Source organism: Hibiscus syriacus, unplaced genomic scaffold (assembly GCF_006381635.1).
Source record: "Hibiscus syriacus cultivar Baekdansim isolate YM2019G1 unplaced genomic scaffold, ASM638163v2 tig00110483_pilon, whole genome shotgun sequence".
In the NCBI taxonomy this organism is placed as follows: domain Eukaryota; kingdom Viridiplantae; phylum Streptophyta; class Magnoliopsida; order Malvales; family Malvaceae; genus Hibiscus; species Hibiscus syriacus.
This window is the reverse complement of record NW_024062759.1, coordinates 636,664-761,825: the sequence shown is the minus strand read 5'-3', so window position 1 is coordinate 761,825 and position 125,162 is coordinate 636,664. Positions and strand designations below refer to the sequence as shown.

General features: G+C 33.7%; 5 protein-coding genes and 2 pseudogenes across 6 annotated transcripts; 1 reads left to right on the top strand and 6 right to left on the bottom strand.

The window, feature by feature from the left end:
• Positions 1–46,100: 46,100 nt before the first annotated feature.
• On the bottom strand, positions 46,101–49,621 carry LOC120129070 (annotated as a pseudogene).
• A 2,011-nt stretch (positions 49,622–51,632) lies between these two features.
• Positions 51,633–67,080, bottom strand: LOC120129223 (annotated as a pseudogene).
• Positions 67,081–67,604: 524 nt separating this feature from the next.
• Positions 67,605–71,757, top strand: LOC120129112 (50S ribosomal protein L13, chloroplastic-like). The gene is made up of 4 exons (XM_039146704.1): positions 67,605–67,972; positions 69,893–70,078; positions 70,640–70,810; positions 71,418–71,757. The coding sequence occupies exons 1-4, from the start codon at positions 67,697–67,699 to the stop codon at positions 71,532–71,534; spliced, it is 750 nt and encodes a 249-aa protein (XP_039002635.1). The 5' UTR covers positions 67,605–67,696; the 3' UTR covers positions 71,535–71,757.
• An 8-nt stretch (positions 71,758–71,765) lies between these two features.
• On the bottom strand, positions 71,766–74,114 carry LOC120129111 (protein trichome birefringence-like 41). The gene is made up of 5 exons (XM_039146703.1): positions 73,771–74,114; positions 72,800–72,971; positions 72,443–72,618; positions 72,217–72,375; positions 71,766–72,137 (listed from the first exon to the last, which is right to left on the bottom strand). The coding sequence occupies exons 1-5, from the start codon at positions 74,019–74,021 to the stop codon at positions 71,843–71,845; spliced, it is 1,053 nt and encodes a 350-aa protein (XP_039002634.1). The 5' UTR covers positions 74,022–74,114; the 3' UTR covers positions 71,766–71,842.
• Positions 74,115–78,329: 4,215 nt separating this feature from the next.
• Positions 78,330–80,131, bottom strand: LOC120129222 (heterogeneous nuclear ribonucleoprotein 1-like). The gene is made up of 6 exons (XM_039146790.1): positions 80,010–80,131; positions 79,477–79,517; positions 79,196–79,359; positions 78,974–79,073; positions 78,679–78,848; positions 78,330–78,398 (listed from the first exon to the last, which is right to left on the bottom strand). Exons 1-6 carry the CDS (start codon positions 80,129–80,131, stop codon positions 78,330–78,332), a joined length of 666 nt encoding a protein of 221 aa, XP_039002721.1.
• A 16,377-nt stretch (positions 80,132–96,508) lies between these two features.
• LOC120129101 (protein GRAVITROPIC IN THE LIGHT 1-like) lies at positions 96,509–101,515 on the bottom strand. Of its 2 annotated transcripts, none has more exons than XM_039146698.1 (2): positions 101,462–101,515; positions 96,509–98,171 (listed from the first exon to the last, which is right to left on the bottom strand). In XM_039146698.1, the coding sequence occupies exon 2, from the start codon at positions 98,169–98,171 to the stop codon at positions 96,792–96,794; it is 1,380 nt and encodes a 459-aa protein (XP_039002629.1). In that variant the 5' UTR covers positions 101,462–101,515; the 3' UTR covers positions 96,509–96,791. The 2 variants fall into 2 exon arrangements, with proteins under 2 accessions (XP_039002629.1, XP_039002628.1); XM_039146697.1 differs by lacking the exon at positions 101,462–101,515 and adding an exon at positions 101,249–101,293.
• A 9,256-nt stretch (positions 101,516–110,771) lies between these two features.
• Positions 110,772–112,440, bottom strand: LOC120129141. The gene is made up of 2 exons (XM_039146726.1): positions 111,872–112,440; positions 110,772–111,696 (listed from the first exon to the last, which is right to left on the bottom strand). The coding sequence occupies exons 1-2, from the start codon at positions 112,189–112,191 to the stop codon at positions 110,829–110,831; spliced, it is 1,188 nt and encodes a 395-aa protein (XP_039002657.1). The 5' UTR covers positions 112,192–112,440; the 3' UTR covers positions 110,772–110,828.
• Between the last annotated feature and the right edge of the window lie 12,722 nt (positions 112,441–125,162).

The window sequence follows — 125,162 nt, the reverse complement described above, 5'->3', positions numbered from 1 at the left end:
CGTCGTCTAGGCAGTGGTGGCCGCCTCTACCACCGCCCTCGTTGTTTTACGCTCCTCTACGACTGCTTCTCTCAAGATCTTCAAAGCCCAACATAGTTTTTTGTTCTTTGAACAAGGGATTGGTCGGCTTTGCCCTGGTGTTTTTGGGGATTAGGGTTCGTTGGCTTTCATCACCTATTTTATCACTCGACTGTTTGGGTCTCTCTTCTAGCTTGGTGAGATCGATTATTTCTCTACCTTCTGTGTTTTTATTCATGGTTCTAAGTGATTGCTGGCTCGTGCTTGAGCTTTGGTTTTCTTACGAACTAGTTTCAAAGTCTTGAGTTGTTGCCTGGGTTTCTAGTTAGCTTTTGGAGTCTGATTGAGATTGTTAATTCTAAATTCAAGTTGTTTGTACAAAATCCTTAATGAACTAGTCTATTGCTCATTTGTGAAATACAGTATGTGGAAAGTGTTGCTGGTCTTTCGTCGGAATATGTTCTTTGTTTGTGGATATGCTATCAAACTCTTTTCATTGGTAAGGTTTAGGACAGATAGTGGGTGGCTTTGGCGAGGCTCTGAGTGTGTAATTTTCATAGAAGAAGTGTCGAGTAGGCTCTAGGTTTGGTTCTGTTAATGACGTTGGTTCTGAAAGTAATGTGCTTAAGGTTTAGCGTCTCCAGAATTGTTTGAGTTTGGTGCGTGTCTGTCAGAGGTTGTGGAGGTTTATGTTTTTGGTCTTGAGGTTTTGTCGGGGTTTCAAGAGGAGCTGGAGTAGTTTTATATATAGTATTTTAGTGTAAGGATTTTAGTAGGTTGTTATTGTTAATCTGATTTGTTGTGGCTCAAGTTTTTTTGGTTGACAAGCTATTTTCTGGTGGATTACTTCCGTTCACCGTTTACTGTTTAGTGGGTGCAGTTGTATAGTAACATGTGCGTAGGTGGGTGGTGTTGTTCTTGTGCTTAGGTGATATGCCGTTTCGATTGTATGTTGTTATTGCAGCTGTCTTGTGTTTGCTTTTGCTAGTTTTATGTTCCTTGGTGTTGCTTTTTGATATTGTCCTCTGTCCACTGCTGGGTTTGTGTAATGCTTAGTGTGTTCATTGATGGCATCTGGCCGGTGGTGGAGCGACGAATATAATAGTAGTCGGTGATAAGTTGTTCCCTAGGTTGAAGGAGGGTTTTGCTGCAGATATTGGATTCGAGGTAAACTTTATTGAAGATAGATTCAATGAAACACTATTACAGAAAAGTGAAGTTAGTGCCATGAAAAGCTGGAATCCGCATGCAATATTTGTTGTAGAAATGGGGTGGCTGTCGGTAATAGTTTATTCGAAGTGCCCATAGTGTCGTATGATGAGTCGTCTATTGTTGTGGGAATGAGCGGCGTTTGATGTTAGTGGATATTCTTGTCGATAAATACATCTTTCCTCAAGAAGATTCAGTTTCTGAAAGTTCTGTTCTCGATGGGAAACAATTTTCTTCTATGCCAGTCGAGTTGGGCTAGCTAGTAAGCCTTGAGAAGCTTTTGTTCCCTGGATGTTTGTTGCTATCATGGTTTGAGATTCTTGGCAATTTCTGTAATTTGGGTATTGTTTCCTTTGTAAGTTTAGCAAGGAATGTCCATGTCTTCATGTTTGCTTTCGTTCTGGATCAGGTTGCTGTTGCTGTCTCGTTTTTATTGCTATGTTTCATTTCATTGGTTTTATTGTATATGGTTGGTTCCAGTTTTAGGCTTCTCTTCATTTCGTCGGTTTGTCTGTGTTGGTTTCATTTTATATTGGAGTGGGGATTGTGGTAGGGCGGGGGTATGGTTTGAATGTTGTTTAAGTTTTATGTGTATTAGTTCCTTACCACCTTAAGGTATACTCTTTTTCCTCTATTTAGGGTTAGGGTTTTTTTAATGAGGTTATTGAGGTGGTGTACTTTGTTTATCATTAATACAAAATACCCTATTTCAAAAAAAAATTTAATCCACTTCACATGTAATTTCTGGTTAATTTCATTCTTTTATGATCCTCTCATAGAAAAGTAAGCTTTTTCTTCTGCCACTTAAAACATCCGTCTAAAATGCAGAACCATTTGGTTGTAGCAGGTTCAGAACATCATCCACTCGAATCTTCCTCGTCGGATTTAGTTCTCATACTTCTGTAAACAACCTATAGTTTAGTGACCTAATTTAAAAAATTCATAATTTGGTTTTGAAAATAAAACCAATTTATAGTTTAGTGACTATACAAGTAGTTTACCTTAACAATAATAATACATTGTTTTTTGTCAACTGCATAAGACAAGCTGGTAGCTAATCCGAGGCAGCTTCCTCAACCTGATCCCATCACTAAAAAAAACTTAATATCAAAGTAATCATTTTTTTTCCTTTTCTAGTTCATCCGTAAGCATATCCAGATCCCAATCAAAACTCGACGATTTTACTCAAACAACACTATAACAACGAAATATTACCTGTCAGACACTCTTTCTGACAAAGCGCATATTATGAGGTGCGTCTTCGCAGGGTTTTGTCCGAGCTGGCACCACAGTGGAAAAGCACGGATCATGAAGCAAGCCTTCGTGGGGTTCTGTCTGAGCTGACACCACATAGCAAAGGCGAGGATCATGAAGTGTATTTCAACTATTGTTTTTGTAGATATAAGACTCTCAATCTTTCAAACTCTCAAAATGAGGTTTATTTCAACAATTGTTTAATATGAATGAGAAATTTGGGAAGATGAAACCGATATTGTCTTTGCATCAAATCATTCAGTTAGAATATCCTTCAAGAGAAACATCACTCTTGGGGAACTTATCACCAAGATTTCAATGAAGGTTCATGTTGGAATTACTAGAAAACTGTCCTCACTTCAGTACATATTTCCAAATACATTATTTTCGTTAACTTATACAGCGTTGAACTCTCCAACGATGACGATGGTGCTATGATGATTGATGCTCAGAATCAAAATTCAAATGTTGAAACACAAATGTATGCCACATTTGTTGAAGTGTCTACGATTCGTGGTATGTCATTATGCTCCTACTATGGGTTGACTCAACAAACAGATCAAGTTGACAACCCAACTCAAATAATGTGTAATGATTTTAACTTGTTAATGGGAAATCCACATCCTAGTATCATCCCATCAAGTTCAATGGGGAGACATTCATCAGCAACTTGTTACTGGTGAGCCATAAATATATATATTCAACATAAATACAGTATTCCATAAATTCGGTATCACAAAGGAACCCTCATCTCTACAAAAAGAACCTCTTCGTGAGCCAGGTGCAGATGGTGATGATACTGGACTATTCGTTGAGCCAGAATCACTGCATTTCAACATAGACTCTGTTGATGATGATGTAGATGATGTTCCCAAAAATACAATACACACTGAACCTCCAGCACACATGTATGAACCTGACTATGGTGGATATCAATATAGACACATGACAACTAACTTGACTAAGGCTATCAATTCAACCTAAAAGGGGTGCGACACCATTTACCAGTAACAACTTTGGTTAAAGCGGTTTATTTTCGTTTAGGAGTTCTTTTTGCAAAGCTCGGGGGACAAGCTCTAACTTGGATGCAAAACGACCATACTTATCACCTAAGATTAGTTGGAGATCTAAAAAAAGAATTGTTGCATCAAATGTAATGTATGTAACAAGCTTTTCTCGAACACATAAATTATTTTGTGTCACAGAAATGTCACGATCACTTCAAGAGATTGAAGCTAACTTGTTCAGAGTTAATCTACAAGACAAGTGATGTGACTGTGAGTTTTTTCAAGCACTGAAGTATCCATGCTTCCATGTCATAGCAACTTGCTCTTATACATGTCAAGACTATAATCGTTTTGTGATTCCTGTATACCGACTTTCAGAAGTATTTAAGCTATATGAATTTGAGTTCCCCCCAAAGGTAATGAGAAAAACCCATATGACGTTCAGAATTGGCTTCCAATTATACCAGATCCGTCTTTATTAAGGGAGACAGGTCGTCCAAAGTCCACTTGAATTCATTGTGATATGAATACTCGAGAGACGTCCAAAGAAAACAAAAGATGCGGGCATTGTAGAAACCTAAACCATAATAGGAAAAAATGTTTCATCTCTTTTATCATCACGTAATCGTTGATGTTGTGACAATGTAATTGTTGTTTATGAAACCTCAGTTTGTGTTATTTCATTTTCGTTTACTTTTAATTAATGTGCTACTCAAGTGATGAGCTACTTAAGTAGAAATTACATAAAAACATTACAAACTAAATAATAAAAATAAATAGAAACATTTAATACAAACGTTACAATTCAAACAATTAATTAATAAAAACATTAAGAAACAAAATAAATAAAATGTTCATAATTAAATAATAAAAACATTAAGAAACAAAATAAATAAAAAGCCTATAATTAAATAAAAACATTAAGAAACAAATAAATAAAAAAGCAATAGTTAAATAAAAACATTAAGAAACAAAATAAAAAAAGTTCATAATTAAATAAAAACATTAAGAAACAAAATAAATAAAAACAAGTCTATCGATGTTTGCGTCTTGAATGTGTTTCACAAGGTGATGATTGTCTATTTCGATGAGGATTTCTTCGTATAAATTGCTCTTTCTCCTCTCTCTAATCATCATCATCAGTAGCAACATCAACTACATTTTGTTGATGAAGAACGGATGACGATGTAACTCCTCCATGAATAAAATTAAAAAACATAAATTAAACCCCAACCAGATCACAACTCGTACATCTCGAATTTATCTTTGATTGCTCCAAATTTAAATTAATTTTTTTGAACAAAATTAAACACTTATAAAAAATTTAATAATTATAATGTAATTTTTAAAAATTGATAACCAAAAGGAAAATATCTTAGAAATTCAATGAAGTGGACTACTTTACGCTTTATTTTTATTTGTTATCTTCATTAAGTTCGGTTGTTGTCGTTTTTAGTAATAAGTCAACTTTACTGCTGTAACTTTTTAATATTCTCCTTTCAATCTACTATTTTTGGTAATACCAATGTTTTTAAAATCGGATTGAACCTTAAATCGGTAAAAGTACTGGTTCACTAGTTCAACCTTAGTTAAATCACGATTGAACCGGTTTATATAAAATAATATATATTTTTAAAATTTTACATAATATTCAAAGCAATATTAATATATATATATATAACACTCTTTTTAAGTTCACAATATTAAAAGGTATAAAAATATCACAAGTCATAACATATATAAGTTAAATATCATAATATCAAGTGAAACAAAATGATTCAAATCAAATATAACATAATATTTAATGTCATTACCTAATGAAATTCATCAAAAACTAAATAAAAAAGTACATAATTAATACAAGTATCAATCATCATAATATTCATTGAAATTGATTCCCTCAAATTCCAAAATTTTAAGAAAAACTTCTTCATTAGTTGAACTACCATCGCCATCACTACTTTGAACTTGAAACTCCATAACATCACTTTGAACTTGAAAGTCCACAACATCAAGATCTTCATCACCTACCAATATAATAAATAAATACAAAATTAAATTTAAATTCTTAAACAATACTTAACAATTAAAAGTAAAAGTGTAAAACATATTAAATATTAAATATAATTATATAACTAAAATAAACTAGCAATGATTAACCTTCATTGTTTTTTTATAATAAATTTATAACTAAAATAAATTTTGGACTGAAAAAAATTATAACAAACGAAGTCGTTTGATTTAATTCTTTTATAAAAAAACCAGAACCACTGATTCACACCGATTTTGTCGGTTCACAACAGGTTCTACTGGTTTCTTTAGCGGTTTATTGCAAAACTAGTTTTGGAGGCTGATTGGATTGGACAGACAATCGATTCCCGGTTCAACCGGTCGAACTGACCGGATTCAACCGATCCGGTCTGGTTTTGATAACATTGGGTAATACTGTTTTAACGATTATTTTAGATAACAGATCGGATCGAGCTTGAATTGAAGACGAACAATAAGCTTCAGTTCCCTTCAACATTCTTCCTTACTGTTTGCACTCCTGAAACTGCAGATTTCAGCTTGTAAATTAACACAGGAAGCTCAGAAAATGGTTGGGTTAGGATCCATTTCGACACCAATGTGCATCACTTCACCGTTACCTTGTAAACCCAGAAGCAATTTCCCAGGAAAACTCTCAAACCCACTTCTTGCAATTCACAATTTTCATTCTTTGTTTCTGTCATCTCATTTCTCCCCTCAGAAGAACAAAGTAGTTGAAACCCATTTCACTTTGAAAGCTTCTGCTTCAGGTAATTTCTCAAAATCCGTTTTCTACCCCCCTCCGTTAATTACAGCCTCATGTTGATAATTGGTGTCTACTTCATCATTTCTATATTGCCACATGCATGTTGGATAATTGCTGCCACGTTTTAAACTTCAACAATTTCCAATAATTGAAAATCAAGTTTGATTTTTAACAAAATGAAAATATTAAGAGTGCAATGTGATATTAGCAAAAATGAAACTGTATAACCAGTCTAAGCACAACAAAAGCCTTAGCAGCTGAGATAAAAATGCGACATGTTTTTCTAAATATCAATACGTAGAATTAAACAAAAGTTAGCCTAATGGACAAAACAAATTGAAATCCAAATAGCCACGCCAACCAGATAAGGGGCAGAGCTTCAATTGGACAATAACAGGCAGACCAAAGAAAAAAGGACTGTTAAATTAATTTTAGAACACATAAGGAACCTTACTAAATCTAAACACTTCAATCGGACACACTCAAAAGCCTTCAAAAAGATATAATTTTAGAACACAGTGAACATCGAGCCACAATTTTCTTAATTTTATAACCGAAAACACCTCCGTTTAGTTAATTGAATCAAAACAAATCAATAGGTTTGTTGTATTTCCGAATATTGTAGATTAAAAATAATCTCAATTATTGTTTTATTCCGTCTATGAATCCATCTCTAACTCTAACTCTAAAATTGCGAATAATGTCAACATGGGCACATGGCAGCGAAATATACTTGCAGTTTTGACATTAAAAATCTATTGGGTTCGATTTATTCTGCTGGCCGGTCTGGTCCGTTCCAATCCAATTTGGAAGAAGCCGATTAGATGCCACAAGAGGCATGCTACAGGCGTTGATGTCATGACAAGATGGATCTTCATAGGTACCTTAGGACACTCAAAAGAGGCGGTGATTCGGGTTCTTTCATCAACATTAAATTGTCTCAATGCAAAAAAGTATTTTTTTATGCACTTCTATACCCTGCGAGTCATGAACAAGTTAACTCTTCTCAGAACATTGCGTGTAAGATTCATCTACTATACCATAGAAGTATAAGTCCAAATATGCATATTATAGAATCGAGTGATGCCAGAAAATTTCTAGTTTTCTTTTGTATGAAGAAAAAAGAAAAGAAAACAATGAATTCATTTGGTTTTACCCTCACTTCTAAATTCAGTAAAATTTCTGCAGGTTTTTAGTTTTGTTTATGTATTAAGGTATTAAATTTCAATATAAGATTCAGTTGTATATACTAATATGAAGTTAAGTAATCATGAAAAATGGTTACTTCTTTATTGAACTATGACAATTTTCTGAATAAATTGAACGACTCTGGTCAACTGATACAATCAGTACACCTGCAAAATCAATTATGAAGTTGTCAATCATCGTCTTTATAATGATTATGAATTCATTAAAAACACCAAATACCTCAAACATGTACATCAGATATTTAAATCATATTAATTATGCATGATATTTGTCACACTGATTTTGCATGATATTTACTCATGATGGTTTTGCATGTACGACTCAATTACTCTCTATATATACCCTCAACACGATATACAACTCACACCATTTAACAATATTCTTCTAATTAATCAAAAACTATTTAAAGTTAATTATTATGGCATACAACACGAATGAGAGCAGTTCAAGGAAGGATTATGATGGCCTTTGTCACATTTGTGGGAATAAGCTTCGCAATTCGAAGTGCTTGCGTAATCACTTGAAGAAACACGAGAAAGAAATGTCACTAAAATTCTAATGTAGCCTTTGTGATCGTCGTTTCCCAACAAAAGAAGAAAGGGATGAGCTTCGTAATAAGGGTCACTAATTAAGATGTTTCACCTAGTTATGTGCTCTTTTCCTCTATATAAGTTTAGAGAGGTTTTCAACGAATGACATACTTATTAGGTTTAAGTATTATTAATAAACTACTTTGCTGAGAAAAAAATTAAAATGGTGATTGCTGTTTTTGTTATCTTCTTCTTTAGATTCATATGAGTGTTGTTGGGTTCTATTTTATAGGTCATATTGTTGTTTTTATGTCCTCAATCAATGAAATGTGTTTGTTTGAAATGTTTTCTCGGTTTGTTTTCCACTAAGTATAAGTTTTCATGTTTGATGAAATTAGTTGTCATCTTTGTACCAAGTCTAAAACTTAACGTTTTCTTCAATAGAAAAAATGAAAATCAAACGGAAAATGAGACAGGAATTCCCAACATTTGACATTAGATCGAAGTACAAAGAAACCGAGCTCATAGACACTATTAAGAACCGTTAAAAGTGGAATGGATATTACTAAATGTGAGAAAGGGAAGGAAAGAATAGCTTGAAACAATGCAAGGGAGATGTCGAAGATAGGGATGTTACGGTGTCTAAATCGTATGCATGAATATAATTCAATGAGTTTGCGTAGTTTATATTTTAACACTTTTACAGTTTTACTCCACGGGATTTCCTTAAGCCTAACCCTATTGGGCTAAAAAATTAAAAGCGAGTAAAATCTGACTCGATTAAAAAAATTAAATTTTTTCATTTGGTTCAACTTTAAAAATTTTACTAGACTTGAATCGATTCTTAATTTCTTCAACATGAATCGATTTGGGAAAAAATTCAAGTAAAATTTGAGTTATAAAATAGGACTTGAATAACTTGAATTTTTTTAGTAATTAGCTGTTGATTTTCAAATTCGGGTTGATCCCCTCAACTCCGCATGATATATACATATCACATAAGAAATGAATATGAAGAAATATATTTATATATAGTATATGCTTATAGAAATCAGTTTAAATTAGAATCAATTACTATCGTAACATTATAAATATCTATAATTAAATTTAAACAGAAACTAGAATACTCGGCTCGATTAAAATTTCATAAACTCGAAATCTTGTAACTTGACTCGACCAATCAAATACTCACCCTTATTTTTAACAACTTCCTGCTAATGTTTGGCCTGATATGCTGGGAATCTACTAATAATTCAACCTAGTTATTTTCTTTACTTCTCAAGCTTTACTTGCTTGTCGTTTCTCTTTCATTCAAGTCGGTGTTCTGTTTACTGTGCCCTCCTGGTTCTCTGTCTGATTAGGTCCCTTTGCTCTTGAAAAATGAAATGAACAACAAAGTGGGACAACCAGTCTCTTGAAACTCAGTTGACACTGCAAGGTATTTTGTAACATCCCAAATATAGAGCTAGTGGCTAAAATGCAAATTTTGAAAACTTTTTGCTCAATTTCAAAATAAGTTAAAAATTCAGGGATTTAATTAGAAATTATGTGAGTATGATTTATTAGTAAAGATGAAAAAAAAGAATGGTAAAATGGTCATTTGGCAAGAAAGATTTTTATCTTTCATTTGTGGGCTATAAAACACGTAGGGATTAGGAGGAAAAAGGAAAAGAAAAGTATGGAGAATGGATGGAGCTCGCTTCTTCTTCCAGTGTCACCATGAATAAGGTAAGTTGGTCTTAAGTTAAGATTTCCTTTCATTTTTAAGTTGGTTTTGATTCTAGAGATGATAGAAAAGCTTAATGGAGGCTTTAGATTACTTAAAACTTATAGAAGGATAAGTTATATAAGATTGAATATAAATAGTTTCTAAGTGAATTGTTGAAAATGAGGTAGTTAATGGATTTTGAAGTCATATTTGGCTTGTCAAAGGTATAATCAAGAAGTTTGAAGTGATAGAAATAAATTTGGAACATGTTGATTTATTAGATTGATTATTGAATTCAAGTATGTATGTGGGATATTGGATATTAGGATGAGTTAAAGTGATCTAAGTTGATTAGAATAAGTGTAGTTAAGCTTAAAGGACTTAAAGGAGGTTCTAGTATAATATATAAGTAAGTTTAGGTTAATTTTCGAGCTAAAAAGATGAATTCTAGGCATGGGGTATCGGTATTGTTCATCCAGTACCGATACTTCCAATAGAAAAGGGTCAAAAATTTGAGTTAGGTATCGATACCATATGAATAAGTATCGATACCATAAGGCAGAAATTTATAAATTTTTCATGGATACCATAAGATCAGTATCAGTACCAGTTTTGAAATAAGGATTTCGAATGCAAAATGGGTATCGATACCCATGCTTGGTATCAATACTACAACTAGGGAAGTATCGATACCCTACAGGGTGTACTGATACTACTCCAAGTAGAAAAGGGAATTAAGCCTTTTTTTTGGTTTAAGAATTAAGGATCTAATTATAATAATTGAAATGCTCATATGTATATTATATGTATGATTGTGTAGATATCGATCGAGAGCAAAGTCCGGACAAGTCATCAAGTATTAGTTATGGAGAAAAAGATAAGAGATCGGTATTGACTAGTGAGACCAGCTGAGTGCATATTAGATAATATATAATGTTTAATGGAAATAAGACTTGCTACAAGTCTATTTCCTATAGTAGAATGCATGAATTCATTAATATGAGCATATGTTTGACATGATAAATATGTGTTATTGGTTAATTGCATATGTTATATGATATACGTGAGTACATGTTAGTGTAATTATGAATGAGAGTATATGATATATGTGATGACATAATGTTGAAAACATTTTGATGTTTCGATATAAAAAATTAAGTTAAATGAATTTTAAGATTTTACAAATGATTTTCTAAAAGTATATTCGATTTAATTAATCGAATATCAAATTATTACTCCAAGTATTTTAAGATCAATTTCAAACCTTACTAAATGTGTAAAATTGTTTTTTATACTTAATATATTTTTGAAACAATTTTCACAAAGTATTTTGAACCAAAATCAAGCCTAAAATCAATTTTTCAGAGTGATGCACCGATGCACCAATTCATGCATCGATGCACCATGAATTAAATTGAAAATCGAATGCATTTCATGCATTGATGCACATACCATGCACTGATGCACCGAGGATGTTATGAAAACATCGAATGCATTTGATGCATCGATGCACCAGTCATGCATCGATGTACTATGGCTATTTTGAAACATCGAATGCACTTGATGCATCGATGCACTCTTTGTGCACCGATGCACTAAGGGTACAACGGTCAAAATATTTGAATTTTACACTGATGCACCGATGCACCATGGGTATGCATCGATGCACTGACGCTCCCAACTGCTTTAATTAATTATTTTCACACTTAAACAACTCTATTGACTCTACTAATCATCCCCAACGTTCAGAAGTTATTCAAGGTGTATTTAAACAAGCATAGAAGCCATTGATCAATAACAAGAAACATCAAACAACTAGAATCAAGAGAGAATCAAAGAGAAAACATCAAACCTCAAGTTTGAGCATTTCAAGCCTATTTTTCATTCAATATTCATTTTGCTTTCAAGAACACTTATTGTGCTCAATTGTATTTATTCTTGAGTGTTCTTCCTTTGTTCTAGAATTGTGCAAACATGTTTGCCTTGTGAGGTTTTTCTTGTGAGTTTGCAAATTTGTAATCTTCTCTTTGAGAAAAGAGTGTTCTCAAGAATTGAGGTATATTTTTTAGGGAGTTGTAAGGTTATCTCTTTGGCCTCAAAAGAAAGAACAAATTAGTGAATTTGTTGGAAAATCCTTAGTGTGGATAACTAAGGTAGTGGACGTAGACTTTGGTTGATAAAGTCGAACCACTCTAAATCGTTGTGCAATTACTTTCAATTTTCTGCAAAAACTTCCACAAAATTTTAATTGCCAATTCACTCCCCTCTTGGTCAATTCCATCAATTGATTAACTCAACAATTGGCATCAGAGCCTAACTCATTTAAAGGTTTAATCACCTCTTGAGTCAATTCGGGAAGAGTTACATCGATAATCAAAGTCATCAATGGCCTCTACTTCAAACTTCGACTCAGGTCTCGATTCGATGCCCGTCAACAAGCCTCCTTTCTTCAATGGGGCTAACTATGCCTATTGGAAAAATAGAATGATGTACTTCATTCAAGCAAGTGACATGGGAGCATGGAATGTCGTAGAAGAAGGTTACTTCAAGCCTCTCACTCATCCAAGATTATAGAGTGAATGAGAGACAAAAATGTTCTAGCTCAACTCCAAAGCCATCCATATTATATTTTGTGCTCTTGGACCAGATGAATACGGAAGAGTTTCATCTTGTACAACCACCAAAGAAATATGGGACAAACTTCAAGTAACTCATGATGGTACCGATGAGGTAAAGAAATCTAAAATTAGTATTCTAACGCATAACTATGAAAATTTCATGATGAAACCAAATGAAGATATCAAAGCTATGACGGATAGATTCTCAACGATTGTCAATGGTCTCAAATTATATGGAGAGATCATTTCAAATGAAAAGATTGTGAGGAAGTTAGTTTACTCCCTTCCAAAATCATGGCAATCAAAGAAGACGACAATCATCGAGTCTAAGGATCTAACGTCCTTAACTCTTGAAGAGCTAATCGGTTCACTCCTCACTCATGAAATGATGATTGAAGATGAGGTGGACCTCGATAAGATTGAAGAGACACCAAAGGAGAATGAGAAGAAGAAAAACATTGGAGTTGCACTCAAATCCACAAAAGATGGGAGTGATTCGGATGAAGATGACGATGACGAGGATATGGAATTGTTTGCCAAATGGTTTAGAAAAATGATGAGACCTTACCGAGGAAGAAAATTCAAACGAAATGAAGGCCTCAAAAATGAACCAAAAGAGAAGGACCCAATCATTTGCTATGAATGCAAAAAGCGGGGGCATGTCAAATATGATTTCCCACAATTAAAGAGAAATCAAAAATTAAACACAAGGCCCATGTGGCTACTTGGAGCGATGAAGAAGGTGCCGATGAAGAGGAACAAGAAGTAGTAAACTTGTGCTTGATGGCATTCGGGGAAGATTCTAAGGAAAATGAGCATTTTTACAAGGCAGGGGAAACAAATCCAAATTCATGGTACCTTGATAGATGGATGCTCAATACATATGACCGGAGACAAAAGCCGGTTCATTGAGCTTAACGCCAAAAATGGAGGAGAAGTGACTTTTGGTGATGATTCAAAAGGTCACATTGAAGGTATTGGTACTATTGTAATACATCTTCCATACAAATTAAGAATGTTTTATATGTGAATGGATTAAAGCATAATCTATTGAGTATTAGTCAATTTTGTGATAAGAGATTCAATGTCATGTTTGATATTAATGGTTGTAAAGTCATTGACATTGCATCTAATCGGATTATGCTTGTTGGTCATAGAATAGGAAACATATACATGGTTCATTTAGATTCTATTGATATGACTAATTTGTGCCTAGTTGCTAAGGATGAACATGATAGTTGGTTATGGCATAGGAGACTAGGACATGCTAGTATGAGTGTTTTGCAACGGCTAATTCAAGGTGATTTAGTTCGAGGGTTGCCTAAGCTTAAATTTGATAATGATAAAATCTGTGATGCTTGTGCTAAAGGAAAACAAAAGCGAGTTTCTTTTAAATCCATTAATGACGTATCAACTAGTAGAGTATTACAATTGGTCCATATAGATCTTTTTGGGCCAACTAGGACTACTAGTTTGGGTGGAAAACAATATGCATTTGTCTTGGTAGATGACTATTCTAGATATACTTGGGTTCTATTTTTAAGCACTAAAGATGAAGCATTAGAACATTTCATCACATTTTCAAAAATAATCCAAAATGAAAAAGGTTACTCTATAACTAGTGTTAGGAGTGATCATGGCACTGAATTTGAAAATCTTGGATTTATTGAGTTTTGTAATTCTAATGGTATTAGCCATAATTTTTCAGCACCTAGAACCCCTCAACAAAATGGAGTTGTTGAGAGGAAAAATCGAACTTTAGAAGAAATGGCTAAAACCATGCTTTGTGAAAATAATTTGCCAAAATATTTTTGGGCGGAAGCCAAAAATACCTCTTGCTATGTTGTAAATCGAGTAATAATTAGGCCAATTTTAAAGAAAACTCCATATGAAATTTTTAAAAATAAAAAGCCTAACATTAGCTATTTTCATCCTTTTGGATGTAAATGTTTTGTTTTAAACAACGGTAAAGAAAACCTTGGCAAATTTGATGCTAAAAGTGATGAAGGAATTTTTCTAGGTTATTCCTTAAATTCTAAAGCTTATCGAGTATTTAATAAAAGAACTTTAGTTGTAGAAGAGTCTATACATGTTGTTTTCGATGATAATCCCCTTCCAAGAAAGGATTCTTGTGTGAATGATGATGTAGGTATTATAAATACAAATGAAGTTAGACATAATGTTGAAGAACCATCATCAAAGGAAGAAACAAAAGATGAGGTAACTCATGATCCTCTTGAGAATCCAACCATTGAAGAAAGGGAAGTATCTTATCCAAGAGAGTACAACTATGTCAAGGATGATGAGATTATAGGTGATCCATCCAAAGGGGTAACAACTCGATCTTCTCTTAGAAATATTTGTAATTATGTTGCATTTATTTCATGCATAGAGCCTAAGAATATTAAATAAGTATTAAAAGATGAACATTGGATTATGGCTATGCAAGAAGAATTAAATCAATTTGAGAGAAGTAAAGTATGAACATTAGTTGAAAGGCCTAGTAATAAATCTACTGTAGGTACTAGATGGGTATTTAGGAATAAGCTTGATGAGAGTGGTAATATAGTGAGAAACAAGGCTAGACTTGTTGCTCAAGGGTATACTCAAGAAGAGGACATAGACTATGATGAAACATACGCTCCCGTAGCTAGGATGGAAGCAATTAGAATGTTATTAGTATTTGCATGTTTTCATGAATTTAAATTATATCAAATGGATGTTAAAAGTGCATTTTTAAATGGATTTATAAAATAAGAAGTGTATGTGGAACAACCTCCAGGTTTTGAAGATTCAAAATTTCCAGATCATGTTCTTAAATTGACAATGCGCTTTATGGTTTAAAACAAGCTCCTAGAGCTTGGTATGAAAGATTGTCAAACTTTTTAATTGAAAAAGGTTTTTCAAAAGGGAAGGTTGACACTAAATTGTTTTTAAAGCATAAAGGTAAAGATTTATTAGTAGTTCAAATTTATGTTGATGATATAATATTTGGTTCTACTAATGATGTTCTTTGCCAAGAATTTTCTAAGCTAATGCAAAGTGAATTCGAAATGAGCATGATGGGGGAGCTCTCATTTTTCTTGGGACTCCAAATCAAGCAAGGAAAAGATGGCATCTTCATCAATCAAGCTAAGTATGTCAAAGATATGCTCAAGAAGTTTGGACTGGAAAATGGGAAACCTCATGACACTCCAATGAGCTCTTCTACAAAGCTTGACTTGGATGAAGGAGGTAAATGTGTGGATGTTAAATTATATAGGTCAATGATTGGTTCTTTGCTCTATCTAACTGCAAGTAGACCAGACATTATGTTTAGTGTTTGCTTATGTGCTAGATTTCAATCATGTCCTAAGGAATCACATTTACTAGCTGTTAAGAGAATCTTTAGATACCTTAAGGACACTCCTAGTTTAGGACTTTGGTATCCTAGAGACTCTAGCTTTAGCTTGCATGCTTTTTCTGATGCAGATTATGGAGGATGCAAATTAGATAGGAAAATCACCTCCAGTACTTGCCAACTCCTTGGAAATATGTTGATTTCTTGGTTTTCAAAGAAACAAAATTGTGTTGCATTATCTACCACTGAAGCGGAATACATTTTAGCCGGTAGTTGTTGTGCACAAGTTTTATGGATGAAATAATAACTTTTTGATTATGGAATTGAAGTAGGTACTAATCCTATCAAGTGTTGCAATATTAGTGCTATTTGTCTCACTAAAAATCCCATCCAACACTCTAGAACTAAGCACATTGAAATAAGACATCACTTCATTAGAGACCATGTCACTAAGGAGGATGTAGTTCTAGAATTTGTTGATACTTTGCACCAATTAGCGGATATCTTTACAAAACCTTTAGACAAAGAAATATTTTGGACACTTAGGAAAGAATTAGGTTTGACCAACCTATCTTCACTTAGTGTTTAAAATAATTTTAGCACTTTTAAGACTAAATGAAAATGCTTAGAATAATAATTTTTGATTGCATTCATTGCTATTAGTTAGGGGGAGTTTATGATTCTTAATGAAAATTAACTTTATGTTCAAATATAGTTTAAAGATTAATTTGATTGTTTGAACATGATTAATTTTCAATATATGAGTTGCCAATACCACTAGAGCTAATTAATTTAGCATTTTGAGTTTTTAAACCAGATTTTTGGATATTTTTGTTCTTCATGCACCGATGCACTTAACAATGCATCGATGCATCCCTTTGAATATGCATCGATTCATCATGTTGATGAACCGATGCACGCTTTGAATGTGCATCGATGCACGGGGTCATGCATCGATGCATCAGTTGGGTTTTGGGTTAAAATGCCTCATTTTCTTCATTTTCTCAAAACCTAAAATCTATTATCTCCAAGCCGTTCGTCCCTCTCACTCTAAAATCTACATTCTTGCTCAAAATCAATGTTTTTTCTTCGAAATCTTCAAACTTTTCAACTTGCAAACATGCTTCAATCATTAAATCATGCAAAACAACTCCTCATCCCTCTCAATCCGAATTTTCAAGGTATATTTTCTAAAAACCTCTATTTTACAAATTTTTGATTTTAGAACTAGTTTTAATTAGTTCTAGAATGTACATTATATTGGGCATTGATTGATTCAATTTCATCAAAAATAAACAACTTTTCAAGATTCTTCTTTGAATTTCGAAATTTTAAAAAAAATCATGACTTCGAAAATTAGTAATATTTCTGACTTAATTGTTTTGTTTTCATGAAACTATATTATGATTATCAAATATTATTTTTAAATAGTTTTCAAAACATGCCCATTAGGATATGGTTTAGAGAACCTTGAATTATTGAGGACTCATTTGAGTTTTGGGATTGATTGTGCATACATGTGTTTCAAATTGCAAGTGATATTCCTTATTCCGATTTCCTTTAATCATGTCTAATCCTAAACACCCTAGAACTTCGTCTTGTCGTTCTCGTTCAAACCAACCTCCTAATCTCGTTCAAACCAACCTCCTAATCTCGTTCCTCCTCCACCTTCATCTTTATTAGGATCTTGTTTTAGCATGCCTGAGCGTCGTAGAGATGAATTGTACTCTAGGTACAGAAATTCTTTCCAAACTTATAGAATTCGCGAAGAGCTTATTCCTTCGCTTCAAACCATGGTTGACATTGACTTCGAATACCTTCCGACTCTTAAAGCTTGGAAGTTTGATAAGTTATTTCAGCTTAAACCTATCGTCTATCAACAATTGGTTCGCATTTTCTATTCTAATGCGGTGTGTATTCAAAATGAAACTCAATGTGGAACTATAGCTATTAGATCCTATCTTTTAGGCCAATATATTAATATTGACCCCGAGACTATAGCTTTCCGATTTAGGTTAGATGATAGTGGTGTATATAATGAGAATGAAAATGTGGAATATCCCTATGTTCCAAACTCCAGTGTTAGTACTCTACGATCCCATCATGATCGTTTTCTCCATTTGATGGTCTTCTAGTGGTTTAGACCATCCGGAGGTAGGTACTCCACACTTCGTGCTAGGGATTTATGGTGGATGTATTTTATTAAAAATAAAATCAAAATAAATCTACCCCACATTATATTTAGTCAACTAGTGGACATCGTAAACATTGTTCCTTCAAAACATGTTGAAACATTGAGTTATGGATGTCTTCTTAATAATCTCTTTATCAAACTTGGTCTAGAAATCTCTCTCGACAATCCTATCCCACTCCAAAATCAAATCAATCTCACATCCTTGAAGAAAGCGGATTGGAAACAAGACGAGGTAACCGGTCAATGGGTTTTTAGACCTGGAAAACAAGAGCTAGTTCATCACGAACTGCTCCTAGCTCCTCTCGTGCTCCTCCTCCTCCGGCTCCGGCTGATGACGATGATCCTAAATTTCAACAACTTATGCAAGACATCGATGATCACGTACCTGATGACGAGCCTGCACCGAAACCAGCTCCACAAGAAGATCAAATGCCTCCATATTTTCGTTCATTTTTGGAGACATTTGATTTACGGTATGCGTCCATGGATTCGCGCTTCACATTCAATGAGTCCCAGCTCTCTACCTTGTGAGCTCGACAACAAGATATGAATGATCGTTTGGATGCACTCTCGCTTGAGATGAGAACTCTTTACCCTCCTCCTCCTCCCGATCCTTCAATGGATGAATAAACTTATCTTGCTTTGATTGTTTTTGGGTTGAACTTGAATTTAAATTATTAAAACATTTTGGATTGTCTTTCTTTGATTGTTGGATGACTGTTTGATGGATATTTGAAATTTTATTTCATATATATTTTGGTTTGTTGCAATATATTCATCATTTACTTTTTAGTTGAAATATGACCAATTTACCATTTCACATTTTATTATGAATATTGATTATGAAACTAATGGCCAATCTCTCTTTTGATTGTGATCTTAGCAGCTTAAGATATATATATATATATATATATATATATATATATATATATATATTTAATCAATTGGCTATGTTTTTCAAAACCTTGTTTAAATCGATTTTAAGTCTTTTTGATTTAACAAAAAGGGAGAGAAGTGTTAAGTGTTAAAAGTTTTAAAGGGGAGAAGTGTTATAGTAAGGGGAGTAATTTGGAGTAATTTTCAAAATTGATTTCAAAACTTATTTTCAAAGAAAATCTTAAAATTACTCAAGAGTTTTGTTATATCAAAAAGGGGGAGATTGTTGAAAACATTTTGATGTTTCGATATAACAAATTAAGTTAAATGAATTTTAAGATTTTACAAATTATTTTCTAAAAGTATATTCGATTTAATTACTCGAATATCAAATTATTAATCCAAGTCTTTTAAGATCATTTTCAAACCTTACTAAATGTGTAAAATTGTGTTTTATACTTAATATATTTTTGAAACAATTTTCACAAAGTATTTTGAACCAAAATCAAGTCTAAAATCAATTTTTCAGAGTGATGCACTGATGCACCAATTCATGCATCGATGCACCATGAATTAAATTGAACATCGAATGCATTTCATGCATTGATGCACATACCATGCACCGATGCACCGAGGATGTTATGAAAACATCGAATGCATTTGATGCATCGATGCACCAGTCATGCATCGATGCACTCTGGCTATTTTGAAACATCGAATGCACTTGATGCATCGATGCACTCTTAGTGCACCGATGCACTAAGGGTCCAACGGTCAAAATATTTGAATTTTACACTGATGCACCGATGCACCATGGGTATGCATCGATGCACTGACGCTCTCAACTGCTTTATTAATTGTTTTCACACTTAAACTGCTCTATTAACTCCACTAATCATTCCCAACATTCAGAAGTGATTCAAGGTGTATTTAAACAAGCTTAGAAGCCATTGATCAATAACAAGAAACATCAAGCAACTAGAATCAAGAGAGAACCAAAGAGAAAGCATCAAACCTCAAGTTTGAGCATTTCAAGCTTATTTTTCATTCAATATTCATTTTTCTTTCAAGAACACTTTTTGTGCTCAATTGTATTTATTCTTGAGTGTTCTTCCTTTGTTCTAGAATTGTGCAAACATATTTTCCTTGTGAGGTTTTTATTGTGAGTTTGCAAATTTGTAATCTTCTCTTTGAGAAAAGAGTGATCTCAAGAATTGAGGTATATTCTTGAGGGAGTTGTAAGGTTATCTCTTTGGCCTCAAAAGAAAGAACAAATTAGTGAATTTGTTGGAAAATCCTTAGTGTGGATAGCTAAGGTAGTGGACGTAGACTTTGGTTGATAAAGTCGAACCACTCTAAATCGTTGTGTAATTACTTTCAATTTTCTGCAAAAGCTTCCACAAAATTTTAATTGCCAATTCAGCCCCCTCTTGGCCGATTACGTCAATCGATTAACTCAACACATAATAATCTATTATAAGATATATGATATGAACATAAGAGATCATATGCACATGAGATATGTGATTATGAATGAAATGATATGAGCTACATGAAAGTAAGTAATGTGCTTACATGATCACAAGATATGAGACATGACATAAGATATATGAGAGAAAGTATATGTGATAAACTATGTGATATGTGAAAGTGAACCATAGGTGTCAAAATGAATTCCTTATTCTCAATTGATAAATGAAGAAAATGCGTAGTAAAGAGAAGTAAGGGTCAATTCCACAGGGTCTTGGAAAATTATAAATTTCTATTCTATTCCACATGGTCACTAATTAAGATGTTTCACCTAGTTATGTGCTCTTTTCCTCTATATAGGTTTAGAGAGGTTTTTAACGAATGACATACTTATTAGGTTTAAGTATTATTAATAAACTACTCTGCTGAGAAAAAAAATTAAAATGGTGTTTGTTGTTTTTGTTATCTTCTTATGTAGATTCATAGGAGTGTTGTTGGGTTCTATTTTATAGGTGGTCATATTGTTGTTTTTATGTCCTCAATCAATGAAATGTGTTTGTTTGAAATGTTTTCTCAGTTTGTTTTCCGCTAAGTATAAATTTTCATGTTTGATGAAATTAGTTGTCATCTTTGTACCATTTCAAAAACATAACGTTTTCTTCAATAGAAAAAATGAAAATCAAACGGAAAATGCAACATGAATTCCCAACATTTGACATTAGATCGAAGTACAAAGAAACCGAGCTCATAGACACTATTAAGAACCGTTAAAAGTGGAATGGATATTACTAAATGTGAGAAAGAGAAGGAAAGAATAGCTTGAAACAATGCAAGGGAGATGTCGAAGAAATGGATGTTACGGTGTCTAAATCGTATGCATGAATATAATTCAATGAGTTTGCGTAGTTTATGTTTGAACTCTTTTACAGTTTTACTCCACGGAATTTCCTTAAGCCTAACCCTATTGGGCTAAAAAATTAAAGGCTAGTAAAATATGACTTGATTAAAAAATTAAAATTTTTGATTCGATTCAACTTAAAAAAGTTTACTAGACTTGACTCGATTCTTAATTTCTTAAACATGAATCGATTTGGAAAAAATTCAAATAAAATTTGAGTTATAAAATAGGACTTGAATAACTTGAATTGTTTTTATTAATTAGCCGATTGCTTTTCAAATTCGGGTTGAGCCCCTCAACTCTGCATGATATATACATATCACATAAGAAAAGAATATGAAGAAATATATTTATATATAGTACTATATGGTTATAGAAATTAGTTTAAATTAGAATTAATTAATACCGTAACATTATAAATATCTATAATTAAATTTAAACATAAATGAAAATAACTCGACTCTATTAAAATTTCATAAACTCGAAATCTTGTAACTTGACTCGACTGATCAAATACTCACCCCTATTTTCAACAACTTTTTTTTTGCTCAACAAAAACCAGAAACTTTATTACTCTTAGAGATAATATTCACATCCCCAATTAGGAGCCTCATTAAAAAAACCCCATACCTAAGTGGGGGAAAAAAGTACTCCATAGTTAGGGACTAATACAACCAACCTACAGAAACACAAACAAGCAAGAAGCTAAATTGACAACACTTCCCACATATTCTACCAACAAAACTCTGCATAGGAACACCCTGACTATCCCAGTCGTAACTAGCCATATTGTAAAACTACATCACCTGCTATACATTCAAGCGCAACAAGACCAGACCACAAACTTACATTGTAATTCAACCTACTATCTTACCAAAATGCTTTAAACATAACATCTCTTCTTGAACCAATTTTGGCAAGGTGATTGACCATGTTGTTGCTTAATCTTGACGTGAACTCAAAGCTAACACCCCTTATCTTCAACACCATCCATTCAATTTCTTCAAAAGTTGCTCCCCACCTCCAAGGTCAACTGGAATAAGATTTTATCCAGTTTAGAACTACTGAATAATCATATTCTATGATCAACTTCACCTCCCTCAACCACTTAGAATCGCAAAATAATTCTAAGGCAAATTTAATTGCTACCAATTCTGCAAAATCAGCATTAACCTCAGAAACAGGCCCGAAAAACATTGCCACCACGTGCCCCTCAGAATTTCTTAACACTCCACCACAACCCACTACCTCTTTTGTAACAGACCCATCCACATTAAACTTCATTTTCCCCAATCCCATAGGCTGCCAAATTATCTTCTGCCTATTATGTTCTTCGTAAGTTTCAGCACTAGACCCAAACTCACCAACCAACATTTCTCATCAAGATCATTAAACTCATTGAGTGTCTTACACCAAACCAAAGCTCACATTTTAACTATACAGATGATGTCTTTAAGTTTTGCACTTTTCTTCCTGAAAACAAATTCGTTTCTGACCAGCCAAAGACTCCACAACTCTTCCGTAAAGCTAACAGACCGTGCTAATATTCTTGCATCAGACCATAGAATCTGGAACCAAAATTCAAACATCTCATCTATAGTTAATGCATTACATCCTCTAGTTTGCCACCACCTACAAAAAGAATTCCAGAAATACGCCATATATATGCAAGAAACAAACAAGTGATTTGAATATTCTTCTGCAATACCACACCATGGATATAAACATTGATTCTCGGCTAGCGAAATACATATGCTTTTAAGGAACGCTTTTGATGACACTCTATTCTGTTTTAGCAACCATAGAAAGCATTTCACCTTCGAGTGAACCTTGAGACTCTAGATTTTATCAAATTTGGCATGGTTGGCTTCTACGATGTTATCATTACTAAGCAGTAATTCTGTCAATTTTTTAACTGAGAACTTCTCATCCTTCTCATGAGTCTAAATAATACGATTAGCCACACTCGGTTTAATTTTAGCTAAGTCTACTTCTCCTTTAATTTCGTTGATATGCTTCTTTCCCTATCCAATAGCTGTCTGTCGAATAGAATTGATGTATCTAGCCACTCCCCTTCCCTTAGAACCTCAAAAATTATCCAAAATTTTCTTGACACTAGCCTATATATTCGAGGGAACCTGTTCATCAATGATTTCTCACCCAACCACACGTCCTCCCAGAACCACACTATTTTCCCGTCTCCCACTTGCCACCTAAAGGAATCAACACTCATCCATTTTGATATTTCTTCACTCTTTAGATTGTTTATGACCCCCTCCATGTAATGGAAGAATCCTTGATTTTATCTTTGCTCACCATCCAAGGCAGCCTATCCGAACCATAATTAAAACTTATAACTAATCTCCACAAAGCATCTCTTTCATTTACAAACCTCCACCCCCATTTTGCTAATATGGCCTTGTTTTTTGCCCTGAGATCAATTATTCATGCCCCTCCTTTCTTTTTCGGTTTACACATCCTTCCCTAGTTTACTCTTGACATCTTCATGTTCGATCCATATGAGCCCCAAAGAAAACCTCTTCTAATTTTATCTATCTTCAATAATACTGCTTTTGGGACAGGAAATAGCGATATATAATACAGTGGCAGCATAGATAAAACATAATTAACTAGTACTACTCTCCCAACAAAGGATAGAAATCTGCCTTTCCAACTTGACAACTTTGTTATGCATTTATCAATTACTGGATCCCACACTGAAACTCTTCTCAGATCAACTCCTAAAGGAATGCCCAAATATTTAAATGGTAACTTACTCGTCGTACATCCACACACTACTACTAATTGACGAACTAAATCTTCCTCAATCCCCACCCCTACAAGATATGACTTTCTAAAATTTATTGTTAGTCATGAACCTAACCTAAAATATCTTAAGATTCTCCTGCTAATGTTTGAACTGATATGCTGGGAATCTACTAATAATTCAACCTAATTATTTTTCACCATCATTTCTCATATTTGAGGCAACAATTTTGAATTTGTATACAGAAATCAATATGACTCATTCAAGCAAGGTACAACATCTTCAACACTAGCTATTTTCTTTACTTCTCAAGCTTTACTTACCTGTCGTTTCTCTTTCATTCAAGTCGGTGTTCTGTTTGCTGGGCCCTCCTGGTTCTTTGTCTTATTAGGTCCCTTTGCTCTTGAAAAATGAAATGAATAACAAAGTGGGATAATCAGTCTCTTGAAACTCAGTTGACATTGCAGGGTGTTTTGTAACATCCCAAATACAGAGCTAGCGACTAAAATGTAATTTTGAAAACTTTATGCTTAATTTCAAAATAAGTTAAAAAAATCAGGGATTTAATTGAAAATTATGTGAGTATGATTTATTAGTAAAGATGGAAAGAAATAAGGGTAAAATGGTCATTTGGCAAAAAAGATTTTTATCTTTCATTTGTGGGCTATAAAACACGTGGGGATTAGGAGGAAAAAGGAAAAGAAAAGTCTAGAGAATGGGTGGAGCTCTCTTCTTCTTCCCGTGTTACCATGAATAAGGTAAGTTGGTCTCAAGTTAAGATTTCTTTTCATTTTTAAGTTGTTTTTGATTCTAGAGATGATAGAAAAGCTTAATGGAGGCTTTAGACTACTTAAAACTTAAAGAAGGATAAGTTATAGAAGATTGAATATAAAGAGTTTTTATGTGAATTGTTGAAAAAGAGGTAGTTAATGGATTTAGAAGTCATATTTGACTTGTCAAATGTATAATCAAGAAGTATGAAGTGATAGAAATGAATTTGAAACATGATGATTTATTAGCTTGATTATTGAATTCAAGTATGTATGTGGGATATTGATGTTAGGATGAGTTAAAGTGATCTAATTTGATTAGAATAAGTGTAGTTAAGCTTAAAGGACTTAAAAGAGGTTCTAGTATAAGATATAAGTTAGTTTAGGGTAATTTTCGAGCTAAAAAGATGAATTCTGGGCATGGGGTATCGGTACTATTCATCCAGTACCGATACTTCCAATAGAAAAGGGTAAAAAAATTTAGCGAGGTATCGATACCATAAGAATGAGTATCGATACCATAAGGCAGAAATTTATAAATTGTTCATGGGGTATCGATACCTAGGAGGGTAGTATCGATACCAAGGGTACTGATACCATAAGATCAGTATCGGTATCAGTTTTGAAATAAGGATTTCGAATGCAAAATGGGTATCGATACCCAGCTTGGTATCGATACCACAGCTAGGGAAGTATCGATACCCTATAGGGGGTACCGATACTACTCCAAGTAGAAAAGGGAATTAAGCTTTTCTTTTGGTTTAAGAATTAAGGATCGAATTATAATAATAGGAATGTTGATATGTATATTATATGTATGATTGTGTAGATATCGATCGAGAGCAAAGTCTGGACAAGTCATCAAGTATTAGTTATCGAGAAAAAGATAAGAGATCGGTATTAACTAGTGAGGCCAAGTGGGTGCATATTAGATAATATATGATGTTTAATGGAAATAAGACTTGCTACAAGTCTATTTCCTATAGTAGAATGCATGAATTCATTAATATGAGCATATACTCGACATGATATATATTTGTTATTGGTTTATTGCGTATGTTATATGATATACGTGAGTACATGTTAGTGTAATTATGGATGAGTGTAGATGATATATGTGATGACATAATAATCTATTATAAGATATATGGTATGAACATAAGAGATCATATGAACATGAGATATATGATTATGAATGAAATGATATGAGCTAAATAAAAATAAGAATTATGCTTACATGATCACAAGATACGAGACATCACATAAGATATATGAGAGAAAGTATATGTGATAAACTATGTGATATGTGAAAGTGAACCATAAATGTCAAAATAAATTCCCTCTTCTCAATTGATAACTAAAGAAAATGCGTAGTAAAGAGAAGTAAGGGTTGATTCCACAGGGACTTGGAAAATTATAAATTTATGTTTGATTTGTTTAAGCCAGGCGTGAAAGTAGTAACGGGTTGGTTTGGTAAAAAGTGATTAAGTAATAAAGAGTTTAAATAAAAGGTAATTAAAGTAAAAAAATTAAGAAAATAAAGATTGTAAATTGATATGGTAAAAATAGCCTCAAGTTTCACCTTGACTCAATTTCCTTTAGATCATCAAATTAGATTTTCCCTTCGGGATTCACGTCGGTTACTTTGTCTACAAGGGTTATCCCTGTGACTCTATTTTGTATACCGAATACCCAAGGCAATCTTTGATTTTGGGTTCTGAAATTAATCTAATCAACATCAATTGTCATAGATCAATTACTGTTTAAGTTCATGGCGACTGACTCAGATTGTTGCTTCTATAACCGTCAATTCCGATCTCAATTCCTTCTTGGCGAAGCTATATCGCAAAGTGTGTTCCCAGGAAGACGAATGTGCTTTTTATAAGTCGAATCTTCCTACCACACATTTAATCACAACAACAATCTAGACCAAAGTTTATCTTTGATTTTGAAAACTGTTTTGATTTTGAAATAAATAGGCGCAGAGATTAAGAGGGATATTTCGAAGATATTAAGGGCCTGTTTTAATTCTCCCGTTGGAATTGAGTCATCGCTTCAGCTCTCGGCTTATGAAAAATTTAGCTAAGCATGACAAAAGTCATACTTAGCATATTTAAAAACAAAACTTGAAAATAAATGAAAAATGAAAAACTTAAGAAGTAAAATAAAAGAGAAAGCTTTAATAAAACTAGAAAGAATAAGAGAATTGTAATCTGAGATGTGAATTTAGGCTTACCCCAAGAGGGTATTTATAGCCTCTCATAGCCTAAGGATAAACAAAGAAATTAAAATGAAATAATCCTAAAGATAATTGTTTTTTTTCTAAATTCAAACTTTAAACAAGTCTCATAATGCAACTCTGCTATTTCATCTTCCAGAAGGCGCGCTGAGGAGATCTTCTAGAAACTGCAGCTGATTGGACCTTCTACAAACTACCACGTCAGACCGCGTCGTGCCCAGAGTTATGGCCATGTCTCCAGCCGTGACCAAATAATAAAAAAATGAAGAATACGCTCGTTTTACCACTAGTTTTGGAAATTAAGGACCTGTATGAAAATAAGCATAACACAACCAAATCAGCAACAATAAATCCACAAGATTGAAGAAATAACGAGAAAATATTAACTATTCTGAACACCCATCAAATTCCCCCTCACTTAGCTCATTTTTGTCCTCAAGTATGATATAATCAAATTTGTCAAAAATTCCATTTACCATTCTTTGTCAAGTTTCACATTCAAGGAAGCAAGGTGAAGACCACAAGAATTATTTAAGTCAAGACATCAATCAATTGAATATCACCAATTGGAACAAGTTAAATGCAATTGTAACATCCATTCCTTCATTAATATCAATGCTCATAACTCAACACCTTACGGGGATTCACTCAAATCACTCAATGTGTTTTGGGTACATAAACTACTAATGAGAACACGATGCATAAATCAAAGGGTCTTTTATTGGTTGTAACGGAGCTTAGGTAAAGGTGGGGAAAAGGCTAAACATATGGCTAAAACTTCAAGGCAATGAACTAACAAATAACAAGTTCAACTCCATCAAAACATTAAGCACAACAAGATAAAAAGACAAACTATCAAACAATAAATTTCTTTTTGAAATGCATTTGACTTTTTTTCTTTTTCATATTTTTGTTGTTTTGTTTTCCATTTTGTTTCATGTCTTTTTTCTCTCTTTTTTCGAACAACATCTTTTTTCTTTTCTTTTCGAACTACTATTTTTTCCTATGAAGCATGCATCGACTAAACTATTCACTTGCCCTGAAAAGAGAAGAAAAGAGGGATAAAATAAGAAGGCTCGTGTTTATAAAAGTGGTGAAAACAAAGAAATGGGAATAGACTCAAAAGTGGTTAACTAGGGGAAAATGAATAGGTAGGCAATTTAGTGAGAAAAACAGAATGGTTAATCCTAAAGTGCCCAAATCATTTTTAAGCACCATGTTCATGTGTAATCTCGATAGTTTAAAATGCATGTTCTAGAATATTAATGTAAAATTCGACACACTCAATCCAACAAAATGAGAGCAAAATGATATGCTAGTAAAGGCTCAAATCTCACCAAATTGTTTTCATACATTGAGCTAAGCACATTTCAACCAACAAAATCATGGAATATCACGAAAATACCAAATTGGTCACAATTCATGCTATCCACTATCAAGAACATCCTAACCTAAACAATCATGTGTTCCCAAATAAGCATAGTATTCCACAAATATTCAACAAGACAAATAAATTCAACGAAACATCCATAAATCCAACCAATACATACTAGCATCAAAACATAAAATATAAGCAAAGGAAAATTCAACCTACACTCTACTCCCCCTTACTTAAAGCATTTTACCTTAAAACATAAAATTAAAGTGCAAGAGAAGAAATATAGTACTCCCCGTATTTAATGTCGGCCACGACCACGGCCATAGTGGGAGGCGATGGGACGGAGATAGGAAAGAATCTCAATAATTTTTGTCTCAATGAGGTGGTTGTGGACTTCATCCATTTGAGAATGCATATCCAAGCAAGGTGATGCAGGTGATGGTTGTGGCGCATTACGGTGAACAAAAACTTACTCGTGGTGAGGAGTGAGGACACCCGGTGAAACGAAATATGGTGCACTCGGGGTTCTAGTAAGTAGGTACATCGAATCGAAGCATCGATCTTCCAAAGCATCTGTAGAAAAAGCATAAGTAAACCTTGTAACATCGAAATTAGTAATGTGAGAGGCTAAATGAGTAATTTAAGAGACAAGGATAAGTGGGCGATTGGATCGAATAACGATCTCAAAAGCCCGAGCAAACCAAAATCCCAAGTTCACCCGCTAGCCGGCTGACATGCACTATAAAAAGAAAAGTTCAACTCGACTCAAGGAGGAAGACGAGTCATTCCGGTCGGAATAATTGTAGGCGAGGAAACGATGTATGTAGCGCAAGATCATGTCGTGGATAAAATGAGCTCGAGTCGAGCGAGCGTTAAACGTTTGGCTAACCAAGCCGGTAAGTGTCTCATAGGCCATATCGACATCGAAGTCCTGAAGAATCTCAAGTAAAGTAGTCAAATACGTATGATTCGTGACATCCGTCATGAACCCCATAGCAAGATTAAACTCTAAAATAGACATTGAAAAATAATTTCTGCATAGTCGGAATGTAACGACATCGGGAAAATTAACATTAAGAAGATGATTCGGTGAAAAATTAAAAGTGGCGTAAAATTCAAAAACAAGTTCATAAAACGTGCCACAATTAATCATCAGATATAAAGTCCAACAAATGGTAGCAAAATACGTATGGATGGACTCACGTGAATACAATATTTCTAAAGTTCGAGTCAGAATATATTTACTTACATGGAAAGGATGATGTCTTACCGACTCAAAACGTACCAATTCGTCGTAAGAAAATTACAAGTACCCGTACAAAGTTTCTTCGGTAGGAACAGAGTACGACCGACCCCTTCAGTTGCGCTCGAGATTTTCATGGGCAGGCGGTGAACTGTCAGGAGCAGGGGCATCACCCGGGCTAGAGGAACGGGTCGACAAAGCATGTCGCCCGGATTACAGCCGAGAGCTCGACGTCGCAGGAGAGGGATCTGGGGGTAGAAAGCCAACATTAAAGTCCTCTGTAAAACCATAAATCGGATGGTACATTATCAAAGGTTGAACCGAAATAGGATTAGAGTTTACCACTGGAGCACCGTTCGATACTGCTGAATGCATTGAATATGACAGGAAGTCCATCGGTTACGAATGAGACGATGACATTACTACTTTCGACATTGAGTGGAACGATGGAGATTGGGAGCGCGGTGATGATGGACGGCAAGAGGTGCTCGGCACGGGGCGTAACGAGGCGGTCGGCGCAAAAGCCGAATGGTACAGTGATGTTGAAGCTTGGCCAAGGTTTCACGTTGGGCGAACTGGAGGTGGTGGCGAAACAGAGTCAGAATCACTGGGTAACTCAACAAACACCGACGCATTGGAGAGGCGACGTCTTCCAAGAACGATAGGTAGAGGAGTGTTGGCATTGTCCGGTTGGTTTCTCGTGTGCACCATCTTGGAGTATAGAGGAACAGATGGTGTGAAAACAAGTTAGTAAGAGTGAAGTAGGACGACGACAGTGAGGAGATGAAGAAACAACGAAAGCGTATTGTTGGGGAGAGACAATCAGTTTGGAGAAGATGAAATGAGTTAGGTAATTTTATTTTCTGCCGTGAGGGGTGTTAGAGTTGGAGGCAAATTTGGTTTTTGTTTTTTATTAGTATAAAAGGTAGTTTAAAATTAAAAGGTGATAGAGATAGGGATGGTGGGGTCCATGGTCAAAGGGAAAGGAAAGAGAAGAGAGGATTGGGGAGTGGCCAGTCTCCTCTTGGGGTATGGTAACGTGCGCCATTTAATGAAACGGTGCGCACGAGCTAGGGTAATTTTTTTCACTGTTTTGCGTGACTGTACACTACTCTATAGGTTCCGAAATTGGCACTGTTCGAATGAGAATTTCACAAATCTTCGTCGTTTAAGTTTGAAAAACATTCGGTTCCTATAAAAGAATAATAAAAATTAAATGAAACATGCTTAATCAAAATAAAAATGAAAATGAAAATGTAACAAAATTAAAAACAATGAGTTGCCTCCCATGAAGCACTTTTGTTTGACGTCGTTAGCTCGACGACCTGGTTCAGACTACAGGATCTATGAGAAATACTTCATCCATTTTATACGCTTTTTCCAACTAAGAATTCTCTTATGAGAAATTCTATGATTGTATAATTCTTTTATTTTCTCCTTGTAGAATTTGGCATTCTCATAGGTTATTATTTAGATCTTTTTTATCTTTGAAAGCTTATCTGAAATAACCAGTGGAGTAGCATTTTCTCCTAAAAAAGCAATTTTTAAGTTTTTCGGCATTTGTTTCAGTTCTATCTCAGGTGCCTGTAAAACAGAAGGGAGTCCTTTAGACTTAGAAAGAATCAATCATAAATCAGAAAGAAGAGAAAATAAATTTTCCAACTCCCTGATTTCCTCATTCTGGTCTTCTAACTCTCTCTTTTTCTAGGTGTTTCATTACCTTATACACATCAAATTTAATGACCTCTCTATCAAACTCCATAGTTAAAGTCTCACTTCTTACGTCAATCTTTGTGTGCGCAGTACTCTACTAGCATATTTTCTAAGAGTCCTTCCGGGTAAATGACAGATTTATCGGCAAGCTAAATTGATATTTTTGTATCCTTTAAGGGATCATTAGTAATCATATTTTAAACAGAGAACATTAATTGAGGCGCCAAGATCACACATGGCTCGCTTTATCCCAACTTTACCAATTTTACAAGGTATTGCGAACATACCTTGGTCTTTCAGTTTTGGCGATAACTTTCGTTGGAAGACATCTGAGACATATTCTCCTAGATTTACCTTCTCATTCCCGATAAGTTTTCTCTTTGTTGTACAAAGGTCCTTAAAAAATCGAGCATATCTTGGAACCTTTCGGATAACCACAAGAAGAGGTATATTGATTTCCACCTTCCGAAATACGTCTAGTATTTCCTTTTCCTCAGTTTGTTTATCTCTTTTTACTAACCTCGATGGAAAATGTGGTGACATGTCATAGGGAGATGGTGTTGGATCCATTTGTAGTTCGTCACTTTTCTTCTGGGATCCTGAATCAACAGTCTTCTTCCCTTTTTGAATTGCGTCATCCTTTGGGACAGGTGGCGCCACTACTGTACCACTCAGAAGAGTGATGGCGCTGACAATCTCCCTTGGGTTTACCTCGGTTTGAGATGGAAGTTTACCTTGTGATTCCAAGTGTCCTACGGTTTGAGCCAGTTGGCTTATCTGCTTGTCAATCTCTTGGAAGTGGGATTCAGTACGAATCTGGAACTTTTCCTGGGAAAGTGCTAATCTTTCAACAATTGACTCTAACGATGTCTTCTGTGGCTGTTGTGGCGGTAGAGGTGGCCTTGGTTGATAAGCTTGATTTGGAATTGAGTTTTGGGCATAACTGAAATTTGGATGATCTCTCCACCCTGGGTTATAAGTATTGTTGTAGGGATTATAAGTCCTCTGGGGAGGTCCCGGAAAGTTCCTGACTGCATTGACTTGATCCGCTATGTCATCTTGGATCAGTGGACAATTGTCTGTTTGATGATCAAGTAATGCACATATTTCACATAATCTATTTGGTCTTGTCTTTCTTGCAACAAGAGAGTTGACTACTTCAGTTAATTTATCTATCTTATTTTCTAAAGAAGATGAACTTATCTCATGAAGAAGAGGTTCATTAGTTGGGTGGAACTGTTGGGAATTTGTGGCCATTGTGGAAATTAATTCCCTAGCCTCAGTAGGAGTCTTGTTCACCAAAGCTCCTCCACTGGCAGCATCGATCATCTTCATTTCCAGGGGAGTTAATCCTTCATAAAAGTATTGAAAGAGTGTTTGTTTAGTTAACCAATGTTGTGGGCAACTAGAACATAACTTTTTAAACCTCTCCCAATAGTCATAGAGTGACTCTCCATCAAGCTATTTGATTCCAAGTATTCTCTTTCGTAGTTCACTGACTTTCGCCACAGGGAAAAACCTATCAAGAAAAAGACGAGTCATTTGAGCCTATGATGTAATAGAATTTGGAACCTTATATACTTGCAGTTTTGACAATAAAAATCTATTGGGCTCGATTTATTCTGCTGGCTGGTCCAGTCCGGTCCGTTCCAATTTGGAAGAAGCCGATCAGATGCCACAAGAGGCATGTTACAAGCGTTGATGTCATGACAAGATGGATCTTCATAGGTACCTTAGGACACTCAAGGAGGTGGTGATTCGGGTTCTTTCATCAACATTAAATTGTCTCAATGCAAAAAAGTATTTTTTATGCACTTCTATACCCTGCGAGTCATGAACAAGTTAACTCTTCTCAGAACATTGCGTGTAAGATTCATCTACTATACCATAGAAGTATAAGTCCAAATATGCATATTATGGAATCGAGTGATGCCAGAAAATTTCTAAATTTCATTTGTATCAAGAAAAAAGAAAAGAAAACCATGAATTCATTTGGTTTTACCCTTACTTCTAAATTCAGTAAAATTTCTGCAGGTTTTTAGTTTTGTTTATGAATTAAGGTATTCAATTTCAATATAAAATTCAGGTGTATATGCTAATATGAAGTTAAGTAATCATGAAAAATGGTTACTTCTTTATTGAACTATGACAATTTTCTGAATGAATTGAACGACTCTGGTCAACTAATACAATCAGTACACCTGCAAAATCAATTATGAAGTTGTCAATCATCGTCTTTATAATGAATATGATTTCAGTGAAAACACCAAATACCTCAAAAATGATAAGAACCAGGGCCCAACTAGATGACTGACACTTATCAAGAAAATGTACATCAGATATTTAAATCATATTAATTATGCATGATATTTACTCATGATGGTTTTGCATGTACGACTCAATTACTTTCTATATATACCCTCAACACCATATACAACTCACACCATTTAACAATATTCTTCTAATTAATCAAAAACTATTTAAAGTTAATTGTGATGGCATCCAACTCAAATTAGAGCAGTTCAAGAAAGGATTATGATGGCCTTTGTCACATTTGTGGGAATAAGCCTCGCAATTTGAAGTTCTTGCGTAATCACTTGAAGAAACAAAAGAAGAAAGGGATGAGCATCGTAATAAGGGTCACTAATTAAGATGTTTCACCTAGTTATGTGCTCTTTTCCTCTATATAGGTTTAGAGAGGTTTTTAACGAATGTCATACTTATTAGGTTTAAGTATTATTAATAAACTACTTTGCTGAGAAAAAAATAATTAAAATGGTGATTTCTGTTTTTGTTATCTTCTTCTTTAGATTCATATGAGTGTTGTTGGGTTCTATTTTATAGGTCATATTGTTGTTTTTATGTCCTTAATCAATGAAATGTGTTTGTTTGAAATGTTTTCTCGGTTTGTTTTCCACTAACTATAAGTTTTCATGTTTGATGAAATTAGTTGTCATCTTTGTACCAAGTCTAAAACTTAACGTTTTCTTCAATAGAAAAAATGAAAATCAAACGGAAAATGAGACAGGAATTCCCAACATTTGACATTAGATCGAAGTACAAAGAAACCGAGCTCATAGACACTATTAAGAACCGTTAAAAGTGGAATGGATATTACTAAATGTGAGAAAGAGAAGGAAAGAATAGCTTGAAACACTGCAAGGGAGATATCGAAGATATGGATGTTACGGTGTCTAAATCGTATGCATGAATATAATTCAATGTGTTTGCGTAGTTTATATTTGAACTCTTTTACAGTTTTACTCCACGGAATTTCCTTAAGCCTAACCCTATTGGGCTAAAAAATTAAAGGATAGTAAAATCTGACTCAATTAAAAAAATTAAATTTTTTTATTCGATTCAACTTAAAAAAGTTTACTAGACTTGACTCGATTCTTAATTTCTTAAACATGAATCGATTTGGAAAAAAAAATCAAATAAAATTTGAGTTATAAAATAGGACTTGAATAACTTGAATTTTTTTAGTAATTAGCGGATTGATTTTCAAATTCGGGTTGAGCCCCTCAACTCTGCATGATATATACATATCACATAAGAAAAGAATATGAAGAAATATATTTATATATAGTATATGCTTATAGAAATCAGTTTAAATTAGAATCAATTACTATCGTAACATTATAAATATCTATAATTAAATTTAAACAGAAACGGGAATAACTCGACTCTATTAAAATATAATAAACTCGAAATCTTGTAACTTGACTCAACTGATCAAATACTCACCCCTATTTTCAACAACTTCCTGCTAATGTTTGACCTGATATGCTGGGAATCTACTAATAATTCATCCTAGTTCTTTTTCACCATCATTTCTCATATTTGAGGCAACAATTTTGAATTTGTATATAGAAATCAATAAGACGCATTCAAGCAAGGAACAACATCTTCAACACTAGCTATTTTCTTTACTTCTCAAGCTTTACTTACCTATCGTTTCTCTTTCATTCAAGTCGGTGTTCTGTTTGCTGGGCCCTCCTGGTTCTCTGTCTGATTAGGTCCCTTTGCTCTTGAAAAATGAAATGAACAACAAAGTGGGATAATCAGTCTCTTGAAACTCAGTTGACATTGCAGGGTATTTGCTCAATTACTAACTACTTATCCACTACAAAGGATATGATCAAGTAATGCATGGCAGGGTATTTGCTCAGTTATTGAAGTGCTAAGTTGGTTGAGAGGTCCAACATGCAGATATATAGATGTGTCGTGCTTTACACCTAGGGAAACTTGTTTATCTTAATTTGGGGGTTTAATTTATTGTCTTTCGATATTAAAGAAATTGGAGATGATGAAACTTCAAAATCAGACCAGGCCGTACAAAAGCCTTAGCAGCAGAGTTGCAGCCAGGCTAAAAATGGAACATGTTTTTCTAAATATCAATAAAAATAAATGGAAATAAGTACAATTAAACGAAACTTAGCCTAGTGGACAAAACAAATTGAAACCCAAAGAGATATGCCGACCAGACAAGGGACAGAGCTTCAATCGGACGATAACAGAGCAGACCAAGGAAATAAGGCGCCAAGATAAAAACAATAACTCAATTAAAGACTACTGAATGCATTTTGGAGATGATAAATCAAGCGGATTCTTTGCAACATAAACGGAGTCAAGAAGTTTGAGTCTCAAAAATACCTCTTCACAGCTTTCCCAAGGAAGCCAACTATTGCAAACATTTTCTTCCAACTGACCTTTATGGTTCAAGCGATCCGTTTACAAACATTGTGATCAAATCAGTAACAGCAATCACCAGAGAAGCATCAAACACGCCAAAGACATAAAAATCAAAATTAAAAGGTAAATATGCATAACAACCGTAGAGCAATGTAACGAAACTACTACATTTGTTTTTAAAAGAAAAATCTCTCTTTAAAAGACCCTTCATAACCGAATGCAAATCAAAGTTTGCAGCCGGATATTGGACAATAGAAATATATTGTTTAAAGAATCTACACTCTCCATCATAAACTTCAATTCATTTGGATGAAGTCTTTCCTCGTAATCCTTATTTATCCTGAACTTAGAATTTCTTTGGCCCAATTACAACTTCATTGTATTAGAGTATCGCCCAAAGCACAGTTGTCTGACATGTTCTATTCCAATCCAACTCTTAGGCCTAGTACAATAAAAAAAACCTACAAGTCCCTTCCTAGTTGAATTTAGATTCATTCCATAAAATAAAAATTTAAAATCTCTGCCTTATAAATACCCCCGTACCTGAGTGTGTGATGCAAACATATGTTTTCGTCACTATACTCTTCTATCAGTTTAACATTAGCTTCTCGGTATGGTTTCTGATTTTTTCTATAAAGGAGATTTTGAAGCAGATTGGGAACATCTTCCTCAGTTATGCCTTCTTATGATTCTTGTGAAAATAGACCTACCGATCAGTCAAGTTCGATTTGGGGCCGTTAGTAAGCATTTGCATTCTATATTCCATTCTTCTCTCTACCATAGAAGGCGTTCATATAGAAATCTCGTTCAAATGCTTTTGATTCAGTCTAAAATGAGCATCACAAAAGGGAAATTATGCAGTCTACAAGTCAAATCAAAAGTCTTCAAAATAGAACTACCAAAGTTTTACATTTGGAGATATTGCGGGTCTTGTTATGGTTGGTTAGCCGCACTGGACAAGAAATGGATTATAACTATTTAAAACAGTTTTCAAAATCAAAGATGGATTTTGGTCAAGATGTTGCGATTAAATGTGTGGGAGAAGGATCGGCTTATTGAAAGCACATTCGACTTCCTGAGAACACACTTGGCGAGATTGCCTTGCATAGAGGGAATCGAGATCGGAATTAGTAGTTATTGAAACAACAATTTGAGTCGGTCTTCACGAACTTAAATTGTTATTGATCTATGACAATTGATGTCGATCATATCAATTTTTGAAGGCCAATATTAAATTTTTTTTAACAAAGGCCAATATTAAAAAAAATTTAACAAAGGCGTAAGAACGCGTATATATATTTGACATGTTTGTTTTGCATGGTGTTTGACATGCATGGTTATAGCCCTTGTTCACTTTATAATGGTTTAATTTGAAATATGGTCTGCGAGCCGTGCCTTTCTATATGTATTTCTCTTCTCATCTTACTCCCTCGTATGTAAAACGAGTTTCTTTTAAAATTGTAAACCTATGAAGATTTACAAGAAGAAAAAGAATGGCGAGAACATGCCTAGAGAGCAGTCTTAGGCTTTAGGGTTCTTGGTTCTCCCATTAGCTTGGGATAGGCCACCTTAGTCATTATTTTGGGCTATAACCATTGCATCTTATTTATTGCTATATTTGTTATGTATGCAATGCATCAAATGATAAAATAAGAATAAATATTGATGAGATCAATAAGGGCCTAATATTAAAATGAACAATGATGAGATAATTACGAAAATCCCTCTTTATAATCTATGTTAACTTAACCATCCAATATTTACTCTCGTTAAGGCTTTGATCGATATTGTGTGGGCTTTGCCAAAGCATTGACACATAAATCTATCTTGGTTAAATGCGAAGAATAAGCAAGTGATATTCATCGGCTGAAATATTGGTAATAACTTAGCTAGGTTATTCTAATAGGATTAGAAACCTAGAGGTTAAATATTTGGATAAGTCATGAGATAACTTGAATAAAAGTTGTTCACCAAAATGAGGAGTTACATGAGATGTAACTAATCAAGTGTTACTTACCTAAATAATCACTATCTTAAAAGAAAAGCCAAAGCTGATTTAGGAAATTGATGTATTATGGATCCTCACCTACTAGAAAATATTTTGTTGAATTTTTCCGAAATTAAAACAAAGAGGGTTTTTAATTTTGAATAAAATAGTGGGAGTAATTTGTAAATAAAGTCCTATTTATAAATTTTAATTCGGTAAATTTACTTACTTTAATATTTCCATTGTTGTAGATTTAATGGCAAACAACACTTTATCACTGCGATCACTCCTTGAGAAGGATAAACTTAATGGCATAAACTTCCGTGACTGGTTTCGTAATTTGAGAATTGTTCTCAAACAGAAAAGGAATGAATATGTCATTAAGGAACATATTCCTGATGAACCGGCAACTAATGCTTTAAAAGCTGACAAAGACAAATTCAAGAAACATATGGATGATATGTTAGATGTTGGATGTCTAATGCTTGCCACCATGACTCCTGAGCATCAAAAGCAACATGAAAACATGGTTGCATATGAGATGATTCAAAATCTCAAAGAAATATATGAAGGGCAAGCACGTCAAGAGAGATATGAGACCTCTAAAGCTCTATTTCAATGCAAAATTGCAGAGGGAACTCCTGTAGGAGCTCATGTCATCAAGATGATGGGCTACATCCAAATGTTGGAAAAGATGGGATTTCCTCTCAAAGATGAATTGGCTATTGATGTTATCCTGCAATCGTTTCCAAATAGCTTTAGTCAATTTGTCCTTAATTTCAACATGAATGAAATTAACAAGACTTTGCCACAGTTACTTGGCATGTTACGAACTGCTGAAAGTAACATGAAAAAGGTTGGACCTAAGCCTATTCTGATGGTCCACAAGGAAAAAGGAAAGGGAAAGAAAAAGGTAGTGGCAAAGTCTAAGGGAAATGGCAAGATCAAACCAAAAGGGAAAAATGAATTGAAACCCAAAGGGGGAGTTAGCAAAGAAGGAAAATGTTTCTATTGCGATAAGACCGGACACTGGAAGAGAAACTACACTGTTTACCTTGAAGAGGTCAAGAATGCAAAAGCAAACGAAACGTTTGTTTCAAGTATTTATGTTATTGATGTTAATTTGTCAACATCTACTTCTTGGGTATTATATATCAGTTGTGGTTCTCATATTTGTATTTCTATACAGGGATTGTAAAAGAGAAGGAATTTGGCTAAAGGAGACGTGGACCTACGAGTGGGAAATGGAGCAAGAGTTGATGCATTAGCTATAGGGACATATGTTTTATCTTTGCCTAGTGGACTTGATTTAAATTTAGAGGATTGTTATTATGTGCCTAGTTTGACTAAGAACATTATTTCTATTTCTTGTTTGGACAAGATTGGTTTTGAGATTATTATTAAAAATAATTGTTGTTCTTTTTATCTCGATAGTGTTTTTTATGGTTCGACATAATTTGTTAATGGTCTCTATAATTTGGATAAAGAAAACACCATTTATAACATAAATACTAAGAGATCAAAAACAAATGACTCAAATCAAACTTATCTTTGGCATTGTCGTTTAGGTCATATAAGTGAGAAACGCATATCAAAACTCCATAAAGATGGATTCTTATATTCATTTGTTTTCGAACAATATGATGTATGTGAATCTTGCTTGTTGGGAAAAAAGACTAAAGCTCCTTTTAATAGTAAAGGTGAGCGAGCAAGTGATTTATTGGGGTTAATACATAGTGATGTATGTGGACCAATGAATACACAAGCCAGAGGTGGATTCCATTACTTCATTACTTTTACCGATGACTTCACTCGGTATGGGTATATTTATCTTTTGCGCCATAAATCTGAAGCCCTTGAAAAGTTTAAGGAATTTAAAAATGAAGTACAAAATCAACTAGGCAAGAGTATTAAGGCACTTTGATCAGGTCGAGGTGGAGAATACTTAAGCATAGAGTTTGATGAACTCCTAAAAGAATATGGGATTGTCTCACAGCTTATACACCTGGTACACCATAGTGGAATGGAGTTTCTGAAAGAATGAATCGAACACTGTTAGACATGGTTCGATCGATGATGAGTCATAGTGATCTTTCAACTTCTTTTTGGGGACATGCACTTGAAACAGTCGCTTTTACACTAAATCATGTTCCATCTAAATCGGTTCAAAAGACACCATATGAGATATGGACTGGGAAACGTCCTAGTATGTCTTTTATGAAGATTTGGGGTTGTAAAGCTTATGTAAAACATCAGATATCTATAAAGCTCGAACTTAAATCTCATAAGTGTATATTTGTTGGATATCCTAAAGAAACTAAGAGATACTATTTTTTCAACCCTAACGAGAACAAAGTGTTTGTTGCTCGAACAAGAGTTTTTCTCGAAAGAGAATTTCTCTCAAATAAAGGGAAGGGTATAAATATTGAACTTGGAGAAGTTCAAGGGCAACAGATAAATGAGCCTAAAGTTGAGCATGTTTCACAAGTTGTTGAGGAGCATTCAACATATTTAGAAACACAATCACTGCGTAGATCCACAAGAGAACATCGTGCACCTGAGAGATTTGGATTTCTCGTTACGATACATGGAGATGTTCTTCTTATGGATCAAAATGAGCCCAGGACTTATCAAGAGGCGGTGTCTAGCCCAGACTTTGAGAAATGGCTTGAAGCCATGAGATCTGAAATAGATTCCATGTCAGTAAACAAAGTATGGACTTTGGTTGAACCACCTGAAGGGGTCAAACCTATAGGGTGTAAATGGGTTTTCAAGAAGAAAACTGACATAGATGGTAATGTACAAACATACAAGGGGTGATTAGTCGTTAAAGGTTTTCGACAAGTTCATGGTGTAGACTATGACGAAACATTCTCCCTTGTAGCTATGTTTAAGTTCATCCAGATCCTGCTCGCAATAGATGCATTCCATGATTATGAAATTTGGAAAATTGACGTCAAAATCGCCTTCCTTAATGGAAAACTTGAAGAGGATGTGTATATGACACAACCAGAAGGTTTTGTCTTTCCAGGAAATACTGGAAAGGTTTGTAAGCTACAGAGGTCTATTTATGGACTAAAGCAAGCTTCTCGAAGATAGAATCTTCGTTTCAATGATGCAATCAAAGGTTTTGGTTTTATCAGAAATGAAGATGAGCCTTGTGTTTATAAGAAGGCTAGTGGGAGCATTGTTTCTTTCCTAATCTTGTATGTAGACAACATAGTCATCATAGGTAATTATATACCTACTTTACAGTCTGTTAAGACTTGGTTAAGTAGTTGTTTTTCTATGAAAGATTTGGGTGAGGAAGCGTATATCTTAGGAGTTAAGATCTATAAAGATAGATCAAGACGAATTCTAGGTCTAAGTCAAAGTACATATATAGACAAAGTGCTGAAAAGGTTCATTATGGAAGAATCCAAGAAAGGATTTTTGCCTATAAGACATGGCATTTCTCTTTCGAATGAAATGTGTCCTTCAACTCCACAAGAAAGAGAACGGATGAATAAGATTCCATATACTTCGGCTACTGGTTCTATCATGTATGCCATGATATGTAATCGACCAGATGTATCGTATGCTTTAAGCATGACGAGTCGGTATCAAGCGAACCCTGGTGAAAATCATTGGGTTGCGGTTAAAAATATCCTTAAGTACTTAAGAAGAACCAAGGATAAATTTCTTGTCTATGGAGGGGAGAAAGAGCTTTGTATAAAAGGTTATACTGATGCTAGCTTCCAAACTGACAAGGATGACTCACGATCGCAATCGGGTTTTATGTTTTGTCTTAAGATGTGAGCTGGAAAAGTTCAAAGCAAGACACAGTAGCTGATTTTACAACAGAGGCTGAATACATTGCAGCCAGTGAAGTAACAAAAGAGGTTGTTTGGATCAAAAAGTTTATAATGGACCAGATCTCATCAACGATCCAAACATAAAACCCAGATCTTCGCTGTGACAATAATGGAGCCATTGCATAAGCAAAGGAACCCAGATCTCATCAACGATCCAAACTTATTCTTAGGCGCTTTCATCTCATTCGAGAAATCATTGATCGAGGAGATGTGGAAATATGTAGAGTACACACGGATGAAAACATTGTTGATCCCTTGATGAAGCCTCTTACACAGCAGAGGCATGATCATCACACCGAGTCACTCAGTGTTAGATATGTGAGTGATTGGTCTTAGTGCTAGTGGGAGATTATTAGAGTATGCCCAAAGACCAATCATATGATGATTGTAATAATACTTTTATTTGCTGATTTTATTGAATAAAGGCATTGCCGTTATTATTTTCAGTTATATATATGTGTTTAACATAAATTGGAAGATAATAAAGTCCATATAATGACATAATTTTTATTATTAAAAGATCCCTAGTCAAGTATTATTATGGGCATGGACAATAATAATACGCTTAAGACTAACATGTTATTGATTGATGACAACGAGTTGTCATTGACATAGAGATGTTAGAATTGATACATGATTATATTGTTAGAGAACAATGTATTGGATTGACCCACCATGAGCATATGTCTTGGATTATTATGTGACAATCATAACATTGCTCATGGTGATGACTATATGTATGATCCTCAGACTTGAGATCAATATTATCCCAACATATATTGTTCTATGTTTTGATGCAGCTAAACAAGCTCCGTAACTGGTTGTTTTATAAAGACTGTTATTGAATATATTTCAATATATGTAGTGGTGTGTATGATTAAGATAGGATTTGTCCTTCCTACATAATAGGAAATATATCATAGGCCACTTGATTGAGTAAGACTAGAAACACATGGCCATGCTCGAATAAGTTGATATGAGATATAATAAACTATTTTTTTAATTAAAGTCTACTCTAGATATCAAGAAACAATAGATGAGCTATACAAGTGTGACTATTCCAAGACTTGTGCCTATTCTAGATATAAAGGACATAAGGATGTAATACATCAAAGAGTTAATCACCAAGATGATATGTCAAATCATATTTTCTTGTAACTTAGGTGACAATGATATATTGCTAGATGTCACTCATTGAATGAAATATTAGAATTGTTCTAATAATTACTACTAACGTTACAAGAACCTACAGGGTCACACCCTATGATTGAAACGAGCAAAGATGTACAATTTGTTGTACGATACTAAGTATATCTAGAGTTAATTAAGTATAAGTTTTAATAATCCCGAATATTTAATTTGAATTAATTAAATATAGATTTAATTAATTTGAAATAATAAAATCCCTAATATGATTACGGTAACTTGGATATAAAAGGATTATTAAATTCCAATTAATTAAATATAGATTTAATTAATTTGAAATAATAAAAACCCTAATATGATTAGGGTAACTTGGCTATAAAAGGGTGTGTTAGGTCTAGCAGCCGTTTTAGAGAACATGCACAAAACCTTCATCCATTTTCTCTCAAAACAGTTTTGGGGGAAAACAAAAATTGCTCTCAATCGGGTGAACTGAGTAGAGGCCGAGACGTGATTTCTTGGAGGCTTACGATTCAAACTGATATACACCACCAGTATATTGTCCTTGCTATTTTTCAAGGAACCCGCGGTAAGTATTTTCATCTCTTCTTCCCAATTTCAGTTTTTCGTTCTTGGATCGCTGGTGAGATCGTCGAGTTTTGTTTTCGCTACGTCATGGGGTGCACCGACGGTCCCAATAGTTTATTGCCTCCTGGTATGTTAATGGCTCACCGTCTTCTGTTAAAAGGTAGTATACAATATTTCCTTCTATAACATAATCTGAGTGCCAATTGGGACGTCTTCTCACACGGTCTTATTAACGAGTTGTTGGAGCTTCAGAACTCTTTGGTTCTTGTTCATCATGTGTTGGTTCTGCTTCAGAAGAATCTCCTTGTTTAACCTTATTTTCCACATGTATCTGTGTAGTCTCTGACTTTTCAACGCTATCATCTTCTTCTTTTCTTTGTAGTTTATCTTCTACAAAGATAGCATCCCTGCTAATGATCACTTTGCGGGTAGTGGGATCCCACAAGCGATACCCCTTTACACCATCAACATACACCAAGAATTTGTATTTCCTGGATTTTGGATCCAACTTTGAAATTTCTTGGGAGTTGTACATCACGTCACAATACTTCCAAATACATGAAGGTTTGAATACTCAACTGGTTTACCAGTCCACATCTCCATTGGTGTTTTCAGCTCTATTGCAGTTGATGGAGCTTGATTCACCAAATAGCATGCGGTATTGGCTGCTTCTTCCCAAAATGATTTTTCTAGGCCTGCAGCCCTCAACATTGCTCTTGTTCTTTCTAACAATGTTTTGTTCATCCGCTCTGCCACTACATTTTGTTGAGGAGTGTTCACCACTGTAAACTGTCTTTTGATGCCTTCTTTCCTGCAAAAGTCATCAAATTCTTCACTTGTGTATTCTCTTTCATTATCTGTTCAGAAACACTTGATCTTATTTCCACAATCAAGTTCCACCCACGCTTTGAAGTTTTTTAAAGTTGAAAACACATCTGACTTCTTCTTAATAGGGTACACTCAACATGTCCTGGAGTAGTCATCAATAAATGAGACAAAGTATTTTTCTCCACCTATGGATGTAACTGGAGCTTGCCACATGTCAGAATGAACCAATTCTAGAACACTTTTGCCTCTAGAATTTGATGTGTTGAATTTCAACCGGTGCTGATTACTTATTATACAATGCTCACAGAAAGTAAGTGATACACTTGCTCTAAAACTAATATTTTTATGAATTAAGATGATGAGCGGCAGAAAAAAAAGCCTTGCAAAGAAAATGTAAACCCAAATCGATGTTGCAAACAACAATAAGGAAGAGATTGATAAATGATATGAGTGTCATATGGTGTTGGGGGGTATATATAGTGAGGGACTTCAATTCCTCTCCAAAATAATGAAGGGATTGAGTTAGTATTTTTTTTAAAAAACGGAGAGGTTTAATGGATGGTTTGTCGTGTAGCATGCCTGCATGGCTCTCCACGTGAGGTTCTTGCTACCGTGAGTGTCGAGACGGTATTGGTTGAAAAGTCAAACATGCATTTGGCAGCCAGGCGACTAATTTGGCAGCAAATGGGGCGATTGTTTTTTTTGGGTCAAAATTAGGCAGTAGTTTTTGATGACTTTTGGCATGGAAAAATTGTAAAATTAGTCCTTGAACTTTAGGTATTTATATATTTAGTCATTAAACTTCAAATATAAATACTCTAACTCATTTAGCTTCAAAATTATCCAAAATCATTCTAGCTTTCTCCCAATACTAGAGAATTAAGAGAATTTTCTTGAAAGTTGTTTTCTCCTTTTTATTAAGAGAGAATTGTCATTGTTTTCTCATTGTTAAATCGAGAGAAGTAATTCTTATTTTTTCATAGTGAAATTCTTCTACATTTGCCTGTGGTTTTTACCCTATATTATTTAGGGGTTTCACACGTAAAATTTGTATCTTCTTTATCTTTATTTTTATTTTATCAAATTATCAGTTGCGATTTTGCTCTATCCGATAGTCGTATTCCACAACAATTGGTATCAAAGCCAAATTAGAGTGTGTAATATCTACTTATTGTCTTTGTGGTTGCCACCAAAAGGTCTATCCTCCAACATAAGAAAGTAAGAATGTATTACCCATTCTTTGAAGGTTCTAGAGAACTATTCACGATAATAAAATAGTAGGAGCTATCCATATAGAAGTTATGACAATGAAATTTAATATTGAAAAGTTCAATGAGAGAAATTTCTCATTGTGAAAATTGAAGATGAAAGACATCCTGAGGAAAGACGGTTGAGGTTTGGTTGAGAAACAGTTGGATTTGTTATACCTTTTGGCTCTCCGGTCTCTAAAAGTCAACTCATGTATAAATAGGCTGGATTGCACAATCTTCGTCGCTGATTATCACATACAGCAACTCTTCAAAATTCATTATGTAGCTGAAAATGCTTCAAGAAGAAACTATGATGCCTACTGTCACATTACTTTCCCAGTTTAGAAGCCATGCTCAGAAGAAGAACGAGAGAGTCGCCACTAAGGTTCAAATGTGTCGACCTCATTTCGTTTCTCATATTACAGATTAAAATTCTATCATTGAAGCTGAGATAACATAGAAATATAACCAGGTTTATTGTAATAGAGCATCGTCACTATCAACGAAATATACTTACAGCTTTGACATTAAAAATTTGTAGTGTTTTTATTATAGCTTGCTTGACAGTTTATTCTGCTGGCTGGTCCAGTCCAAGTAGGAGGAAGCCGATCAGATGCTACAGGAGGCATGCTACAGACATTGATGTGAATCGGATATAAGCGGTATTTGATATCCAAGTCATTGAAAATCTTGACCATCTCTTCCACCAACAGAGCCCTTCTTACAAACCTCTCTCCCCTGTCTTGATGATTCATTCTATGTGTGAGCCATATTGCTATCCTTACTCTGTTCAACTCTTCAAGTTCCCTGAATACAATCATGGGATCCGGGTACCAATGCTCACTCTTGTGCTCAATGTAACTGCAGTATGAAACGATCGATTCAATCAGACTTGGTCAGTGTAATATGCGATTTCACTAATACATTTCATTGCTGATGCAGGCAAGCATTCCAAGATATACACAACCACATCATCTATAAATTGACAACAAAAATTCCTTTAAATGAAAGCAAGCAGGGAAAAACAACTGTATCTTTCTAGACTTACCTCAATATCCTCTTCTTCATTAGACCAATCTTTTCTGCAGGAGTTTTCACATGGATGCAGAACTCAACCGCATCACCCATATCGGGACTACGATAGTAGTTATGGATGGCCTTAGTAGCCAGGACAATGTTTGGGATTATGATCTTCAGATTGTCATATCTTAGGAAAACGGTAGTCAAGATGTTCATTTCCTCCACTATCATCTGAAATTCATTGAATATGACATTTTTAGACATCGAGAATTTAAAAGAACGATTTTGTAAACAGGATCTATATTATCTTATAGATAAAAAATTAAAAGAAAAGTCATATGCTTTATAAGTACCTGAATACCATCAATTTCACACCTGTCACCCACATCGAATGGGTGGATAACGAATAAGAATATAATAGCTTCAAACACAGTCTTGCAGGTGTTCCCAAATATGAATGCAACTAGCAGAAGTTGAGAGGTAATAAAAACAAGAACTTTGCCGGAGGCGATTTCAAGTATGAGAAGCCATATAACGGCTATGATGATGCCAACCAAAACGTTCACCATCCGATGAAGCCTGTTCACAGCTGTTTTGGTATCATTCAATGTCAAGGCAAGTGCCCGTCGTTCTCTAAAAGCACCGACCTAAGATATTGATGTACAGCACGTTATAGCAAGCCTTAAACTAGTACATGAAATTTCCACTTTACTGATAAAGTCAGAAAGTAATTAAAAGGGAAATGCTTTTAAGATATAAGGTTTTCTTTTCTTTGAACTTTATATGCAACCATAATCTTACATTTGATTAGATGTACAGAGTGCAATCAACTTCAATAAGGTTTGTGGACAGAATGAGACATTTCACAAGTTGTTTAAAATATAAGATATAGATAATGCAGTGAATGGATCGAATTCATGAAAGATAAATCATACTGCAATGCATGGTTTGCCAATTCATACCACCCAATTCTTGAGGACCTTCTTGCTAATTCTCTGGCTTTCAGATGCTCCTTCAAAGAGACTCATAGTCTTCAAAGCCTCGTCTTCTGGGAGAAATTGTTCAATGTCCTCCAAGAAGATGAATCTGAGAATAATTATATCATAGAGATACGAGTGCAACAAAAATGGTGCAATTGTAACAAAGCTTCAAAACAGAATCAATCAACCAGTTATAATAAAGAAAAATTGCATAACAAAAGGAGCGATGGACATACTTGGATCCCGGCTTAGCAACATTCTGGAAGATTTTCCTTGCTGCAACTTTTGCCTCATATTCACTTCTAATCTGTGTTGCAGACTCATATTCTTGAGCCGAACCTTGTATCTTCTCATCTAAAGTGGAAAGTGCTCCATGCCGGATAATATTCATCAACCTTTTCATATTCCAAGCAGAGACATTCTTAGGATTCAATTTGTGCAATTGAGAAATATTTAACCCCTTATCATCCTTTTCTCCCTTGTCAGCAGAAAGCACACCCGAAATCATATGGCTTTTTCCTCGAGAACTTTTCTGTAACAGTCCACTCCCTATCGGCCTCGCATAATGAGGTGACGAAAGGGTTGATGTCTCGAGGCCAGGAGGAATTGTAGCACCAGCGTTCTGTAGGTTGGCGACTTCATTTTTTATTCTCTCTTCCTCCTCCTCGGCCTTTCGAACCTCGACCAATGGTGGACCAGAAAGAGTCTCGATCAGGTATTGATTGAACAACAAATCCTGGATTCTATCGAAATAAGTACTCACGTGGAAAGAAGATGCCAATACCTTCACCAGAAGGGTCTTCACTAGCCACAACATCACGCCAACCACAAGGCAAATCATAATTTTAGTCACAAACCTAAGAACTTCACTCTTAGTCTCCCTTTGAACCTTCTTATCGAACAAGTAGTGCCAAGTGGTCAAAACCAGACCCAGCCACAAACAATTCTGAACGGCTTTCCTCACTCCATAGACAAAATACAATACCCTTTTCCTCAAAAGAAAATTCCTCTCTATAAAAAACACAATTATCCTTATAATCCACCCTGAAACCAGTCTACCACATATTAAAACCAATACCAAAACTTCCCATTTCCACAACATGAGATCGCACAAACGTTTCTTTCTTAAATAAGGAATTGCAAGACTACAAACTAAAGCAGCAATTATCAAAATCAAACTTAGCCATTCAAGCAATATCAAAACACTTAGCTTGTCTGTCTTATACTCATCAGGAAAATCCTCTTCAAGCAATGGATCGTCATCTTCTTCCTCGGATCGCATTACCTGTCCAGAGTTCCCCGTTCTGGTTTTTGCCGACTTCGGCGTCCCCCTTTCCGATGTGGGAGGGTCCAACAACCTTGATTTTGTCTTGGTTGCTAGCAAACTTGACTTCCTTTGAACAGAAGAATTTGAACTGCACTTTACAACCCCATCCCTGTCCTTAGAGTTCCTACCCTATTCTTTCCCTTTATTTTGTCTTCTTCTTAAAGGGTTGTTTTCGAAGGACACTCTATGGTGAAGAGCAGCTGCTGAAGGTGAAGGTGTTTCGGTAAACGTAGGCAGTGAAATGCCGTCACAAGAATGCTCTTGTTGAAGTTCATCCATTTCCAAATCCATGTCCAATGAAACCTCTCCATGGCGCTCAGCTTTTTGTTTATGCAAAAACTGGCCGATCAGCTTCGACGGTGGATCTTCCATGGCGGTTTGTTTGTTGTGCATGAATTCGAACTCTTCACTTTCCTTATTACCAGCACCCCCTGTACTACTGCCAGTACCATTCAAGTTGGCATTCTCTTTCTTCTCATTTATGTTGATTTTCTCACTGTATTTCCAAAAATCATAGTTCGATTCACCCCAAAACTTGCCCCCACAACTGACGGTTTCTCCGGCCGCAGCAGTAGAAAGATTACCGTCGTTGCTTTTATCATCAATCTTCAAGATGAATTCTTTCCTGTCAGCCGTATCAACGGCCATGATTTAGCTAACTTTTGAACCACTATGCCCAAACGTAGAGTCGTGCAATGTGAACCGAAAAAAAGGACTAGGAGGACTTGAATGATGAAAGTTGAGCAAAAAAGATGCAAACTTCTTCCTTGGGGTGGTGGAAAGTTAGTAACGCGGTGTTTGGATCCTAAGAAAGTGCGAGAAAAACAGTTTATTTACTGTGGAAACGAGGATGTGAAAGGGTGGCAGAGATTGGAATTTTTTTAAAGCTTTGAACAAGGTGAGACACAGACTAAAAAGGAAATAGAATTCTTGAAAGAGAGAGAACATACCAGAACCAAGTGGCACAGCCAAAGGGTTCGATTGCATGTATGCAGGGTTTAAGGTTTAAAATTTTCAATGAATTTACCCCTTTAATTTTCTTCGATAATTACTTTCTATTCCTTCTTCTGTTTTTTTTTTCAATTCAATATATTCAGTCAGTCCTGAAATTGTATTTTTATATTGATATTTAAATTAATTTTTATCAAATTAAATATTTAAATTGTATGTTATATAAGTAAAAATTTAAAATACATTAAGAAATCTTCATAATTAAAATAAATTTTATTCTTTCGGAGATTTTAAGTTGGATTAATTGCATATTGCAGGATATAACCAAAAAAAAATCTGAATAGATAATGTAAAAAAAATTATAGATTTTATTGTTGATAATAATTTAAGAATATGATTAGACAAAAAAATAATTTAAGTTTTTAAGAAATGATTTTAGTGATAAAAAGAAGTATTATTATTTTTAAATGATATATGTTTGAATAGTTTTATTTGTAGGTGTGTATGAATTTATTCATATTTAAAATTTAACATATATATTAGCTATTAATCCTATCAAAATATTTAAAAAAAATAACAGTTTAATGCTTATATTGAATTTAAAATTATAATTAATTTTTAGTTCAATAATAAAATCTATATTATCTAGTGCATTAAAATATAATTTGATGATTGGTTATTAAATAGATTTTTTTAAGAAAAATCTATCTAAATTCTAAGAAAGATATTGTTCGAAGACTTGATTGTTGAACTAAGGCATGCTTCTCTAAGAAAATCAGTTCAATGAGTTGTACAAATGAGAGTCTAAAGCACCAGAAAAACCTAAAGCACATATCTACATCAAATCATGAATTCTACACTTGTTTTGTTTTATTCTTTTAACTAATATTCTATCCTCTATTAAACAGTTTACATATTTTTTAATGATGAATTGATGGAATCAACAGCATAAAGAATCATATCAGGTTAGAAAAATAACAATGATAATATCGCGTTGCCTTTGATATTTAAATCATGAGTTCCAGACAGAGGAACCAACAAGCTTCATCTGTCTTCGTTTTACTTGAGGAAAGAAAAGTTTAGAGGCAGTATCTGAAATACTTGTTTCGTATTACATGGTATGCTTTTGCTTGCCAATTTTGGTGCTACCCAAAGTACTATATTGCGTCCACAACGCAACGTCCGTATCATAACGTTTTTTAAGGTTATTGCGATACAATATCGGCGCAACGCGATAAGGGAATAGCATCACGATTGTTGCGGTCAAAAACCGTTACGTAACACCGATACACGCTATAAATTACGTCGCAACGTCGCAACAAACTTTAAATTATCTGAAACATAAAATTATATAGATGAATTGTTTTAATTTAATTCTTAAAACTGGATTATAAATATATATCATTGATAATATCGTAATAGTTATATTTAAAATTAGTTACTTAAATTTTATGTTTGTAGTTATGTATTTTTCTTTATTTCTAAGTTATGTAAAATGAACATTTTTATGTTAAATTATAAAAAATTTGATATGATTTTAGTGATATTTTTTATATGTTATTCATTAATATTATAATTGTTATTACTCGTTACTTATATGGTTTAATTTTGTTTTTTAATAAATTTTTATCTATAAAATTAAATTTTTATTTTCAAAAATAAAATATTAAAAGAATATATTAATATTAGTATATTAAAAGATAACTATAAAATGTATAAATATAATATTTTAGACATATTGTGATTTTTAAAGAAAAGATCGCGCCTACGACAGTCACAACACGTTAACATGCGCAACATCCATAACCACGACATCGCAACCGCATCCGCATCCACAACCGTAATTTGATACTATGGTGCTACCAGGACCCTTCTTAGCTTCCTTGAGAATGAGCTCCAACAGCTTTTCATAGCAGAAATCGCCGACTCGAGCTTATCAATGGCTCGACTCCGGTCCTTTTTCGGCCACCCTCAGCACATCTTCTAACTCCAGACTGTCCTTCAATGGCCTGCTCAGCTCCACCCTGTTTATTCCTTCTCCGAAATTGTCAACTTTTTTACCTACTTTCAAGCCTTGCCCCGTAAGATTTGCTACCACCATTTCACTAATGCTCCCTATATGGCTTCCAAGTCCCATAATGGCCTCACCTGTGTCGATTTCCGATATATAAACCATTCTGTCTTCCGATGCCGATACCAGATTATCGGTCGCAATCACTAAAGATACAATCCCGCTCTCATGTTTTTGTGCCCATCTGGTGCACTCGTGCTCTTGATTCACATGAATTTTGCTTCCAACATTTATTAATCCCTTGTAGATGAATTCATCAGAGCCTGCAAAAAAGAATTCTGCCCTCATTTGATCCAATGCTATCCCCATAACTGGACAAGGGAATGCCACTGTTCTCAGCTTTGTTCCATCCAACAATCCCCAGAATTTAACAGTGCAATACAAGGAGCATGATATTATGGTAGTAGAGTTGCACTGTGACACACTAGAGTCTATTGCCGTGAGAGAGCCATCATGCGCAACAAATCTCTGCAACATCAATCCGGTAGAGCTAGTGTCAAGCGATTCCTCGACGATTTGAAAGATGAGAACGTAAGAAACGGTACCATCATCGCCGGAGATCAAGAGTGAGGCATCTTCACTTAGTTTGAGGCAAGAAACAGGCTTGTTATGTGCAGAGTATGATGTGAGTATACCCCTGAAGGAACGGAAATAGCATAAACACGACCCGAAAGTCCACCGGCAAACAAATACAAGCCATCGGGGGTGGCTGACAAGACCGCAACGGGTTCGGGAACAAGGAGATTATGCAAAGCGGATGAAGACCACCAGTTGTACAGATGAATAGAGACTGAAGCAGTGTCGGGGGAAATATGAGAAGCGGCAATGAATGAGTTGCCGACGAGGGCAAGGCACGGCGAGGCGATCTGCTGCCGGAGGAGTGACGGAGAGAGACACCGGAGACGGCGTCGAAGGCGGTAATGGGACCATCAGGGGAGCTAGTGAGGACAATAGGATGCAAAGAAGATATGACATGTTTACTAGAAATCTGGGATGGTGGGCGTTGAAAACAAGGTGGTTTTAAACTATCAAATTGGATGCTTAAGCAATTGTGTATAGGGTGAGATATGCAAAACTGACTGAAATCGACTCGAGTCAAAATTATTTTTAACTTGCACTGTAGTGATTTGAAATCGACTTGAATCGGAACTGGTGTTGACTTGAACTCGATTTGGACCTGGAAATTGTGAATCCGAATCCGACCTGAGAACGACCTGAACCCGAATTGAACCGAAAATATGATACTCGAACCCGAACTGCATCCGACTGATATGAACTCGAACCCGAGATTGACCTGGTAAATAACTGGTATTACCCGACCTGTTTTCAACTTGACATGTTTTTAACCTGACCTGTTTTTAACATGATCTGTAAATGATCCGACTTGTTAATGACTTGATCTGATATTTATCTTACTTATATATTACCATGGACGAAATTATAAGATTTTAATAAAATTATGAGTTTTTTAGTTTATGATGTAATTAAAAAATTAATATGTTACTTTTTAAATGTTATAATAAAACTTATTATGATAATTAAATTAATAAATAGACTTATTATATAAAATTATTTAATAAAATTATTTAAATGTAAATTAGATAAAACATGATTAATAATGCAAAGAAAAATTAATATAGTTTAATTTATATAAATTATATAGTTCAATTTATATAAAGAAAAAATAATATTAATAATGAAAGTATTTATTATGTAATATATATTAATGTTTTACATTATTAATATAAATAATTTTGGCAATACATTAGTTTACATAGGCCCAATACATAAACTCACTCTTTTATTATAAATATATATATGCATTAGTGCTAGTCTATTTACATTATTGTTTATGGTTTAATGTTTAGTGTTTATGGTTTAGTGTTTAGGGTTTAGAGTTTAGGGTTTAGAGTTTCTATAAACTATATAATTTATTACTTTATATAGTTTATGCTAGTGTTTCTATAAACTATATAAGTAATTTATTTTATATAATTTATATATATATATATATATATTATACATATATATAGTTTATATATACTATACATGGTTTATACATACATATTATATAAAATTATTTAATAAAATTAATAAAATTATTTAAATTTAAATTATATAAAATATGATTAATTATGTGTTAAATAATTAGTATGTCACATTGAATATTATAAGTCCATTTGCAATAGTAATATTCCATTTACATTAGTTTACATAGGCCCAATACATAAATCCACTCTTTTATTACAAATATATATGCATTAGTGCTAGTCCATTTATATTAGGGTTTATGATTTATTGTTTAGTGTTTATGGTTTAAAGTTTATGGTTTAGGGTTTAGGGTTTAGGATTTCTATAAACTATATACTTTATATAGTTTAAGCATAGTATTTCTAGAAACTATATAAGTAATATATTTTATATAGTTATATATATATATATATATATATATATATATATATAAACTATATATATATATATATAAACTATATAAAATATATTACTTATATAGTTTATATATACTATACATAGTTTATACATACATATTATATAAAATTATTTAATATTGGTTATATATATATATATATGTAACCCCCACAGACCGATAAGGGTAACCAGATCCGATCCGGGGTGTCATATTTGGGCCACCGGAACAACCCACTGTAAAAATAGCGCAAAATTTAAAACTTTTCTTAAAACTTGTAAACTCATAAAATCATTTATGAGTACTAAATAAAAGTTATCACTATTTAAAAATAAAAAGGATTTCCAGACTCGTATATAAATCAAAATACAATTACATGCCCCCTAATCACATGTACCATACTCTGCAACAACGCCGGAAGAACTCCCTTACTGAAGTCGATAGATGCACTGGTACAATTCTTTTAACCTGAAAACGTGAGTAATAGAGTGAGCTTTAGAAAGCTCAGTAATACATAACTACCAGATGATGCTGAAGAACATGCAGATACAGATAAACATACATATCCTTATTATTTCTGAACATTTACAGATTTTTATGCTGAGCAGAGATCCTATTGATATTTCAGATGGTAACGGACAATGAGCTTTCAGTTCAGAGAAATATTTCGGATGACTGAGTTCAGGAGATCAGAATAGGTTATCTAGTGTGTTCCCAAAAATCATGTAACTTTTCAGATCTTTTTAAAACATATATATATATATATATTTACCCCCATCCGTCAAGCCAAAATGTGTAGGTTCCCCAAAACCATACACCCACCGACAAGTCCAGTATGGCCCTGAGCACACAACCGAGGAGCCTCCAGGTATACTTCCTCCAACATTACCCCCAAGTAAAACATGTTCCGTCCGTAAACGGATATATCAAAAATCATAACATAATCCAGGTCAAGTATCAGATCAAAATCCAGGTCAAGTATTCAATCAGAATCCAGGTCAAGTATCCGATCAGAATCCAGGTCAGGTATTATATTAGAAATCAAATCAGAAATCAGGTAAAATATCCAGGTGATTAGGGAACACACCAGAGTTTACAGAAATTATTCAGAGGTACTGGATAATTTTAACAGGTAGAGGAACACAGATCTTCTGTATACCGATAGAATATCGAAATTCAGAATCACTGTTGGAAGAGTTCAATAACTGACAAAATCATTAATTATTCAGAACATGACTTAAGCTAGTAAGGAATAAATGAAGGTTCATGACATTTACAATCTATGTCGATTGATCGGATTATCAAACAACTCTTAGATGAATAGCTCCTAAAACTAATGCTTGTCGATTGATCAATTCATTGTTCTTCCATGGTATTTACTCTTTAATACCACAAATTCTTGTTCATCGGTCATTTTCAAAATTATCGCTGAATAGATCTTCCAATGTCTTCATTTCATTTCCACGCTTCCACAGTATCATGTAATGCTGACGTACTTGATTATTTTAATCATAAACCATCGTAATTGTACACTATGTAAACTCATCAGAGTTTCCAGACTTATCCAAATCACTTACTAAATCCTCAGTCATTGAGGTTACCTAATTCATTTAGCAGTCATGTCTATTCCCATAATATTCGAGGTTTTCAGGGTAATCTAGACGTTTCTGAATTTCGGACACATACTGTACTTTCGTTCAATTCAATTTGATCTTCGTGGTCGATTTGTCTAACAATATCAACTCCTTACTATTGAATGTGTTCTAGAGTTGAACTGAGCTGAATACTTCCAAAACTATCATCGAGCCAAACTTGAAAATACAAACATGCATTCAAGTGACATCTATGTCGTTCAGGTACTGATATAACACTAGCATTGGTTGCTCGGCTTAATAGGTGATCCATAACTTTTAAGATCAGTACCACACCCATGTTTATTTGGATTCCTTAATTAATCCAACATCTACTTAGTCTAGGTCACAAGGGTATTTTGGTAATTTTGGTGTTCAGTTTTATTCCATTCATTTCAAAGCTCGAGGATATCAAATCATTCCTGAGCTTGGTGGTATTCTTGGGTCATTTCTATTATAGGGGTATTTTGGTCATTTTACATATTCAGTGTATTTTAATCCTTTTCTTTCGTTCGATCTTACTATTAAATTCAATATTATCATTTATTTCAGTCCTTTTGAACAATTCTAATAGCAGAATACCCCCAATAAATTATTCTTTAGGTATTCACTCATTACTCGAATATTTTCGAGTCAAGTGCCTTCTCAGATTTTACAAACGGAATATCATGAATTTTTCTGTACAAAGACAAATCTTAATAATTAAATTCGTACTTAATCGAGTTAAGTACAAATCCTCAAAGTACTTTATCATTCAGGGTTAACTCAGACTATTTTATCTCTCAAGGGCATTTTCATAATTTCTTAACAAGAATATTTCGGTATTACCTCTTAACGAAAATAATTATAATTTAGATATCCTATGATCAATTGCTTTCCCGAACATTCTCTTATCTTGAAATGATTCCCTTAACATACTTCTAGTATCCTTCACAAACCCTAATAAGACTAAAAACCGGTTATCCACATTTCCTAAGCAAAATTAGCATTTCTTATGTACATCAATAATTTTTACCGGATCAATATGTCTTTTCAGAGTTATTAACCAACTTCCAGGGACAATTCTTGTCATCTTACAACATAAGGGTATTTTTGTAATTTTACTCTACCAGATTATTCTCATAATTTCCCATCCAAGTACCTTTAACATATTACCTTTGATGAAATAAATTATAAAATACAGATCCAGGTTAATTTCTTTACTACCAAACACAAAACTTGAAATTTAATTCTAACAACCCTTCAATCTCTTATATTAATCATTCGATTCGTATTAAGATATTGATTTTCTACAACATTCATATCGAGTGTATAAATTAATCAACTCCACAAAAGTGACCAACATTATCTCATTCATGCACTTACCAATATCAACATATTCCATAAAGTATAAAGAGGTAGTAAAGTATTACCTCGATTTTTGTGCGATACTGATCGACCATTAAATTCCATTCGAATGCCCTCGATCTTGAAATCATCTTCCAATATATCCTCAGATCCATATCAACAAAAATTATATCAGAAACGGAGCTTAATTACGATAAACGGATTGAATCGGTTGATAAATCAGATAAAAACAGCTTATCGGGTTCGAATTTGGCAAAACGAACTTCGGATTCGGATTCAGGACGTCGAAAGCATAAAATATGACTTTTCAGAAATTTGGAATTTTCGGTCAAAATCAAAGTCAACGGGTTTGATTGGTAATTTCAAGGTCTTCTAGTTCAAATTTCAAAAAACGGACTGCGGAATCGGATTTGGAACGTCGAAAAATGTCAGGATAGGTATACTCGGTCAAAGTCAAAGGTCGTTTAATGCCCGCTCAAAGCCGGTCAAAGTTTTGGTCAACAGCGGTTAACGGTCAACGGGTCAACGGTCAACGGGTCGGGTCGGGTTATGACCGGTCAAAACAAGAGCAAAATCGGTCAAACCGGTCTTTTTTTCTTCCCAACGCGCAGTGGCGGCGTGTGAACAGTGCTAAATTCCCAGAAAATTCCTAAAAATTATTTTAAGCGATTTCGAGATACTTACAAAGCTCGGTTCAAATTTTTGAACAGCGGAGAGCTCGATTTCAACGAATCGGAAACTTTGACCGCTTCACCTCCTCACGCGCCGCCGTTGACGGAGATCAAGGATGACACCGGTGGACTCGGAATGATGCAAGGAACACGATGGTGCGGGAGGTGTCGTAAACGGATGCTCGGATCATCGTGAATCGATGAAAAACCAACTGAAATTGGGTTATTACTGATGATACTTCCGACTGAAATTAACGACGAACGGCGACGATTCATGATGAAAGGTTTGAGGGGTTTTGTTCCTCGGTTGACAACGAACACGATGGTGGTTTCGGCTCGTCGATCGAAGGTCGGACGACGAGTAGATCGGAGTTGAAAGTTAGGTTGTTAGGGAAGGGAAACTGGAAAATTGTCTGGAAATTGACCGGGGGGGAGAGTTTATAATTCTCTCCTATAGAAAATTGGCTAAATTAATAGTTTAGCCACTGAATTTCCTGCACTTCTTAAAATGGTATTCCAACTTTACGATTTTATAATTTAATCCCAAATTTCTTCCAAAAATACCAATTAAATTCACCACTTTATAATTTCTTAAATTTAGCCCATAAATTGGGGTGTTACAATTCTCCCCTCCTTAAAAGAATTTCATCCTCGAAATTCACTCATATCACATAATTGTAGAAATAAAACTCCATCAGTTTTTTTTTCATATCTTTCATGTAGCTCTTATAGAAATATGAATCCTCCACTAATCCTTAACCAGTTGAGTATACAAACTTATCAGAAATCTCTCTCATTCCAAGTAAATAATCAAAACAACTTTATCCTTGTGAAATCAATTCAGCCTTGGTTACGAGAATAAGCTCGTAGAGCAGTAGCATATCCCAATTTCATTTCTGGAGTCGAGTTAGCATTTATCGGATAATTAACTCTCACATGGCTCGGGGGTACTTTACAGCATTTAGACAGATGTTACTTGTATTCCTTTTTGTACAAGTATAGCCTTAAAAGATAGAAACTTTGGTTTACTCGCTATAGATATGGACTCAACCCTGGAGTTCCGGCTCAGAGAGGTACGATTGTAGTCTATGGGCATGTACTGATCAGACATATTTTCACATTCGACCGGCCGATCTATCTTGAAAAATTTTGACTCAAACCAAAGCTCTGATACCACTAAATGTAACCCCCACAGATCGATAAGGGTAACCAGATCCGATCCGGGGTGTCACATTTGGGCCACCGGAACAATCCACTGTAAAAATAGCGCAAAATTTAAAACTTTTCTTAAAACTTGTAAACTCATAAAATCATTTATGAGTACTAAATAAAAGTTATCATTATTTAAAAATAAAACAAATTTCCAGACTCGTATATAAATCAAAATACAATTACATGCCCCCTAATCACATGTACCATACTCTGCAACAATGCTGGAAGAACTCCCTTACTAAAGTCGATAGATGCAATGGTACAATTCTTTTAACCTAAAAAAGTGAGTAATAGAGTGAGCTTTGGAAAACTCAGTAATACAGAACTACCAGATGATGCTGAAGAACGTGCAGATACAAATAAACATACATATCCTTATTATTTCTGAACATTTACAGATTTTTATGCTGAGCAGAGATCCTAATGATATTTCAGATGATAACGGACAATGAGCTTTCAGTTCAGAGAATATTTCGGATGACTGAGTTCAGGAGATTAGAATAGGTTATCTAGTGTGTTCCAAAAAATCATGTAACTTTTCAGATCTTTTTAAAACATATATATATATATATATATATACCCCCATCCGTCAAGTCCAAAATATGTAGGTTCCCCAGAACCATACACCTACCGACAAGTCTAGTATGGCCCTGAGAACACAGCCGAGGAGCCGGTATGTAAGGCCCTGAGCACACAGCGATGAGCCTCCAGGTATACTTCCTCCAACATTACCCTCTAAGTAAAACATGTTCCGTCCGTAAACGGATATATCAAAAATCATAACATAATCCAGGTCAAGTATCAGATCAAAATCCAGGTCAAGTATCAGATCAAAATCCAGGTCAAATATCCGATCAGAATCCAGGTCAGGTATTATAATAGAAATTAAATCAGAAATCAGGTAAAATATCCAGGTGATTAGGGAACACTCCAGAGTTTACAGAAATTATTCATAGGTACTGGATAATTTTAACAGGTAGAGGAACACAGATCTTCAGTATACTGATAGAATATCGGAATTCAGAATCACTGTTGGAAGAGTTCAATAACTGACAAAATCATTAATTATTCAGAACATGACTTGAGCTGGTAAGGAATAAATGAAGGTTCAAGACATTTACAATCTATGTCGATTGATCGGATTATCAAACAACTCTTAGATGAATAGCTCCCAAAACTAATGCTTGTCGATTGATCAATTCATTGTTCTTCCATGGTATTTACTCTTTAATACCACAAATTCTTGTCCATCGGTCATTTTCAAAATTATCGTTGAATAGATCTTCCAATGTCTTCATTTCATTTCCACGCTTCCACAATATCATGTAATGCTGACGTACTTGATTATTTTAATCATAAACCATCGTAATTGTACACTATGTAAACTCATCAGAGTTTCCAGACTTATCCAAATCACTTACTAAATCCTCAGTCATTGAGGTTACCTAATTCATTTAACAATCATGTCTATTCCTGTAATATTCGGAGGTTTTCAGGGTAATCTAGACGTTTTTGAATTTCGGACACATATTGTACTTTCGCTCAATTCAATTTGGTCTTCGTGGTCGATTTGTCTAACAAATATCAACTCCTTACTATTGAATGCATTCTAGAGTTGAGCTGAGCTGAATACTTCCAAAACTATCATCGAGCCAAACTTGAAAATACAAACATGCATTCAAGTGACATCTATGTCGTTCAGGTACTGATATAACACTAGCATTGGTTGCTCGGCTTAATAGGTGATCCATAACTTTTAAGATCAGTACCACACCCATGTTTATTTGGATTCCTTAATTAATCCAACATCTACTTAGTCTAGGTCACAAGGGTATTTTGGTAATTTTGGTGTTCAGTTTTATTCCATTCATTTCAAAGCTCGAGGATATCCAATCATTCCTGAGCTTGGTGGTATTCTTGGGTTATTTCTATTACAGGGATATTATGGTCATTTTACATATTCAGTGTATTTTAATCCTTTTCTTCCGTCCGATCTTACTATTAAATTCAATCTTATCATTTATTTTTGTCCTTTTGAACAATTCTAATAGCAGAATACCCCCAATAAATTATTCTTTAGGTATTCACTCATTACTCGAATATTTTCGAGTCAAGTGCCATCTCAGATTTTACAAACGGAATATCATGAATTTTTCTGTACAAAGACAAATCTTAATAATTAAATTCGTACTTAATCGAGTTAAGTACAAATCCTCAAAGTACTTTATCATTCAGGGTTAACTCAGACTATTTTATCTCTCAAGGGCATTTTCATAATTTCATAACCATATAATTTCGGTATTACCTCTTAACGAAAATAATTATAATTTAGAGATCCTATGATCAATTGCTTTCCCGAACATTCTCTTATCTTTAAATGATTCCCTTAACAGACTTCTAGTATCCTTCACAAACCCTCATAAGACTAAAAACCGGTTATCCGCATTTCCTAAGCAAAATTAGCATTTCTTATGTACATCAATAATTTTTACCGGATCAATATGTCTTTTCAGAGTTATTAACCAACTTCCAGGGACAATTCTTATCATCTTACAACATAAGGGTATTTTCGTAATTTTACTCTACCATATTATTCTCATAATTTCCCATCCAAGTACCTTTAACGTATTACCTTTGATGAAATAAATTATAAAATACAGATCCAGGTTAATTTCTTTACTACCAAACACAGAACTTGAAATTTAATTCTAACAACCCTTCAATCTCTTATATTAATCATTCGATTCGTATTCAGATACTGATTTTCTACCACATTCATATCGAGTGTATAAATTAATCAACTCCACAAAAGTGACCAACATTATCTCATTCATGCATTTATCAATATCAACATATTCCATAAAGCATAAAGAGGTAGTAAAGTATTACCTCAATTTTTGTGCGATACTGATCGACAATTGAATTCCATTCGAACGCCCTCGATCTTGAAATCATCTTCCAATATATCCTCAGATCCATATCAACAAAAATTATATCAGAAACGGAGCTTAATTACGATAAACGGATCGAATCGATTGATAAATCAGATAAAAATAGCTTACCGGGTTCGAATTTTGAGAAACGAACTTCGGATTCGGATTTAGGACGTCGAAAGCATAAAATATTACTTTTCAGAAATTTGAAATTTTCGGTCAAAATCAAAGTCAACAGGTTTGACCGGTAATTTTGATGCCTTCGAGTTCGAATTTCGAAAAACAGACTGCGGAATCGGATTTGGAACGTCGAAAAATGTCAGGATAGGTATACTCGGTCAAAGTCAAAGGTCGTTTAATGCCCGGTCAAAGTTTTGGTCAACAGTGGTCAATGCCGGTTAACGGGTCAACGGTCTACGGGTAGGGTCGGGTCGGGTTATGACCGGTCAAACCGGTCAAAACAAGAGCAAAACCGGTCAAACCAGTCTTTTTTTCTTCTCCACGCATAGTGGCGGCGTGTGGGGGCGCGTGAACAATGATAAATTCCCGGAAAAATTCCTAAAAATTATTTTAAGCGATTTCGAGATACTTACAAAGCTCGGTTCAAATTTTTGAACGGCGGAGAGCTCGATTTCAACGAATCGGAAACTTTGACCGCTTTACCTCCTCACGCGCCACCGTCGACGGAGACCAAGGATGACACCGGTGGACTCGGAACGATGCAAGGAACACGATGTTGCGGGAGGTGTCGTAAACGGATGCTCGGATCGTCGTGAATCGATGAAAAACCAACTGAAATCGGGTTATTACCGATGATACTTTCGACTGAAATTAACGACGAACGACGACGATTAATGATGAAAGGTTTGAGGGATTTTGTTCCTCGGTTGACAACGAACACGATGGTGGTTTCGGCTCGTCGATCGGAGGTCGGACGGCGAGTAGATCGGAGTTGAAAGTTAGGTTGTTGGGGAAGGAAAACTGGAAATTGACGGGGAGAGTTTATAATTCTCTCCTATAGAAAATTGGCTAAATTAATAGTTAACCATTGAATTTCCTGCACTTCTTAAAATGGTCTGCCAACTTTACAATTTTATAATTTAATCCCTAATTTCTTCCAAAAATACCAATTATGTTCACAACTTTATAATTTCTTAAATTTAGCCGGTGTTACATATATATATATATATATATATATATATATATATATATATATACTTTTGTTTTCATTCACGTTCAACCCTTTAACAACTTTTGATAATAAAATATTATATTTAGAATTGGGAATCACGTGGTTAAGCTTTTGAGAATGAGCCATTACCGATTCTCTATTTAGTGTCATATGCCCACCACTATTATTGATCTTTGATCCAGCAGAATCAACAGTATGAACATCGTGCAAAACCATTAATGTTATAATATCTCTATTATTTTATAACTTATATTATATATATATATATATATTATATTTTTTCAATTTTAAATGAATGAAATTTACTATATTTTTCATTATTTCTTCAGTTTTGCATTTATTTTGATTTAATCATTTTGTGTTTTTTTTAATTTATTTCAATTTTGAGTCTTTCACTTTTATATGTATTCAATTTAGTCCTTAAATTTATATTTGCATCTTCATTTGGCCCATTGTTAGTTGTTATTTATATTTTTGTAACTGGCCCATAACTTCTTAAATGTGTTTAATTTAGTCATTTTTATATTAATTTAAACCTCACATTTTAAATTTATTTCGATTTAGTCCCTTACCTATGTGTTTTGTTTAATTTATATTTTAAAATTTTATTTGTAATTTTACATTTCTTCAATTTTGTCCTTAAATTTATATTTTTTACAAAATTGATCCATGATTTTTTTTATAATTTACTCGAAATCATATACAATTACAACTTGTAATTGTTTAGGGTTTATGGTTTAATATTTGTGGTTTAGTGCTAGTCCATTTATATTAAGATTTATGATTTAGGGTTTAGGGTTTCTATAAACTATATATTTTATTACTTTATATAGTTTATGCATAGTATTTCTATAAACTATATAAGTAATTTACTTTATATAGTATATATATATATATAGAGAGAGAGGTTATATATATAGTTTATATATACTATACATGGTTTATACATACATATTATATAAAATTATTTAATAAAATTAATAAATTATTTAAATGTAAATTATATAAACATGATTAATTAGGTGTTAAATAATTATTATGTCACATTGCATATTATATGGTTCATAAATAGTAGTACATGTCATATTAATTTCAATTGCATAATTAGTATTTTAGTTGCATGTTAGGTTAATTCACATTAATAACCCATTTATTTTGCTATTATGAATAAGTAATAAGAAAACCCAAAAATAAATCCATTTGCATTAGTGATAGTCCACTTACATTAGTTTACATAGGCTCAATACAAAACCCACTCTTTTATTACAAATATATATGTATTAGTGCTAGTCCATTTACATTAGGGTTTTTGGTTTAGTGTTTTTGGTTTAAAGTTTAGGTTTTATTATTTAGGGTTTCTATAAACCTATATACTTTATTACTTTATATAGTTTATGCATAGTGTTTCTATAAACTATATAAGTAATTTACTTTATATAGTTTATATATATATATATATATATATATATATATATATAGTTTATATATACTATACATGATTTATACATACATGTACTATAAGTTACATATATAGTTTAGGGGTTAGGGTTTAGGGTTCATAATTTAGGATTTAAGGTTTAGGGTTTTATAAACTATATACTTTATCACGCACGCACGCACGCACGCACGCACGCACGGACGCACGCACGCACGCACGCACGCACGGACGCACGCACGCACGCACGCACGCACGCACGCACGCACGCACGGACGGACGCACGGATACACGCACGCATGCACGCACGCACGCACACGCACGCGCATGCACACGCATGCACGCGCGCGCGTGCGCACACCCGCGCGCGCACACACACACACACAATTAATTAAAAGTAATTAGAATGTATACATGATTAAATTATATCGAATTGAGAATTCAAGAAGATATTTACAATTAAATAATGACTAAAATGAAAGAAAACAAAAATCAAATACAAGTGGAAGAATGATGATTGTTGGATGAGCATGAGCCTAATTAACCTAAAATATCTTTCCAAATAAAATCTCAATTCTCAATTTCTCTCCAAAATTTTCTATTCCCTCTAAATTTCTCATTTCCCCTCTAAATCCCTCTAAATTCTCAATTTCCCTATATTATCAAAATTTCTCAATTTCCCTCTAAATTCCCAAATAAAATAAAAAACATTCACACAAAAAAATCTTTATTTTAAAAAGTTTTCTCCCACCACTCACTTTGAATTATATATATATATATATATATATATATATATATATATATAAATACTATATTAATATAAATTATAGTTTATAAACTATATACTTTTTTATAGTTTATACATATATAGTTTACATATATAGTTTATATATATATAGTTCATATAAGCATAATTTATATATATAACTTATAATAATTATATAGTTTATAATATAAATATAGTTTATATATATATTTTATATATAAACTTATATTATATATATATATATTATATTTTTTTCAATTTTTTAAATGAATGCAATTTACTATACACACACACACATACATACAATTAAAAGTAATTAGAATGTATACATGATTAAATTGTATCGAATTGAGAATTCAAGAAGATATTTACAATTAAACAATGACTAAAATGAAAGAAATCAAAAATCAAATACAAGTGAAAACATGATGATTGTTGGAGGAGCATGAGCCTAATTAACCCAAAATATCTTTCCAAATAAAATCTCAATTCTCAATTTCCCTCCAAAATTTTCTATTCCCTCTAAATTTCTCATTTCCCCTCTAAATCCCTCTAAATTCTCAATTTCCCTATATTCTCAAAATTTCTCAATTTTCCTCTAAATTCCCAAATAAAATAAAAAAAAAATTCACACAAAAAAATCTTTATTTTAAAAAGTTTTCTCCCACCACTCACTTTGAATTTTATATTTATATATATATATATATATATATATATATATATATGAATATAAATTATAGTTTATAAATTATATACTTTTTTATAGTTTATACATATATAGTTTACATATATAGTTTATATATATATAGTTCATATAAGCATATATATATATAACTTATAATAATTATATAGTTTATAATATAAACATAGTTTATATATATATTTTATATATAAACTTATATTATATACATATATTATATTTTTTCAATTTTTAAATGAATGCAATTTATTGTATTTTTCATTATTTCTTCACATTTTGTATTTATTTCGATTTAATCCTTTTTTATTTTTTAATTTATTTCAATTTTAAGTCTTTCACTTTTATATGTATTCAATTTAGTCCTTAAATTTATATTTACATCTTCATTTGGCCCATTGTTAGTTGTTATTTATATTTTTGTAACTGGCCCATAACTTTTTAAATGTGTTTAATTTAGTCCTTTTTATATTAATTTAAACCTCACATTTTAAATTTATTTCGATTTAGTCCCTTACCTATGTGTGTTGTTTAATTTATATTTTAAAATTTTATTTGTAATTTTACATTTCTTCAATTTTGTCCTTAAATTTATATTTTTACAAAATTGATCCATGGATATTTATTTTTCTCTTAATTTACTCAAAATCATATACAATTACAACTTGCAATTCAACAATCACGAAAGATGACAAAACAATTAATCCAAAAATAAAAAAGATATGACCTAAACTCAATCTGTATCTGGTAAACATCCGACCTGAATTTTATCTGTCAATGATGTGACCCGATCTGAACGAGATCCGATTGAAGTTCACCCAAACCTGAACTAACCTGGTCATTATCTGCTTCAGACCTGAACTGTTTTGACATGAACTGACATCGATCCGAACTGAAAATGAACTGACCTGAACCGATCTGGATCTGATGTTAAATCAACTCGAAAATAACCCGAACTGATTTGACCTGACCTGAACCCGATCTGGATCTGGTGTCAAATCAACCTGAGTTGACATGTATCTAATTTTACCTGACTTATCAAGATCCGACTGAAACCTGTCCGATTACCTGATTTTACAACCTTAATTGTGTATGTGTTACGTGAAGGTTTGGTGGTTACTTTTTGGAAAACGCTTTGACCGTATGTAATAAATAGGTAAGCTGTAAATTGAAATACAAATCATGCAAGAGGATTAAATTCTTGGAAATAGAAGTAAACGAGTTAAATTTTAAAATTTCTAAAGTGTACAAGGACTGATAAAACAATTAAACATTTACGTTTCAATGCCAGACTAGGCGTGGGCTTTACTTTTTTCAAGCCATATAACTCTCGGCCTGCTTACAAGGGGTAGAAAATTGAACTAAAAGCGAAGGAAAATAAAAGGCCATCTTATCCAATTTGTGCAGGTAGTTAATCGAAATAGCAAGAGTGAACCAGTGGAAGAGAGACCAAGGAAAATGGCACTCCTTTGTGCTTCAACTTCAGTTATCTTCTCTTCTTCTTCTTCATCTTCATCGGAGAGACCTTCATTTGCTTCGTTGAAAAGGTCTATACCCAGTAACCAAAGCTCATTTCTTGGGTTCTTCCCTGTAGTAGCATTGTCCAAACCTTCTTCTGCTCGGACAACAACGTTGTCTTTCTCTAAACGGAATTTCCGGGTTTTTTGCATGGACCTCTCTCTTGTCCCTGAAAATCAACGTTGGATGTTCGAGGAATCCGAGGCTGATGGCCCTGTAATCACTCTCTGCCTCTCTTTTTTTCATTTCTGTGTCTTTCTACTTTCTTAAAGCTATTTTTTCTGGGTTTTGAATGGATGTTAGTGTAATTATAACCATGTAACTGATGATTTTCTTGGTTCATTTGGTGAAAATTGTTTTTTTTTTAGAAAATCGCAGTGATAAAAAATGTTTTATAATATATGTTTTTAACCAATTTTTTTTTGGATTTGTCAAAATGACCAACAAAATCGCAATGCGATCTCTAATTCGCAACGCGATCTCCAGTATCGTAAATTCGCGCTGCATTTCGTGTTGCGATAGTTGAAAATCGCGATGCGATTTTTCATTTTGCGTTGCGATAGTTGAAAACCGCGTTGCGATTTTTTTTTTTGCGTTGCGATAGTCTATAGTGTCGTTGCGATTTTTCATTTCGCGTTGCGATAGTCTACAATGTCGTTGCGATAGTGTACAGTGTCGTTGCGATTTTCTATTTCGCTGCGATTTTCTATTTCGCGTTGCGATAGTCTACAGTGTCGTTGCGATTTTCCAAATTCGTTGCGATAGTCTACAGTAAATTAAAAAAAAGATTTTGTTTCTTAAGAATTTTCTCTAAAAAATATAGTATCCGCGCGGACGTATCGAAGACACGTATTACCACGACCACGACCACGATCCGACCCGACCCGAGATGAGACGGCGGCGGCGGCGGCGCGCGAGAGTCCCCCTTGTTCTTTTTCACTCAACAAGGAAATGGGAAATCCAAGCCTTAAATACACTTCCATATAGTGTTTCCAATACTATGTGGGATTGAGCATTACTCAACATTTCAAAGAAAATATAGCAATTTTTGTAGCATGTTTCCTACTTAATCCATATCTAAAAATATTAAAACATTTTATCATATTAAAACTATATGTATAAGTTTGAATTGAAATATAGATATCTACTACTCTTTTAATTCTCTTGATAAAATGATAAAATGTTTTAGATATGGATTAAGTGGGAAACATGCTACAAAAATTGCTATATTTTCTTTGAAGTGTTGAGTAATGCTCAATCCCACATAGTATTGGAAACACTATATGGAAGTGTATTTAAGGCTTGGATTTTCCATTTCCTTGTTGAGTGAAAGAGAACAAGGGGGACTCTCGCGCGCCGCCGTCTCGTCTCGTCTCGGGTCGGGTCGTGGTCGTGGTAATACGTGTCTTTAACACGTCCGCGCGGATACTATCTTTTTAGAGAAAATTCTTAAGAAACAAAATCTTTTTTTAATTTACTGTAGACTATCGCAACGCGATTTGGAAAATCCTGTAGACTATCGCAACGCGGAAAATCGTAACGACACTGTAGACTATCGCAACGCGAGATGGAAAATCGCAACGACAATGTACACTATCGCAACGCGAAATGGAAAATTGCAACGACACTGTACACTATCGCAACGCGAAATGCAACGCGAATTTGCGATACTGAAAATCGCGTTGCGAATTAGAGATCGCATTGCGATTTTGTTGGTCATTTTGGCAAATCCAAAAAAAGTTGGTTAAAATCGTATATTATAAGACATTTTTTGTTACTGAGGCGATTTTCTTTTTTTTTATGTGGCTTAAATTTTGTTTCATTTTAATCTTGAAATTGAGAGTGTTATTGTGTTGAATTTTGAACTTTTGAACAGTATATAGTAAAAGTTTATGCTTTTTGTAAAATTGGGTATTTTTTTCTTTTAATAAATAGTTTTGGTCTGAATATATGACATGATTTTCCTTCACATTGTCTTTTTTTCTTTTTCTTTTTCAAATTTATTATTTTGAGATTGCAATCAATTTCTGTAACATTTTTCTTAAAGTATTTGCTTCTCACAGTGTTCTTTGATGATGTTTCTGTTTTTCTCCCTTCTTGCTTACGTAACTTGAATCATGTTCCTTTTGTTTGCAGGACATTTGGAACAACACATGGTACCCAAAAGCTAAAGACCACATTAATACTAAGAAACCATGGTATGTTGTTGATGCAAGTGACAAAATTCTGGGAAGACTGGCATCAACAATTGCCGTGCATATCCGTGGAAAGAATTTACCCACTTACACTCCTAGTGTCGATATGGGCGCTTTTGTAATAGTGGTATGTGGTTTTTGTGCTTTTGTGCAACATGTAAGAGTTTTGTTTATGAACATTGTTGTTTGCAATTAGTGAGATGCTGGAAAGAGGTTTAACCATATAGGAAATGTTGCTTGCCTTTTCATGTTACAGTGCAAGTCTATGTACAAGTTATCGATTTGATTGAAACATTATATAAGTTATTTCCACTCCATGACCTCTCGTTACTTCCTCGGTTGTGAAATTTTGACCTTGCTAAATCTACTAGGTTTTTTCTATGTTTCGGTAATGATAAAGTAAAGTATATCTGCAGCAAGTAGTAATCATGAGTGTTACATAACTGTGTTATCTTGCTCAATGTGGATCCATGTTGCTGTAGAATAGAGTGTTCTGATTTTGTATTTTCCTGTAATTCTTCTTCCAACATATTGTGGAATTGATATTCTTGCTGAAAGGATCATGTTACCATTTATGCTAATTTGGTTATTTAGGGGAAGCTTTAATGATATTTGCTTGGTTTCTCACAATATGTTTGTCATTTGATCAAAAAGTCCTTAAAATTTGTGCTGCACATCTACTCAATAGGTAAATGCTGAAAAAGTTGCCGTGTCTGGAAAGAAAAGGACCCAGAAACTCTACCGGAGGCATTCAGGAAGACCAGGTGGAATGAAAGTGGAAACATTTAATCAGCTGCAGCAGAGAATTCCTGAAAGGATTATCGAGCATGCTGTTCGCGGCATGCTTCCTAAAGGAAGGGTGAGTTCATTGGTTAAAACTCCAGGCTAATATCTGCATCTGAGTTTAATATGAATCGATATACAGATTTAAAATCAAGACCGACAAAAAACTGATCCCGGGCTTTCTATGTGCAAACGTTGCTAAGCAAGCTTAAGTAGTTTTATGCTGTAGTAGGTTTACTGGGGTGGCTTCGTGAAATCTGCTTATGCACACCATGAGTTAGAATGATAAATTGAACACTGGTTCTGTACAAATAAGAATTACCTTGGTAATGAGGATTGCAAAAAAGGCTGGTTAAGCATTGGTGATGAAAGAATCTGGAATATGCAAATTCTGAAAGAAAATGAAGCGTAGGAAGTTCAAAGTGCCAATCATTCGAGTGAACAAAGCAATATAGAAAATCGTTTGACATGAATAGTAGTTTAACTTGCGTATGCAGTCCTCATAATTATTAATGTAGTCCAATTTGTAAGGCTTGTGAAACAATATAACAAGTATTTAATCATTGATAATTATGTCAGCTCATGCATTCAATCTAATGGTGTCATTCAAAAATGGCATGCATGATTCTTAGTTTTCTTACTGATTATGGCTAAGTTCCACAATAATCTAACTTTTTTTCCAGCTTGGAAGAGCATTGTTTAACCACTTGAAGGTTTACAAGGGCCCGGATCATCCGCATGAGGCTCAGAAGCCCACTGAGCTGCCTATACGAGACAAAAGGGTGCAGAAGCAGCGATAAGCAAACTTAAAGCAGGGACGGGTCGAGGGAGTTAGAAAGGGAGAGTGGCGTTGCTCGCTTTCCTCACTATTTTCCATTTTTTTCTTCTTGTTTTGGGTGCTTGGGGTAAAATAAAACTTTCATTCTTCAGCCCTTATTAAGCTACAGAATGAAACGCTTGTTTATTAAATGAACCTTACTTTAGCTGTGAAAGTAAATGCTAAACACAAGAATTTATGCTGCAGGTTTCAGTTGCATTAATCTTTAATCTCTATTTTCTTCATCTTAGATTATTGCTTTTATTATTAAATTTGACAAATGAAAGCTTTTCAAAGAATAAGATTGTAAAGAAGCTCGTTCCATGTATCTGGAACTCCCGCTAGACACCAATGGCTGCAATCCAAGCCAGTGGATCCACTAAGCCCATAAATGGAAGGATGTCCATCTTTGCGTAGCAAAGACAGCAGTGTCACATCAAGCAACTTCGCCGGCTTCTTCATTTTGTTTATTACTCTCTTTACCACATCCACCGCCGGTGGCAAACCTCCGGGATATGTTGTGCCGAGCAATGGCTGCTTTTGCCCTACACAGCTCTTTGCTTTTGCTTCACCCCACAAAGTCCCACTGCAATTACCAAATTCAAAACCCTTCATTACTCAACCAAATAAAATAACAAAAGAAGGGTTTGTTAAAAAAGGCTTACTTGTAATGGGAAGGAGAAATTCCCTGGAAAAATACTTGATCTCTTGAAGGATCAACGTTGGCATCCACCCATCCCGCCCATGTGTTGAGAGCTATTTCGAAAGCTTGCATTCGATCCATATCCTTTTTAATCACACCCCCATATTCGATAAAATCCCATCTGAAAAAAATGGCATATCAAATGAATTACAAATGTCAAAATTCGAACCTCAAATAAATTTACTTACGGTTGAGTAGGACCATGACGATTCCACCAATGCCAAGTATTGAAGATGAGCATGTCAATCCCAATCCATAGCTTCCCAGATTGGATGGAGTCAAGCTTTAAAACCCTTCCAATCCTTTCCATCACAACATCTACCAGATATACATTTCGATCCAGCATTACTTTTACTTCAAAATCCTGCAATAATTTACGGATCTCAAGATGTTAATATCTACAACATTATTATAGAAAATGATATTAATGTGTCACATGATAAATATTTAATTAACTGCCACAAAAAAACATGATTCAAAGATATAATTTATAAATTTACTCGGTCATTGAAAAATACAGCTTAAAATAGAGTAAAAATACGTACCAGAAATGCGAAGGTGCTGACATAATTGACTCTGGTAAGGTTGTATCGGGCAGTAGGAACAGCCGAGTGCAGCATGCATGTCAATGATTGCCATTGATTTAGGCTTAGAGAGTCTCCAATAAACATTATGCTCTTCCCTCTAAACTTTTCTAGGAACTTCAATCCATCAAATCTAAAACAATTTAATAAAGTAAATTTAAATATTCATAAATAATATTACTCCAATTCGAATCATCCTATACAGTCACGTAAATTCAAATGGTCATGGAAAAGAAGTAAAGAAACAAAGCAGCAAGGACAGAAAAGACATCCCACCGCCGTTCCCGTGAAGTCGGCAGTACGGTAAAAAACACTTCCACCTACACGTGCTAGAGAATCTAAGTCGATTTTATAAATCAATATTTTTATATAATTTTTATTTTCCCGGTATAAGAAGACGACATATATCCGCGCGCCGTAGAAATTAGATTAGATCACATGATGTCCGAAAATAAAACTCAATAGAACTGAGGACAATTACCCTAATGCTTTTGAGTTGTTCAAGGATGGAACTGATTAAACAAATTCAATACTTTTATAGAAATTCAATTTAATATTAAAAATGAAATAATTTAATAAAATTTATTTTCAAAATAATCTTATATTTTTAACAAACAAAATTACACTCTTATTAAATAAACAAAAGATAATATAATATTCTCAAAGAATCAAAAATAGCATAAATGAGCTTTAAAACTCGAAACTAATGGCATGCAGACTTGCAGTTAAAAACATAGTAAAAAGAAACTTTTAATTTGCTTTGTATTGGGGACAACTTATACTTTTAATGATTTTTCACATTAAAGAATAAAATTATGTATCAACAACACGGACATTAACCTTTTCCACCTTCCCTTTATAAAACAAGGAACTAAGCTAACTATTGTTAACAAATCCAGAGAAAAAGAAAAAATGGCAACAGGGGAGGTTACCTTGTCAAGGAGCAATCGAGAGGTTGCCATCGGTAGTGAGTGTAGACCAGATCTTGGCGTCCATTCTTCTGGCAACTGAACTCCTTTTGAATGAAAGGGCAAGCAGAGGCTGAGTAAAGAGGATAAGATGGATCCAAAACCCACTTGCCTGCAAACAAATCGCACCCATTGGCGGAGCAGCAAACAACTGCCAAAACCATCACACAAAAGTATAAAGAAACGATGGAATTGGAATGAACCCAATGCCCCATTTGGCCTACTAATTCTACAAAACTTGGAAAGAAAGAGAGAAAGAAAAAAGGGAAGAAACTCCCTCTCTCGCTCTCTCTGTTACACTCTCAGAGCTGTGTTATCGTCTGTTCTGGCTCTGTCTAAATCATATTTATATAGGGTTATAGTCATAACTGTTTTAACGGGGTTTCAAAAGTGTTAGAATTGTATTAATGTCATACGCGGATAATTTATTACAAAATTTATGGTAAATAATAATAATAATGTTGTAGCCTGGAATTATACTATAAGTTTATGGGAACAACTCGTGATTCTTTTAATTTTCTTACCATTTATTAGTTGGAGTTTTAATTTTGATGCACTGGAAAAAGATTTTGAGCATGTGCTCAAGGCAAGTTTAATCAAATTTATGGGATTTTTAGTTTACTGGTTTGGCAACAAAGAGTTTATAGCATAAATGTAAGACTATATTTAATGATAAGGTTGAGGTTTTGGAAAGATTAATATGTCAAGTTTAAATATAATTATCTGTATCTGTTATGTCTAGATTTTATTTTGATTTAAACTTCATCATATACGCAGTATATTATATATCAGGTCGAATTAAAATACATCATATTTTCATCTAAAGTTCATCCCTACACAAATAGCATCACCATAAAAATAGGATGATTCCATTCCACAACACAACTTGGGAAAACTTTCAGATATCAAACGGTTCAACACAAATTCTTTTATGTAAGAAATCCAAGCCAAAACTACGTACCAAAAAATGTAACGTTTTAACGGTGACTTTACTAACTGCAGGCCGTTCATGAGAATTTTGTGGTCTTTAGGCCAATCAAGAAACTAGGACTCTAATCAAGGATTTAAATTATAATTTTTATTTTTGTTTTCAACTAGGTTACGTTTATTACGGTTTTAAACGATGTCATTATCACTACATAAGGGTCGTTGTTATGGTTGCAGGCCGATTTAAGTAATTGTTTTTAATAAAAAAGTGTTGAAAAAATAAATTTTAAGGATAGCTCCATGATATTAAGTTTTTGAAAAATGGATCTCTGATAATAAATATTTAAAAAATAAAATTTTAAGAATATGCTAATAACAACAAATATTGAAAAAATCGACTTCTAATAAAAATGAAAAAATTGGACTCACAATAATAAAAAATACATATTAAAAAGAACTTAAATTTTAAAAATATTTCTCTAATAAAAAATATTGGAAAAAAATGAGTCTCTTATAACAAGTATTAAAAAAATTGGACCCTTAATAACAAATGTTGAAAAAATATTGGTAAAAAATTAGACACTTATACAGATATTAGAAAAAATAAATTATATGAATAGACCCGTAATAATAAATATTTAAAAAACTGAACCATAACAATAAACATTACGATAAAATAAAATTCTTAATGATAAGTATTAAAAATAATTAAACCTATAAGTAATATGAAATTATTTTTTTACAAATGTAATGTACTGTAAAAATTCTAGGCGGATGCCCCTCTTATCTAGCCCTAGATACGGCCCTGTAAGCTCCGATCGCCTTGCGAACAAGACAAAACGCTGTTTGTTGTGTAACCAAGATTGGCTACAGCCTATAGCGTTTAAGGTTTGCTAACTATGTTGATCTTTTTCTTGCTTTTACTCTTTGTATTTATCTTTTTTTCTTCTTCTTGTTTACTTGAAAGTATAGAATTTATTTGGATGAAACTTCCACTCAAATAAAAGAGGCTATAAAAGGAGTGTTTGATTACAGGTGAAATAAGTAATATCCAGACTTGTCCATTGATGCCAAAACAAGTTTAGGAAAGCTCATAGATAACTGACTTTCCTGAAAAGGATTGATACAGATGGATTAACTCTCATTAACGATTTTTATTTATTAGTCTGGAGTGATTACGATGTAATATATGTTTATAATCTTTTATAATCGTTGACAATGTATAAATATCCTACATACTCAACTATTCAAACTCGAAATTTCTAATAATTTTTTACATAACTATTATTTTTGAGAAAAATTTAAAAATTTAAAAATTTAAATGTTTTTCTTAAATTTTTTGATTTACCGTTATTCTTTTCCCTTCCATTTAGGTTGGTGTAAGCAAATTGCTTTTCACAGTGCAAGATATTCAAAAATTAACAATTTTCTTAATTTGTTAAATCTTTATTCTGCCAATAACAACAATTTTAAATTCATCATTTTTAACCCTGCAGGTCATTAAACTATGAAAATGCAGTGTTCCAGCAAGTGGAAAAGAGAGACAAATTAGAACTAGAAAAGTGGAAGAAATGGTCTTCAACCTGCACCCTCTTTTTTTAATGTCGAATATATTTTCAGGATTTTTTTTATTGTCTCTTTAATAATGATATCTTTATGATTTGAACTTAGATTTAATTTTTAATAACGTAATGTATCATATTATTGCACCCAAAGTTAATAAGTAGTTTCCAACCTTGTTTAAAACTTAAATCAACACGAACAAAATAACTTTACGGATAAATAAATTGTTGTTATTCCTTACGAGAAAGGAGACATGATGGCCACACTGCTAGAAAAAATCCCTTTAATGGCGCGCATTGCGCGTCATCTATGGGTGCGGATGACACACAAATGCCTATCGTTGAAGCCACCGACATGAATTTTAGATGACGCATAATTGTGTGTCATAAATCTATGACACGCATTGATGACACGCTTTATGACTCACATTTATGACGCACATTGAGCGTCATTGAAGCACCCATCATAAATGAAGATGACACATATTTGTATGTCATAAATTTATGACACGCATGTATGACTCACATTGCGTGTCATTGAAGCACACGTCATTAAAAAAGATGACACACATTCGTGTGTCGTGATTATATTTCGTAAATTATATATATATATATATATATATTGTAGATTGACAAATAATCAAACTAAATCACATTTAATGCCTCATAATACTTAATATATATATCATATTATATATAAGCAATCCATTTGTATACAATATATTCACATTAAGTTATCAAAAATATTGTAATCATATGTACTATCTATGCTGCACAAAGAAGAATTGAAACCAAAGCCTTTGAATTCAACAATATAGTCCTAGTTCACATAGAGTGATTTCGTTGGATGTAATCAAATAATGCACTTTGTTTCCATATACTTAGAGTTTTGAGCATCTGGATAAAAGCCACAGATATGTGCAAATAGGCAGTGTTGCCAAACCTGTATTGACAACAACAAAAATGAGGATGCTTAGAATATACAAAAACGATATCAACAAAAGATAAGCAAAATAAAACAAAGATGTCAAAATTTTGTACAGCCAGTACATAATAAGTTCCATATCGCATAAGCAATTTGCAGCCTATAGTATAAACCTTTTGGCAACTCAACAACTTAAATGCATTTAAAATTTAATTTTCATTAAAAGTATAAGAAAAAACAAATTAGTGCTGTCAGAACCAGTTTCAGGGCAAGGCATTAAGATATGAAAACACGGAGCAAGACAAATGGCAGTAATTCAACAAATTAGGATCCTGCTTAATTAAGAAACTTCATTATGCAGAGAAGGCAACTTGACCACTCTGCCCCCAAAAGAATTGGAATAATTATTGCCCTTGTTTTCAGTTGAACTTGGTTCAATTTTTGAAATCTAGTTTTTGATTTTTCAAAGGGACGTTTTCTTCCAGCCTGAGATGAATTATTCAGGAGAAAATATCTCCTATTTTCTTCTCCTAATCATCTAATGTTAAAAGGGAATATGTTGTTTTAAAATCTGAACTACTCTTCATAGGATGATGTCTTCTCTTCTATTATACTTTGTTGGATTCAAGAAAAGAAGTTTATATTAACTAATATCAGGACAAGTTTTACATTTTTTTCCTCCCATTTTTTTCTAATATATGTACTTTCTTCTTCTTTTATAGGTAAAACATGCTAATGAACTTGAAAATATCCTAGCTAAAACGTTTCTTAGGTTGTTGTCAATGAGGGCAGAAGCATTTCAAGTTTTGAGAAGAAAACCAGTACAAGTACATAATAGTCGGCACTTGATTTGTCTTCTAAATTATGTTGCTTGACAACTTGATGTGATTAAACAACTAACTTGCCTTGAGGAATGATTATGTGTACACCATTTTTGCAAAAGCAATCATGACAATCACTATATTTTGCCACTTGTGGGTGAAGACTTTTAATTCTTTCCTTTTAATACACACTAACCTCTTAAACCTGTTTAGCATAGGTGTCTCTTTACGTCCTGATTATTTTACTATATATATGTTTCAGCTCTTAAATTTGACTACATATGGCTCTTAAATTTTGATTTCATTCATGAACTGAGGCTGCCTAATGTATAACTTGATTTCCCTTTTTATCTCCACCTACCAGCAAAGAGAGACATCATGAGACTCATTTTATTGTTTCTAAAATTTAACATAACAAAATGGATTCTCTAAATTCACCTTACTCGTTTTATGCTAGGGTAAAAAGAACTACATGTAATATAATTAAGGTCTGAAAGTAAAATCTCATCAAAGCAAAATGGTACGCGTTCATGGAAATGCCATCATTTGGTAACATCTAAAAGTGAAAAAATATGATAGCCCATAAAGACGATAAGGTATTTCATGAAACATCAATTCAACGGGGCAATCTTCATACCTGAGCTCCGGTAAAGTCAATCTTGTTTCCCTTCTCCAAGAGATCATCAACCGCTTGTTCCGTTTTAAAAGTGATGAACCCAAAACCACGGGAACGATTGGTGGCATGATCCCGCATGATTTCGTGTTCTCTAACTTCTCCATATTGTATAAAGTAGTCCTTGAACTCATCTATCAATTTGCACCAAATAGATTAACATTTACGAGAAATATCTACGATGAATCAAGGCATTCCGGATAAATGGCGTGAAGTTTCAATATTATATGCATTAAAGAAATGAAGATACTGGTATCACCTTCGGATACAGTTGAAGGAATTCCATCTACAAAAATCTTCCTAGTCTTGAAATCTTTACTTCCAGAAGCTTCTTTTGGTATTGTTCTCTTAATGTCTACCTAAAATGATAAAAACCGAGCCAAAGAGCAGTAATTCAAGTCAAAAGCGAAGCAACATACATCGGACTATGGTAAGGAAACATAACAATAAACAAAACATTGAGACTAAAATGGAGTCTTACTTGATTCCCATTAATAACATGAGTGTCCTCAATGACTTTATCAACCACAGAAGGTTCTACATAAGTCACAAACCCGAATCCACGAGGTTGTTCTGTTTTCCGGTCCTTCATTATCACATAATCCGTAATTTCACCATATTTACCAAAATGCTCAAGAAATTGTATTGCAAAAGATACGTAAAATAACCAAATCGAAATAGACTACATGGAAAGTAATTCGTGCTATAATCATATTCAAGGAGATTAATAAAAATCTCCAACAAACAAGCTAAAGAACTAACCCGAACTTGTCTCTCTCGCTAAACCTCCTATAAATATTTTGCTGCAAATTTCCAAATATCGAATATATTCACAAATCACTTCTAAAGTATTCATGATAAAAGAGGCCTTTCAAAGAAACATATACCTCTAAACATATCAATATAATCCTATATAAGTCTAAAGAAAAAGAGAAAATAAGAACCCTAATTTTTCCTCTTTCCCTTTTATTTTAAAATGACATAAATTCCAAACTTATAACAAAAAATGAAAATAAAAAATGGGTATTATCATTTCACTTAAATTTGCGAATAATTTCAAAGTCATTAACTAAAAGGTAAAGGAAAAAGGCTCAAATTTTCTCATTACTTTTTCTATAATTCTCTTAGGAAACATAGTAAATCTAAAGGAACATATACATATGTGTATACAAATAATGATTCAATTTACGTTTTTCACGTGTAATTAAGCAATGGGTAATCGATAATTTCAGGATTTTCCTCGACACCCCCAAATTTTCTCAAGAAACAAACAGAATAAAGGGGAATATATTTACCCAGGACTGGCACCATCGCCGATGTAAGGAGTAGACTTGTTGTCTTCAGGATAGTCAGAGGATCTAAAATGGTTGGTTTCGGCGTCGGGAAGGGGTTCACCGCCTCGAGGGTCTATCAGCATAGTGGGAAAAGAAGGAAAGAAAGCGTAACCTAAAAATGTGTTTCCAAAGTTTTTGAAAGCATTTAAAGCGGGAAAGCATGCGTACATGATGAAAATAATGGCAAAATTAAAAGACGACTTTTACAGATGACACACAATTAAAAGTGTACTCCGTGTTTTTGAAATTTTTTTGGATTATGACTATTAAATATGACATACATTATTGTAAGTCATAAATCATTCAGATTTTAAGAAACATGACATTTTTTATGACACATTTTTTGCAAGTCATAAATTAGCGCGTGTCATCGTTCGTGTGTCATTAAAGGTATATTTTCTTGTAGGGCCAAAAGATGATCGAACGGTGAAAGACAGTAAGTGAGCGGCTATAACTTTGTTATGAATGAGGGATTTTATTAATCAAACAACAACAAATTTATTATCGAGGAGTGAAAAATGAGTTCTACAAAAAATCAACAAACCTATTTCATCAATGTGTATTCATAAATCATAAAACCTAATAATAAACGACCCAACAAATTATAACCTAATCAATTAACAAATTAATAAGATTATTGTCTAATTACAACTTATTTTTAACATTCTTCTCACTTTCTTAACTTTCTTGATCTTCTTTAGAGTTGATTCTTGAACAAAAAGATACAAGCAAAGTGTTGCAAAAGTATGCAAGCAGTAATTCTCAACCGAGAAATGGAAAGAGCTGGTCATTGATAAAGAAATATATTTTTTCTTCATTCATCATTTTATCTTTCTTTCTCCACTCGTTCATCTAAAGTTCCCTAAAAAAAATTGTTCCCTTTACTTAGGTGATTCAAGGAGAATTAAAAATGCCATGCTTCCTTGCGTTCTGCTTTACGCTTAGGTGATTCATCGATAATCGAAAGTGCTATGCTTCCTTTCGTTCTACTTTAGATTTAGGTAATTCATACATCGAGAATCGAAAGAAATATGCTTTCTTTCTTTCTACTTTAAACTTAGGTGATTCATTCATCGAGAATTGAAAGGGCCATGCTTAGAGGTGGTAAATCGATCATTTGGATCTAGTTCAGTTCGAGTCATTTTGGGTTGGATTCAGGTCGAATTAGGTCATTTCGGGTTTTGGTTTTATTCGAGTCTATAAAAAGTCGGGTCAGTTTGGGTATCGAATCGGATCAATATCATATCGATTGATTTTCAATTCGGTCAATATCGGATTAGTTGATTTTCAGGTAGGGTCAATATTCGATCAATTATTTTTACTTTGGGTCAACTTTGGATCGTCAGGTCAATTCAGGTTGAGTTGGTTATGAGTCATATTAAGTATATGTAGAATTCTTGATATATTTTTTGTAAAAAAAAGTGTATTTTTTTAAATCTTATCATTTGTGTTCAATTTCTTTCAAATACAATTATCATTTAGGGATTAAAATTTGACTCAAACTAGACCTATAAGATATGTTAGAGTTTGTGATATTTTTTTATTGATTAGGACAGAGAAGTTTGTGATACGATCTATTTTATTAAAAATAAAGTTTTTAATTATAAATTTTATTATCAATTTAAATTTTTAGATGCTTAATGATCAATTATAAATATAATATTTTTATTAAATTTAAAAGTAGTAATAATAAAATATTTATATTTGAATAAATATTATTTTAAATATATTTATAAATAATATTATATTATTATATTATCAATAATATTTTAATAAATAAAAATATATATCTTTATATTGTAAAAGTAAGTTATGTGTGTAGTGTGAAAATAAGTTAAGTTATTTTTATATTAAATATAAATAACTGTATTTTTTATATACAAAGGAATTAAAATAATTTGTAAATTAATTTAATAATTTTGAAAAATTATTTTAGTAGTTCCAAGTAAAATATTAAATTAATAATTCATAATTTATTTTAAATAAATTGAAAACCAATTTAATAACTTTGAATCATTAGGTAATAGAATCCAAAATGAAATGTAGAATTAATAAATTATTATTTAGATTATTTAAAGATTAATTTAATATTTCGGTTCATTAATTAATGGAATCTAAAATATATATTGAATTAATAAATTATCATTAAATTTAAAAATAGAAAATAAAAATAAAAAAATTAAATAAAGTTTAGTACAAATTCTGAGATGATAAAGTTATTATTATTTTACGGAATTAGAATAAGAATATAAAGTTATTTAATAGAGAAAAATTAGTTTTATCATAATTATTAATTAATTAATTAATTAATTAATTACCGATTAAAGTTAATGTAAATTTATTTAATTATTAGATATTTAATTAGGTATATGAATTTTAAATTTATATGTTTAATTAATAAAAAATACTTAAAGTTCAAATCAAATAAATAATTAATATATATACTCAGATTTTATCTTACTAGTTCATTATTTAACGCATTGCTAAAAAATAGCTAATAATAAAAAATAAAGTATTCATACACTTTAACTCAATTACCGTGTGTCAAAAAACATCAATTATTGGATTAAAACAGGGTCAATGTTTAGTTTAGATCGACTTTAGATAAATTAAATTCGGATTATTTTTGGTTCGGGTTATTTTTTATTTGGCTAAAATTTGGGTCGATTTAAGTTCGATTCATTTTTCAGGTTTCGGGTAAAATTTGGGCCATCATGGTCGGGCCTATTTTGAGTCTCGGTTCAAGTAAATCGATTCAAATAACTAATTCGAGTCAAATTTGTCATGTCTAGCTATGCTTCCTTTCATTCTACTTTATTCACTCTTTTCTTTTCGATCTCACTTATTGAACCTTCTTTTCGTTCTCACTAAACTGTGAAGTTTTCAAGTTCCATGTTACCTTGTGATAGAAGCAACATACCATGAAGAAACATGTCATAACCATTTTTTATAAATAATTAAATTTAAAAAAAATTATGACTTTATTTTATTTTTTTGGATTTTGTTTAATTTAAAATTTACTTTGGATTTGGAAAATTGAGAGTTCGATGAAATTTGAAATTTGGAGTCGTCATTGATCTTTGAGTTAGGTAGATGAAAAACCTAAAATGTCATTTTAAAATAATTTTAAGGAAAATCATTTTAAAGACAAAAAATGGTCTACGTGTCACCAAAAAATTATTTTTTAAGGATTCAGGAATCAATTACTCGTGGAGGATGATTAACACTCTTACAACGCCCAAAATTGATACTTCTTGATTATATATACATTGTCTAAGTAGTGGAATTTTACAAAGTTGAATTCAAAATTTAAATTACGATTGTTTTATTTCGATGAATTTCTTTATAAAATACTTAACTCGATAAAAATGATTTAATTCACTCGGTTTTATCTAAGAAGGATGTCCCCTTACTACATGAATTAACAAAAATTGAAATCTAGTTATGTTGGATGTAATTTCGTTAACCCACGATACTAGACAACATTGCTTTTGATTCTTTTAGAAAGCGAGAAAACAAATGCATGAACTATGAATGCAACAGTAATAAAGGACATATATAAAATGGATGAAATGTTCACTTATCATGGAAAAAAATAAAATGAAATACTAAATAAATAAAAATAAAATAAATATTTATTTATTAAAATGATTTCATTATACAAAAATATGAAAATGTCAAAGCTTATACATTTGTTTAAAGTGAATAAAATATGTCTAACTGATTTAATATATCATAAATATAAATAAGCAACAAATAATAATAATAATAATAATTTATTTGAATAATCCTCGGAATGGTGCCTCAAATTTTTAGAGGTCTTCCATAGGTTAGTCTAGTCAAACACTGAAGACGTTATAAATATTAAAAAGTCATTTCAAAATATAATATATATATATATATATTAAAATGCAAAATCATTTTTAATATAATATATGTATGAAGACTACTATATATATTTTGTCTCATATATGTTAAAATATAAAACAAAATGTACGTATATGGTAATAGTAATAATATAAGGATTAAAATAAAGCAATAAAAAGTATATGGACTAGAATATATATAAACGATATAACAAGTACTAAATATGTAATTAACCCATACAATCTCATATTCAAACCAAAGGCAGTGACTAAAATAAATACGAAGCAAAACTTAAGATCCTAATCATACATCACATATTAATACTCTACAAACAAATATAAAGGGTTAACACAAAAAAATTATCAAAATGATGTGCCAAAGGTAAAACAAATATAAAATAATCTCAAATGAACACAAAAGGACTGAAATAGAATGCAAAGCAAATAAAGATCTAGAAAACTAAAAATGAATATTTCATTTAATGACTTAAACAAAAGTTAGGAAAGCTATGAGCCCTCACCATGTAAATAAACCCTAGTCACTATGTGTGAATTTCATTACACCAAATGGTGTCACTAAAGGGCTAAAAATAAAAATACAATGACCACTATATACATTTACCCTATAAAACAAGGATTAGATCGCAACCAATAGAGATAATAAGCACTAAAATGAACATAAACCCAAATATCATATGTAGCTAATTAAAATAAATTCTAAAATGAGCGGGGATCAAAACATAAGTATAGATAAATTATAAGGTTCAAAATACAAATAATCAACTTCATTTAATGACTATAATAAAAGGATTAAAAATTTGGGAGGACTTCTCATAATATTAACCCACAAAGACAAAAATGCGCGAGTATAAAGAGACCAAAACGCGTCGTTTTGGAGTGTGTGTGTGTGTATATATATAAGGGCTTGGAAACCTAATTATAAAGAAAAGGGAGAGTTCTCTCCCAACTCCTACATGGCCACCACTCACTGACACTATCAACGGCCGTACTACAAGATTAATCCAACACTAATTGAACCCGATCAGTAATATAGTGATAAAATTGCCCTTTTCACCGAAAAAAGAAATAAAGTTTTTGAAATAATTTGTAAGAAAGAAGAAATGATATTCGATTTGTATATGATGAAAATGAGAGAAAACTTCTATATTTATAGGCTGATCAGAGGGGTAAAAACGTAAAAAATAAATCAATTATAAATAATGATTTATAATCAAAATTAATGGTCAAATAATTGTAATTTATTTGATGTAGCTGATTGAATATGGTCCCAAAATCATTTAGGTCCGTCCACAAAATAGATGTTGAGAATATTTTAAATCAACAAAACAAATTGCTGAAAGTAAGTTCCAAAAATTAGGATGTTTTCTGCTCTAATAAAGTTTTGAATATGACCCCAAAATTGTCTACGTTCAAACTCTAGAAAGTCAAATTCCAATATTAACAGCTAGCACAGTTGTTACAACATTATTAATTTGCGGATTACCAGCTAGCACAGTTGTTACAACATTATTAATTTTTGAATTACCAGCTAGCACAATAATAATACAAACAATTTTAGCAATTAATCTGATCAATTTAAAAAGAAATTATGTTGCTTATAAATATGTTTTTAAAAATTCTCATTTCAGTTTTACAAACATTAGTTTCAAAAAGATTCTTTTGTATTTTCTCTAAAAAAAAATTCTCTAAAAAATACAATGCAAACAAATGTATCAAAGACACCATCACAAACGAAGCCGCCAAGAATGATGGCGACACACATATGTGGAGTTATCAAATTACATTCAACAAAGGAAGGTAAAAATGATTTTTTTTAAATACTCTTCCCGAATTTTCCATCTGAATATGAGATATAACCAACAAGGTTATCCTAGAACTGAAATCATATTAGAGTCATCTTCACATCATGACAAGTAAACATGCTTAAAATTCAGATAAGCAAATGGATCGATCTCACTGAAACAATGAAGAAAGAAATTGAAAATGGCAGGTGATGGTTAGAGAAGCAAAAGACGGTAACAAGGAAAATAGAAAAATATCAACGAACTACATGCAATGAGCTGTAATCTGTGAATGAATCTCGCGAGTGAACAGGGCCGACCCAATACATGTGTCAAATGGGCCTTAGCCCAGGGCAACATGCTTGAGGGGGGCAGCAGTTTGCTAAATAACCCATCCGTTTTGAATCTCTTTCCAGGCTTAAGACTGGCAAAGTCCAAAGGCAAAAAGAAGCAAGGAAGCAATTGGAGCAGGATATTCACTTGGTCAATGCTCCGCTCACTCTTGCACAAGATTCATCACTTCATCTTCCAAAAATCAAAGTCAATGTGTCCCAAGCCCAGACAGAAGAGAATCAGCCCATGGAAGAGTAAATTTGGTTATGTTCTTCCTCAGTATGGTATTTATCTGCCACCAAAATTTATGCATGAAGCTCTTAAGTGTCAAGAGTCCTTTATTGTGTCTAATCTAATGGTCCAGGATTTTGAATAGCATATTTAAATGTCTGCTTTGATTAGCATATTTTGGTAGTTCCTAATTATGGAAAACTCATTAAAAATAAATTTCGAGGCTTGATTTTCCCTTTTAAATGGGGTGTTACATGCCATATAACTAAACTTAAAATAAATTTAAAACTAGAAATGGTTAAAAACTTAGAGGGGTTAATAAGAAATTTTGTTTAGAATTAATTCGGTTAGTAAAAAATTAAAATCCAAAGATATGCTTCTTGATATTGCGGTTAACAACTTAGAGGGGTTAATTAATTACTTTGAAGAATATAGGCAAATTGGGTTTGACAATGCTATTAATGAAGCTAAAGAAATAGCATATAATATTGGGGTTGAACCTCAATTTCCTAAAAAACGTATTTCTTATAGAAAAAACAATTTGATGAAATTCCAAATACCGAAAGAGAACAACAATCTTCTCAAGAAGCATTTCGAAAGAATTACTTTATTATTCTTGTAGATATGACTCTTGTTCAATTGAAAAGTAGATTTGAACAAATGTAACACTTCGAGTCTATATTTGGTTTTTTGTTTGATGGTTCAAAGTTAATTTCATTACTTGATGATGAACTAAAAAAATGTTGTTTAAATCTTGAGTCTAATTTGACAAATGGTGAAGAATTTGATATTGATGGAAAAGATTTATTTATGGAGTTACAAATTTTATAGAAAATGTCGTCGGATGAAGCACACAAAGGTGAAAGTCCATGGACATCTATTCAAATAATGGAGTTTGCAAGAAGAATGTATATGTTCCCTAATGTGTTGATAGCATATAAAATTTTGTTGACGGTATCGGTTACGGTTGCTTTCGCGGAAAGAAGTTTTTCAAAATTAAAGCTCTTGAAATCCTATATTCGAAGCACGATGACTCAAGATAGATTGAACGGATTAGCAATTCTAAGCATCGAAAGTCAATTTTTACAAAGTCTTGATTATTGTAAAATAATAGAGGTTTCTGCTTCAAAAAATGCACGAATGCATCGTTTTATGTGATATTTCTAGCCTTGTAGGTGTTGGTTTGTATTAGTATTGATATTATTTGACTATAATTTCTATTACATTTTTGTTTTAAAAAAATTATTTATGTTTTGTCTATTATACGGTACAAGTATAGGGGCATAAAATTATTATCTCACCTAGGGCATTAAAACTCATTGGACCGGCCATGCGAGTGAAGAAGAGGATTGTCGATTGAGGAAGAAAAAATAATCGGTGGTGATGAAATCAACAACTAAACGATTGAAAAAGGAATAACAACAGAAGAAAGATTGGCGAATAACACCATGTGCGAAAAGAGGCATGGTGGCTGTTGGGAAATAAACGCGTAACGAGTAATTTTCCTATAACCATATTAGTGAGAATGCAAAATAAAAGTGGAAAAATAATACCCGAAATTGATAACGGAGTTCAGCCAAACTTGCTTACATCTTCGGACTGCTGCAGATCTTTTACTAAGAGAGAAAATTTACAGGTGTTTACAAAACACTCACTACTCACAAGAAAGCTCTCTAGTAATAGGAGAAAGAAATTATTTTTGGGATGATTTTAAAGTTAAACGGGCTAGGATATTTATAGTTGAAGCTTAGGGACTAATCTTGTAAATACCCTAAAGTGTGCAGTGTCTAAAATGTAATTAACCCAAAAACATTTTAATTAAAAATTGGGGCACCGAATTCGGTGCCCCCTTTGTTGAATTAAAATATGCGGTGCCCCCTATTTTTGAAAACAATTCAGCTAGGCCCCTTTTTTGACTTTACGTTCAACAATCTCCCACTTGAAGATTGATTTTAATCTTTCTTCACGCCTCGATTAATTCATCAACATTTCTGGTCTCGTTATTCTAGCATGCCAACTGAAACTGATCACAACTTCAGTTTGTCCGTGGACACCGTCTTTGTTAGCATGTCTACCGAATTTTGAGCTCCACTAATCTTTTCAAGTTTCAAAATCCCATCTTCCAGAAGAGACCGGATAAAATGAAATCGTAATTGTATGTGCTTCGTCCTGGAATGAAAAGACGGATTCTTTGCTAGATGGATAGCACTTTGACTGTCACAATACAAGACATTGTTTTCTTGTTTCTTGCCTAACTCTTCTGAGAAACATTGTAGCCAAACCATCTCCTTGTTGGCTTCCGTAACAGCGACATATTCTGCTTCAGTTGTGGAGAGAGCAACTATCTTCTGTAGTTGAGAAACCCAACTCACCGCGGTTCTTCCTAGAGTATAGACATACCCTGTAGTGCTCATTCTGATGTTAACATTTCCAGCTAAGTCATCATCTACATAGCCTGTCAGTATCATATCTCCACATTTGAAACAAAGTGCTTTGTTTATGGTCCCCGTATATATTTTAGGATCCATATGACTGCTTCCCAGTGTACCTTGCCTGGATTATTCATGTACCTGCTAACAGCTCCCACTGCATGAGCAATATCTGGTCTGGTACAAACCATGGCATACATCAGACTTCCAATTGCTGAGGCATACAGCACCTTCACCATGTGTGCACGTTCTTCCTCTGGCTTTGGTGACTGTTCTTTGGAGAGTCTAAAATGAACACCTAAAGGTGTACTTACTGGTTTAGCATCTTGTATGTTGAACCTGGAGAGTACTTTTTTGATGTACTCAGCCTGTGATAACATCAAAGTCTCTAACTTTGTGTCTCTCTTGATCCTCATCCCAAGAATCTGCTTTGCAGCGCCCATATCTTTCATGGCAAACTGCTTCGACAATTTTTACTTCAAGTTTATAATATCTTGCATGTCTGAACCTGCAACAAGCATGTCATCAACATACAACAATAAAATAATGAAGCTATTGTCAAACTTCTTGATGTAGCAACAATGATCTGCTTGGCATCTGGTAAAACCACTGTTACTCATGAAGCTATCGAACTTCTTGTACCACTGTCTAGGAGCTTGTTTTAAACCATACAAGCTCTTCTTCAACCTGCATACCAGGTTTTTCTTGCTTGCCTCCATGAAGCCTTCTGGCTGCCTCATATAGATTTCTTCCTCCAAATCACCATGAAAGAAAGCTGTCTTTATATCTAACTGCTCAAGATGTAAATTTTCTGCAGCTACAATTTTCAACACCAATCTGATTGTAGATAGTTTTACAACTGGAGAGAAAATTTCATTGTATTCAATACCTTCCTTTTACTGGAAACCTTTGACAACCAATCTTGTTTTCTAGCGTTTGCTCCCATCGTGCTCTTCTTTGATCCTGTAGATCCACTTGTTATGGAGCGCATTCTTGCCTGGTGGTAATTCAGCTAATTCCCACGTCTGATTTGACATAAGCGAGTCCATCTCATCTTTCATGGAAGACTCCCACTTGACTGAATCCTCCACTTGCATTGCTTCATCATAACACTTTGGTTCACCATTGTCAGTCAGCAACAAGTAGTGCAAAGAAGGAGAATACCGCTGGGTTGGTTTAGGAATTCTGGAGGAGCATCTTAGTTCCGGTGTGCCTGGTTCTTCTTGAACTGCTTCAGGACTAATCTGAACATCATTTCCAAAAATCTCCTCAAACTCAGCAAATTCCTTTGTTTCAGCTTTGGTATTGTAGCTGCTTGATTCTACAGTTAACCTATCTTTGTACATCACATTCTTATTGAAAATGACATCTCTGCTTTTGATGATCTTCCGTTTTTTATAGTCTCAAAACCAGTAACCGAACTCATCACCGTCATAACCAACAAAGGCACATTTGTTGGACTTAGCATCGAGTTTACTTCTTTCACCAGAGTCTATGTGTACATAAGAAATACAACCAAACACTATTAAGTGTGAAAGGTTTATTTCTTTCTTGCTCCAAACTTCCTCTGGTATTCTGCCATCCAAAGGAACTGAGGGCCCACGGTTGATCAGGTAAGCTCCAGTGTTGATAGCTTCAGCCCATAGAAATTTGGGTAATCTGGCATGTATCCTCATACTTCTGGCACGTTTATTCAGAGTTCTGTTCATGCGCTGAGCTACGCCATTCTGCTGCGGTGTCATGGGAATTGTTGTCTCCATCTTGATCCCATTGTTTGCGCATAAATATCTTAATCTCCTATTTTTGTACTCTCCTCCATTATCAAACCTCAACTGCTTGACTTTCAGACCGGTCTCATTTTCCACCATGGCCTTCCATTTTCTAAAAGTATCAAAGACTTCTGATTTTTTCTTCAGAAAATAAACCCACACCTTTCTCGTAGAATCATCGATGAAGATGACATAATATAATGAGCCTACAAGAGATGGAACTGGAGATGGTCCCCATACATCAGTATGAATCAACTCTAACCTTTCTGCCTTGGGTGTCTTGCCAATCTTTGCAAAAATGACTTTTTTTTATTTGCAAAAGATGCAATCCTCACATAGTCCGACATCTACACTCTTTAGATCTGGCAGCTTCCCTTTTGACAAAAGCGTCTTCATCCCTTTCTTGCTCATATGGCCAAACCTTTGGTGTCATAGGTTTGATTTTCCATCAGCATTTGCGGCTGCAATGATATTCTCTAAATTTGAGGTTACATAGAGAGTACCAATCTTCTTACCACGAGCAATAATGAGTGCTCCTTTGGTAATCTTCCATTCACAGCCTGAAAAAGTTATACTATATCCTTCTCCATCAAGCTGTCCTACAGAAATCAAATTTCTTTTGAGGCCAGGAATATGTCTCACTCCCTTCAGCGTCCAGGTGGTCTGGTTTGGCAACTTTAATCGGATGTATTCTTTTCTGATTATCTTCAAGGTTTCATCATCAGCTAGATGAACCCTCCCAAAATCACCACTGACATAGTTCTCCATGATTTCTCAGCATGGGGTAGAGTGGAAAGATGCCCCTGAATCCAAGATCCATGATTCAATTGGACTGTTGACGCTTAGAATCATGGCATCACCTGTCTCCTCTGTCATGTTGGCAGAATCCTGTACGCAGGTATCTTTCTTCAGTGCTCGACAATCTCTTTTAAAGTGACCCTTCTTGCCACAATTATAACAGGTAAAATCTTTCTTTCCCGTTCTGAATTTTCCCCATTTGGATTTCGATCTACCACGATTTGAATTTCTTTATGAAGTTCTTCCTCTAGACTCTGTGTGCAAGACTGAGGAGGTTGATTCTTCACCCGATTCTCTCTGTCGAATTTCTTCACTCAATACCAGATCCCGAACATCGTCAAATTTTAATTTGTTGTTTCCCGACGAGCTACTGACTGCCGTAACAGTAGCATTCCAACTGTCTAGTAGAGATGATAAGAGAATTAAAGCTCGAACTTCATCATCAAATTTAATTTCCACGGAACTCAACTGGGTTGTGATTGTGTTGAGTTCATTCAAGTGTTGAGCCACTGATGCCCCTTCCGCCATCCGCAAATTGAATAATCGCCTTATCAAGTGAATTTTGTTTGAGGCCGATGGCTTCTCATACATACTGGAGAGAGCCGCCATAAGACCCGCCGTGGTATTTTCCTTTGCTATATTGAAAGCAACATTGCGGGATAACGTCAGTCGGATAACTCCGAGGGCTTATCTGTCGAGAAGAGCCCAGTCTTCATTCTTCATGCCTTCTGGTTGCTTCCCTGGAAGGGGTTGATATAGATTTTTCTGGTACAGAAAATCTTCAATCTGTATCTTCCAAAAGCCAAAGTCCGCACCATCGAACTTCTCAATTTTCACATTCCCTTCGTCTGCAACCATCGCTCCCACTTGAATCTAGCTTCGTTTGGATCGTTTATGATAATTCTTGTGAACCACCGTGTATTAGAACACCTCCCTCGACAAATTCGTATTGCCGATAAAATTTCACTATTCACGAAATTCACTATTCATGTGAATAGTAATGAATAGTAACCTCGCACAAAATTGACAAAATTCACAACCAAAAGCTTTGATTACCAATTGTTGGGAAATAAACCGAGTAACGAGTAGTTTTCCTATAACCAGATTAGTGAGAATGCGAAATAAAAGCGGAAAAATAATACCCGAAATTGATAACGGAGTTCAGCCAAACTTGCTTACGTCTCCAGACTGCTGCAGATCTTTTACTAAAAGAGAAAATTTATAGGTGTTTACAAAACACTCACTACTCACAAGAAAGCTCTCTAGTAATGGGAGAAAGAAATGATTTTTGGGATGATTTTGAAGCTAAATGGGCTAGGGTATTTATTGTTGAAGCTTAGGGACTAATCTTGTAAATACCCTAAAGTTTGCAGTGGCTAAAATGTAATTAACCCAAAAACATTTTAATTAAAATTTGGGGCACCGAATTCGGTGCCCCCCTTTATTGAATTAAATGTGCGGTGCCCCCTATTTTTGAAAATAATTCAGCTGAAAACAATTCAGCTAGGCCCTCCTTTTAACTTTACGTTCAACAGTGGTCGGATGGTAAACGGCAGTGAGTGAGCGGCTGTAACTTTATTATGAATGAGAAATTTTATTAACCAAACAACAACAACAGATTTGTTGTTAAGGAGTGAAAAATGAGTTCTACAAAAGATCCTTAAACCAATTACATCAAAGGCTATTGAAATTGAAGAACAGGTGAATGATATGGTTATTCCAAGTACTTGCGTCGTTAGTGCATGGATTTTGGTTGAAGTTATTTTAAAACACAAGCGGCAAGTGTTTGTAGTTAATTGTTGGAAAAAGGGTGAATTTAATTGATGGAGTTAATATTTATATTAAGTTCATAGTCCTTTTGACTATTGTAAATTATCTTTGAAATTGATGGATGATTGAAATGCCTTGGTTGATTTACAACTAATTGCTTATGTCTTGCTTGCTTGATCTTGAATTTCAACATTTGTTTGATTGAGTTTGTTCAGAAATCTTGGAAATTCTATGAAATTGGAGTTGACAACTTGAAATATTTTGCATGTTAATTGAGAAATGCTTGAGGATAAGCATTGAATAAGTAAGGGGGAATTTGATTAGTACTTAAATTATACATTATTTTATGATCAATTACTCCTTTATTAGCTATTTTAAGTTGCTAACTTGGCCCTTTTCACTCATTTTCAATACAAGACATTGAATTTCGGAAATTATGCTAAAAATGACGAGTGCAATTTTTTATTTTCTGGATTCATGGACGGAGTATTGGGCATGACTTTGAGCATAACATAACTAATGTGGAGTCCAACCAATAGCTTCTAGAAGGTTCAATCAGCAGTGGTGTGAAGACCAAAGACTTGGCCGAATTTTTGAATTCAAATTAGGATTTATTTTATTTTTATTTTACGAATTATCTTTTTAATTTTAAATGTTATCTTTTAGGGGTTTTGAGGACTATAAATACCCCATTGGGGCAAGCCTCAAATATCAACTCGATCATTCAAAATTCATTTTTCAACTCTTATTTCTTCTTTCTTAGTTTAATAAAGTTTTTCTCCTTTTTAGTTTTTAGTCTATTTTTCTTTCAAAATGTTAAGTATGGTTTCTACCATGCTTAGCTAAGTTTTCCATAGCCGAAGGCTAAAGCAATGACTCGATTCTAAGTTATGAGGATCGAAAAGAATATCATACCCTTAAGGGTTACATTTTTGATTTTCGAAAATGAAGGATTGGTAATCGACCATCCTTTTACAATCAAAGCGATTTCATTTCAAAAAGTGCACGTTGGAATTGAATTTCGGTTTCATTAATAGTTGAGAGGAAGGATCGGCCTGTGGCATATTCGACTTCCTGTGAACACACTTAGTGGCAGTATGCTAAGGGAAATTGAAATCGGGTTAGATTCTCAATTGAGACGATAAAATCCGAGTCAAGTTTTTCAAGAACTTAAAAGCGTTAAATTAGTAAGCTATTGTTGCAATTGATTCACAAAAGAGTTAAGATCTAAAAATTGATTTTAGATTCTTGATTTATTTGAGAGAAAAATAAGTTATAGGGGTTGGGGCCTATAGATTGTAATCGACATAAGCCCGGAGGTAAAATCCTATTCAATGATCGATTTGAATCGAGGAAGAAGATTTTGCCTAAGGTTGATTTAATCATATTGAATCTTCGTCTTTAATTTCATTTTTACTTGCTTTTATTTATTTAATTGTTTTCATCTTTAATTACTTCAATTTCTCATCAAACCCCTCTTTTATTGTCTCATGCCTAAATAGAAATCAAGAGCGAGAAATTCATCAGCCTCCTAGTCCCTATGGATCGATCCTTACTCTCCCTATACAATTCTTTATTTAATTTTATTTTGAGATTAAGGCTATTTTTATTTTGGCATCAGAATGACACACTGTCAAATATTAAAAGATTTTTAGTTGGATTAAATCTCTTTTGAAAATCTCCTATAATTATTGAATAAACCTGTTAGTTTTTTCATATCTCACAACTCAGTTTTTCAAGAACTTCTCTTATCTTGAATTTTTTCTCTTCCTTAGTTTTTCCGATGATAGTCGAAGGCAAAGATTGTTCGTGATATGTGCATATGTGCTAATGCAACTGATCATTAATTGTTGTATCTTGGGACATAGAAGACCAACGAACTCAAGCACCAAATGAGTGGTCGAAAACCTGTCTTAAGGAAACTATGTAGCGACATGCCTCAACTGATTTCGATCAATAGATCAAAAATAAAAGCAGTATTTTATTTTCATTTATTTTTATTTTATCTTCTAAGAAGTTTAACCTTTTTGGTTTATTTTATTAGGATTGATTTTGTCTCAAATTGTTATTTCGGATAACAATTTCAAGATAAGAGTAAACTCATTCATTCTCTTTATCACTTTGTAATTTTGATTTTTTTTATAATGATATTTATTCATTATTATTTTTCTATATCATTCTCGGATTAATGCGTGCACAATTTTTCTAATATTAATTTGTACCTACTAAATAACCCAGTTTCACGACTCTCGAACTATGTTTGTTACAAGAAAAAAATTCATTATTACGAGTTTAAAAATAGTTTATTAAAATATAAGAATTACAAATATAATCTTGATATTAAAAATATGAGTAAAATATATTATCTATTGAAAAAAATAATACTTATTTATTCATTTTATCCAAACTATATCATATTGATAGCTAAAATTATAAAATAAAATAAATTTATTATTTTTAATAATCTAAGGTGATTACAAAGTAGTATATGTTGAAGATTTTTCTTAACCATTTACAGTTGTCATACTAAGTAACTAAACGTAACATCAATGCTAATATCTTAATAATAACCAAATTCTGGTCGATGTTCCGAGTATATATGGAATCTAAACAAAAGTAGCTCTTGTGCAGGGACAGAGCCTTTATTATCATGATAAGTAAATTTATTGGTTTTTAATTTATTGAACAAAGATGTTGATTTTGATCGATTTCAAGCTGATACCAAGAGAAGCAGACACGGCAGTTGACCAAATGGCACAACTCACAAAGACAATGAAACAGAATGGAGACGGAACATTGCTTAATCTGTACAGCCTACAGGTCCTTTGCCCTCATTTTTCATTCATATTTGTGTCACAATATGCTTCGGGTAAAAGTATTAAACACGATTTCTTTAGAAGAGGTAAATAGATTGGATAACTTAATAACTCTGTATGCACATACTGAGATATGTTTTGGGTAAATGGTTCTATAATTTTAAAGGAGTCCGAATTAAGGATAAAACGTGTCGGATAAGATCGAATTTTTGACTGATCAATAATTTTTTTATATATATTTTAAAAAATAATATCAAATGATCCAAATGCAAGTTCATGCATGAATAAAAAACATGTGGTTGGTCATGGATTGTTTTGGGAAAAATGGACCACAATGAGTAGAGAAAGATATGTCTCCCCTATTAATACTTTCCCAGACATTAAATACACAACCGTCCAATTCTATGCAGTCCTTTTCCATCTTTTTCATGCATGAAATGCTGATGTGGTTCCTCTTTTTTTTTTTATCAGAATTTTGTTTTATTTTTCATGCAAAACCCCGACTGGCAGGTTGTAGTAACCATTCAAACAACCCCCCATGCTTTCCTTCTGGTTTAAGCGCGGCAGAGTTGTTCCAATCGTATTTCTTTATATTGGATTCGTTGTTATTTTTAAATGATAAATGCATCAGGTATGGCAGCAATGGAAAACAGCAAAAAACATCATCGGCCTAATATTGACAAAATTGGGGGATGCGTCTTACAAAGAAATTACGGGTGAATTTGAGCCTTAAAGGCCACAAAACAAGCAGACATGTTGCCCAGATAAACCATGTTTCAAATCCCCACAACATATACAGTAACCGGGCAAAGCCATGTTCCTCAATCTAATTTACCGGAAAAAGAATCATGATTAAGGCTTCCAGTTCGACTCTAATTATGTTGTGGGTCCAGTTTTTGGCTTACATGTATTGTCTACGGCTGACATAGTTACCTTGTCTTCATTTGAGAGAGATACACCTGGGCCTGTATTACAGTTTTACCGATCATGAATCCCGGAACGACCGTGAAAGCCACCCGCAGTTCTGACTCCGGTGTTATATCCGACGAAAGGAAAGCTTCCTGGGTTACACTTTCCATGAATACTTCGGAGAATCTACACCCTCTGCTTATTTGAAAGATCGATGCCTCTGGCTCGAAAGCAAAGGCTAAGCAGTGCAGGAGCCAGACTCGCTTTGCCATCTCCACGAATAAGGTGAAAAATGTAGTGTCTGGGAATTGATAGGAACTCACCATGTCCCTACTGCTCAAATTGTCGAAAAAAGATGATTCCATCTTCGGATGAACGACTTGCAAGTACTTGGCCCGACAGAATTTCGCGAATGTTGACTTCGGTTTCATGGCAAGGTATTCCTTAATTCTCAAGGATTTCAGTTCCATAAATCTATCGAAGGAGACTTGTGGATGCTTCTTCCCCTCGGGTTTAGAGCTGCCAAAAATAGAGAAGTAAGGATGGTGGAAGGCCTTGAACATTTCCCTGCAAATGAAGGACTCGAACGCAAAACATTTGTCGTCCGCTTTCCAATAGGCCACACCTTGTTGTATCGAACTAGCCGCCGCATCGATGTCCCAGTCAGCCAACTTCATTTCATCGATTATCAGCCTGACGAAATTCCTAACTGATTTAACGGTTTGTCCAAGAATGGTAATAAAATGGCTAGGATTCAAGCTTGATAGGTTAAGGTTGTCGAGCACAAATAACTGACCAATTTGATTCAATCTCTTCTCCAGCAACCTGTTTTGCTTATTGGATTCATCCAACTTTTCTCTAAGAAAAATGATCTCAGACTCTTTGAGTTTCAGCTGAGATTCCAATTTCTTTCCCATAATCTCGAACGTCTTCAAAAGACATTTATGTTCCTGAAGGTCAGCTAAAAATATTGCATGCTCAGGGGAAGGATCATACTGTTTCTTCAAGAAACATTGCTTCAATTCAGACAATTTCTTCAAGTCCGAAACAATCGATCGATCAGCAGCTTGAATCCCCTCGGCATCGTAAGGCGACTGAGCATACTGCAAATGTGCATATTCCGCCTTAATAGCTGAAACGGTAGCAAATATTTTGGCAGTGAGAGCTTCCAAGGCATCCCTTCTTTCGAGCTCTTCATCATGTAAGCTGTCGAATTTCTGAGACAATCTCTTGGCGGTCTTACTGTTGTTCCAATCTTCTGTTTCTTTAGGCTTAAACTTCTGAACCCCATCATCAGGGACAATCCCAGCCGTAGCAGCGTGCCTGTGAAGTACTTTAGATAATGTTCGAACCCATTTACTCTTTGACGGAGTAACAGCCGATGGCTTCACCGCATCCATCTGCAAAAATATCACAAATGACAGTAACACCTATAAGTCTACCAGAGAATTTCTTCAAACAGCTTTTAACATACACCAATTATAAGAAAACAAAAGAAAAAAATAAAGGAGAGATGCAGAGGTAATAAGCGTGTTGACTGAAAAGAATATAAAGCAAATCGCTTTAATGGAGAATGGAATTTTCTTTTTGTTCACTTTTTGCAGCTTCTAATGAACCTTCTTTTGACAGAGTAAATAAGTGAATACTTTTCAACACCACGGGAAAAGAATTGAGAGGAGCATGAAGAACAAGAAGAGCAAAATGGATAGAAAAATCATTCAAAAAGTTCAAAAAGCTCGTCTTTCCAACACACTATGAAGCTTCATTTTGGGCAAAATATTCAATGTAAGGGGCGAAATCGAGCGGTGGAGGAAGCATATATACGAACAAATATTGTACATCTCAAGAAACTCGCCTAATATGCAGTTTCCTCGAGCTGTTGCACAGTTCATAAATGGCCAAAATATGGACATCAAAACAATAGTCTTTAAACATCAAACAACCCACTTGCTCAAAAAAAAAACACCCATATATCCAACTCTAAGGAGACATTGATGAAATAAATCAATGCAATCCCATTGTTTTTTAATGCTTTGAGTGGGAAATCTATCCTGTTTTGGCAAGAATTTTGCATAAACCTTACACGTCTCTTTCCTGGAATTATACAATGAAAGAATTAACAACTTCATTTTAATATAAAACATGTCAGTTCCAACCGCATGGAAGAATCAGAAAATGTCCAAGGCAGAAAAATAACGCAGGAGAAAAGGCTTTATTTAAGTATGAAAAGTTTTTTAGTTAAGATAGAAAGGACCTAAAGCATTATGAAATTAGGAGATGATCAAAACATACCATAAAAATGTACAGATGAAATGGTAAAGAAGGCTTAAAATTTGAGCACAAATCTAAATCAAGATCTGCTGCAGTTTTTATAGGATGCAAGGTATAAAACAACCATACAAAATATTCTAGTTCCATACGAACAATGTTGACAACAGGACAGCCCCAACTGTGGTCCATGAACCACTTGAAATTTCCACCAATGTTCACGATTGCCTATATTTGACCCCACAGCATTAAAAATCAAAATACCCTTCTCCTCCAAACCAATCAATTATATATTTTTCCCTGTTCTTTATTAAACCCAATTTGATTTAAGTATTGAATATAAAATAAGATTTAAAAGATTATAAAATAATCTTCAGCAATTAACTGGGGAAAACCCAGAAGGTAGAAAATTGGGAGTTTCATAAATTCATAGGATTCTTTAGGGTCAATGCATTCACTGTTTCACACAGCCTAAAAGAACACTAAAATAAAGTGAGCAGAGTTTATAATCAAAGCATAAAACAAAAAATGATAAACAATAACAGAAATGAAAACATATAAATGTGTTAAAATTCATATCACACATATTCCGATTTATCAATATACAATGCTTTTAAGTACAAATATAACTCACCAAAATATATGAACATCAAAGTATGAAACTACACTACACAATAGGCATAGATCAAATCAATAGAATAAAATAAAAAATCAATAGAATAATAGAAAAAACAATGCACTGCAAAGTTGTTTTCTTTTTGCAGTACAACAGCTTTAAACATCCGTTGGATTTCTGCAACTTCATTTTGATATTTACTGAGATTTGTGCCTATTTGTCTTATAACCAAAAACCCTTTGCCAAATTTGCCCTACACCTAGTTGCCTCAATCTAAATGTAAGACTTTTGGTGTTGGACGAGAAGCAAAATTCATTTAGAACTCAAAAACATATCAAATTATTTATCACTAGATCTAATAAAATACTGATCTATTAGATATAAAAAATTACGAACAGGAAACCGTACAAAAAAAAATACTATCTCAGAATGAACAGTTTGAAGATATTAAAAAATCTTGGAAATGGAAGCAGCGTGGGTCTACCTACCAATTGTATATTTAAAATTTTTGAAAAAAAAAAGTTATTGAGCAATAAAATCACCACCGGCGACCGGACCAACTATGAAAAACTATGTTTATACAGAACCTGATAGATTGGCCCGTTCGTTGTGGACGGTGAACCCCATGGAGGCCTGGATTCTAAAAGACTTTTTTATATATAAAAAAATCAAAAAATATATGGTAATGAAATTCAGGAAAATCAACAGCTATCATGCAAATATTAAATTATACAATTTTAAAAATATCTTGGCAACCTCAATAAGATTTACAGCATAGGCATCGTTTTAATCCTAAATTAGGCTCGGAGATCTATGTATGGCAACCACTGATCCTCCCTCGGTTAAAAACTATAGGATAAATTGTGTATTTAATCATTTTAGTTTAGTTTTAATTATTTAATTATTTTCTTCAAAATAATCATTAATGTTATATTTTAATTTCATTTTAAAAATTTCTAGTTAAAAAATAATAATAAAATTGCTGACATTATATTTTTTAATAATAACACGATATTATATTATATTACACTACGTTAGTGATTAAATGACAAAACATAATTAAAAGGATAATTAGGTGGCTAAAAACGTAATTTGCCAAAAAAATATATATTGGAATATCACATTGAATGGATCCAATCAATTAAAAAGTCGTGTGATATCATTGTAATTCTTTATTGTTATGATTACGTAAATCTCAAGCAAACAGAATCCATAAATTGAACGTTCATACTCTTTTTAAAACAGAAAGCACAATCATGTCCTGTTATATTGTTAAAAAAAAGGAAAAAAGTTTTAAAATGACGTCATATCTTACTGGAAAATCAAAAAAGAGAAGTGCAAGAATGGCAAGGCAGAGGTAATTATTTTTTTTTTTTAAAGAAAATGATGTATACGAAGGTAGAAAAACCCAGGAGCTGAATCCCGAGAAACAAACAGAGTCAAATAGGAAAAGCAACTGGAACTCAGAAGAAGAAAAAAAATTAAAGATGCGAATAGAAGCAAAGCAAGTTAAGGTGAATCAAAAATAAGACTGGAAAAATAAAATTTCTCAGGTGTTGTAAAAATAAAATAAGAAACTGTTAGAACACTTACCTTTAGCTCCCCCAGTGAAACTAGGATGAGAAGAAAAAGAAAACCCTCCAAAAAAAAAGCTAAATAAGATCATTACTGATACAGAAAGCTTAATACATATATGAGCAGGCCAGTCTTGAGACCTCCCTTTCTAGATTTATTTGGAAAACGGAATCAAAAAAGAAAATAAAACTAACCCATAAAAGCAAAGCCTCATTAAAATTTCAAACTCACCTTAAAAAGAAGTCTCGTTTATCGTACAATGACCGAACGGAGAAGAAAAGAAACAAAACCACAACCAGCGACACTTCTCCAACGCAATCGATCTTTTGTTTTCTGAGCGGATATTAAATTTTTGATTTGATGTTTGCTGGAGGAAAAACAACGGCGGAAGCTTGGTAAGAGAAGAATGTGAAATGACATAAGAGGACAAAATGAAAGCATGTTTTTCTTCGTGCATGGAGGGAAAAACCGTCCAAGGTTTTCCGTTATGTTCTGTTTTAAACATCTAACATTGCAATTTGTAATTAACTTTGTACAAAACGGAGTAAATCCAAACAAGGATTAGATATCATAATTTACCACCCCCAAAAGTCATGCCTTGCCAAGCATGCCATTAGCATAAATCATGCCATGCTTTAATTACTAATTGTATTGTGCCCTTTTTTTTATTTCATTTCAACTTGTATATTATACACCTTATTTTTTAATCCATCAAGTAGTTTTAATAATTAAAGATGAAAAATTTACCCTGTTGAAACGTGCAATAGAACCTCAATCATTAAGTAAAAAGCCTTAATGATGAGTAGGGTGTGTAAAATTACCCGACTCGATTGACCCGACCCAGATAAAAAACCCGGATAATTTAAAAATAAATTATCCGGCCGGGTCACAAAAATTGATTTTTCCAGGTACCCGATTATCAGAGTACCCGATTAAGTTTTTTTTTTAGATTATATTTTCTAGATTCTATGCATTCAATTATCGTTTCTAGTTCTTATCTTCAACAATTTTGCAGTCTTTTAAGGAAAATGATGATAGCTTGCATCCGTTAACTATAGTCCCAAGAATTTAAGATATGCTTAACTTCTTTGTGTCTTACTTTTTCATTCTGTTTTGGATGAAGCAAGAAATCATTTGGCCCCTTGGAGCCATGATATTTTTTCTATGGACTATTATTTGCAGTGACAAAGCGAATACCTTAAAGATATTATATTTATCTTCCTTCCAGAAATTTTGAGTTGTTTCCTTTCTGTTAGTTTCGTGAGCTTGCATATTAATGAGACATGTGTTATCGTTTTTTTACTTACTAATGGGGGGATTTGTTGGCATATCAATATATCAGAAAGCTCATTTTATCCATGCGATTTGTGTTCTTGTATTATAGCACTGTTTACATGCAAAAGAACTTCTTTCATGCATATCTGTTTTATGCTTTTGTCTTGAATTGTTGATTTTTCTTGATAAGGCTTCTGCAGAACTACAATTTAAGCTGATAAAATATGAATACCTATTGATTTTTAAGTGATTATAGTCTTTAAATTTGTGTGTGTTTTTTTATTTAATAATTTGAAAAAAAAAATATGGGTATCAAGATACTCGCAAAATCCTGGTACCTAATTACCGGGTACCCAGAATATCCGGGCCGAACCACGGGCCGAGAAATCACCGATCCGCACCAAACACCACAGATCTTGTATGTGGTTTGTTTGTCTTTCACATCAATAAGTTTAAGCCAAAGGAATAAAACCATATTTTGTTCATTTTCTTCTAAGATATTTTACAACTAGTGTTAATCTTTGAAATCAATTGAAAATGACATTAAAGGCCAATCAAGGATGTTGAACATCTACTGTGACTTGTATATGTTGGCTATCTAGTACGAACAAAATTAAAAATATATTATATTCTTAATAATTTAAAATAATTATAAAATAATATATATTCATCATTTTTTAACAATACGTATATATCCTATAAATATAATTGCTTAATTAATAACCAGTTGGTTTAGTGAAATAAAATATTAGACCCCTTAAGTAAGGTCAAAAGTTTGAATAATGACAATCGTAAACTAAATTAATCGATCAATAGATCGGATATCGATGATTATAAAAAAAATAAACGGCTTAAATCTAGATTTTTTATAAAATACAGCATTCCCTTATAAAGACAATCCGACCACTAAACCACTCTATTTATGCTAAATAGTCTCTTAAGTCTGTAGTAACAAAATATGGAAAAGAAAAAGGAGAGGAGACTAATGTCAATATGTAATAATGGGAATTATTATGCAACTTAAATCTCATTGGGACTATTAGAATACCAGCCGAAATAGTGGAGCTATAGTCCTAAAATAGAATAAAATCAACCATTTTGGGCGCCACTCATGCTGTGAAATATGTAGACACTGAACAAACACACATGGTATTAAAGTAATCTTGCCCATATCTAATTGTGACTATTTTTTTATTTTCTAAATACTTAATTCGAAAATAATATAAAGTATATATTTTTATTTAAATATTTAAAATATATTATATTTTTTGCTTAATTTTTTAATAGTTTAAAATAATTATAAGATATTGTCTATTTAAAATTTTTCTTAATTTCTTAGTAACACTGTATAAACGTTAATGTTCAAACTTAAATCTTTTAAAATAAAAAACAAATTTTTTTTATCACGACTACTTAATCACACATAGTGAGCTTGACACTGAATCATTGTTGTTGAGAAAGTTTTTCTAAATGTTATGTTCAGACCCCAAAAAAAAAAAATTATTCAAAGGCGATATGAGAGCTATCTATCTAGGTTTAGGGTTGGCATGGATAAATGTCCAGAATCAAACATTTGTCATGAACTTTAAGGCTAAAACGACACTGTTTTACTTTTTAAGCGCTCACCACTTTGGTATGGGGCTTATTTGATTCAAGTATTTGTGGAAATCCCGCAGCTTTTTCTCTACTTCCACTTCAATCCAAACCCACTAATACTATCACCTGGAATCCAATGGCAAATGCTGCTGCAAATGCACTTCTTTTATTTTTTTAACTGTTTTTGTGGATTCTGATCTTTTCATGACGGAATCCAATGGCAAACACACAGATCCTTGGATTTAACCCCTACAATACAAGTCCTCATCTCTGCATGCTTACTTCTTAATAAAATAAACATCGTCGATTCGTATCATATAATCCATTGTATCAGAAATTACCATATAATCGGATGCGTACAAGAATGATTTTCAATCCAAAAGAAAAAGCAAGCGTAATCACAAGGACGAACACATGATTTTATGTTAGAGGAGGGCGAACTTTAACTTATTAAATTTCAGGAAGCGAAAACATAATGTCAGTAGAGAATACATAAAAAAATATAAAATATATGATAATTTTAAATTTTTAAAGGAGGCGACCACCCCACCCGCCCCCCCGCCTAAGTCCATCCCTACATAACCATCACCAGGAATAGTTGAAAGTAGAGACTATAACGTCAGTGTTATGGACAACAATGTTAAAAACGCCAGTGTCACAAATTCAGACGTTCTGAATACATTCCCATCATGGAATTAACGTGCACTACAACATGTAACGGTTGAGCCTCTCAAGATCCTGGCAATGAATGCAGGTCTAGGGTAACAAAGGAGGATCAAGACAGTATATATGTATGTTTCGCATCTGGCAAACATGACAGCTGATAAGAAGATCCTCGGGTTCTCGAGAACGACACATGATACAAACTGAAACAGCTGAGAACTAGTAAAAAAGACAGCCCAGAAAATTTCAAAGTCAGTTCAGTAAAATCAACTGTAAAGTACCATAAGAATATGATAAGTTGTTGGTGTCAGCAAAACTAAGCAAGAAATGAAAATAGATGAAGTACAATGTTACTTAGACTCGTGTCACTGTATGCATCTAACATTCAATTATTCAATTTTTTTAATTGTTTTTTTATATATTAGAAGGGTCATTGGAATTTAATATTTTCATAGCCATGCTTGAATATATGGAATACTTGAAGAAAAAAGAAAGTCGGAGACACATAGATCAAGTATAATTTAGCAGTGGTGGCTCTACTGAAAATGCTAGCTTTGCTTACTGATTGTGCAAGATAGTGATCAACTTGTAACATGCATTGACAGTGCAGAATTGCAGACTTTTCAGAACTTAAAAGAAAGAAGGCCTTGTTTGGATAGAATCGAAACTCAACCAATTTTACAATTGTCTAACAAATCTCTTTAAAGACCCTGTTGTGACATAATCACACAAAAGGAAAAGCAATCAAATCTATATGATAGGCATACACAACCTAATCATGTGTACCAGTACAAGCATGTCATTATATTTGTTCCGTGTATCCTTTCCAAACTTCTATACCGTGCAATTGCCTTTTACCCCTTCAAGTTTCATCAACCACTTAAATGTACCATTTCTGGTTTTAAAATGCTATGCAGGAACATCATAAAGCAAGGCATCATGCCACAAAGATAGAAGCAATTAATTTCTAGTATTAGAGTACCCGCTACCTGAGCACCAAAACCAGTTCTTCCCTGACCAGAAAGAATAGGAACATCCAGTGTTGGTGTGGCACAAGGAATTGTTTGCGAAAATATTTTTTGATCAGAGATGGCCGCATCCTCTACTTTTGTAATGTTCGTGAATCTTGCCTTGCACAAAGGACAAAATGGAGTCTTTCTATTTGAAGTCTGCACGCAACATAATTAGTATAAGAAACTTTCAAATTGTTCAAGGTAAAGACATTAGGGAAAAAATCATATGCAACAAATCATCATGAAATTAAGATCCAAACTGATGGTACAACTACAAGTAGAATACTGAGTTCTCATAAATAATATAGTAGTTTAGCAATCCTGAAATATTAGATGGCTAACTATTTTAAGTTCTAGACCATAAAGAGAAAAGGAACAGACATCATTTTCCACTACTCTTATTCTCCACAAACAGTTGGTCAAAACAGGAGAGGAGTAAAGGACCGAGAGATGTACAAGTATTGGCCTGTTCATAACATTACAAACAGAACTTACCCTCTGTTTACTGTAGTGTTGAAAATAATGCAAAGCAATTGATGGATTTGAAATTCTGGAGAGACGATCGTTCAGGAACAAGCAATATATGGAAAGTGGCAAAATCAAATGTCTAATTACTAAAGTAAGCAATGAATTAGAGAGGGCCAGAGTGACCTGGACCACCATGCTTCCTAATAAAAAAAGGAACATACATCAGTAAAATGGTGCATACTTGTACAATAGTGACAGCAAAAATGGTTGTTCACAGCACAAAATAGAATATAAGCTAGTAGAAGACGATCTTAAAACATCATATAGTAAATAGAACAAATAAAATATTAAACGAAGTATAATCATATCTAACCTAACTTCTCGTGTAGGATATTAATAATAATTAATGAAATGTCAACTATAAACATATGAATTTACATTATTAAAAAAAATAAGATAAGAATGTGTACCATCTTGTCAGCCCACTCCTGGATACATGAATAACAAAATCGATGTCCACATTGCAAAATCCCTCTTGTTGGACTAAACTCAGTCCAACACAAGGAAGCACGGGGACGGCAAACTTGTGCCGTTTGAAGTATCTGATACGTCCCCGGTACGGGGACGACACGGGGACGGCTGGGGTACGTACCGGGGACGTTCCACGGTGGCAGGGTACGGTTGAACGACGCCGGGAACGTTTCGCAGAATTTTGGGGACGTTTCGGGGACGGCATGTGACTTTCACATGCGTCCCCGGGATATTTCCGTCATTTTACAATAAAAAAAAAAGAAAAGCATAACCTAATTGAAGGCTGGAGCTTTCGGCAACAATGGAAACCAAATCTGAAACCTTTACAATGCGAGGAAGTGAAAGAACCTGTGAAGGTATAAATATAAGATGTTTAGGACTTGAGAGTCAAACCATAGGAGTCGGGTCTAAGTTGTACTGTTTTAAGAACATAATTGTGCACATATTTCTGAAATTTATTGATTATGTTGGTTGACTTGCTATTGCAGACTTCAGGCTTCACTTGGGAATTCATAATTTTTTCTTTTTTTTAATATTTTAGTTTCAAGGAGATTTAGAATTTAGTAATATTCTGTTTCGTTTTCACTTTAACAACATGCGTGTTCTGAAGGTATAAAACTATGGATAGAATTTATAAATATTCACAACTCACGAGCCTGAAAAAGAATTGCTCACCACATTATTGCGTCTTAAACAACTGAACCATAGAGCATATATATAATTATAAATACGTGTGTATGTATTGGAACTATCAAGATTCTTTTTTTTTGTAACTTTTGATGCAATGTCTTGTATAACTTCAAGGTTACATTACTACTCAATACACATTAGTTGCTTTCTATATTGGTTTTCATTTTTTTAGTACATACGGCTGAACATAGCTTTTGATCATGGAAGCACATGGTTATCATTTTATAATGTACTTAGAACATATTATATAAAATATTATTATTCGCCTTTTACATGAGTTATTCTAAAATATTATTATTTAATACATAAATTATATAAAATAAATTTTACATGAGTTATTCTAAAATATATATTTATAATTTTAAAATTATTTTATATGCCGTACCCTTGCCGTCCTCGTACCCTGTAATTTTAAAAATTGTCATTTCCCGTCCCCGTCCCCGTCCCCATCCCTGTATCCGTCTCCGTATCCGTATCCGTGCAACATAGGTCCAACATATAACACATGATAAATCCATTGATGTGGATAATATGGAAGCAAAATCCTGGGTCTCTCGCACAACATCAGAGCACCCATCTGGTGAAGCTCTTTCAGTGCCAGGTTGCGCATTCTTTCCTGGTGAAGCTAAATCAGCGGAAGGAGGTTGGATGTTCCACAATTCGATCTCCTCGACTTCTATTTCTTCATCTACTCTTTGAAGCTTACTGAACTCATGATTAGATGGTTCTCCAATTTCAGATATACCAACAGTCCTCCAATTAGATGGCCCTCCACTTTCACGATTACATGGATTTTTAACTCCAGCACATGGTTTATGGACCCTGAGGAGTGGAACTGGATAGCACTCTTGGTCAGAATCTGAAGAATCAGACACTACTATTTCTCTGTTAGTCTTCTTCACAAGCCTCCGTGCTTTCTTCTGAGATGATTTGGCAAAAAGAAGTGTCTCTGCTACCATCACGAAGATCTCTTTCTTCCCTCAGTGACAGAGCAGAACGATGAGCATTTGGCTCCTTGTTCTTTGAGATCTTCCTTTTGTTCCTCATTGGAGGCATAGAAACATAAGAAAATGGGTCTCCATGCTTTTCAACCAGATCAAGTAAAAAAGTTAAATCAAGAAAATAAGAAATGGACAATTATTCCTTAAAAATCCATACAATGACACACAGAATTTGAAGATTGTATTGAACTTCAGCAGAAACCTTGAAAATCTCACAGCTACCTCTAGAAATAGTTTGCAGTGTTACTTTCTATGAGTAGAGATTCTAATTTACTTGTGCATGGACATAAACCCAACCAACATACATTGCAGTACTAATTAGCAATCAAGAATCCTTAATAGTTGTCTAGCTTAAAGAAGCACTGAGGAGGAAAACAGTGAGGCGTGGAAACAAGAAACGAGGAGAAGTTATATAATCACCTCATCCAACAATGCAGATTTAGACCAACCAGATAAGCCAGAACCTCCATAGTCAACATCAGTTATTTCATTTAGAACACGATCGTAAACACTTTGCTTTTCAGAAAACACTTTGCACTTCTTAGTCGAGGCATCTCCCTTAGCAACATCAGGGATCTCCAGCAACAGGGGTCCCATTTCTTCTCCACTACAACAAAATAAAAAGGTAAAAATAAGACTCCAACAGTCGAACATTATCTCATTTTCCACCATTTTTTACAATTAACTTCAAACTTTATCAAGCAGTAAGTTCCCAACAACCACGATCATAGAAATTTTGAAGGATTCTATTGGCAGCTGCTTACAGAGAACTACATTTTAAAATATTGTTATCGCCAAACTCTAGGAGAAATGATGCATCAATTACAAACTCATTTAAACCGATTGCAATTTTACCTAGAATTATATTCTCTCTTCTATTTCCAATCTCGTCTACCAACAAAACTGAAAATATTGAATTTCCTTCTTTACTGCCAAAATCAGCCTTAATAAGTTACTATCAATCCCTTAAACATTAAACCAAACAAGCCTGCATAATTTCTCATATTGAGATAATTGTAATCTAACTTTTAAGATACATCAAACAAACAATAAATAAAAATTAGAAACAAAATGTTGAATTAATACCTTTGCAACGTATAAGGTTCCTCAGGCAAACGCTTCGCTTTCTTTATACAATCTTCAATCCACCGATGATTTACGATTATCAACTTTAACTTCTTAGCAAGATCATATTTCCTTCCTGCGAATTTCCGACATACCTAACAACCGAACGATTTTCAGTTTCTCCCCTTTATTTTTATTAAATCGAAGTAGTACTAAGAAATAAGAAAACATACCAAATGAGTGATTGATCGGGAGAAATTGCCGACATAGCTGGCACCGGCTAGAGATATGAGCTTGATTAGGTTGAACCGCTCAAGGCCTCTGTATCCACTCACCGATACCACCACCGATTTCATTTTTTTTCTTCAAATTTTAGATGATTATTTTATTTTATTTTTATAGCGAAATTGGTGTCTGATAGCCGGGAAAATGGAGGTTTTTTGAATTTTTGCTAGCAAAATAGACGGAAATGGGAGGGTTTGGCCCAGCCATGAGCCCGACATTATTTGGGCTGTGAAGCAAGATTGCAATGTTAAAAGATCGGTACAGTTTCCGCCTTTATTTTATAGAATCTTTTTTTTATTTAATTTAAATTTAGGATGAGTTGAAACAGATTTTATGAAGGGTAGAATTAAAATTAGGGCATAATTAAATTTAAAATAAAAAATTCGATCTAACCTAGTCTTGGAATAATTATTGTAATATATATATAACTATAATATTTTTTTATGTTTTTAATTATTTTCTTATTTTTACCACAATATTTAAAGCGGGTAAAACATCACCAACTATTAAAATAAATTACAACCAAATAAAATTCTTTAATTAAAACGATAAAAAAATTATATTGCTCAATACTTATCTTTGATTAGAAGTAGGACCATGAGTTGCTTTTAAATTTGATAAATTATTTTCATCAATTTTGAAAAGAATCTGTAATTATGTATAAATTAATATTTATCATTTATATTAATAATTTTTAATATCATATTTATGTAGGATATCTATTGAGTGTGAGCTGAGCAAGGGTTTCAACCTTAAACATATTATCAAAAGATTTTGAAACTTAAATTATCTTTAAAAACATCATTTTTAAATTTAAATTCGTTTATTTTTTCTTAAAGGAGATGATATTGGGGTATATATATATTAGTTTCATTGACATACAATATCAACAAAGCATGATCATTTTTTCATTTTTTGTTCATTGAATGATCATAAGACATATATTCATTTCCATTTTGATCGAATCTCACGAGTATGCCTAAAGTTTTAGTGCATGATACATTCATTCATTCATTCCCATTTTGATCGAATCTTATGAGTGTGCCTAAAATCACACCTTAGCACCAAAGTACCATCCATCCTTCTCAAATAAAAGCTCTCCACCAGCATATAACAACCAAATCTCCTCCACTCACCATCTTCACTCCTTATTTCTTCTTCTCTTTCAACCCTCACTTCACTCTCATCTCCGTTATACCACCCTCCTTCTTCTTGCAACCATTTCATTTTCTCCATTATTGCTAAACTCAACCCAACGTTGCTCCCTTTTCTGCCATCGTTTCTCGCCAAAGTTCTGAACCACCAGAACCCTCCATGGCTAACCTTATGATCTCTCGCGGCAAGCATACCGTTGACAGATATGAATTCCCTTTGCACGATTTTGTTGATGTTCACTACGGTTTGTTCATCGTTCTGATCTCTGTCGCATGTGTGAATCTGTTGCCACCATTGCTCGAGTGTCATCAAGTAGAACAGCGATCTCTTCATTTGTCGGCGTAGTCTTGTTTCTTCCCTGACGAATATGAAGGGACAGTACCATTGTCCGACGACGACCGAAGGTGACTTCTTGTTGAACATCGGGAATTTGAAGTCCGGGAGGCGTTTACGGAGCGACGAGTCGAGGCCTAGAACTTGGTTTAGTTGTAATCTGTATGAGCGTGAGATTCGGAGTTTCCACCCATTTCTCCTCAAGAATTTCGGTGGGGTTGAATCTGTTGCGATGGATTTGGCGAAGAAACTGTGCTTATGGTGACGAAGGATCTTGAACTGTTGATAAACGTTTCTGTGATCGAATGGTTTTGGTTTTACATCACTGATACCATCATTGAAGAAGCAACATAGCTTGCTGTCTATCTCCCTTGAACTTTTACATGCCAGCCTGCAAGTTTGCACATAAAACAGAACTCTCATGAGCAAAATTTGAACTTATACCTTAGACACGGATATCAAATACATACAAAGATAATATCTAAAATATATGATAATTTAAAATTATTTGGGCGACTGTTCTGTCCCCTTCAGTCTATCTACGTTGAATATACTCGGAAACTTACCCTTTGTATCTTCCCTTGGCTCGAATTACGTAGTACTGATTAGAAGAAAGAGGCTGGTCGAGGACAGGGATAAACCAGACCTTCTTGACCATAGTTTCTTCAACCTCAGATGAATGAACAACGTTCAACATCTTGTCTTGTGGGAAAGGCAGCCTTTCAACACCCTTTTTCTTGTAAGCCCCGCAACACAGGGTGTCTTGTTCATCAGCTTCTTCATCTGTAATCACTAAATAACCCGAATAAGGACCTTCAGCGGGTGGCTCGTCTTCAAGAGCAATTGGAGATTTCCTGTACAAAGAAAGAGGCCTTGTCACATACATCACGACTCTCTCTTTCTCTCCTTTTGTTTCTTTGAGTTGATGAGGTATTGAATGACCCTTTTTTATGATTGTTTTTTTCTTATTGATTAAGCTTTAAAAAGAGTTGGTCGATGGTAGAAATTTGAATTATTTGATTGATTTACATAACGAGGAGCACATGGATCTACGAAGCTGATGAAAAGCAGCAAAGGAAAGTTCCTCAAATGGCGACCACAACTTTAAAGAAATAAGCACACACAAAGTAACTAATAAATTAAGGCTTGATATGAAAATTATGCTCGAATTATAACTCATTAACATTTTTAAGTAAAAAACCGTTAAAAAGGTATAACTCAGGGACTTGTTTATGATTACTCCATGAATTAGATTTAAGGGTTTGAAGGATAAGACAAAAGAACACATTGCTTTAAACTTTGCTTTGTTATCCACTCTTTTTTATGTGCGCTTGCTTTGATGATGTATTACACATATCACATATGCAAGTTACTAATAGGAAGAATAATGCTTGCTTTATTTTCTGCTTTATATTTTTATACTTTATCATGAGCGTTTACATGATAAACTTTATTATCTAAAGAAAAGAAGTATTCAGAACAATTGAGAAATTCTTATGGATCAATAGTTATTCAGCTTGCATATTCTTAAATATTCTGTTGGAACTTGATATGGTTTCTGGAAGATGCCGATGGTTTTTTCTTTTTCAAAAGAGAACTGTGTCATGATTCTGGAAGTATTAAACTCGAAAACTGAATCACCGAAAGTGATTGAACTTGTTTGCGTTGTTTCCCTGCTTCTAAACACAAAAAACGACAACAAATGATTGATTCATTTGGTCATTACCTTAATATGGAGAAATCCAAAAGCATAGCCATCTGATCTGCCAGGCTTGTGCTCATCCTCCACTGCTACAAAGACACTAGTACAAGTTTGTGAAGGAGCAGATAGCGCATTAGCTATATGGCAGTTGCTTTTGAAGTCGAAAGTGTTCGATAGTCTCCTGTATTAGAATAGTATCATAAGAATCAGCAAAAAGAGATGCAGGGAAAAAAGGGGGAGATGTAGAGCAGGTTAAGCACCCATGAATGCAATATCTCCAAGGTAACATCGCCAACCCGGCCCCCATGGATTCAAGTGCACCTCGCCCTCAATAATCTGTGTATCTATTTATTCCTTAATCTGATTAAAAGCAGTCACATAAACCAACAAAAATGAACTGAAAATAGATTAGTTCTCAAATAGCAGTCAGCAAAGCAACCAGTTCCTAAAGCAAGCAAAAATGCTACGAATTGCTTCAGTAGAATCTAGAAAAAAAAAATTTAAGCACACTAAATTCTCTGAATCAAGCACAAGTGTAGTGTCTTTTGGGACGCTAAAGGTTCACGAATTGGATTTGAAGTTGGTAACCACAAAAGCAACTGACTTGTGTAGACATTAAATTTTTTGTCCCGTTTTTTTTATTATTTTATTATTATAATAATAATTATTATAATTGTTATAATTATTATAAGTATTATTATTATTATTATATTTTTATTATCAATAATAAATAATTTTATTACATTTCAGGTCCAAAATACAACCAAACCAGAAATCGACCCAAACGTGTAACCTTAAACCCGTTTAGGGTTTATATCTCAACCACAGCCGCCATCAGCTATCCACCGTTGGATTTGGCTTGATCCAACGGTCCAGATGGTCCCAGCAGAAAACCCTAGGATATCATAACCCTAGGGCCACGCGGCTGCCGCCTTCACATCCATCATCTCACCGACGCCTCAGCCAGCTACTACCGACACTCCAGTGCCACAACGCCGGCCTCGCCGAAGCCTCCAGAACAGCCACGAAGCCACACAAGTCGCTGCTCTTGGGGTGAGTCACCACCATAGTTTGGTGACTCACCGAGGCTTCCCCCTTTGGACTGGTCCGAGCCGAACATTGGTGGCTATAAAAGCCACCACCGAACCTGCAAACAAAGGACACAAAGAGAAAGAACCACAAAAAACTACGAAGAGAGAAAAATAGAGAGAAACGAAGAGAAACCAACAATAACCAACAACACCAAACAGCAAGCAACGATCGAAGGAAAAAAAGAGAGTGAGAAAACTTACCACCGAGGAAGCCGTCGTCAGAGCCTCCACACGCCGCCAAAGAAACCGAAATACCGTGGATATTTCTGTAGATCTAGGTAATTTCGGGATTGTTTAAAGGAAAAAGAGGTCGGATTCGTCCTTAGGACGACAGGATCTACATTTTGGGGTAATTTGAGAGTTCCGGCCACCGCTCACGATGGCCGACGGTGGCGATTGGCACCGGAACTTGACCGCCGGCCGGCTAACCTTCGATGGGAGGTTTTAGAGAGAAGGTAGAGAAATGAAAATGAGAAGAAATGGCCTAAGGGGGCCAGTTTAAAGGGTATTAATACCCTCATCAAAACGACGCCGTTTTGATGAGGGGTGTTTCTGTAATTACCCTCAAGGGTAAAACCCTTTCCACAGTCCCTCTATGTTTGTATCTTTACAATTTGGTCACTGAAACTAATTTATATATGTTTTAAATCGATTTTTCAATTTCATTTTATTTATAATTTAGTCATTAACATCATATATATATTTTAGGGTAAATATCTTGTTTAGTCCCTTAAGGTTTAATAATATTTATTTTAATCACGATTAATTAATTATGGTTAAATTACACTTTTAATACCCATATATTATATATTTCGAATTAGGGCTTTAGGTTTTATGTTTTATATTTTAGTCACTTATATTTTAATTCTTTTCATTTTGATCATATATTTATCTAATTACATAGTTTTAATTTATTTTATTTTGGTCATTATTTAATTACAATTTCATTTTATTATTATTATTGTCATTTATCTTTCAATACTTTAAATATTGTACTTTAATTATTTTTATTCACTAATATTTTATATATTTTTAATTTAATTAAATAATAATATTTATTTATTTTTAAATACTCAAGAAGGAAAGTCTTAAAATAGCTGGATGTCATTTTCTGATATTTTTAAATAAATATCCTACTTTTATAAATTATATATATATATATATTAATTATTTTTAGAAAAATGTTTTATTAATATTTATTTATTTATTTTAATATTAAGAAAGGGGCTATCTTAAAGCAACTAGAAGTCTTTTTTCTGATATTTCTAAGTAAATAAATATCTTAAAAATATATATTTATAAAAATTAATAAATTTGAAATCACAGGATTATGAATTAAATCTATTTCTGAATTCTTAAATTTCCAATAATAGAGATAATTTATAATTAATGGGTACCAATTTTGGGTGTTATAGGGGTGCTAATCATTCCCTAAACGTAACCGACTACGAATCCCTTTTTTATTAATTTTTTTTGTTATACGCAGATCAGTTTATTTTTTAAATTATGTTTTCTTAAAAACTAGTTTAAAAGATTTTTTTAGGTATTTGACCTACCTAACTCAAAAAGGTCAGTGGCGACTCCCAAAACATTTCAATAAAAAACTATTTATTTATTCACATTACTTTTCCGCCAAGTAAAAATTCGTACCCAGACGAAAACCGGTTGCGATAGCTTGGCGACTCCGCTGGGGACCGGTCAAACCTAAGTGGATTATATATTGTCTCTATAATTAGAAATTGAGAATCCAATTTTATTTAATTTATGATTCTTTTTATTTCTTTCAATTTATTTTATACTCTTGTATATTAATATTTAATTTTATGTTTAGATATTAATTTTTGTGTGAAAATTTCTCCTCACACACATACATTGCATGAACATAAGCTCTATAATTGAGCTCTTTCCCTTTTAAGTGGGAGTGAAAGCGACGTCTTCGTGAGAATTTATTCTCCGTGTCAGACCTTGTAAGTAACTTTCGGGGTTCATATATCCTATGTCTTCGTGAGAATTTATTCTCCGTGTCAGGCATAGGGAAATGTGTCCCCTCGAATTGAACTTGATCCGCTTAAGTTTGTAATGGACTAGGATTGAGGGTTTGGTAGCCCAAGGGGGCACCAACAAGGACAATTCGAGTACCTTTACTCTTAGAACCGAAACTCTGCATATAATAAACCCTAGAACTTCACCTAATCTAAGACAATGATGAAACCCTGTCCGTAGGTGTACACAAAGGAGAAATAAACTCTAGCTTTTAATTTATTTGATTTCATTTTTTTATTCTGAATAAATGCATGTGAATTAGTAATCATACGGTTAGGTTAATTTTTCCAAACAAAGCATAAAACTAGAAAACATGAGGTTAGGATTTATATATTATATCATGATATATAGGATCTTTTCTTTCCATTAATTGGAACTAACCATTTTATTTTTTCCTTTCTCATTTTTATTTTTTATGCATTTTATTTTTCTCTAATTTGTTTATATTAATTTCTTGTGCTTGTATTGCATGATCATGACATGACCAGAAGGTGTTGACTTAAAAGACTGTTCATCAAATTGAAAAGTTTTCATAAATGGACAAAAAGTTTTATGATCAAGCTAAATATGACGTAACCATGGAATGACATCCGGAGGGAACTACGAAGATAGAGGAGAGCTATACACCCAAAGATCGTATGCCCATTGAAGAGTAAAATGTGATACGAGAAATAAGAGAGCAGATGTCCAAGATGATGGGTAGAATATCTATTTTGGCCAAAGGAAAAGAGGTTCCTGCACAAAAAGAGAGAGAGGTCAATGAATATAATCTTGCAATTTTAGTTATACAAGGGACTTCTGATCCTAACCAATTTGAAAAATTACACACAGTCATCATTCGTATTCATAAATTATCTAGAGATACCAAAGAAATGGTGATAACTGTAAAAGCTCCCGGAGATGAGAAGAAATCATGTAATCTGAAATCGTCGAAGTTTAGTCTGATCCCGACGTCTAAAATTCAGGTTCAATTCAAGACAAAAGGCGGTTCTCATTTTGATACTATCCCTATATCATATAAAGAGTTATACGATAAGCTACTTGAAGCACGAGAAGTGGTTTTGTACTACATAAAACCGTTCTAACCTCCGTATCCGAATTGGTATGACATCAACGTTTACTATGAATATCATGCCGGAGCTCAAGGACATACCATTGAGAATTGTCTTGCCTTCAAACGACAAGTCCAAAGTCTTTTGGATCATAGAACCTTACAATTTATGATAAATGATCGACCTAGTTTGGTAGCTGAAGGTCCTGCTAGATTAATACCAAAAGTGTTCAAAAGTAAGAGCATCAGTAAGGGCGTCCAGAAGGAAGAAGATTTGCTGAGGTTCGAGGCTCAAATACATCATTTAAAGATTGAAAACAAGAAATTGAGCACAGAAATGCAAACCATGCATGAAGATTTCTAAAAGATTAGTCAAGCCTTTCGAAATGCTGGCATAGGAAACACCCCAGAAGAGTGGATAACAGGGGTCACCAAACTGAAAAAGAACTGCAACATATATGAAGATCTTGTCCAAGAGCTTATTGGACAAAAATGTTCTCTTACAAGGGAAAATGAGCAACTCCGAGAATTGACACAGAAGAAGAAGAAAAAAGAGAATGTCATGGAAGAAGCGGCAGTCCAGACAAACAATATGGCCCATAAGCTGATAGACCAAGCTAACTTTACAAGGAATTGAAGCAGACTGATAACTCAACTTTTAAGCATGATTGGAAAATACTTTGGCTTTAGAGAAGTTATGAGGGAAAGTTATCCCCTATATGTAAATTTTTATTGAAGTTAGGACTAAAAGTTGTCCCTTACATGTAAAAGTTTTGTTTGATGCACCGAAACTTTTTTGTTCAATGAAATCTTTTCTAAGATGATCACTCTTGAGTAAGACCTTTCTCATTTGCATTTGCATCTTGCATTTTTGCATTTTCATTTTGCATTTGTACTTTTATGTTTGTTTTTGTATTGCATAATTTGCATTCTTATTTTTGCATTTCTACATTTTTTCATGTCACATTTACATCTTTGCATTTGCATTTTGCATCTTTGCATTTTTACTTTTATATTTACATTTTCATTTTTGCATTTGCATATTTACATAATTACATTTTAAACTATTTTACATGCATTTAATCATGGAAATAATTCGTGGAGGATTCCATGATAGAATTTCTGAAATCAAATTGGGGCTAACTTGGTCTTCCTAAAGAATGATAAGAGCCATGAATGAAATCTTAGCAAGGGTTGGTAGAATCGAGAAACTACAAGAGCAACTTATCAAGACTCAACAAGAGATGATTGATCAAATAAAAAAGTTCCAGGGTGATTCAAATAAACAAATGGATCAAGCAAAAAAATTCCAAGATGACTCAAAAGAGCAAATGACAAAACTAATGGATATGGTGAATATTGTGATCCATGGAGAGAAACCCTTAGAGAATCATGTTGTAACAGATTTGAATGGGTTTATGAATGTTAGTGGTACAGCCAATGCAATGTAAACAAATGACCAAGAACTTGTCAAGAAATGTGGAAATCCAATTAATCTTCAAAAATAGGGTATGATCCCAGAAAAGGCAACAAAGATCAAGTTGAAACAAAGCATAGAAGAGATTAAAAGGCCATTAAAGAAAGCTAGGAAAAGAAAAAAAGAAAATGATACCTCTCATTCCAATTCCAATCTCATATTCAGATTTATTTCCTTTTCTTTTTGAAAATGACCTCATAACACCAATTCCTCCAAGGCCTAATACTTATTTGCGTCTAGACTAGAAGGGTGTCAAGAATTCGTGCAATTATCATTCTGGAGAGTTTAACCACTCCACGGAGAATTGTAGGGTTTTAAATTTAAAGGTTCAAAACCTCATCGCAGAAGGGTTGCTAGGTTTTGAAGATGGGAAACCTAAGCTCCTCAAAAGTTCAAAACTGGTCGAGAAAGAGAAATTTTAGAATTATTGTCTGTCTCATGATGTTCAAAAGTCAAACATTCAAAACAAACATTTTGGTCATCATTCACATGGTCTTCAAGAAAGCAAAGTAAACAATTGTAAAGAGACAGTGATGTCAAGGGAGAATCTACCTTGTTTTCCTTCAGTTTCATGCAGCAAGGTATATTACAAGTTGCTCCAAGCCCAAATTATTACTCCATGTCGAGCTAAGCCTTTGTTGCTTCCATACCCTAGTTGGTATAATGAGAAACTCTCTTGTGACTATCATGCTGAAGCCCGAGGGCACTCTATTGAGAATTATGGTAACTTCAAACGACGGGTTCAAGACCTTATGGTTCAGGGAATTATAGAAGTGAATAATGATCAGTATGTTTTGGTCAAATAATTGGGAAATAAACCCCAAAATGGAGTTGGTAATATCAAAACAAGTGAAGTACATGCCACAGAGGATGAGGAAAACGAAGTACTTGAGCTAAGGATAAAACATTCAAAAATCAATACCTATCTAATTATAAATAATAAAGAAGTAAAAGGAGAAGTAATTCGAGACTGGCCCATGGGTTTAAAAAGGAATGGGACAGATGTAACCCAGAAGACACCTCAGACACCTATATCATATTTTCTGAAAACAAGTGAGGTAGCGGGCAATTTAAGAAATCTGGTGAATACTGCCCCAATTGTAGCTGCATTGAGCATTCAAAACCAAGATAAAACTATCATCACCAAAGAAATTTGTTCTGGATCTAAAATCGAGCCCAATTTCCAGTCGGGGAAGAAAAAGATGATGATGGAGACTACTCAGGAGAAAGAAGAGATTTATCTGAAAGTTTATCCAAAGGACTTGACACAAGAAATGATCAAGAAATGGGGGGAAAATAAAGATCATGGGCCAAGTACACACCCACCATTCGAGGAATGATATAGCAAGTTAAACAAAACAAGTGGAAGTTGTTATCTACCACTGTAGTACCTTTCTATTTTCAGCATCTTGTTTGAACATGTTTTTGTTATTTTCTTATCCTTTTGTGCAATAAATGAATTTGTGTTGCTTTTAAGGTTATGAGCATTGCATCAATTTTTCAATCTTGCAGTTCTTTGAATATCAACTGAATTAAAAAAAACTCTTCATGATTAGAGTTATAATCTTTGACAAAATATCAAGATTGAAAACCAGAAAAACAATAACCTTGACCTTACCTCAGATGAAATATACCCAAACACTATCCTATTACAAATATGAGATAGCCTTTTTCTATTGAAAGGTATTACAAAAAGGCTTGATATTTATATATAGGAGCGTACAACATGGGGCATCGTTGGTGTATTACATTAAAAAACCGATTAGAGTACTTTTCTATTGATGATGTTCGATGATGAACATAATTTTTACAAATAGGTAAATCTAGTTTAAGTCAGTTGCTTGGGAATTGAAATCTAACAAAGAGATTTTCTGAATTCCACCAAAACACTTAGACTATAACAAGTTCTTCTTAACAAGCTTAAGAAATTGGATTTGGATACCCATGATATATTATATATACAATAAAGCTTGAGTTATCCCCCTAAAGTAATTGGTTAATAGCCCCAGTTTTATGGATAATATTCAGCTAGTATGTTATGCTTGAGTTGTCCCTCTGGAGCAATTGGTTAATCACCCCGGCTTTATGGATAATATTCAGCTAACCTATTATATGCAATAAAACTGTCCCTCTAGAGCAATTGGTTAATCTCCCCGACTTTATGGATAAGTTTCAATTAGCCTGATAAAGGTAATTATATTATTATATACAATAAAGCTGAATTCAGCTTGCCAAAATGGCAAAAAGTTACTAAATAAAGATGGACTAAGGGAGTTACGAAACACCTGTTATAGTCAACTTCACACAAGCACTCATAAATTTCATTTTTAGACCGATATTTTCGCACTACTTTGGGTGGATGAGTCTAAATGAAGGATTTCAAAGAACTGAAATAGAGCTATTCTAGATAATATAGTAATTGAAAATCCTAGCTGCGTCATTTTGTACGTATCCGGTTTAAATACCAAGTCCTTAAAGTGAGGCATGTGACAAAGTTCATAAAGAGTGAGAGAGGAGTGACATCTTAAATAGATGTAACCATAGAAAAATAGGAAAGCCATCCTGAAGCCAAACCAAATTTTAATACTTGTCAAAGAACTATAATTCTCAAACATTAAAGAGTTGTGGATTCTTTTGATATTTTTTGAATTCATGCTTATGATTTGATTCTATTGTGAATCTGTCCTAGGCAACACTTTACAAAATTCTTTCATTCTTTGATAAAAAAAGGAGAAAAACATTTTCAAACAGGATAGTCTCAAATAAGGAGGGTCCTTGAAGCAAATTATTCCCTATTCTACCTCTATTGAAGAAAAAGAATGAGCGAGGCTAGAATGATGAAGCATTTCACTTTCTTGAAAGAAAGTGGCCCAAGAAGCCAGAAAATCTGGATAATTGAACTTGTACCGCTCTCTCGTGACATTATTAGCAACTCATCAAGAAAGTTTACCCTATTTAAAAGGAACACTTATCTCATACTGATGGTGATAAGCATCACCTGACAAATTACTTTCCTCAACCATCAATCCATGTCTCTTAACAGATCCTCTAATCACAGAGCCATAAGTTTCATTAGGTGTATTATGGTAATGAACAAGTCCACCACCTGCACTCTGGTTATACCGAGATGCTGGCTCAAGTCTTTATACATCATTGCTACCTCTTCCATGCTGATCATTTTCCTTCTTAGGATTATATCCATTATGTCCTTCAGAATATTATTGAACTTGAATTTGAGAACTTATAGGCACATAATAAGATATTGGAATAGATTCTGCACTTGTAGGCCTTTCATATGAGGTAACATTGGTTACATAATTCCAAAAGTAGAGATAACCAGTTTTACCATCAATTAAACTTTTTCATGGTTCGAAAAGAGTGAGATATATCTTGGAACAGCAAAAGAGACAGTCGCTGTAGCAGCTATTACAAGAAAATACACCAAAACAAAAAAATCCTCGAGTCCATCCAGATGATGTTTATTTCTTCCAGTAAGGTCATTCACACGGGATGCCACCGACAACAAGGTCGAATCTGCCAAATCTAGTCATCAATTGCTCCAACCGATTATCATTTATACGGGATGCCACCGACAACAAGGTCGAATCCACCAAATCTACTCATCAATTTCTCTAACCAATCATTCATACGGGATAACACCGACAACAAGGTCGAATCCGCTAAATCTACTCATCAATTGCTCCAACCGATCATCATTTATACGGGATTCCACTGACAACAAGGTCAAATATACCAAATCTACTCATTAATTTCTCCAAATGATCATCATTCAGTTCTTGCACATATGCTTTCAAATGTATGCCGAGTCGGTAGAGGAAAACCTCTGTACCACCGATCCTAGAGAAAAGATACATACATTGATACTCCTGGGGAACATGTCTCTTAAAACCGAAAGATGATAAGCCATTGTGTCGACCTGGAATGGATTAACAATTAATTTATACCACTCTGTCTGACTAGATCCCTCCAGATCCAGAAAATGGTTAACTCATTCAGAAGAGACACATATCTCAGACATTTCAGTCCGATTGATTAATTACTTCTTAAGTTTGTGACAAGATGAAGAGAATTCCTCAAGTTACTTGACAACTGCTATTTAGTGACACCATAATGAGAGTAATCAAGATAAACAGATTTAGGGCACGAATAAAGCCGCAAGTACCCATAATAGTGCATTGTCAAAATTGGATCTCGTGGGGATCATGATATTCAAGTTAAATAGACGTTGAGAGTGAACTATAATTTAGAATGTTGAGACATTTTGAGAGCCCATTTCATACATAAATGATCCACGTGGGGGCATTTTGAAAATTTGGGGCTTTTTAAAAGCTCACATCAACAAGAAGCAAATATTGGGGTATCCTGAAAGCCCATTTCAATCAGAAATAGGAATATTGACTCATTTTGAACGTTCATATAAACAAATACTGGGGCATGCTGAAGGCCCACATCATCATGTGTTAAAGATCATTGACTTGAGCAAATATTTGCAATGAGACAGAAATATATGAAGAATGAAAATGGTGAAACAGTGACAGTGGAGCTGACTATACATAATTTCTTTGTTCATCAGGCAGTTGCATTAGAGTCTTGTTGTTGAACAAATATCTACTCAGCAAGTATGGTTTTAAATACTCAATCATCTTAACCATGTGTCACATGACAACATGTTCTTTGTTAAGCTACATCACGGTTGCATGGATAAAGATGGTCCCCGTGCAGACCATTCAATCCAGAGTTCAATTCCTCAAGATCTCGGCTTTGAATTTGGTCTTTTATGTGTCAGTAATGATTGAACATATTTCTTTGAGGTTTCTGGTAGTTAGTTTCAACCATATTGTTGGGGTTACAAAGCTATTTTTCACATCAGTTTTTGTTTACTTGATGACATTGAATAAAGAGGATCAGTTTAAGTATATTCCCCTTATTCCCGTTGTTACTAGGGTTATCATTGCCAGTTAGACTGAACTGAGTTTTCATCTATTGGGTTTTATCATGTGCATTTCATCTACAACAACAAGAATTCCATGGCCCTTTTTTTGTATATAGCTCCTAGAGCGGATGTGTTTTTACTTCCTACAACACTCATTAAGGAGTAAAACGTGATCGATATCACACTGGCCCTTGCCAGAGATGATATCAAAATCAGTTGGTATCTCTTATTCATATCTGTCACTAGCATATTTCGTGAATTTGACCAACTTTTTTAGTCATACCAGCATCTCACTTATATTCCCACTGACTTTTTCTCTTGGTGTTCTTGTAACATCATACAAAAGCTTTGAACACTATACAAAGAGTTTCAATGATTGAGAAATCTAGACAGAATCCACAAGAAAAGATTAATGAGTTGTCAAATGTTTTACTAACATCTGGGCAGAAGCCACAGGAAAGGATGAATGTGTTGTCAAATGTTTTACGAAAATCTGGGCAGAAGCCACATGAAAGGATGAATGTGTTGTCAAATATTTTACGAAACATCTATGTAGAAGCTACAGTTGGATGAATGTGTTGTCAAATATTTTATGAACCAGTGATTATGGTGCTGAACCAATGTTATGATCATATGGTTTTCTTTTATTGATGCAAGATAAAGTCTATCTTCTTCAACTCCAAGGTTAGAAGTGAGATATGATGAATGGTTCTTTCCACATAAGGGAAGCAGAAATTTTAACAACAAGAAACTAGTGGAGTAAACTAAGGTTGAACGACAGGTTGTTGTTAAGCATCTCAACATGATATGGTTTGAATGGCTTTGTTCGAAATCCAATTAGATTTGGAGACATGAAAAGAATTAGGATAAATCCTCATTGTGTTGTGTTTCAAGAGTCAAATCAGAATAGACTCTACTCTCCTAATTAATCCCTGCTAAGTTAGGCATATCTACATCTACATTCTTCAAAGATGATAGACTCTCTCTTCAAAAATGATAGATTCTCTTTTCAAAGATGAAAGCTTTATTGGATTTCTACACAAGTCCAGACGAAGAAATTCGGTGTTATCAAAGACAAAAATGGGGCATCAAGATCATTATTCTAATTACGGAAAGAGTTCCACAAATGAAACATTTCTTTTGAGACTTTAATGAAATGAAGAAGACACAAAGATATAAGTTGATCAGATGGTTCTTCAAAAATGCAAGCTTGATAGCATAAGTTGTTACACTGATATATGCAGCAAACCCTGTAAAAGAATGACTAAGTAAAGAAAGACTGAGTTCACCACTTTGAAGTCCAATAAAGATTGCATCAACATTTTTTCATTCATAAGAACATCATTTGCATAAAAGAAAATGCATTACATTGATACATTTGATTGCATTCAAACATAAGGTTTTTTCAAAACTTTGTATGAAAAAGAAAATTCATGATGGAAAATACCTTACAAGAAGAATGTAGAAATCAAAACCTCAAATGCAGTAATCACGCAAATATCTAAAGAATATATGACAATCCACAAAAGAAACATTATT

Coding starts and splice junctions, on each gene's coding strand:
- LOC120129111 (XM_039146703.1), bottom strand. CDS start 74,021: ATGGGGCATTGGGTTCATTCCAATTCCATCGTTTCTTTATACTTTTGT. Junction 72,972..73,770: donor CTCGATTGCTCCTTGACAAG/GTAACCTCCCCT, acceptor AAATTGTTTTAG/ATTTGATGGATTGAAGTTCC. Junction 72,376..72,442: donor CGTCATGGTCCTACTCAACC/GTAAGTAAATTT, acceptor CATTTTTTTCAG/ATGGGATTTTATCGAATATG.
- LOC120129222 (XM_039146790.1), bottom strand. CDS start 80,131: ATGCTGATAGACCCTCGAGGCGGTGAACCCCTTCCCGACGCCGAAACC. Junction 79,518..80,009: donor GGCGATGGTGCCAGTCCTGG/GTAAATATATTC, acceptor GGAAATTTGCAG/CAAAATATTTATAGGAGGTT. Junction 79,074..79,195: donor ATGTTATTAATGGGAATCAA/GTAAGACTCCAT, acceptor TTATCATTTTAG/GTAGACATTAAGAGAACAAT.
- LOC120129112 (XM_039146704.1), top strand. CDS start 67,697: ATGGCACTCCTTTGTGCTTCAACTTCAGTTATCTTCTCTTCTTCTTCT. Junction 67,973..69,892: donor AATCCGAGGCTGATGGCCCT/GTAATCACTCTC, acceptor TTTTGTTTGCAG/GACATTTGGAACAACACATG. Junction 70,079..70,639: donor TGGGCGCTTTTGTAATAGTG/GTATGTGGTTTT, acceptor TCTACTCAATAG/GTAAATGCTGAAAAAGTTGC.
- LOC120129101 (XM_039146698.1), bottom strand. CDS start 98,171: ATGGATGCGGTGAAGCCATCGGCTGTTACTCCGTCAAAGAGTAAATGG.
- LOC120129141 (XM_039146726.1), bottom strand. CDS start 112,191: ATGTATGTGACAAGGCCTCTTTCTTTGTACAGGAAATCTCCAATTGCT. Junction 111,697..111,871: donor GCCAAGGGAAGATACAAAGG/GTAAGTTTCCGA, acceptor GCAAACTTGCAG/GCTGGCATGTAAAAGTTCAA.